Source organism: Limanda limanda, chromosome 20 (assembly GCF_963576545.1).
Source record: "Limanda limanda chromosome 20, fLimLim1.1, whole genome shotgun sequence".
NCBI classification, from domain to species: Eukaryota; Metazoa; Chordata; class Actinopteri; order Pleuronectiformes; family Pleuronectidae; genus Limanda; species Limanda limanda.
Window position 1 is genome coordinate 7,777,638 of NC_083655.1, and position 115,009 is coordinate 7,892,646.

A 115,009-nucleotide genomic window follows, 5' to 3' on the forward strand; every position below is an offset into this window, starting at 1 on the left:
TTTTCAACATTTGCTTGTCTCTTATCTCCTGCGGCCGAGGCCTGGAATGAGGGGCATGCAGGCTTCGGGGCCTACCTGTTTACACTGAGGACTTCCTCCATTGTCCAGCACCCCCACCCTCCCACCTCCCTCAACTTCCTTTGACAGATTTTTCACATTTTTGAGCTCGCCCCTGTTTTGGGAAGAGGTCACCGGGCTCGGCACAAGGGAGCCAACCACGGCCCCTGTGTGAATCACTCCGGTCTCGGCAGGAATTCTTTCCTACGGGACACATATCGTCTCTTATCGTACACACCTGAGATATTTTTACCGCAGCAAACCAAACACAGAGCGAGTGCCACAGCTTTATCCTTTGATACGGAGCAGAAACCCGATCGCTCCTGTGTGATTCCTTCAGCGCGGGCCCCAGGTTTACTGAGGAACGAAGTCATCGCTTGTCAACTAATCCCCTCCCACCCCTTCCCCCCCTCCACTACAGAAATAGACTCTTCAGTTTTGGTGACTGTTATGCAACTGTTGATGGTTCATGGTTAAGCATGTATACATGACCAGCTAATACCCTCAGTAATACGGTCCAACCTAATCAACTGTACTACCCATGTTAAGTTAATTGTATTTCTATAACTCTTCTATTAACAGTGTATTTCTGGATGGGCCCATTAAAACTTCCTACTTGCTATTATAGTAATTGTTCATGTTTATTTTTAATTTATTACCTCACTCTGTCATGTGCTGTATGTGCTCGGATCACTCAGGATGAATCTTGTTAAAACCTAATTTATAACACAGTTTATGAATTTATAACACATGCGCTTCCTCTGGAGAAGAGATGCAGGTGAATGGATTTCCCTGGAAACAAGTTCTCTTCTTGAAGGGTCCCAGCGCGGAGAGCCCCTTAATCCCTTTTATCCAAAGAGGTGCTCAATGAGATTACAACCCGGCACGAATAATACAGCTGGACACCTAGTTACCATCTGCTGGAGAAAACACTGTCCTTATTTCACATCATATAACCTGAAGTGCAGGTACATTGTTCTCTTATTAAAAAGTAAAATAAAGATGCCAAACACAGTAAATTGTGTAAAAGTTTTGAATTTTGTGGGATTTATTTTGCCTTCAATTTAGTTTTGATTGAATAAAATAAAGGCTGCTGCCATCCTTATATGTTTCCAGAGAGAACTTTCCTTATAAATGTGTTTGTGAAGGTTCATCACTGGAGTTCTTCCGCCCACTGTCTCAGCTCCACATCTTTGTGCACAGGATTTCAAAGCACTGCACTTGTAGTGGAGATTAACTTTGAGCAAAGATTAAGCAAATTAACCAGGACGGTGTCGCTCGAAATAAACAGTTGCTGCGCAGTTAGCTCCACAGCAGTCATGATGTAGAGCACGGAATAACGCTTCATGGATCTTTTCAAAACAGTTGGGAACTTCAGGATGCCGACATAGGTAGGTTTGTTTTAAAAGACTGTAATTTAAAATCTGAATATCTGTGTTTGTTTACATAGTTTCCAGGCTTCAGGTTTAATGGAAAGTTGTGCTTGCTACTGACGCAGCTTCAGAAATATAATAGAAATGTGTCTTTAAAAGTTTTCTATTCATTACTATTATTTTTTGCTGAATGTGAAAAAAACAATTATTAGTTTACTGCCAAGATAGTAATATAATTATATTCATATTATGTATGATGAATAAATAATAAGGCTACTTCGACAGCAGTAACTGATCGAGATATAAATAACTAAACTGGATATTACACCTATTAGAACTATCAAATTTAAATATATATATGTATATGTTAATAAATATGTGTTTTTATCACATTTAGTACAATTAGTTTTAACAAAACTGTAATTTAGCACTTGTTTTTAAAAAGCAGTTTCAAGTTTTATAAGACTTAAAGTTATGTGATATGGCCAAAGTATTCATTTTATCCTATACAGTTTTGAAGAGCTCCTTAATTTTTGATTAATTTAATATTTCAAAAATAATAATACTTGAATGTGCTATGGAATTATTCATGCTTAAAGAAATACCAGGTAGAAGCTGGTAAATGAGAATTTAACCGACGAACACTGACTGTACCACTTGTTATGTGCGTTTCAGTGTTAAAACCCAGGTAATCAAATAATTGAAGATTCTATTCACGTGGCAGCTTTTCCAGGAGTCAGGTCACGATGCCTGATGGCCGCAGCCAAACCAAGTAAACAACGTATGCTAATGAGACGTTTTAATCTGTTTACACATCAGAAATTATATAAGTTTCCATGACACTGATGTTGTTTACGTGTCGAGACCTTTGCACAACGTCCAGGTTATTTGTCCCTGAGAGCTGTTGGGCTATTTAAACATAGAAAACCTTCATATTTCTATGCTTTATCAAATTCTTTACATTTCTTTCTTGCAGCAAAACTTAACGATGAACAAGACAGGACTCCGGAGGATCCCCCCTGACCAGTCGTCAGGGAGTGGCTACACCTCCGGCACCCCTCGCCACCCACGCATCAAAGACCCCATCCTTTCAAAGCGGGTTTGCTTTTACAAAAGTGGAGATCCTCAGTTCAGTGGTCTGCGTATGGTCATCAACAACCGGACCTTCAAAACCTTCGATGCACTCCTGGACAGTCTCTCTAAAAAGGTCCCCCTTCCGTTTGGGGTGAGAAACATTACCACCCCTCGGGGGATTCATGCCATCTACACGTTGGACGAACTGGAGGATGGGAAGTCCTACATCTGCTCTGACAGGCGGAAGGTAACGCCCATCAACCTGGCACTGGCCAGGAAGAAGCTGCCGCCATGGTACCACGCCAGGCCTGTTACTGGCGGCCGCCGCCGGGTCGTGCAGCAGGCCAGGAGTTTCCCCGGCCGCAACGCCTACAAGCAGGAGCCGGTGGTTGTGCGAACGCCAAAGAAGCTGCTGGTCTTTTGCAACGGAGACCCCACTTTGAAACGCAAGGTGGTGATTCCCAAGAAGACTTCGGCTACTTTTGAGTCCATCCTGGAATACATCTCCGAGCTGATGCAGTTCCACGTGGTGAAACTCCACACACCCGATGGCAGACGTGTGAGTGTTAAAAGCACCAAAGCCTGACATCCTGTGAAGGGAGCAACATAAAGTTTATACACTGAAGATATCAAAGCAACAGGACAGATTCCCAAACAGAAACAAAGTTATTCTAGGTCTAATCTGTAGACATTCCCCTGAAATGTGTACGTTCAAATACAACTCTTATGTTTATGTCTTAGATAACTGGTGGCCTCATTATCGGTCCACGAAGGCCTGAGTTAAACCTGGCTTGTAAATAACCATCACCTGAGGAGAGAAAGTGTTAATCTTCTTTAGCAACTCCTAATACCTGGAAAGGCAATCTGGGATACTGCAGTGTAAGGCTTCAGGTCAGGGAGTCCGTACTATTTTAATTTAGACTTTTCATACATACACTGCACTGTTAGAATAAGAATTTAGAGCGGGTACTATTAAATGATATAATAAAGGGGAGAAATTAAGAATATTTTCTGATTGTGTTCTATGTGTGTTGCAGGTTGACGGTCTTCCAGGCCTGATATTGTGCTCTGGGACGGTCGTGGCTGCAGGCAGGGAACCTTTCAAATCTGCAAACTACACCTCCCAGAAATCACCAGCTCCCACTCAGTTCTCCGGCAACCGAAAGAGACAGAGAAGATCAAAGTCTTTAAACCGTAAGTTAAATAGGAATATTAACTTTTGAATATATAGTTGTGCAGTTCTTTAAATTTCATACAGTAGTTAGAGTTAAGCATGCGTTAGTCCAGTGGGCCTTCATACAGTGTGTGTGCAGTAATCTACCTGGTCTCATGGGATGAAGATTGATAAAGTGCTGAGGCGTCGATGTGATGCATAATACCATACATGACCCACATACACTGTCTGCATGGCTGCCGGCTATTGTTCTTGATGAGCTATGAATAGCTGTTCTCTCTTTCTAACTTTTCTTTTTCTCTCTTTTTTCCTATTTCACGCTTCTTCCTGTGGATCCTCTCCAAACTAACATTTTCCACCCTCCCCTGAAAACTTTGGACGTTTCTACTTCGTTTTTGAACATTACCCCCTTTTTGATCTCCTTGGCTCTTTTGAATGACTGAAAAGGTAAAAAGAAGTCCCGCTCATATCATAGTTCAAAGTCGAGGAATTTCTCCCTATCGTCTGAGAGGTACATCGTGAATCGGATCCATAACTCCATGGCAGGAAGTTCCTATGACGGCCGCCTACCCACTAACCCCTCAAACTCCCTGGAGCTGGAGTCCGTAGCAGGAACAGATGGTGCGGAGGGGCAGGGCTGCCAGCCGCCCGCCGATGACGACATCGAGAAGTCTTTCCGGGTGAACCAGGACGGCAGCATGACAGTTGAGATGAAGGTCCGTCTAACACTCAAGGAGGAGGAAACCATCCACTGGACGACAACTCTTTCACGCTCAAATGTCGCCAGTGAGCTTAATGGGAGCTGTTTACCGGACGAGGAGATCTGCTCGCATGCATCAGATCCTGTGGATTTACAAACTGCAGCTTCCTCAATCGACAGCATCAACAAGTATAAAACCAAAGACAATAACGATGAGGATTCGCCATCATCGATCAATGGAGCTTTCAATAGGAGCAGAAAAGAAGAGGATATTACCAAAGTACAGACGCTCATGGTGTCACCTCCCAGAGCTCCTACACCAGGGTACAAGGAAATTAGACAAAAGCAAGCCTCTGTGGAGAGCGTCAAATCCTTGACGGGCGACGGAATTCAGGAGGGCGTGGTTGGCTCCTACTCCTACAAGGAACAGACGGAGAATGGAGCCATGACAGAGCAGTACTGTGTGGTCAAACAGACCAACACAAGACCGGTACCCAAACCGAGAAGACTCGGCGATGTGGATAACAGCAACATAAAAAGCAGGAATATATCCTCATTCAAATCATCGGAGATCCTACAGATTGAATCCAGCGGTGAGGAGGTCACCGAAACTGTCTTGCACATATATGAGCAGCAGATGTGTCAGGATAATTTCCTTGCAAACATCTGTGCACATGATATTCAACCTCACGGGAGGCCAGCGACTTCAGAAACAGGACAGTTCTCCAATAATGCGTTTGATCCGGAGTTCTGGAGACCTTCTACAGCATCGGAGTCCATTAGCATCTGGAAGACGGAGAACATGTCTCTAACATCGGATTTGACTTTGTCATCACTTAAGACGGCTGCGACTCAAGCAACAAATAATCAACAACAGTTATTAAAGACAACGAGAGGCAAAGAGAAGCCCGAACAAAGGGAGCTCAACAAGGGGAAGAGAAAACCCAAGGCGGGCAAAACACGAGCTCGGCGGCTGTTGACACCTGGGAAGAGGCAAAAACAGAATTCTTCAGGATTTACTGAGACACGCGGGAAAGCAAAAACTTTCTCCAGCGCCGGGTTCCTCAGGAGAGTTTACGGGAATAAATCAAAATCACCAAAAAACAAGACAAAGGCTACGAAGAGAGAAACGCAAAATGGAGACGGGAGTATTACAACAAAGAGCTCACAATCGTCAGATGCCACGATTAAATGGAACCTAAAAATTCCGAATGTACCAACGCCCCCGAAAGAAAATCAGAGTGAGGCAGTTTCTGTAGAAGCAAGCCGGCTTGATATTTCTTCTACTGAAGTGAGTCCACCGAGGGGAACACTGACGCGGCAGACATCAGTGCACCCGGAGAAAAAGAAGGAAAACAAGCCGTGTGACATCAGCAAAAGCAAAACACTGTCCAGCTCCGGGACAAATGAATATGTACAGAAGTGGCTGGAGAAAGCTCACATTAACGCCACTTCCTGCCCAGATGAGGACGGTCAAAAATCTGAAGCACATATCAGGAATCAGGACTCAGAGTCAGGATACAATCATGGACTGGTCGATGAGAAATCTGAAATACAACCGAGTCAAATCCTCCGATCTGAACCGTTGAGAACATCCGTCAAGCTGAGGGTCAAGTGTTTAGAGAACCAATTATCTAACCCGTCGAGGGAGAAAACAGCGACTCAACGAGAGGAAATTGCTCCTTGTAATCCCACCACTACAAGTAGAAAGAACTGCACCAGTATAGCTCAAAAGAATACAGGAGAAGTAACCCCCCTCGTGAATGGTACCGGCAGTGAAAGAAATCCAAGCCCAATCAAAATCTCTTTTCAGAAAGCAGCACCTTACAGTACAATCTCAATGGATCTACTGCCGCCACCACCCCCGCCCGATGAATTAGAGGAGCTGAACGCTGAATGTCGCATGATGGATGAATCGCCGGTGGCCAGCAGCCCCTTGTACCGGCTCTCATCAGTGAGCAGTGAAATGTCAGATCCATTGTCCGTAAGTCCCACATCTGACAAGGCCATGTCACCCACAGAACGCAAAATGGAAGCAGCTCAGAGTGAATTAGCAAGAGCTCCATCAGTTAAAAGAGCTCCTCTGGTCAGCAATCTGTCTCTTGAAAGGCAAATGTCTCTCAGGAAAGCTTCCATGAACAAATACACTTCATGTGCTGAGGACACAACAGCATCCAACACCGCAGGGGGTGATGACAACACTGTGCTGCCGAATGGCCTCCGTTCAACAGGGACTCACCTGCCGCAGGTAAAGACCCAGAAATCCAACAGCAGCTTGGATCTGAAAAACAGCCCATCGCCCTGTAGCTCCGCATCTTCCAGTTTGACATCCGGAGAGAGAATGTCTTCAGACAGCATTTCACTGAGTGAGATGCCGACGCTGAGTGATTCTCAATTCACAGAAACAAAACAGACGGATCAGAAAGAAGCAGCATCTCCTAAACCACTGGTGAAAAAAGTGAAAATAATAACCAGCCCATCTCAAAACAGAAAATCCCAAAGCAAAAACTCTTCTAATGATTCTCCACAGTTATCATCATCATTACGTGAGCAGCATTCGAACAAAACTATGTCACCAAATATCAAAAAACGTGAATCTTCCCCCGCTCCTAGCCCGTCTCCTGAGAGAAGGAAGGTGCTTCACAAGGCCAAGCTGCAAAAGAGGCCATCTCCATATTCTCAGTCTCTGGACCTGGTTTCCCCGCCCGTCAAAAACAAGTCAAATAAAAAGAAGCTCTCCAGAAACCTTTCCACGGATATTGCATCCGAGCCTGAAAACAACACGAAAAGGAAATCGTCGTCCAGAAGGAAACGCAACCAAACATCGCAGGCGATAACCTCAGCAACTGAACAGGACGAAACCCCGACCTTGCCGGAAACAAACCAGACTGAGAGAAAAAAGACAGATCAAGAGAAATCTGAGACACAAACTGAGTTGCCACAGTTAAACATTGCAAACCAACCATACACCAAACCTGTGCTGGAGCAGATTTGCCTCTCCTTAAAATCAATCAGACAAATCACACAGAACCAACACTCCTCCGGTGTGGAGAAGTCCAACAGCCCGCCCGACTTCTCCTCTCACGTACGCTCCACGTTTGGCTCCTCATCCAAAGCTCTCCTTGCTTTCCTGTCCATCATGACCCTAAATGAAGGGATAAATAACTCGGACAGGGACCAGATGAATGCAAACCTCAGCTGTGCCGAGGCGTTAAAAATGATCGACTCCCTCCGAGAGATTGCCAATATCGAGGATCCCAAAAAGATAAAGGCTAGTTTGTGCAATCTTCAGAGGTCGACTTCGCAGCAGCTCCTGCAAAGCTGGAGGGGCTTTCAGGAACTCAGCGACAAATGCAAGAGTTGCAGCTTGACTCCAAATGATTCACAGGAGCTCATAGTAAACAAGGCTAAAAATGACTGTAGCCTAGAAGACAAGGTCATAGATCAGATCATAGACAACCTCGACATACCCAAGAAGCTCAAAGAGGAACTAATGTCTCTTTCCCCGAGTTTTGATGAAGAAAATATGTCGACAAAGTTCATAGAAAAAGCTGAACTGTCACAAAAAGAAAACAGAGATTATAAAATGTCTCACTGCTCCGGAGAAGCAGCTAGTGTTAGTGAAGACGAGAAAACTAATGTCGACGTGAGGTCCATGATTAAGAAATACGCAAACGTGAACCAGCCAAAACAATCTGACTTGCACGATATCCCTCTGAGAACAGAATCACCGAAACATAAACCAGCAGCTGAACATAGAGATAAGCAGGTAACTGAGGAAACGCAGCTTCACAGTCACGTTGAAGACAGAGTGAGTCAGGAAACGGCAAACGTGAGCATCAGCAGCACAAAAACCCCTGAGGCAGCGCAGAGGAAGCTGCAGATGCAAAGTGAGGGGAGCAGGAGTAGCCCAGAGAGTAGGCACACTACTGATGAAGAGTCAGGAGCAGGTGAGGAAGAGCGGGTCAGTAAAGATGGAGAGCGCTGTAAGCAAAGTTTGTGTAGCTCAGACGCAGGTGAAGAACATAGTTGCTTGGATGAGGAAGAGCAAAGGCAACAGAGCTCTAATTATTATGTAGAGCAAAGTCTTAAGGAGGAGAGAGTCTCCAGTCCAGATAATAGAAACGAAAGTTTGTCAGAGGAAGAACGACCAGAGGAACCAGAGATTCAAACCCCTCGTGAGGGACTGAAAGTCAGTGTTGACGAAAGTGCAGGTTACTCAGATGCAGACGAGCCCACGATGTCAGAGGAAGAGCAGCTGGAGTTTGAACGCAATGAATTAAAGGTTAGAAGTGAGGAAAGTTTGTCGGGTATCGAGGAAGAGAAGGAGAGCATTGACGAGGAGGTTCAACTTAATTATCCTCCATATCCTGAGGTCGTTAAATGTAACAAGCAACAGGCTTTGATAGGGGAAGTTGAGGAGATTAGCTCAGAGGATGAAGACCCCAAAAATGACCACAGCAGCTTGTTAAACTCTGACAGTTTAGCCGAGCGTGAGAGATTTAGTGCAGATGAGCACGGCAGCTGCGAAGAGCAAGTAGAGATGGAGCAAGAAAATACTGCACGTGAGCTAATCAGGTGCTCGAGTGAAGAGGAACTAAGCTTCTGTGAGAAAGAGTCCAGCTCAGAGAGGGAAGATCATCGGGAAACTCCTGTAGCAACGGATAGAATGCTTGTGGGAAAAGTCAAACTTGAGCCTGAGGAAATCATTTCCCAGTCTATCGCAGAGAGGATCATCCTCCTGGAAAAGCAAGTTGCAGATGCCCAGAAGAGGAAAAGTGTTGCAGAGAGTCCCGCTATCAAACGTGTTCCTCAAAGAAATGTCCACCTGGAGTCGGACGTTGAAGAATCACCATTAGTATCTCCCTGCACCCGATCAGCCCCTCAGTCGTCTTTGTCTTTCAGCTACGATTCCAGCGGCGTCATCACCACGGAGCCCGAGGGCAACCGGGTCAGATACATCAGGGAAATGTTCTTAGCAAAGAGCGCCACGGACAATCGACAAGGACGCCCAAACGCATCGGATATGTCCGAGTTAAGAGCGGACACCTCGACGAGCGCCGGTTATCAGTCTCAGACTTCTCTCGAGCTGTCGAGTGGGGAAGATGACTCGGCACGGAAATCTATCACAAAAGGCTTTGTGAGGAGAACAATCGAAAGGCTTTATGGCAAGAAAGATCCTGAGGAGAAGGCAAGCGAGAGACCCCCATCTGCCCAGAAACAGAAGAAGAAAGAGCATTCAAGCATTTTCTCCCCCTTCCACTCTGCGCGCACCAAAGCCATGACTGAGTTGTCTTATTTCAATTCCACCAACGTCCTGGACTCCTTGACCGAAGCGGCGGGATGCATCGCTTTCAATGCCCAAGTCGGGCCTGGAGACAGTGTTCCCAATGATAATGGACCATGGCTCTCCAGAGAGAACACGCCCATCAGAAAATCGATTTCAGAGCCGGTGGCGATTAACAAAATACTCGCCAAAACTCCACTGGGCGAGGAAATGTGTGAGGACACAGAGCAGAGCGCCCCAAACCCACTCGACAGCACCACGTCCGAACCGGAGGACAAGATAAAGTCCCTGTCGAGGAAGTGCACCTACTTTTCTCTGCCGCACGCCAGCGACTCCGAACCCTGTCAGGACGACGTGAGGCCGGCGAGTAAGAGCAGCGTGAGCGGTGACAGCATCGCAATAGACATCTCAGAGAACGCCAAAACGCGGGGGGAGAGGAACGGCATCCTCCCCGCTGGCGGCATTACAGACTTTAGAATGACGGACAACAAAGTTCACCCGCTGCCAGAGGTTCCATCTGACGGTGAGGTCGTAGTGGTGCAGCCTGGGCGAGGCCAGGGGGCCGTGAACCGGAGGCTTCAGGAGCCTGATGTGTTGGACTTGCTGTATAATTTCTGTGGTGAGAACTGTCCCATCCTGTGAAGACACATCGCTCAACAGAAATCAGACACACGAGGACAGACGGCCTTTTTTCGGGGTCGAATTGAAGTGTCCAATGTTAGGCTACAGTATATGTATATATATTTTTGGTGCCTACCGTTTGATGTTGCCATAACCTTGGCGTAATACACGATCATATGTCAACTCAGCTAACTACACAATGCGTCATGCATACACGAGCCAATGGATTAAGGTTTATTCATACGTGACCGTTTATGTTGAGGGCTTGTGACATGTCGGTTCATGCTCCGTGAATATAAAAATAGTCGGATGTTTAGTTCTTTTTGCGGTACCACCATGATTGTGTATTTGCCATGCGCACTCCAGAGCAGCTCTTACCTTCTTATAGGTCGCCTGTCACCAGAACAAACACTCGGAGCATTACCGTAATCTCGTTGTAAAACTATTAAAACAGATCAAGTCCCCGCAGATGTCAGGCAACGAGGCCAATCCCCCCCGCACACGGGCGCGGGTCAGTCAGTGGTCGCAGATCAGGTTCAGGGCAAAATGGCGACGTTTTCCTTACGGTTTAAAAAAAGGAACTGAAATGGAAACAGCTTGTGTGACAGTAATAGAAACTCTCAGTCAGTATTTTAAACTCATTTTGTATATCGGTTGGTGTAAAGTGTAAAGAAGATATTTATTGATTTTCACTGAGTAGCCCTAGGGTATCCCAAACTCACAATAAAATCACCTTTATAGGATAAAAGGTTTTATTGTTTACAATGTGGCAGCTGTGACAATTTTGTCTCTTTAAATTTACGTGTAAGAATAAAAGTGTGTATTTACAAATGTTGGGACTTTCTCTTTTTCTTTGCGACGACCTTTTTCACTGGACTTAAATCAGTCCGAAGCCTCAGGTCAGCGGATCCTGGTGTGAGCAGCAGTGGAAAGGCCAAGGTGAGCGTAGTGTTAAAGATACCTCAGGGAAGCTGGGCTCAGGGGTTTTCTACAGCCGATCAGTATCAGGTCTTAGAGGACGAGCGGGGGGGGGGACACTCTGTTTTCTCACTCTCTGCCTGAGGAAGTATCCATGTTGTTCTAAGGTTGTTTTGTTTCTCAGAAGTTGCCATCGAGCCGGCCCGTGTTGTGACAGGAGTGTCGAGGAATGCGCTAAGAGGGGAGTGTTTACATCTGCAACTACAAAGCGCAAACATGACAATAACACAATTCCCAAGATTTACACTTGTCTCATCTCAAATATCTGCTTAGTGTCGTAAGGACTAAGCATTACATTTTTTAAGAATATGAAATCCTAAAAATGATGATCAATTCAGCCAGCATCATATTTGACAACAGGGAATGCATTGCATACTGGAAGTGATACATATTTACCACTTTCTTAAACACTATAAATAGGTTGTTTTTCATTGATTTCTCAGTAAAATAAGTGTGAATCTTGATGTGAAAATCTAGACATACTTAAGGGATTAGTACTTGATGATTGAGGTCAGTTGTGTGCTGATTTAAATATTGATTTAAATGTAAAGGCGATATATGCTTTTTTATTTGCTGATAACAAATGAGTAGAAACCTGTATCTACCATCAATGTGTATCTCAATATTGTGATGTGCCTTTAGCTATAAGGTTTGTTGTCATATAACTCTATATCTATATTCTAGAAATCTAAAATCATTCTGGTAATATGTCACTGACACAAACATGTTTACTGCAACAATGACCACTAGATGGCGCTAGTCAATGGTGTTTCTATCCTAAACTAGAACAGTAGAGTGCATCCACCAAGGCCCAACAGTCTCCCCATGAAACCACATATAGAATTAACTAGATTTGGATCAGCACAATATTGCTCAATCAAGGAAAATTATGCAAACATCCTTTCTCATAATGTTTAAGAAGTTGAAAAAATAAATCCTGGATCAACACTATAGTCGACACCACATCCTCCCACCAAGTTTCACAGTAATTCATTCAGTAGAACGGAATAACTGAGCAACAACATTTTAAACAGTTTATTATTTAAATAAATATTTACATAACAGCTTCGTATAAATCAAATTTCTGTTTCTTTTACACGACACGTCTGTCTAAAAAGCAACTGCTTAAACAAGAAGAAAAAAAAAAGAAGGGATGTATTACAATGATACTGTTAATCTGTGATAAGAGTCTGAACTTCATCTTAACCCATCGCGTCGATCACTGAGCAAACGTTCTCAATCATGAACCTGGGTGACATGTACCAGCACTAAAATACCATTTAAAGCCTGATTCTTGCATCATCTTCCATTATACTTTTTATTAGAGTATGCATAAATCTACATGATAATTTGATATACGTATTTATTTGTTTTTACTAAGGAATAGGATGATGATATTCTACACTAACTCAATAAAACACCAAATGCTGTTTAGAGGAACATATGGCAAAAAAAAAAAAAGAAAAGACAGAAATGAATAAATCAAAATCGTTAAGTCACACGTCTTTTCATTTAGGCACAAACAATGCGATTGACGGCCTCGATGAAATAAAAAAACGTCACTCGTACAGTACAGGCTACAATGCCCCGCTAAATGTGTGTGTACAGTATATGGCTCAGCTCAGAAACAGATCAGGTGAAGTGATCCAAGAAAATTGGAGCAGAAGGTTTATTTAATGCCCAAGCTACAGTTCTAACCCACAACTCGTCCATCAGATTGTTGAAATGAGTCCCGCTGATTAAAATCACCTAGTTTTAGATGATTAGTTTGAAATGTTACAAGAAAACACGAGTGTGCACGTGAAGAGACGCACGTGGAAGTGTTGCATCTGTGACCGTTAAAATGTATGGATGTTTATACTCGAGACAAAGGCAGCATCATTAAGTGTTGAACGTTACAAAGAAAATCCTCCGTGCACAGATTACTCCAGGTGTAAAAACACATGACATAAGAATGAAGAAAAATTATCTAAAACAACCGTTTGCTTAATGCAGTCAAACGATGCGATTCTTCTTACGTCTCTCGGGGATGAAAGAAGAAGGAAGCAAACGGTGAAATGCTTTTTGTTTTCTATTGCTGTCAGATCATGCATGTAAACTCTTTTTAATAAAACCAATTGTTTGCTTAAAAATGTATAAAGAAAATACTCTTCTTTCAAAATACTATGCGGGGGGGGAGGGATTAAAGGGAGGATTTATAACATTTTTCAACAACACCGTGTTGTTTTCATCCTGAGATTTCAACCAATGTGTAGCCTCTCCAAGGAGCAATTTACAGTTTTTATTGTGTTTTTAAATCGTTATGCAAATAAAGATGGCGTCAGACAATGTGCCCCCTCTGTTAAATCCGTTGTTACCTTTCCAGGAGACGGTCATACTGTGTCAGTTTTGGGCTTGGGAGAGTTTCGTCCACTCACAAAGTTATAAACCAAAAACTGAGAAGTGCCAAAATAATTTGTGGCAAAGAGTTTTCCATCAGGGGTGGGGTCGGAGAAGGCGATCTCGTCTTTGCTCAGGTAGGAACCGAATATGAAGTTGTTCCTGCGCAGAAAAACAAAAACAGGAAGCATTCGTTTGTTTAACTTGTTTTCAGGTGATTTCAGATGAATGTCTTTGCGGCGCGTGGTCTCACTGACCTCAGGCACTCCAGCAGACGTGAGGCGACGCCCAGGCGTCTCATCATGTTGACCACCCAGATGCGGCTGATGCCACAGATCGCCGGCTCTGGCGTGATGGAGCAACACCAAGCTCTCTGACGCTCGAACATCACCTTCTCTCCCTCTGAGCCCTCCGGGACGGGCTCTTCGATCACCCGGAACCCCTGAAATCACACACACACACATGGATGATGCTCAGTTTTACATCTAAAAAAAACTGAGTAGGAGTGATTTATCAGTTGATTTTTATAGACACATTATTATTAAGTTAATTTACAATATAAGCTAACATCATGTTCTAGAACTTATATCTCAGTCTGTCCCTTTCAGATGATTTCTATGAGTAAATATTGAAAGACATCACAGTTCGAGTCTCACCTCTTGTATGTGCTCTGCTATGAGGCATCCAGTCACTTTCTTGTCATTGGAAATAAAGAGGAAGGTTTTGGTCTGAGAGGGGCACTTGGTCTCCACCTGCTGGAAGCCGAGGTCATTGTCCACCATCTCCCTGATCTCCTCGACCTGAGGAACAAACCACTACTGGTGAATGAGGAAATCAAAGCAGTTTCTATTCTACTTACTTCACATACAAAATTATAAACTCAAGCTGGTGTAACATTACAATTTATCCAAGGGAAATTACATCAGTTACATTTTTTTCTGTATATACCAGACATTTTTCTGCGGAGCCACATACATCCGCCCACAACATTGACAACCACATAAAAGTCTCCATTTTGTGAACAAACCTTCTTCAGGGCATATTTGGGATCTTCTGGCAGGACGAGAATGATCTTGCCGTCAGGATACTCTCCCAGAATCCTCTCTTTTTTCCATCCCTGAAAAATCAGATAAGAGAAGCTGTTAAATGAAACTATCTTTGTTGATCCACTGAGGCTTTCACAGGCTGTTTTTGCGTCATAGACTAACTACCTGAGCATTGTACATTGTATTACATACATACACCAATACTGTAAATTTGTTTCATAAGTTTGAATTTGTCTCAGTCTGTTCACCTAATGTTTCACTGATTTATTTTAAATAATCTCGGGCACTTTGCTTTGCCTTGAATTCACCAAGAAATAGACCCTGTCAGCTTAGTTTTTGTTTTAATTTCTGGACGACACAGAGGAGGAAGTGCGTCTCTGCCAGCTGCTGGTTAGAAACTAAACTTCATCTGGTCTTCATTACTGCAAACAGTAACGATCTACATGCAGCAAAGTGAAAGCTGATCACAAATCGTTACTCGAGATGCATGTGGAGACACGTTTTAACTCCACATGTGAAATGATGTAGGTGAAGGTGTCAAAATGCAGAATGGTGTGTGTGGTTACACTGGTGTTTAGGCCCGATGAGTCAACGCTGAAGCCAGTAGACCAGACAGATAAGACGTGTGATTTAGGGAAACTTGCTCTCACCACGTATTTGACCGCGCTGATGAACTGATTGTGGAAGAGTAAATGCTGAGATTCATCCTCGGGGTTGGAAGCCGAGTATAGCATCCCACACACATTGCAGGCCACTGCTCCAAAATGCTTCTGTCCGGCATCCTGCCCGACAAGGAAACAACAGATAACTCATTCAATCTAATCACAATATATTCAAGAAAACATAAAATTGTGACCAGTGCAAAGGGTGATCACTAGTTGGATCCTGAAGGGTTTACGCTGCACTTGATGACAGAGGAAATGAATAAACCCACTTACAATCACAGTCTGGGTGCCATCTTTATCTGCCTCTTTCAGTTTCTTGACTTCTCTTTGCAGACAGGCATCAGAGAGAGGAGTCCCACCATCTTGTTGCTTCGCTCCTCTGCTGAGATACAAACACAACTCACATTAATTCAAGTTTCTATTGCTACATGTAAAAAAAAACCACGTCAAATGATTTAAGAGAATCTTCTCACTCTTGACAAGGTTCTTCCGAAGTCTTCACCGTCGTCCTGGATGTTTCTGCCATATTCTCTGGAGCTGGAGCAGCGTCAGGGACAGAAGGAAAAGGTAACATTTATTCACACATGGGTAAAATGTAAGTACAAGCTTAACACATCAATCTTAATAATCCAGTGAGTACGGCTCAAAAAATAAATACCAGGGAACAAATAAGAACGTTTCACTAGAAGATAATCCCCAAAGCGTCAGTGCTGCCTTTAGCAATGAGACAACAACATGACATAAGTTGAAATAAAATCATGTGGCCTGCAAATAAATACATACCCTCAGGCTTCTGCTCACACTGTTGTGATCCATCAGACACTTTCCGGCTCTCCTCAGAGGAGGAGGAGGTGGGAGTTGATGAAAGTGAAGCAGCTGTATCCTTTGTAAAAAAGAAGAGAGAGCTGGTACCTGACATTTCTACTGTACAATATATTAAAATGTGGTTATCGTGACACACACTACAGCAGAATGAATCACTTACTTTGCATTTGCCATCTTCCGATGATTGTTGATTTGAGGTTTTCTGAGACGTCGAAGCAGCATCGGTCTTAGAAACATCGGTTTTGGTCTCGGATGTGATCGGAACAGCAGGTTGAGACGTCGTCGAAGTCGACGGCTTTAACTGGGCTGCACTTCCACCAGCAGTGGACTTTAACTGGGTAGAGGCAGATAATACTGCATTCGACTGTGGTGTCGTTGTGACAGGAGACTTTATCTGAGCTTTGGCGGAGGGAACAGCTTTTGATGAATCTGTGGTAGCTGCAGCTGTGGCCTTTGACAGGGGGCTTCTGACAGCAGCAGCTTTTGATTGTGGATTGGTGGAAGCGGCAGGTTTTAACTGGGATGTAGCAGCAACAGGCTTTGACTGAGCTGAGATCTGTGCAGCGGGCGTGGTTTGAGCTTTGAGTTTGAACTGGTTGGCAGGTTGTGATGAAACTGTGGGCCTCGACTGAACTGCATGTCTGGCTTGAGCTGTGGGGTTTGACTGAAGGCCGGGTCGTGTTTGTTGTAAGAGCCTCAGGGCGGGGTTGGTCTTGGTTTGAGCTACTGGTAATGGGTCATCGTCTAATTCAAAGTCATCAAAAGAATACTTGGGCCGGGGTCTGTATGGCTTGTACTCAATTTCAAGCTTGGACTTTTGGGAATTAAGTCCGTTGGGCATGGGAGGAGGTACGGCTGGGAGGCTCCTCTTCCCTGCAGACCTTGTCCCTTTAGGGGACGGCCCCGGAGCAGGAGTCGGATCAGAAGCTTTAGCCGTTCTTTGCCTTGTAACTCTACGGGTTTCAGTATTGGGAGGTTCAGCTTTAGAGGCCTCAGGCTTGGTAGGTTCAGTTTTAGTGGGAGCAGTTGGGGACGTTTCTGCCTTAGCGGGTGCAGATGTGGGGGTTTCTGTCTTTATCGGTTCTGTTTTGATGAGTTCGGCTTTAGGAGTCTCCACATTGGGAACTTCTGCCTTGGGTGTGGCAAGTTTGCTAGTTGTGGCGGGACTTGTGGGAGCGGTTTTTGATGGACTGGCTGCAGGTGGAGGGCTCGCGGCCACAGGACACGTTGAAAAGGAAGAGGTGGCAGACCGGGGTGCTTGCCAATCCATTTCTGAAAACATCTGGTTCGCTTGGTCAGACTTCAGTTTCTTGACTCGTGCCCAGGACATCTTTTCTCTCTGCAGTTCCACCTGTCTCAGTCTTTGATATCGCGTCAGCTTCTTTTTCTCGTGGGCTTTTAGTGGTACAGATATTTGCGTGATGAAGAAACGTCTCTTCTGAGGCTCCGCTGCAGGCTTGGCCCCAGCTGAGTCAGGTGTGGAGGGCTGAGCTTCAGGTGCCTGTGCAGCAGGGGTCGCTGAAGCAGAGCATCCTTCTGGTCCGGCCGGGGTTGCAACGTTCATTGTATTTTGGTCCTGCGTCTTAACTGGTGGAGTTTCCTTCTTGGCGGCTTCAGCCTTGGCGGCTTCTGCCCTGGCGGCTGCTGCTGCTGCAGCTAGTTTTTCCTCTTCAATCCTCTTCAGTAGCATGCTGTCTGTGGCGATGTCCTCGGCTATTTCGTGACATAAAGCTAAGAGGTTGAGCTGGTGTCTGTTTGCCGCTCTCTTCGACGCTGCGGCCTTCTGCTCGGCCAAAGCCGCCAGACGAGCTTTGGTTCTGGCTTGTGTATTCATTTCTTGCTTCTTGGGTTTTTCTGGCTCCTGTGCCTTTTTATCCTCTTCGCCCTTCTCACCAGCTGTGTTGTTTTGCTTTACGTTGGACCTGCTGACGTTTTCTGTGTTTTTCTCATTAACCTTTTCATCTGGTTGTTTAGGAGGGACAGCCTGAGGTGTTGCCTGGGGCTTTTCTATTATCATGATGTCACTGTCTTCCTCATTCTCTTCTTCCGCTACTACGATCTCACGACCGATCTCTATATCCTCTAGAATCTGCACTTCTTGTAGAACCAAAGTACCATCAGCATTCTCTATTACCACAGCATCACCGCCTTCATTAGTGCGTAGTAGAGCATGAGAGTTCGCCATGTCCGTCTCTGTGGTATTAACCTCCATCAGGTCACATGATGGCTGCTGGGAAGGGTCAGAACTCCTGTCGTCGGTTTGCTGGGAACCATTTAAAAGATTGTCCTCTTTACCCACAAATCCATCGTCTTGATTCCCCTCCTCTGAAAACGAGGAGGTCAAACCTGATTCAGCCACCGCCTGGGTGACAATATCAAAGGGAATATGACTCTCTTGGACCGGCTCTAAGATCAAATACTCCTCAGATGTGCTATCCGGTACCTCAGCTTCAATGGCGGCTGTTGTCGTTGTCACGGTGACGTCTTCAGCCTCCTCGAATCCGGCGTCCTCTTGCGCCTGGTCTGAAAACTGTGAGGCACTGATGCACTCTGAAAAGCCAGTGTTTTGTGCTGCATCTTCTGACTGGCCATCTGTCGTGCTGATATCGTCACTTGAGCTTATCACTGCAACTTGTCTCACGTCCACATCACTCTGCTCCAACTGCGCAATCAGAGAAGTTTCTGACGCACTCACGCTTTGTACTTCCATCTCCACTGCTGCTGCTGCTTGGCCGCCAAATACGCAAATTTGTTCTCCAACATTTTCCTCAGCTTCCGCTTGTGGGTCACAGATTTTGTTTTCCTCACTAGTCGACGCCTCTTCTATGACCTGCTGGCTCTCTGTGTTCTGCATATCCAGTAAAGAAATTCCATGATGCCTCTCTGACGCTGTCGAGGTCTCTCTCTCGTCACTACTTTCTGGACTGCTGATGGGCTCGTACACAATCTGGTTTTCCTGAGCCTGAACCTCCGGCTGATTAAACGACTTCATCTGCTCTTCTGATGCCTCAATTACAACATCAACGTCATGTGGCTGGTCACAAGCAAAAGCGATTACTTCATTGCTTCCAGTTCCTTCGCCATGTCCTTCAATAGCACAGACTGTTATGTCAGCCTTATCACAAGGAATAACTGTGGCCTTGCCTTTGGCCTCATTAATCATTTGCTTCCCCATTTCCTCTTGTAAGGCAGAATCTGCAGATTCCATTGATCCATTTATTACATCAATCTCTTTTTGGACTACTTTAGCACTAGACTCCTCTTTATTTTCCAAATGAGTCACAGGATGAGGTTTCTGAATTGCGTTGGATTCGTCTGCAGTGTGTTCAGTGGCTTCCTGCAGCCTAGAGTCTTGCCTCTGTGCTATAGGTGCTGGAACAGAAATATCTTCAGGCGCTGCAGTTGTTTCCATATTCGTCTGCATTTCTGGAGCATTAACAGACTTAGAAGTTATCTTGCCTTCATTTTCTTTATTCCAACAACTTGCAGTCTCTTTCTGAACGACAGTGTCTGTGATTAATTCACTGACCTGCTGGTAGATAGATCCTGGATCAGAAACCTCCTCTGGTGTCGCTGTTGTTTCTGTATTCATTTCCATTTGATTCTCAGCAGCACTAACACACAGGCTGATATCCTCTCCCTTGTTTTCCTCATGCTCAGCCCAAGCAGCATCTGTTTGAAGCACAGCGTCTGTGGCGAGTTCACTGACCTCCTGACCTCTCTGGTTTTGTGTCTGTGCTGCAGTTGTTGGATTAAATATCTCCTCTGGTGCTGCTGTTGTCTGCATTTCAGTTTCTTTCGGACCCTCAGTAGCACTGACAGACGCTTCAATAACCTTGTTTTGGTTTTCATTACACTTGCTGTTGAATATCTTTAGACCTTGAATCCTTTCAGATGTGTCTCTTGCAGGTCCAGTCACTTCTTGGCTTTTCGTATTTTCAGTTTCCACTTTAGGTGCTGTAATTAAAATCTCAGAGGTTGAGGATACCTGCGTTTCCATTTGGACTTGATTCTCCGGTTCAGTCGCACATTCTCCAGATGTGTCAGTAACATGTTCACTGGCATCCTGAATCTTCTGGTCTTGAATTTCTACTGCAGGCGATGTGTTACAAATCTCTGATCTAGCAGTCGTCTCCATATACACTTCATTTTGGATTTTTGGAATTTCTCTTACCACTAAAGAGGCTGGGTTTGAAATCTCAGACGTTGATGTCGACTGTATTTCCGGTCTGATTTGATTCTCTGATGCAGCCACAGATTCAAAGTTGATTTCATCCTCTTTTGTGACATTTTGATGATTTTCAATCATCAGGTTTTCATGAACCACTGTAGATTCATCTGTAGCATGTCCACTGACTTCCTGGCTTTTAATTTCCACCGCAGGTGATGTGTCAGATTTCTCCTCTGATGTTGAAATAGTTTTTTGTATTTCCTCTGAAGGGGCAGAGTCAGAAATCTCTGATGTCATCTGCATTTCAATTTCAATTTGACCCTCCGATGCAGAAGCTGGATGAAAGTTTGCCTGGTTTTCATTTTCAAGAGACTTTTCAACTTTTTGCTCCTCATGAAATTCCTGTTTCAATACTGTGGTGGGTTCACTGACCTCCTGACTTGGCTGGTTTTGTATTTGCAATGTAGATGCTGGGTTAGAAAGCTCCTCTGTCTGAATGTGCACTTCTGTTTGATTCTCTGGTGCAGCAACACATTCAGCATTAACCCTGTTGTCATCCTCTGAGCTCGGACTATTTGAAACTGGATGTGAATGTACTTTATCAGACATGTCTGTGGTGCGTTCACTCACCCCTGGGCTCTCCTGCCTTTTCAGTTCCGGTGACGACGCTGGATTAGAAATCTCTGATGTTCTTATAGATTGCATTTCCATTTTTGTTTGACTCTTAGGTGTACTAGCAGAGTACTTGTCGTCTTCACTTGCCATTTTTTCAGTCATAATATCTCCATGAACCTCTGAAGTAAATTCGTTGCTCTTTTGCTTTTCCTGATTTTGTATTTCCACTTTTTGGCTTTGTGCTTCCATTGTTTTCACTGGATTAGAAATCTCTTGCTCTGATGTCACCGAAGCCGATAAATCCATTTTGATTTGACACTGAGGTGCAGGGGCAAGCTCAAAGTTCATCTCCCTTCCTTTTTCCAAACTGGTAAGGTCCTTCACTTCAGCAGGTATTTCTGTAGCCTGGTCATTAACGTTGTGGTGCTCCTGGTTTTGTGTAGCCCCTCTCAGAGCTGAGTCAGACGCCCCCTCAGATGTTATTTTAGTCTGCATGTCCGTGTCTGTCTGACCTTCTGGGACTGTGACAGCATCAGTGAACACTTCTCTTTGTTTTTGCTCATGTGCCGCCTCACAATCAGGTGTTAATATTACCGTACAGCTGTCACTCATCCTGTCTGTCACGTCATGACTCAGCTGAACCTCAACAAAAGACCCAGGACCATCAACAGACTGGATCGAGGGGAGTTCAATTACTTTCCTTTCACTTTCTTTAAGCTTGTCGTCCGACTTTCTCACAACTTTGTTCACACCTTCACAAGAATTGGTCATTTTATCTGGCACTTGGTCCGGCAGGTGAACAGATTTGGATTCCTCCTTGAAAGTGACTTGAATTTTGACACTGAGATCTGTTTGACTCTCTGGATTATTATGTCCCACCAGGATCTCTTCTGGTGCAGAGTTTGAGTTTTCTGAATCCACATCTCTGTGCTCTGCGGAGACGCTGGCTGCTTCAATCACTTCCTTCACGTCATGCACACCTTCCTCCATTTTAGATCTGATATTCAGTCCTTCAGAAACTATCTCGGTGGTCTCCTTTGTTTCAGTTTCACCGCTCACATCTGTCAGTCTTTCTGGTCTGCAAGCCGAGTCTGTCTTTTCACCGGCCTGGTCTTCACCTTCACAGCTTGGATTCATCTCTACAGTAACAGAAGAAAGTGTTTCCGCTGACAGTGCTACTAGTTCATCATCTACATCCTTTTTATTTTCAGTGGACTCAACAACAACCTTTGTCTCATTCTCCTTAGCCACAGACGGAATGCAAGCTGGAGTAACAGAGTCCAATGCTTCTCTAGATGATGGTAGTGTTTCCTTATCTGTGAGCTTTTGGATTTCTACACTTTTGAATTCCTCACGCTTACTTCCTTCAACTGCACAGTCAGATTTGATACTAAGATTAGCATTACCTGATACAGAGACCAAAGTTTCCTTGGACTCTACTTGTGCCGCATTATCCAACTGCACTTGTCTCTCGGGTTCAACAGCAGCCTCTGCAGGTTCTTTTGTCGCATTCTGATTATCCTCAGCCGTGCTTTCAGTATTTGGCAAATCTGAGTATCTACCGTAACTGTGGTCCATCTGTATAAGCACTGTAGGTACAGCTTCTAACTCCTGGCATGTTTCCTGTGGGTCAGAAGACGGCTCCTCAGCCTTGCGCTTCGCTTTGACTCGGTTTGAGTATTGTCTGACGCAGCGGGCCTTGTCGTCGTCGTCCCTCTCTCTGAAGAGGTCGACCTTACTGCCATCGCTACTCAGCTCCTCCTCTGAGTCCGTGGAGGCTGTTCGCTTCAGGGAGGCTTTGGGGAACTGCGAGGGAGATTCTCCGCAGGAGGCACTTGTGGCGTTCAGGAGCTTGGCTTTTTTGACAGGCGGGTCAGAAATGGTTTTGCTGGGATCCTTCGGAGGGGCGCTCTGTTCCTCTTCTGAAGTCGACAGTTTTCTCCAAGTGCGAGGGGCTGCTGACCTTTCTAGCGTATTTCCCGTTTTAAGAGCTCTGTTAATGGTGACTGGTACAGCTTTGGATGGGAGAGCCGCCCCATCCTCTTCCAACTTCCTCATCTTGGGCTGCGGTTCATGAGGATCTGGTCCTCTCTTTGGGGCCGGCATTCTGACAGGAAATAAAAAAACATTAGATAAAGTAAAGAAAACGTAAAGAAAGCCAGAAAACAAAACAACACGCAGGGGTTATCTTCAATTTACTCTTCCTCACATTTGTGCAGTTTCTATTTCCTCTCGGGTGGAGAAATAACATGTGATGCCTCAAACCACAGCATTGTGCAAAAAGTACCCATGCATTTTAATACTATGATCTGTGATGATTACCCAGATGCATCCCCAGCCCCCTGGTTCGCCCACAGAGCAACATGGCAGGCTAACACTGGACGTAAACAGTGATAAATCGTAGTTAAACTCGGAGGCCAGCGGGTCACACAATGTACGATCCACGTTTACTCACTCATCCACCCGCTGTGTCCCGGGGTCCCGCTGCTCCTCCTCCGGCTCGGCACCCGGGGCTGGCGGGGGTAGCGGCTCCGCAACACGGACACAAACTGGGGTTAGTTAAACTAGCCCCGGAGAAGCTAACGAGCTAGCCGAGCCGTGCACAGTGAAGGGGAAGCTAAAGCTAAAGCTAGCAGCAGCCAACTCGCAACAAATGAGCGAACCGAGAGTCGAGGCTCAACTCCGCGGACACAGCGGGCAGACCCACCGAGGAGGCGGCTTCACTCGAGCCCGGCTCCCGCACTGACCACGGGGAGGAGATGGACACGCCAAGCCGTCCATGAAACTCACTTTAGGTGTTTTCTTCTCCAACAACAGCTGTTTTGTTTTTTTCTCTCCCTGTGAATAAAAATTAACTGTACTTCCGGAGGGAGACAGCGGATGTGACGTAGCAGCAACAGCTCCAGCAACACACTGGAAATCAACAATGTGGTTTTTGGAAATAAGATCATTCTGTTTGTTTGTCTTTCTTTCTTTATCTCTATTTCTTTCTTTCACTCTCGTCATTCCTTTCTTTCTCTCTGTCCTTCTTGTGATTTATTCCCCCTTCCTTTTCTCTCATCCCTCTCTATATTTCTTTCTTTTGATTTGTCTCTCTCTTTATCTCTATTGATTCATTTCTGTCTCTCTTTCTCTCCTTCTCTTTCTTTCTTTTCTTAAATACTATGGACTAAAACTAAGTGGCGTAGAAGTCTCAGAAAGTAAAAGTACCTTTAATTTGTGACTATACTTGTACGTAATTCTTAGTTACAGCTTTAAGGTACTTGTAATTTACATTTTAGACACAAATTAATCAGTGCCTGTCAGTGCTCGGGCTCTAAATATATCGACAACTAAATTATGTATTTTCATAGACTGAACAATAAATGTGTGTTAGATACAAAAACATTAATAAAAGAATCCCAAAAATGTAAAATATATTCTATACATACACATATATATAAAATTCTAGGACCTTGTACTAAAACTTAACTCATATCAGGATATTTTTACACAAAGGCATTATTACTAAGGTCCAGTTGTCTAAACTTCTCTTAATATGAAAGTAGCAAATCCATAACATATTTAAAAAAGAAATGCATCTGTACACAGTATTTCCCAAAATGTCCAGTCTCTTGCTGTTTTCCAGACTTTTTAATGAAATTATTCTTAATGTCATCGAGAAATAAACTAAAACACATTTTTCTAGGATAAATATTAGACTTAAGTATAAATTCTTTATGAGTCAGGACCAACTTTAACTGACTTATGGGGAAACAAACATAATCACCAGACACAAACCAGACAGTTTTTATATGATTTTATTTTTCAGATGTTGCAGACTTTTCAATCACCAAATCATATTAGTGAAGCAGAACAAGTGCGGCACTTTACAGGTGTTAGTTTTAAATATACAGAGACAATTGGATATAACTGTTTAGCATTTTTGCAAGTGTACAGTTCAGTGGCTGAGGGAAAGTGATATTTATTGATCAAGACAGAGAAGGGGAAAGCAACATGGGGGCAAGATTAAAGTGTCAATAATAACACTGGGAGTGCATAAATCCTCATTACTTTTTCATCTCAAGTATGCCACTTCCTGGCCCCCGCTTCTTCGCACTGCAGATGTTACAAAACTGGACGCCATGGATCTGAAACGGCAAGAGGAAGAAGATAGAGTACAAGTACTTTGTAAAAATTTCAAGGGAAATATCCAGAGTTCAGCGCGTATGTGAGAGTAGCTTTAGATAAAAAAGCGAGACAGTCCACTTACTGTTCCTGGTGTTGGTAAACATTCTTTGTGAAACATGTGTCTGCAGTGAAACACCACCACGCTGAAGGGTTTGGCCATGTCTGAAATATAAGTGTGAAGCATGAATAAGCAACAAATAGCATTAACTCCATTTAAATACTTTAGATACAGCAATGTAAACCACGTACCGGATGGTAATATAGTAGCGTGACATGATTCACAAATGTTCTCCTCTGAAAAAAGAAAAACCAGCAGCGTCAGATTTATGAGACGAGTTCAAAACGATTTTAATCTCCATCACTTCTGATGAAACATCCACCCACCATCGAGCCTGACTCCTCTCATCTGCGTTCTGTGCATCTTCTGCAGCAGCGAGAGCGAGTCGGCCACAAGGATCTTCTTACATCCTTCTCTCAGCATAATCTGGGAAACACAAACAAAGGCTTGTTAATAAACAAAACAACAGTGTCTACCAGGGGTTTCTTTCTATTTTGAAAACATATTCTAGATATATTTCATTGGCACAGTTACTATTCTTTAAAACTTTATTTTCTTTTGTATTGTAAGTCTTCACCTGAGCAGAAAATAAAAAAAAAAGGATATTAATCTAATCTACAAAGATTTTATTGCTCCTGTTTATATTTCATTGATAACACGTAATTAATTTGTTGTATGAATTAATATACTAATACTAATATACTAAATCAAACCTCCACTGCTTCTTCCAGTACCTGTGACTAAAAACTGGTTTATTTTTGGAGGATACGGATTAGAACTGAAAACAAATGCAAGTAGATCTTTGAGAAACATGTCTCACCTGTAGATTGTAGTCCTGAAGGATTTTCACTAGTGAATCTCTGAGATTGGGGATCTCCATGCCCTCCTTTATGCGGTGGATGAGTAGGATGGGATCCACATGAGTACCGATGTTATTAAGGAGGCCAGTGATGAAAGCTAGAGAGAAATTAGAACACCGATGTAGATGAAGAAAGACAGAATAAAACAGAAAACTGTAGGAGGATAAGAACAAGTCAGTAAGAGACTGTATCATACGTGGTTTGTCAATAGAGTAAGAGATGAGGTCCTCCCACAGCTCGGCATCGTCCTGCTCTTTAGCGAAATCAATGGCTTTGTCCACGTCCTCCAGCTCCTCCATGATCATCTGCAGAGCGCGTCTGCAGTTCCCCATCCTGCCTGGGAGTGACATGCTCTATTAGTTTCCTTTGAACAAAGCCTTTCAATTTAAGAAATGAAAGGAACACTAATTAAAACTTACTGAGCAGGAAGACGGTCTCTTCTACAAAGTTCCTCTCCTGACAAATCTCCAGAGCCTGAGAGAGAAAGACAGAAAAGAAGAGGAAAAGTCATCCATGTGTCGCAGCTTGTAGGAACTTGGATGTGAGATAAGACGAGACAGAGAGTCGTACCTTTTCAAGTGGGCAGTGGGTGCTGTCTCTCAGGAAAGGTAAGAGATTTGGTCGGTCGTACTCCGCGTACAGGCCAATCTGCCTCTCGTGGTACCTTTGGCCTTTGTGGTGGTCGCGCTTGAATGATTTATGGAGATACTGTGGAGAAAAGATGAGTCAAAAACACTGTTGAATCAGTTTTGAATAAAATGTTTAGACCTGAAGTGATTATATCTAAAGTTAAAAAGTATCTCAGCTCACCACATGCAGAAGCTCGGGCCTGTCTGCAAGTTCTTCGACCACCCTGTCTGTCTGTTAGCAGAAAAAAACAAAAATTCAGTGTACTGTTGAATTTTAGCACAATGTTCCTGAAATGATCAATGGCTGCACTTACTGATATCTTGTCTTCATTGTCTAGGAGCATATCGACGGCTTTCTGGCAAAATAAATTCACAAAGAATATTTGAACGACTGGAAACAGACCAGCACTTAATACGTCATAGAGAAAGTCAGTAAGGACACATTTTAAAATGGCAATTAAACCTGAAACTGAACATGCTTTCTGTCTTTTACCTCTTTGTCAAAGTCCATGAGAAGTACGATCTTGTCTTCTATGGATGAGAACAGGTTGTGTTTGTGGATCAGCTGGTAAACGTCTTTGTGCCTCAGTCTCAGGTAGATTTCTAAGGCTCTGTCGTACCGCTGGTCGTACGTGTACCTGCAAAAACCAACAAGTCATTATAATCATAACAAAAGGATAATCTTGTGTTTCACTCAGTAAATTCTGCACACATTCATGTGACTCACAGTTCAGCCAGTGTGGTGAGCAAGGTGCTGTTGGTGGGATCCCTCTTCAGGTGATCTGTGACGGCCTGAACGATGGCCATGTTGTTGTAAAGCTCTCCGGGCCATTCCCGGATGAGTGTCGCAAAACCCTTCAGAGGAAAGACATGGGAATGAGTTAGTGGACATTTGTCATTTATCAACCCATTCATTGATAAATACTGGATTTGTCACAGGATGACACGACTGTCAAAAGGATAAAGTACCTCATAATCAGTTCTGAGGAATTCGTGCAGGATCATCTCATAGATGGCTGGTCTGAGACGCAGATCTCCTCTGGGTAGATACTGACTGATGGCCTGAAGTGGGACAGAGGTACAATATTGAAAAGAGACTGATAAAGGAAAACTCATAACATTTCATAATCATATGGATCATGACTATATTAACTTTGCTGTATAAATAAAGTTATCACTTTTAAGTGTAATAATCAATACATTTATTATACTGTACTGTCAAAGTACTTAACCTACCTTCAGTTGACCGATGGTTTTGAACCTATAAACTTCATTTTCCCACAATTCCATGTTTTTCCCAAGAACCTTTTGACACTTTCTACATAAAAACAAAACAAAACTCTGTAAGCAGAGGACATGCATTTTGCTGTAGTGTCACAACCTCATCACCATACAACTTATCTAACTCCACCTGCAGAACATGGAAAACAAACCTTGCAGCAGTGTCGTAGTCTCCTTTCTCCACTAAATGGTTTATGTAAGACATCCCGATTTTCTGAACATCGTGTCTCTTAATGTTCTTGAAGCTGATCTCCGCAGCCATCAGTGCCTCCTGTCAGAGTTCAACCGGCGATAGGACACAAAATTAAACTCTTGACATTACAGACCGTAACCTTTGTGCAACATTAATAAAATTGACCAGGGCAGAACCTCATATTTCTTCTTTTCAAGCAGCCAATCGATATGGTCGTCCTGGTCTCGCTCTTTGGCCACAACGATATCTTTGGGACTAATGATGTAGAAGAGCGACTCTCCCTCTGAATGCTCTGTTAATGAAAATACATTTGTGTCTCGGCGTGCTGCACGTTTCAGATGACATTTGATAGTCGATGCATAATGAAATCAGAGCGCAGTAAAAGGCTGCGTGACATTTCTCTCAGGGCAGTTTTCATAGTCTCACCGAGGCGATAGTCTCTGCACTCGTTGTCTTGGAAGTTGCGCACTGTCAGCGCGTCGGAGGAGATCTCCTCACAGTTCTCAGGGAGAGGCTGGATGATGTCGAGACGAGGCCGGGCACGGAACTCCTCATCCTGCGCGCACATAACTCACTCTTTACGAGGTTCATCTTCTCAGTCTAATGTCAAGTAAAACAACTGTATTATACTGAAATAGCATGGACAGAGAGTAGGAAATGCCCTTTAATACAATGTAATCCAGCACAACAACACGTTTAATTGTGAATTTATAATTTACCTAATAAAGTTATCCCTGAGTGTATGTTTATATAAAACAAGTTTCATTACCATCTGATCCGAGTTCTCCTTCACAAAGAACAGGGTGACCAGCTGATCTGCCAGAGGTGCCAGGCCACTGATGAAAAACTCTGTCTCGAATGCAGACACTGAAAGAACGAGAGACAGACAGCGAGAAAACGAGAAAGACAGAGAATCCAACTTATTATCATCTTATATAATGTTGGTTTAATCCATTTACAAGACAGAAGTATAACCAAAATTGAATCCTTCCAATGAGAAGGATTTTCCTACTGGCTATGATATGACTTGCTTTTATGCTCCATTTTGTATTCCTATACATTTCTATAATTTGAATATGATGAAGCACTTTTTAACTTCTGGAATAAAGTTGATCTAATAAGAGCTCCTGTGTATTTTATACCTATTTCCACATAGCGGCTGGGCAGATCTCTCATCTCAGTGGGATTTCGCTCTTTCACAACACAAATCTGTAAAAAAATTGGCAAATCAAACTGAAAAATCTGCTACAGTTATAGAGCCTGTAATAATGATTCGGTAAATTAAAGCAGAAACAAAGCAAACCTTGATGGACGTCCCCCAGCCAACAATAAGAGTGGCGTTGTCCTTCCAACACAGGCTGCACGGGTACATGTCAGGCCTCAGACTCACGTTATCCCGCAGCACGTTGGTGATTCGCTGTTTCGTGCCGATGTCATAGATTTTAACTCCCTGGGAAAAACCGACACATGAAACATTAACATTTCAAAATTCATTGTTGTACTTTTTCAATCACGATCATGAGCAATTCACACTCACCACGTTGTTTGCCCAGGCAATGAGGTTGGCTCTCCACTGGATGTTAGTGATGGGGCCTTCCCCTTCATGCAGGAGCGACGTCTTCCAGCGATTCAACCAGTTTCTTTCATACAGAAGAAGCTTAAAGGAAGGAATCAGGAAAATATTCAGCCTCACAGTTTTCATTTAAAGGGAACAGCCAGTTGGGAGTGCTGTTCTTGTGTACGGCCTACAGAGGGCAGTAGATGAACAGGGTTTCACTAAGGAGGAGGGCGTCAGTAGCTGGAGATATTCCGTTTAGAATTAACTTTAACTGTGAGGAACTTTCTTGCATATAAAGAGGTAAGACCCTGATCTTAATCCTTATATTCAGATCTTAATTCCACTTCAGAGCATCTAGGCACCAGGAAAATAAAGATAAATTGCTCATGAGTGAGAAGGTTTCACATTAGCTTCATATCCAGCGGTGGAGGAAGTCATTTTACAGATTCACATGGTCGACGTCATGAATGATTTCATACATCCTCCTCATTTGAATCCTAATGGTCACGGCTTCTTTAGGATACACACCATTTATTGTAGTCACAGTGGTTGGTGTAAAATAGAGAAATAAGTATTTAAACACAAATTCATTAGATTTCCACACCTCAGATCTACTTCATCAGCTGCAGTTTAACACTCAGGCCTTGTGGCGTGCATGATGTAGGAGGACAGAGCCCAGCATTTACAATTCCTCTATTGTCCTACTGATATAAACTGATACAAAAAAGCCCTCTTTAAAAAAGTGCATAATATTACCAAGGAGGCCGAGAGAAGCTTGTAGAATCTCTTTAATTCAGCAGTTGGGCTATGTTAATAAACAGTTTGCTCCACAAAGAGATGATATGACAAAAGAACTGTGGAGACAAAATTGAATTTCCTTTGACAGGATGTGGCTCCCGTCGAGGCTTATTGATTTTCATCACAGGCACCTTGTGGAGGCCTTCACAACTTGGAACTGAGAGGAATCAGCGCCAATTGAAAGAAAATGGCAAAGTAACACTAACAATGGGGTTTCGTGAAAAAAGTTGTTTTTCTTCACCCCTGTTGTATAAATGTCAGTATACTGTATTTATGGTCGGCGGTGCAAATGGTGCTGTATCAGTGCAGTTTATAGTCCAGTTATATCCTGTGGTTATAAGCAGCTGATTTACTTCCAACAGGGAAAAAATGACAAATCTAATGTCTAAAATTCGTTTCCCCTTTTTCGCTGTGACACACTTACCAGAGACAACTTTCAGGAGAGAGATCACTGAACGCGCCCAGAAATCCTAAGACTACGTAGCCTCTTGATAATGACATCTATTTGCTGTGCTTGTGGAGCATTGCCTTTCAAACTCTGTTGAGCGAACAGCACTTTATGAAAATAGGCAGCTCTCCCGAGAGCACTCCAGCAAAGAGACAGAAAAGTAAGAGCCTTTCACACAACGGAGAAAGGCCTGTGTATTTCCTGCAGCCGAGCCAAAGTGAGAGAGCTTTGCAGGATTCGGTTTCACCCGGACACAATCACGATGAATTATTGTGGCAGGAATTGACAAGAAAAATAAAAAATAAAACGTACGAGAACTACACAGGTAGAAAATACTACTCAGACGTACCTTGTTGCCCCCAGTGACAAACTGTTTATAGTTCGATCTGGTGAACTGAGGGTGTACAGCTACCACCTAGGAAACAAAACACAAGGGACAGATTAGACCATCAGGAGCATTTTGAGTTTTCTTTATTGTATACTAGTGCAATGCCCATTGTAAACCTGCCTGTTTGGAATTAGGCTGTTTGTTTGGTCTGTGGTAATGCAGGTTTTGCGGCTTTCTTTCTGAAAATGTAAAAGTGACCTGCAGTAATTGAGCTGGGGCAAGTAAAGACCAGCTGCAGGAGTCAGTCCACAGATTGGTGTGATCGACAACGTCACTTACACTGATGAGTCCCAGGGGTTGTTACTACAGTGCACTGGTCGCCAGTCTATTCAAGGTTTTTTAATATTGAACCTATCACTGCTCCAAACCTCTCCGAATTTGACACTGCACTTCCTTGGGCCATTAACAACACACATGCAAACTGTGAAGCTGATAAAGTTAACCTTTTTTGAGATATGTATTCAGTGAAAACACAGATTTCTGGAATCATTGGACAGAGATAGGCAACACCAACAGTTACAGACTAAAACATGTACGCTTTCAATACAACTTACTTTGATGGGACAGTCGAAGTTCTCGTGGAAGCCCTCTCTTGTATAGAGGCCGAACACTTGAACCTGAAAAGCAGACAACAAAAACGGCAAGCTAAGGTGAATAACTCAAAATCTCTCCTTTAATTGCTGCCTCTGCAACTATCTGAGGCCAGCGGGGGGAAACTGTTGTCAGAACAGACTTTGATTGGCTCCTTACTTCTCCACTGGGTCACCAATTAGTGGACTAGTTGATACTTTGAACCCTGCAGGGTTTTAGAAACAGGGGTCCTAATCTTGGACTTGACCACAGCAAACTCTAATGTACCATTAGAGTATGTGACACCTCCTTTTTCTTTATCCGAGGCCCCAAAAAGAAGATTTTCTTTGAGTATGGGAATAATATAAAACTCAAATCCTATCTGCAATGCACCGATGATTGAGGATTAAGTTAGATTTCAAAGGATTAGCAGCCAGGTGAATTGGTTGAGGGCAAACAATTGCTGTAGCATTGATTTTAATTGTCTGCTCCACTTTTTGTGCGACAAGATCTTGTTCTTGCCACCAGCGCTGAAGTGTGCGTGTGCATATGTGTGTATGTGTGTGTGTAGGGGGCTGATATCAGAGAGCATATCTTGACTGTGAAATCCATGAAGGATGGTGGTAATGATGAGAAGAGACAAGATAACAGCAAGGTGGAGAACATGGAGAGGGTATCCATAGACGGCTGATGGCTGACTGACAGCTCAACGCATCTGAGTGCAATCCTTTCCCCTACTCTTCAAAATTGGTACAAGCTTTTTATAAATTCGTGCATCATGAAAAAAATATGGGTTCATGAGTAGATATGGTGGAGATAAAACTCCAGGTTAATGCTGCGACTGCAAAGGAAGTTTCTTCAAAAAATTCACGAGCAAACACCTCAAGTTCCACATCATTAGCATAAAGTTTGACGCTGATAAGGTGAGTTTTTATACGAATCTGGGGACGAATTATGGAAGATGAAAAACACTGATTGGTGATTCTTTGCTTAGGGGCCCAAGGATCAGTAACCAGCGGTGATGAGCGGAGAGATCTCACCTTCCCGTCCTCGGAGCAGATGCCCACATGCTCTCCACTTTCATCCAGACTGATCTGGTTGATCTTCACTGAACTCTGCAGAGACACAATATCATGGCATCAGTTTTTTTTTTCATTTGCACAGAGGAAGGCAAATATTCTCTGTGGCAGGCTGACATTTTACCCCACTAAATGAAATGCCAGTAAAAGTGAACGGCAAAAAAAAAGTTGTGCGTGTAATGGATGCACAGTCTCATACTTGTCAATGCACAGCGCATGGTATTAATACTAAGAAGGTTGTGAGTCCCTTTACTGCTGAGGCTTTTATATTTTAGACATGCATGAAACTACAGGGCTCTTTAGATAAAAGGATCAAATGGCATAAATTACAGTAAATGTTACTTAATAACCCTGAAACTCGGTGTAGACGAAAAGTGGAAAAGTTTTCTGAAGCATAGACTGTATATAAAGATGGACGGCATGACAGCTCCCAGAGAGCGAGGCCTGGTGGCAGTATAGGTCATAAACACTGCCTCCTCCATGTTAGTACATGGACATGAACAAGTGAAGATCTTTTTTTGGCAGCGCTCGTTTCCATAATATTACAACTCCTTTCTGAATAGTGGGAGGAAGTGGCGATGCATCCTCCATCTTTATATACAGTCCATGGTTTGATTTCTAAGGCTTATTAAATCCTTGTCCTTTTCTCTGAATGCTGACCAATTCATTGTGAATCTAAGCCACAAATCCATCAGCCAGGCCTCAGCGGTGCCTCCTCTATTTGGTGAAATGGCTTCCTTGTTTCCTTCAGGATGATTGATAACTGGCAGTGGATTCCTTAGGTGAGTAGCACTTAAAATCAATGTGCTCAGCAGGAACATTACAGTTAGAAGCACGAGTGAAGGTAGAGTAATGTAAAGCCCCTCCCTTGTTTTCAGCCAATGATGACTGAATTTAGATATGTATGTAAAAGTAAAAGAGTGGCACAAAATCAGACATTTGTTCAATCATTAGAACCTAAAGAATATCACCGTACTCACAATTTCAAACTTTTGAGTGACATTTCCTTGGATGTCCAGCAGGAAGACCTTTCCAAAATGTGTACCGAGGGCAAGAAACTGGAAAGGGATAAATATAATGTAAATTAAAGCAGGAGACACTTAAAACCAATTCAAGATGTAGGAGAAATCTTGAGCTGATGAAGGCTGCGGAGAAGGATAAAAAATATTTGCTGGAGCTGGAGCGACATGAGCCGAGTGGGGATTGGGAGGGCTTGGAGGCAAAACTGTGAAATTGCAGGGGTGGAAAAGCCCTATTTATTAAAGCAGACAGTGTGAAATGGCATTTTTTCTTCAAATTAAAGTGCTTAAACATAATAAATGCACTGTACATCTGACTTCTTCCCATGCAATGCAATCACCCGTCTGCTCTGCACACTGCCATTATTTCTACTGAGCAGCAACTGGTTTCTGTGTTTTGTGCTGCAGCAGAAGTGTGTGTGCGTGCAAATGTGTGTGTACGTGTGTGTCCACTGGGACAAAAAAATTATAGAAACTGGGGGCTTTTGGCATTAGATTAAGTGTGTGTTCTTCCACCCCAGCCCCTGCCCCAATGCCCTCCTCCTAATCCCCCTCCCTTCTCGACCAGCATGTGGATGTGCAGCGAGCCCACCATGCTTCAGTGCAGTCTATAATGAAATGCTTATATTTACAGGCACAGCTGAGCATGTCAGACAGAGCCCCTGCAATCTCCCCAAATAAAATAACCAAAAATAAATAAATAAAGGGTTCAACCTTGTGAGGCGGAGCGACTTTTAAAGGGATTTATCAGAATGGAATTGTTCAAATGAAATTCCGATTCAGACACTGAAAATATGAGGCAACATAAGGCAATCTGCGCTGTCGTTGGCTTAAAGGATGTGCGGCGTTTGCTGGTGGGGGGGGTGGCGGGGGCTGGTGTGACCACACAGGTAGCGGGACAACAGAGGGTACACAAGAGCAGCATTCCCAGGAAGAGAGACAGTCAGATCACATTTAGACTCTCAGCAGAGTAATGTGGCACGGTTTCTGTTTTGAGGTTATAAAACAGGAAAAAACAAACAGGGGTCGGGACCAAATCCACAAAGTAAAAATAAATGAATGAGAATCAATATTGGTTAATAAAACATCAGGTGAGGAGGAGACATAACTGTGTATGACTGTTGCCTGGCTCAGACGTGCATGTGTGCTGCCGGTGCCACGACGATTAACCATCTGGCTCAGAGTGGCCCTCTTAAAAAGAGCAGCGTTCAACAGTGGGAATAAAAAGATGAAAAGACAATGGTGCCTGGTGTATTTTGATGCACCTCCCTGAGAGGAAAAGCAGGGAGAGGTGAGAAAAGAATGGGCTGCCTTCACAGATCCAACAGAGGGGATGAAAACCAACTGTGAAGAGGACATGTCTCAAATGTGCACATAAACAATATATTTCCTCTTAAAGTGGATGGACTTGAAACTGAAATGACCTTGCGGGTGGTGAATTATAACCCGTACCTTGTCGTGGACGGTCATACAGCTGGCTGCATCCTTTTGGAGGATTTCGGTCACCCCATTGGAGAGCCTCTCATACTTCAGCTTGGGCTCCTCCTCGCTGTCCTCCTCCTGTTTGAGAAAGCAGACTCCTCAGATGGGCTCTCACTGTATCATTTTCTTAAAGGTATTCATTACAACAACAGTGTCCTCTCACAAAGGTTACGACTCACAATGCTATTTGAAAGCCGCAGACAGAAACCCCCCCTGCAAGAGACAAAATGTCCACTTCAACTTATTTAAGTATTGAGCTCTGTGACGGAGGTGACATGACTTCAGATGTTTCCTATAGAACTTTTAAAGTTATCCTGAGCTTGTGGTGCGACAGAGTGATGTGGGTCCATGTTTAGTTTTGTTTGAATGAGAACGTATGATAGTACGATATTATTTTTTGTAAATCTACGTTGTTTTTTCATCTGCAAAAACAATAAATCGACCAGGTTTTAAATATAACTTTTCTTTTTCCACAAGAAAACTTCACGAGCAACTTAAACTCCATCATCAAAACAAACATGTTTATATGATGCAGCAAAACAGTCAAAACAGAGCACAGGAAAAGTAATTATACAATTATTATTATTATATGCAAAATCACACCAAATTATTTTAAATTACTTAATGTTCAATGCAATTAATTGTGTTCCTCTGTACACCATACAAATTAGAGCATTAAATCTTAATACAAATATTTCACAATTATTAAAATAAATGTCAATAAATTTCAAATGATCCCTGCTTTTAGCTCTACTTGCCTTTACACACACACACACACACACATTTTGCTTATACATCCATAATGTCCACGACCACTGCTGCAGCTTCCGTGAAACAAAGATTCTTCAGCCAAAGAAATCAATCCTACATGTATGCTGACCTCTTCAAAGAAATTCATATCGAATATGGGTATATGCACAGAGACAAATTTCCATCACCTTGCGTGGAATGCAGCACAAAGTCATTTTCATATTGTTCCATGAAACAATTCATCTCCAGTGAAATTCAAGAATCTGGTCCTTTCATAAAACAAACTTAAGCTTTTCTCCAATGTTACACTGTTTTCCAGCGTGAGCCAACATTTGCGGCCAGTCACAGCCCGAATATTACTCATAATTCAGTTTATAACCAATGCTGCACAGTCTGTGGCTGCCCAGAGGGTGCATCAACTCAAAACATTGTCTGCCATAATGTGCTACTGGGCGAGAGGTGGGGGGGGGGGGACAATAGCGTGGAAAAAATGTTATTTTCAAAAACAATCCTTTCCCACTCAACAACGCCATATCTAGGCTATTTCCTGTGTATTCTGCTTGTGAGATTTCTGATGCGAGGGCATTGTCACGGGTTTCAAAGGCGTATCAAACAACAAAGACTAACTTCATCCCCTGAGAGAAACTACCAATTTTCTAACTTTTGCCATTTCGCTCTTGTAGCTCTGTCTTTTGTTTTGTCAACTACTGAGCTGGACTTTGTGTTGTTACCATATTTGCCATATTCTTTGCCTATTGGCATTTATGATGCAAAAGGCTGAACCAAGCCATCCATCAACATCAAGGATAACATTCTGCTTTCAAATACACACACATACACAGAGCCCACTAGTAAGAGACTTACATTCGGGATGGGAAAGGGGCTTGTTCCCTTCATTATTAAGGAAATAATGTATCATGCTGTCATGCACAGGTGACAAGGTGGTTGATAAATGAAAGGAAAACCTGAATTAATGAGTGGACGAATAAAACCGATGCAAGTATGAGATTCAAGGGTCACTGGCTGGTTTGATTTGATGTCAATCACATGTTTTTTCACAGTTGATTTCAACCCTAATAGGAGATTTTTGAGAAATGTCTTATGGGTTGGTCAATTTACTGACCGATGTTGTCCATCAGGAACATATCGGTGTGGCAATGAAGTGGGACTAATAAAAGATCTTGTATGATTTCTGGAACATTATGTCGAAAACTAATTAATAAATGGTGAAAAGACATTAATACATTAATCTCAACCGAAGAGAGAAGCTGCATGATTGCATGAACACATTTATTAGGTATTAAAATGTATTAATTGCCTAACTCTATTAGTTCCTATAGTAAATCAGATTATTTTGTTTCAGGGTTGCAGTGAGGAAGAAAATGGCCCATATGTCTGTTACTATAGTATTGGTTAAATGTAATTTGATGCCATTAGTTTGATTCACTGTACTCCAAAGTTAAACCCTGTATGGTTCAGTGGTTCTAAGATTAGGCATCGTAATACAACAAAGCAAAAACCCTCAATTTTATTACTGAAAGTCTGGATAATAAGCTAAATTAGGGAAGAGCATCCCTCTGACTCTCAAGAGCCGAAAATAACACAAATCATCATCCTGCTCATTTCTTCTATGAGCGACAGAGGCTAGTGACAGAGGTCGTCATTGTTTCCATCTAGTAAGACAGACCAGGTAACAGCAGCACAAGTAAGAAGAACACTACAGTATACTGCAGTATTCTGAGTATATAGTCCTCTGTTTGCAGCCACTCAGAGGACAAACACAATCCCCAAATCCCTGGTGCTTGTTTCTCTGTGAGTGTTTGTGTCCTTCAGAACCGATCACATTGTGCACAGACAGAAAACAGGATGTAGAAAATATCTTTTTTTATTTACAGGCCTGGAGTTTTATTTATTTTTTACTTTTTCCTCACCCTTAACTGTTTTGTGTGTTGCGGTGCAAGCGTCCGCTGCATCCTGTCCCTGATATTCCATTCTACTCTCTGCTTCCTTTAAAAGACAAACTCCCCTTCCTGCCAGGCTGATGTGTGAAGCTATATTTTATTTAGCCTACTTGTGGATCTCAGAAGCGCCAGCGTACTGAAGCATTTCCAAAGCTCAGTCATAATATTGATGGATCTGGGGGGCTATCTGTAATTTATGAGTGTTTGACACCTCTCAAAAACTGACAAAGATCCTTGCGGGATCCAGCTGGGTTGATAAAAGCTGGCTATGTATTACAGGCCTTTCAGCAGGCAGTGGGCTTTATTTGAGTTCAAACATCATCCATGCTTGACAGAACTATTCACACCCCCTGACATGGAGAATATGTTGCCGTTGATGCATTTATACATCGACATACTGGTGCAACTGCATGACATTTAAGGGTGCAATATTTCATGACTCCAAAAGAACTTCTTCTTTTTGCAGGACACAGACAGGAAGCACACAATGATCATTTCTTACCTCAGACTCATCTGTGAACTCCTCACTTGGTTTCCTGCCCTGAATACAGACACACATTTGAATTAACTTTAAACAACTGAACACCTGACATTATGAATCAAGTTAACAGACGTCACATTTGTGTTACACTTGGAAGTCAGTACATCTGAATTAAACTTTAACCCAAACAAATGGAGTGAAGATGGAGCATTGCTACTCATATTTAAGGAGAATACAGACCTCACCTTGAATTAAAGCCTTAATAACAAGCGAGTCGTAATGACAAACGATTGAACTGTTAGAAAAGAGTCTGAATAAAACAGCAGAGCAGCTGACACATCTCACAACTGGTCATTCGCATTAATTTCTGCAGCAATAGGGCTGGAAATCATCAACACTTAGCATGCTAACGCTAGCATGCTGCTCTTACCTCCTCCACTTCCGCCATTGTTTCTGATCGAGAAGCCTCGTATCCGAAGGGAAAGCGTTAAATGTCTCCGTGCATGTGTGTAACGTGCATGTTGTGGGTCCGTTACACGTGTTTAGCTTCACTTCACGTTAAAAACACACAATAAACAACAACGCGACGTCTGTTGTCGCAGCCTGCGCCCTGTCACAGGTTCAATCACGTGACTGCATCAACGCCGCGAAGCATTGTGGGTGTTGGAGTCTTTGCTGAGTGAGAGACGACGCCATCGGTTGATTGGAGTGATGGCGCTAAGAGCTAAGAACAGGTGAGGAACTTAAACACGTTTTCTACCTTTATATTTTAATTTTATTTAAAGTTTTCCTCCTCTTAAGTTAGTTTTTGTTCGTTTTTAACTTTTTCACAGTTTGTTTTTTTCACAGCTGTTCGTGTTTTAGACGTTTAAACGAGTCAACACTTTGCTTGCTTTTTTTTTCACTCTTACCAACAACCTACGTCGTCACATCTCTTCTTCACAGCAACTTCATTATAATAATATTAATAACTTTATTTGTACAGCACCTTTTATATAAGAAATGTAAGTTCACTACAGTACATCTATCAGCTACAGTTAGGCTACTTGTGTACTAAACTTTTACTGTATTTTACATATCAAAGTTGATATTACTGACACATAAGCATCCATAATAATACTGATTTTAATAAATAATATAATAAAACACTCACAGGGGAAAATGTGCTGCATAATGAGCAGTTGTACCATTAGTGATTTAAATACATTTCATATTTGCTGGTAATATTATAATTATATTTATTTAGGAAAGAAAATGGCAGTTGCTTTTAAGATGTTATTTTCAAACACTACCGCAGTGAAGTGTAATTAAGGCTTGTCACACTTTAACCATAAACCTTTTTATAAACAAGAAGAAAATGCAAACACATATTAATATATAGAGCTTTTTAAACGTAAAATATTAACAAAAATGTACATATCCTCTCCATTGTTTATTCTCTAAAACATAAGTTTTGTGTACATTAGGATAATATAATCACAGACAGTGATATGTCTGTAAAAGGCTCATATTGGCATATATTATTGTCAACCAGAGTATTTATACATTGTTATTAGATCATATGCAGAATTGCCTCTTAAAGGGTGTTAAATGTTATATTTATTTTATATTACTGGGTTATACTGATGCATGAACAACCGTGCAGCACTTTAATGTGGCAGCAGGTGGAATCATTTCTGACAGGGCGTCATATTAGTTCTAACTGATCATGTTATGTCTGCGAAATCCGCAAAGTTACTTGTGAAGCTGTCAGATAAATATTCACCTCTATTATGTAAAGTGGTAGACATGTAAAGTAGAAGAAAATGCAACTGCTATCTTTTAATGATACAGTGCAGTATTTCAACAAATGTGTAATTTCTGTCACAGCACCTGAGCAAACAAAACACTTCTGCATTGGCTGATGAAAAAATATTACATTGGTTATAATGTCAGGGGGAAAGATCAAACCCTTAAAATCCTTTTGGTTTATTTTTTTATTTTCCAGACATTCCCAAACATGGAGGCCAATGAATCCCTGTGATACTGGTGAACTCTCCCTGTCCCTCCTCTCTCTGCTGACAGCTGCTCGCCAGCGTCCAGATGAATGCCAAAGGTAAGATTCGCCTCTTCTTTATTGAGATTGTCTCACACCCCCATCTTGCCTCATCCATCCTCAGGAGAATCCTAATGCACTGATACCAAGGGGGAATAATTTTTTTTTTCTTTACAATCTACTTAGCAATGATTTATTGATTGTGGCTTCCACCCTCACAGAGAATTACGGATCCTTTTTGGGAAATCAGATTTTCACACCTTTCATGAATGTGTATGTGGCGCAGGTCTCCAGAGACGGCGTGAGGGGAAACTGACTTTGAGGAGCAGTGGTGTGTGAATCTCTGTGGTGTCACTCCTCTGCCAATGGTATGCCCAATGAATGGCACCGTGATTCTCTATTGCTCTCCCCAATCCTCTCTATAGTTGTGCATTATTTATCTGTTGATAAATACATTGTGTGAGCTCGATGTTAATACGTTTTCATTCCCTTTCAAACCCTTAAAACGCACACTTCGCTCCCTCTCATATCATAAGCATGCAGGAGACCCTCTGCGTTATGAGCATTTCATAGGAAAATAATAAAAACAACTTGCCCTCATAGGAGGAGTCAGATTAGTGCACTGAAAGCTTTGATGCTCCAGAATGTCAGCTCTGTGGATCGATCTCGCAGAAAACACACACACACACACACACCTGACCAATCAGAGGCGTCTATCTGTTGTGGACCTGCTGGGCACCGTGGTTTACAAGCTTCAAAGAGCTCCTTTTAATACACTGCTTTGATAGCACCCAGCCTTCACTGACCCACCGACCAGCCATTGGGGAGCGTTTTGGCTTCAGTGGAGTAGAGCGGGATAACTGTTGATCATATTAATGAGTGTGGAGAAAAAATATCACTTCAAGTCTTTATACCACTGGCCTGCTACTCCTACAGAGGGTATGCAGAAGAGTTATGTTGTCTGATGATTTTACATATACAATTATACAAACCCACTAAAATTAATCTGTAAAATGCAATAGGTTTGTGTTATTGTATTTGCCAGGAATACTTAATAGGAGAACACATTTCACTCTTAATTTAGCATTAGTGAATAGTCACTGAAATACATGGAAATCCTAAAATGATTTGATGGAGGAACAGTTTGGTTAATAACCCTAAGGGGGAGACAAATCATCATCTACTGTACTACGTTGCCCACAATGGGTTATTTTATTTCTTCTCACTCTAGCAATGGAAACAAATTTCATCAGACTTTTCCATTTGTCAGTATCTCCGTCCTTGCATAGCTCAGGTCATTACAATTGCATTACAAGGATTTCTAACCCATGAGGTACCAGCAGAAAAACATGAGCTACTGACAGTATGAATTTATATGAGTTTAACTCTCCAGGTCACTTAGATCACTGATAATGGATTCATAACAAGTAGGTTGATTGCAGAAGACAGATGATTTATGGCTAGAAATACTTTGGAATACTTGGAATATTTGTTAGCTCATGAAGTCACGGTAACAGAAGCAAAGATGTTGTGTCAGTAATACATGACATTAATGACATTATGTCTTAAGAGTGTAGTCTGATGGATATAAGATAGTCAGGACTTTAATAAATCTCTATCTCGATCTGTTTTATTGTGGTTTAGGAGTACAGGTGTGCTGTGGAGGTCGTGGCATGCAATTGGCACAGGGCAGGGAACATCCAGGACAAATGATCAGGAGCCCATCGGCTACTGTCTTAAGAGTATAAGCCTCAGTGTAGACAGCGGATATCCGGACCAAGACTCTATCTTCCATTCCCAGTACACTGTTTACAGTCCGAGTCGAACGTTTCTCCACACAAACCACAAACTGCTATACTTTAAGTTGGTGTTTATAGGCACAGATTTTATTTCTCATTTCTACATCTATCTACATATGAATGCAGATTGCATTGCATTTTGGTCAATGTTACCCACCTCTCCACATGATTTGTTTACCTGCATGCAGGCAACCGACGCCTGCTCAAACTCTGTTTATAGAGATACGTTTTGAATAAGTGTATTTCTCACAATTAGCTTTCAAGTGTACTTCAATAGTACACTGACTTCCAAACATCTAAGTATGTTACAGCATAGTAAATTCTCCGCAATCCATGCTGAATTCTGCTTTAAATATGAGAGATTATTGTGAATACTGTAAAACCATTCCAACAATTATGATGAGTACTGATCATATTTTTCTTTGTAGAGGAGTCTTGAGTGTTGGAGTGGAGCGTGCCGGTTACAGGCTGAAACCCCTCACCGTCGCAGTGGGACGGCTTTGGTAAGACCACTAGCTATTAGCATGGATATCTGATGACACTCGGGACTCTCTGCTAACCACTGATTCTCCTCCTGCCACCGGTGGTGTTTGGTGAACGGAGGGTGGATGGGGGGGGTGAGATCAAGTGCTTTTTCTTGTTTCTGCAACCTGTTCTCTGGAGCTGTGGCCAGACTGAGTGAACAGAGAAGGAACAAGACAAATCTTCTTCCCTCATGTCTGCCCCCCCACACACCCGTCATATTCCCCAACTCACATTAGCGCTTTAATCAGGGGTCCGAGGCCGACTTTAAAAAGTGAAGATAATCCGTTTAACAGCCACTGCTTGGATCCAGTAATCTAATTTCTTATGGTAATTCTTAAAATACCCCCTTTTTATTGCCGATTTTTACAATAACATTACAGTTATCCCATTAGGTGTAATTATATTACTGCATGAGTTTAAATTAATAAACACACCCAATTTGGTGGCGTGATTGCAAATGGGCAAAGCCAGCTGTTTGGAAATGAAGTAATTAACAGCTGCGTGAGATGGTGAGAGATCTGTTGCCCCCTTATCCTCAAGCCTCAGAGGCCAGGGGAAGATTAGAGCTCTGATCTCATTCCCAGCACTTGTTTGGAGTCTGTCAGGAAGAGAAATGCCAGCATTAGAGAGGTACCGCCACACTCCTGATATGATGAAATAAGGAGAAAAGGGGAAAGCAAAAAAAGATGGAGGGATGGACAGAAAGGACCGTGCCCTCCTCTGAAGTGTCAGGAGCTTGTTTATTCTATTTTTCATTGTAGCTGCTGGGGCAAAGATTCCCATTTTTCCTTTATTTTTTCCCCCCACCTCCAAACAAAAAAACCACCACTCTCATTTTTTATAGGTCTTGCAAACTCTCATGCCCCAGTGAAAATTACATTGTGAAACGGCAGGAATTTCAGGGTTGCCTGTGCTCTCCGCTGTCCCTCTGAGCTTTCAAACAGTCAACAGACTGTGAAGAATAAATAATAAAAAACTATTGATTATTTTGATGACTGCAAGATTCAATTAGGTATTAATTTTGCCCTCCAGTGGACCTATCAAGCAACTCAAAGGAGAGGAGGCAGGCGGTGGGGGTGGACCCAAATGCATGCAGAGTGTGGCCAGGCTCAGACAGAGGGGAAAATGTGTTTACCTCGGCGGGCAGAGAGGTGCATTGATGCGCAGTGTCCCACATTTAAGTGCTCCACAAATGAAGCCCTGATGACTAGTGACATTGTTACCGGGGATATGAGTATTGACCAGCCGGCTCCCGTTTTTAACGACAGCTTAAACTATTTCTATTGATTAACATTTTCATAGATTATCATGTGTCATATCAAAAAGGCTGATTCCTGTGATGAGCACATTAAAAAGGCCCCTCTGGGCAGGAACTCATCGACCACCCTGATAGAATCGCGTGTGTGGGTTTGTGTATTTGTGGGGTATTGATGGTTGCAGGGGTAACACACCCTCCTTTTTCCTCTGTGCGGCCCATATGTGCTGGTCACCCGTCCTTTGCCGAGACATATTTAGGTTGGACTTGATTCATAAATAAGGAAGAGGGCCATGGTCCCTGCTGCTGCTGTGTGTCTGTGTCTCGGAGCCCGAGGTGGGGTGAACACTGTCTGAGGAGCTCTCCAGTCACAAGACACAAGGGGGAAGAGACAGAGGGAGGGAAAGAGAGATTGAACGTGTGTGAGACGGAGAGAGAGCGGGAGGGAGGAGGTGACATTTCCTGTACTTGTCCTAGGAAGCAACCTCAGGCTTGAACCTGTGGTGGCCATTCAGATACATGCAGGGTGAGGAGGCTGCTTCTGGTTCAGTATAAAGCTGGATGTACTAGCAGGTCTCTGGACTGTGGTGGTATGTTTTAGCTGCTGTTTGACTGACTTCAACATTTGGACTTTCTGAAAACTATTTTTCCTTCTCTTTTCTTCAGGAGCTTTCTTTAGGTAAGAGCAGATTTTCCTTTGGCTTTTGAGAAACTTCCCGTTTAGTGTTTGGAAAACAAAAAGCCTGTGTACTGTATTTTATTCATTGTGTTCAAGTTGTGGCTCTTCTTAGAGATAAAACAATTCAACAAAGGCATTTAAACCTACAGGGTCATTTATAAAAACATGCTTTTTTTTGTATTTTAAATGTACACATTTTCTGAACTTTTCTGAATTTATTTTCTTCCAAGAAGCTCAGACAGACAATTCTCTAATCACTTTATGTAGTTGCTGTTTTATTCTTGTTTCTATGTGTGGAAAAAATGAAAATAATTGGGAGCAAAATTTGGGAACATCAATGACTTCATCTCTTGTTTAAATCAGGCCTTAAGTTCACGTTGCATCACGCGTTGATGCAAGATGTCACCGTTAATCACACTTTGTGTCCCCAGCTATGTGAAAATTGATATAATCGCTGGTGTATATTCTTTGCTCATATCTCCCTTTTAAGATGTAGAATTAGATTGATTTGGTTTGTTTAATCGACACGCAGCCCAGGACCTCTTTGTAGACCGCTGTCAGCTTAGTGTTTGCTGGAGATGAGGCACATGTCAGGTAGTAATGAGCCCTTGGAGATGGATGTATCACCGTTTTAGGACTACAGGGTATAATGGTGAAGCCACGCGATCTGTAACAGTTCTTCACCAGGCAGCAGCCGGCAGTATCAGCGGGGTAGCACCAGCCTCAGATAAAAGAGAGAGCAGGAGAGGGAGGGAGCAGGAGAGAGAGGGAGAGTGATGAGTGAGCGATAGAGAGGAGAAGCTGGGTGTAGAGAGGGAGAGAGAGAGAGAGTGAGTGGAGACACAGAGAAGGAGCCGGTGAGGGTGAGACGCCGAAGCAGATCTAACCAGCGGTGTTTTCTCTTTTTTTTTCTCCTCCCTTGTTTCCCACCTGGGCTCCCAGCTCCCTCCAGGATCCGATGATTACAGGGCAGCTGAGCAAGCCGCTGCTCTCCCTGCGCAGCAACATGAGCGCGGCAGAACTCCGGGCGGACGACAAAGCGGCCACCCCAGACAGCGAGCTGAACGACGAGCCCCTGCTCCTGCCCTCCGAGGCCACGGACAGAGAGGGCACTCCCAACAAGCTCTACGGTAAGTCGGCTTCCACCTTCCGTCCGTCTCCTGCTCCTTTGCAAAAGCTGCTTGATGAGGTCTGGCTCAGGCAGAAGCCAGGGGAAAGCTGAAGGCTTCCAGTGCTGGGACAGGTGTTAGCAGCATCAGACAACAAACTAAGTTTAAGTTCAGTGAGCAAGTGAGTGTTGGGCTCTTGTAGTTAGTTAAGAAATTGTATTATAAGTCGTTTTTGTATCTTAAGATGTTTTGTGCATCATCTAGAGGACTGTCTCTGTCAGATAAAAGTGTGTTGACTTTACAAGAGATAACCAAACTGCAGAAATCTTCTTAATGAAATTCTGTGCATATATATTACACTGATTTAAATACCACTATTAATAAGTATCAGTGCATCAAGTTGGTTTCGTCTCACTATGACTTTCCTTAAGATAAAATCTTTAAAAAAGTTTAACTGACCTGTAAAGATACAATTTTATGTGTCAGTATATTTTATCTCAAACCCACAACCATTGCCCTGCAGATTTTTGGGGAAATATGCACTAAAATAGAAATAGATACATTGTTAAATCTGCTATTTAAACATTGATAAAATTGAAAGTAAGCTATAGAGATAAATAACAACTTAATTCTCTGATAAATTAGACCCTCAACTTGACAGAAAATAAATGTATCATCGGTACATCACATCTAATGTTATTGTTTCTAGATTAATGTTGCGTTTTCTGTTTTTAAATATTCACTTCATTCAATTATTTTTAATATTTTGGTTTCTTCACTCGCAAATCATCTTCAAAATTAGCCATTTTCTACATCAGCATGCCTCATTATTTTTTCACTTTATCTCATTAACTGAGTGTTCACACTCTATTTTGGTTGTGTCTATAGAGGAGTGTGTTTACTTTTTCTTATCATGAGCTGCTTCAGTCATGGACTAATTGAATCACTGTGCCTCCTTATGAACCGATGAGCATAATGATATAAATTACCATTTAGCACATTTTCAAATTATTCACTGTAATGAGAAAGCTAATGTAGCCTTAAATCTCCTGTAGTCCCAGCTTGATTTCATTAGAGAGACTTTAACATAATTTAATTAAGAAATTATTACAAACCAAATATATGTGTAGTTATATTATTAAATTGTAATTTCCAGTAACAGCAGATTTTAGGGATCAGTTATTTTAGAGAGATGGAAGATTTTAAATGTAATATATATATATATTTTATTTCAAGGAAATTACATGCTCCCATCTTTCATTCCCTTAGCAAATTATTTTAGTTCGGTTAATTTCAGTCAAAGTTTTGTTAGAGGACTGTTCAGGACTGTATAAAGAAATTTACATATTTTCATAATTTTAACTTTTTGTCAATTTTATTTATTATTATATTATTTTATAGTGATGCTGAATGCGCAATGAAACAAATCATTTCTTCCATGGCTTTAGATGTTGGTTTTGAATAATTTTACAAACTATTGTTTCCTCTTGTGTCTGTTTTTCCATTTCTGAAATTTATAGTGTGCGCGTGTATGTGCGTGTGTGTACATGCATGCTTCAGTGCATTTGTGTGTGAGAGATTTTGGCATGTAATTGATTTATGGCTTGCTATGGATTTCTACTGCTCAGAGTGAATATTTATCTTTTTAAAAATTATTTTAATAAGAGATGCTGATGGAATATCAGTATTTATAAATTTCTATCTGACACTTTCAGTATATTTTCGTGTGTGTGCCTGTATATATGTGTGTATTTCCTGGGAAGTGGCAGGGAGTATAGTATAATAGTGCCAATGAAAGAAAAAAGTGCCAATGGACTCAGCTTGCCAAGCATTTGCGAACAAAATAAAAAAAGAATTTGGAGGAGGGACAGCCAAACATTACTCTCAAACCTAATCAGTGAGAGTTCAGCTGTCTTTTAAATCCTTATTTAAAGAATAACCTGAAGCTAGAGGCTTCTAAACAAGGACTGGCTCCTGCAGGATCTGTCTCAAAAGCATTGCAATTTGGTTTAATAAGCATCAAGACTCTCCCTCTTTCTTCCTCTCTGATCAGACTCTGACGACTCCCCTGCTTCTCTATTGATTGCATCTTGCTTCTTTTTCCCTTGTGCACGTTCACTTATATATGCTTTGACTATTTATTTATATTTGAAGACACCTTTTGATGATGATAAATATGCAAGTAATTTATAATTTCTAAAACATATTTGTGTAACCATAAGGTGAAGTAGTTTTTCTGCCCATTTTCCACCTGCTGATGGCTCTTGTCAGACTGCATGTGACTGTACAGAGCTGCTTCAGTGAAAGTTGTGAATTCTTTAGGGGATGGTTTCTCTTTGCCCGGTGGCACAGCCCACAGCAGTAGGTTTGGTTTGGGGAACCGTTGCCAAATGACCTGTCAGAAGAGAGAGAGGCAGGGACCCGTGAGGAGACATGGCACGGTCGTGTCTTCTGCTGGGAGAGATAGAGAGGAAGAGTGAGTGGGAGAAGGTTGTTTGAAGAAGAGGCTCTTAGAATATTTTGGTACTTTTACCTGAAATTCTGAGAGAATAGCCAAAAAGTTACGGTGATGGTGACACCTAGTTTAGGGCGATCATGACTGGTCTATTTTGTTTTATATTTAGTTGAAGTTTGAGTTAAAGTTTAGGAGATTTTTACGCTTCTTAGTGGTGTTGATGGATTATATCACCCTTTGAGTCAGGTGTATGAATCCCATCCAAAACCAATTGAGTGTGAAAGATGTGGCCTGAAGGTAAAAGCTACAGTTTTCTGAAAAGCTGACATTTTGAAAACAGTAAGAACTAATGTATACTAGGGTATTTAACCATTTTAATAACAAGTAAACAATGATTTGATATTTTGATTATTTCAGTTAATTTTGCTTATTTTTGGGTTTTGCATTAAACTTGTTGTTGCACGAGAGATTCTTAGTTTTGCGATGGGTTTTATGAACGTCAACGATCCTGAACTGAGCCTTTAAACTAGGCCTTTGATTATTCAGTGGCTTTCTGTACAAAGCAGAAGTCACAATATTAAGATTGTTCCTCTTTACATGCACTGCAGTGAAGAGCAAGACCTGAAGGTTTGCATTTGATCCCTCAGATTTCGTCTGCGTCGCCTTTTGCAAAAATCTCTCAGACGGAATGCTCCAATGTCATGATTGACAGACGTGCTTATCACAGAGTAACAGTTACAAGGAATGCAAATCATGTTCAGACTTAATTTGCTCCTGTAGAATTTGAGTATTCCTGTCGTTATTAAAAATAAACGTGTGCATGTGGTTGTGAATTGACACAAAAGACGCATGAATACAGTGTGGTCATAACACAGCTTCTTGAAAGTCTTCTACTGACAAAAACCTCCAGCTGCTGAAGAGTTATAGACGTTATACAGCTGTATGGTGTCTTTATTCAGGGGGGTGGGGGATTCTTTGACAACAGGTGTGATAAATCTACCATGGTGTATTATCTGGCAGTTGAAATCTATGTCTGACAATAAATGGTACCATTAGATGTGTCGTATATACACCGTTTGTGTTTTCATATTCAATGAACCCACAACAACTTTTTTTTGCAGGCCTGAAGTATAATTTTAGCTTTAGTGCCTGAACACCGTCTACGAGTTGGTGCAAGTACGAGAAGAAGTCGGGAGACAATGACAGTAGCGGTCATGTTTGTCTACAGTAAACTGTCCACCTTCTACACCCATCACATGCTTACTGCCGTGGTGAAAGGGTCGTTCTCCTCCTAAAAGCTTGCCTGTGCAAATAGTCTTCCACTTCACCTAACAGGGGCTACAAGGCACCACAAACATCCTGCCGCCTTGTATTTATTCCAAGTAGAAGTGGACATTAGGTGGGAAAGCTGTGGTTAGTAGGGCAAGCAATTTTTTTTCCAGCGGACGAGATGGTGTTGGAAGCGTACAGTTTCTGTCTTCTCTTCTCAAGCAAATCTCCCCCTTTCAGACATCAACAGACAAGATAATAAGACACTCAGAGCACAATTCCGTATTATATTCAGCAACCAAAGGCTCATCTCTTGTCAGTTTGCATTTACTCTTCCAAGGATGTGACGCTTCTATCATCATGCTGTCAAAGAGAGCCCGGCTGGAACGACAGGAGCACTCATTTCTTACACTTACTGTCTACATGAAATGGTCTGCACTTATACGGATCCTGCCAAAATGGTGGAACATTTTCAGAAAGGTCACCTAGAGACCCCCCCTCCCCAAAAGAACAAAATGAATCTTTAATTGATTCCTGGTATTGGTGGTCATTCACAACTAGAAGTCCAACCTGAATGCACATGTGTTGCACGGCTGTAACTCACTTTCAGTTTTTTACAAGCTTATTAGGCTTCACTTAGAATGAGATCATCCATTGGATTAGTAAAATGAATTAAAGTCAACATTTCACCGACATAGGACAGTGTTTATGATGAAGAGTACTTAGACTTGTATCATTAGAAAGGTTGCACTACATGTACTTAAATGTATAAGTTTGAACATTTTTACAAGACAGTTGTTTCATCAACATTCTTATGTTTAGTATTTGTAGTAAGTGGTAACTCGTCAACAGTGGTGAGACAGTTTTCAGGAATAACTGGAAAACACACAAAAAACTTATTTCTCTCTCTTTGTTAAGCTTCAAAGTTTAAGGGGAATTCAGGTATTTTTCTAGCTGGTCCTGCTGTTTAAAATGTGGGTGTATGCATGAATGATACTTAATAAACGTTTGGAATCGTCTCCTATGAACTATGTTCACCAATAAAAGGCTCAAACTGTTATCCAGCAGCTTGGTTTACATTTTATATTTACATAATCCAGTTTGACTTTGATTGACCTGGTTGGATGCTATTAATGAAAATCATATAGTGATAATTATGATTATTGCCTAACCTTAATTCCTCATATATTAACTACGTAATGTATACTCAATATTATTTATATATAATGTGGGTAGGGAACAAAACTGATGCGTTTCGTGCAGGATTCTCTTTTGCACTTATTTCCACGACACACAATGAGAAACGCACACACATGGCTGGAGGCATGAGTTCTTATTATTTTTGTGTAATCAGCTTAGTGAGCTGGATACATGGTGGGACCGGCTGCTTGCTGATGCAAAGAGCCTCGTAATGTTGTGCGCTGAGGTTAAGTAATAAGTGGCGCAAACCCAGTGCTGAATTGGCCTTGCTGAGTAAATAAGTAGGGGATAAAGGAGAGTGAGGGGAAACAGGTCTGTCCGCAGGAGGTGGATCTCATTATGGGGATTTCTGCTGGCTGAAAAAACTTGAAAACCAGCTTAATGCATGCCTGTAAAGCAGGTGTAATACGCTGGCTAATGTGCCCACTGTGGCCCCGGCGACAGCAACACAAACAGAATCACCACTTGGCATGAAGGACAGGGAGGGAACATGAGGCAGACTGCTTATTTTCACCAGCAGCTTAAGGTCGTCAGGTTTCACACAAGCTTTGTTATGCAGAAATGACTTTGAGCAACAAGTTCAACTTCTATGTAGCTGACAATGTCATTCTGTTTTTATATGTAGAGTTAAAAAGATTATATTTGCCTTGACTAGGACGTATTCCAAGAAAAAGCACACACACACAAGTTGTGTAGGTAGAAAGCTGTGGAGAAAATAAATTGAATTTCGATGTGCATTTACTTAAGTTATACACTTTCTTTAAGTTGGGAAATCATTTTCAGAAAAAAAAGCGCATGTTGTGTAGTATCCGCTCCATAACCAATATCAATAAGCCTTTCATGTAGAGCTAACAAAGAGGCATCACATCTCCTGGCACAGACACGGTTGGTGTTGTTGAGATGTAATTGAAGCTGCTGGGGTCACATTTTCGGAATAGAAATTACATTCTTGTCTTTGACTTGTGTGGCGTGAACCAGAGATGCATCCCACAGCCCTTGTGTCCTTCACAAGCCTTTATTATTTATAACACTCGCTCTTTGAGCAATGACCAGTACTAATGCATAACCTTCTGTCCTTCTGGCTGATTCGCTTCCTTTGAAACCAAAGATTGAGGCAGGAGAAGTGGGTGTGTGGTGGATGAGGCAGGGGTGTGGGCGGGCGAAAGGGGGGGTGCTAGTATAGGGCAGTGGAGATCCAGGCTATCGAGAAGTTATTATGTTTTTTTCCCTTTATATCTGAGGATGTGGAATAACACTGTGATGCTTCTTTTCTCCAGAACAGAGTTATGGGCTTCAAAGCAATACTATTTCCTGATGTCCCTCCTTCCACTATTTGTCTGCTCCACCAGAATAATGTGCTGGGAGGGGAGGAGAGGGGGAGGACAGGGTGGTGTGTCTTTTAGCTACATGATGATTTGCTTGTTTCCACCTGTACCCACTCAGTTCTGTAAACATCAGCGCTACAGTGGCATACAGTAACTACCACAGGACTTTCTCCAGATAAGCTCATTTCTAGGTAAAGTCCGTTTAGCTCGGGTTCAGTGGGGGTGAGAGATACTCTTGCACAGCCCGTATCACCTGATGTTATCCTATAGTGATTGAGCCTGTGCTGCGGCGCTGCTGTGATCCATTGTTATTATACCTCCATGACAGAAGGAGCGGGTGAGGAGGAGGGGGGGGGGGCGCGGAGGTTTCGAGGGGCAAGGGGTAGAAAGTGGGACATAGACAGCATTAGTGCCGGATAGCCTGGGGGGCCCAGGCTGATGTGTCAGGCATGACATGTGGGTGTCTAGCCCCCCCCACGCATACACACTCACACACATACTGGAACATACACACTGTGTTCTGTGCTGCCCTCACACCCCACTGGCTCCTTCTAAATGTCCTGCAGTTGACCAGATGCAAAGTAAGATGGACAGATATTTAGAAATTATGCTGTTTTAGTTTGAAGATGCAGATATTTTAAATTTAATAAAAATGACAGGAAATAGTGAAACACGCCCTGTCAGACCTTATTTGGTTTGTACAAGCTTTTTATACACGTTGATACATTTCATATTTGTTTTGTATTCAGTGATTCTTTGCATGACGAAGTGAGCTTGTTTTAATATTAACACATTAACACATGTTCTCCTCATAGGAAAAAAGGCTTACAATAAAACTTACATGACCCCTTTTAAAATACCATAACTTACAAACAGAAGTAAAACATGTCGAAATGTTCCTCTTTTTAAAAAAAAAAAAAAATGAAACACCAGTTTTACCAGAAAAAAAACTGCAACCAACAATAGAAACTTGACTCAGCTACAGAGGAATGCATATGGTTTTAAAAGGCTACAGATTGTAGGTTTGCCAAACACTGAATCAGAGAGTGTGTGTGTGTGTGTGGCTAGGAGTAAACAAACACACATGCGCAGATTGATTTACAGGCCCGTCATTCCCACTGAAAATTGTCTGTAGCCACAGAGCGTCGTTATTCATCAGTGTCCACAGCGTGAGCACCAGGAGTCTATTTGGGTTCAGGGACACCGTCAGTGTGGAGTTCCTCTTTGCCAGGTGGAAGTTTCATAAAGTGACATTTCTTCAATTTACCAAATTTGTTGGACCGTTTTCAACTAGAATTAAAAATATTAAATTCTCTTTTTTTTAAACATTAAAAGCAGCAGATACTAACATTTTAGAAGCTTTAGCTTTATTGCTGAATAATTGACAGTAGTTCTGTAAATTGGTTTTCTAAATGTTGTCATGTAATTTTCTATTAGAGGATATTGTGGAATATGAACTTGTCCTTCTGTCTTTGCAATAGGTCTGCAAGTCAATAAAAAATATAAATGTTCTACTGTTCTGCAGATGATTTCCTCAATTAATACTTTAATTGTTGAAATAAATATATATATAATTATTTCCCAAAGTCCGGGTTCAAATTTCTTCTTTTGTGCTGAGTAACAGTCCAAAGTCACAAAATTTTACTTAATCTGATTTAAAGCTGAAAAAAAGTAGTTATTCATATTTATATTTTATTCTATTTCAATTGTTTTCAGCTCTAATCATAACAGCTTTATGTTTATACGGAGGCAAAGTAGAGAGGTGTGCTAGAGGGAGGGACAGGCCTTTCTTCAGCTCAGGGTTGCAGGGTGCAGGCAGCAGAATCCTATTTACAGCAAATATCATTTAAGAGCAGGAACAATAGTGAACCGAGCTCCTCCTAAAAGGCTTACAGCGCTCTAAAAGTAGTCTTCATCCCAGCGTCCCCCTTCTCTGATGGCCATAAAAGGATGAAGAATAATTTGGATTATTATTTACCTCTTTCCACCCTGAGCTAATCAGGTTGACATTGCTTTGGGAATGAGGAGGATGCTCCGTAACAGATGTGCTCGTGTGCAAAGTGTCCCAAGTCCCCCGTGAGGATGCAACACAAAGCCCTTTTCTCTCCTCCTTTCCTTCCCTCCTCCTCCTCTTCACTTCTCCACCGTCCTCTCTCCATCACACCATCTCTCCTTCTTGACCTTTGAAATGAGCATTGCCTCTTCTCACCAATTTACCTCCCTCTGGTCCCTCTTGTGCTTCTGCCGCTTCCATCTCCACTCCAGCATCAAGGGAGCGACAGGTAAGAGCTGGAGCGGAGCACTCTCATGTCAGAGAGCCTTTTGGTGAAGACCTGTGGCCACGAGTGAGAGCATAAGTGTCGGAGCACAGGGCCCTTTACTGCTTTAAGCATTTTTTGCATGCAGATTATCCATCCACCCATTCACCAGAACCTGTTGGGACTTACTTGTGCAGTGTGCTATTTTATGTTGTTTACATTTAAAGCCTTTCTGTGGAGACATCTATTACTCCGTGGCATCCATTTCCTCTCAGCTTGTCCTTCTTCTGTCCTTCTCTTCCTCTGCCCCTCTTAGCAATCACCTCAGAAACATTCGGAGAAAGAACTGCTGAGGTGTAAAATCCTTTCTCTTCGGCACACTCCACGGCACCTACTTCTCTGTAATTCCTTAACTCTACAATTCCACTTTGTGCCAGAATAATGAATGACAGAGATCTTTTCCCCTCCCTTCCCTCTGAGGTCTACACCCCCGAGCATGAGGAAGCAGGCTTAATGCCGGAGGCCCAGAGAGGTGATGGTGCCCTCTTCTCCCTCTTGCCCCAGCGCTGAGCTCTTAATTAAGGAAATGACAGCTCTCCGAGCAGCAGCAGTGGCCATAATGTAGCTAATAGTGTTACAGGCGGCCACTCAAAAGTCGGTCTCTGGCGATTTTCTATCCCCACAAACACTATTGACCTATTCCTAGCAGCTTCTCCACCCCAGCCTCTAAACAGAGTATTACTTCCCTGTGGGCCCAGAGGGAGCCATCTAACTAAGAGCACCTGGAGTTATTGGCAGCAGATTATGCCCTGTGTTATTGTTGAGGGCTTTGGTGGGAGTAATGAAACACTGAGCTAAATCACTGGTGATTTTGACTCCCTTGCATTCTACAAGGAGTTAAGTAAATCACTATAAACCCCACACTGTATATGATAGGCTGCACACTGTGTGGACTTTATTCCAGGCTTCTTTAAATGGAGAAATGAAAGTTAGATCATCTGTCGCACTCCCGGTTTGCCTCTCGCAGCTCTTTCTGCAATGCCACATAAACTTTACAAGTGGTGTGAACAAAATCAATGGTCAAACAATCTGGGACAGTTGGTTGTGTATTGATGGAATTAAAGCGTCTGTATGATGTGGATTTTTGTTTATCTGGGTCTGTTCTGTTCTGCTCCAGCAGCGTACACAACCCCGTCCGGCATCAACACTTTTTATCAGCCGCACAACACAACGCAGAATCTGTGATGAAAATAATATTGTTTAGCATGGTTTTGCACTGCAATTACCACAACCGTGCTAAATCCACTCAGAATGAAGAATAAGAATATGATGAACTCATACTCTCCACTTTAGTTAAACATGAAATTATTTGACAATGGATTACATTTCAGCGGCAAAGTGATTGACAACATCTCAATAGCAAACACATGCACTCAGCCAGACATTTTCAAAAGGACCATTATGAAAATGGAAGGGGGGGGGGGGTTGGCTGTTCATTCTGAAACGGCTGAATCGTTGCCAGGCCTCTCTCGCACATCTGACAACTTACATAATGCATTTCCACTAAAATAGCTTAAGTGTTAAAGCTTCTTTTATGGGCAAAAATTGATTCATAAATGCATTGAGGCGAAAGCTAACACGAACACAAAGCTTTCAATAACACCCATTTTGCTCAGACTGTCAATGTAAGAAGCGGTTGCATTAGACAAGGTGGCATGCTGATTGCTTTATGAAATCCAGGCTAATTGTTTTGTGGTGCAGTCCTTGGGGCACCCTGCATTAAGACAGGCCGAATGAAGTCAAATAAATATAGCTCTTTGCCCCCCCCCCTGCCTTGATAAACACACACACACTCACACAAAGCGCAGAGAGGTCCTCTCAGCCTTGTGTGGCATTGAAAGTCGCTCTCCAGTGGCCACTTTGTTGATCAATGAAAGAGAATTTATATAGTGGTGGATATTGGCAATATTTCCGTGACATAAGTCACTTTGAATTGCACCCTGTGCCCTGTGATACATGTGATTACTTCACTTACATTGACAATTATTTCCACTGTCAGTATTCATGTCGCCCTCAGCAGGGCAGTCGGACTCGAGACGCGATTCATTTAATTAAACTGATCATCTTTCTTCAAGTCAGGGCCGTGGAAAACGTATTAAATGTGAGTACGTTTTAGGGCTAAAGAGTGGTTTTGTTATTCCGAGTGGATATGTGATTTCAAGACACTGGTGTTGTAAGAAAAGCAATTCAATTGCTCAGAAATTCAAAAAAATGAGATAAAGCCCGAACGTCCTTGATAAATGTAAAGCTATGTTGAATGTGCGTGGCCTGTTCTTTCATCCATTTGGCCTGTGCTTTCATCTCTCCTCACATCAATACGTCCATTCATTCCATTTTATTCATCGTGTGACCTGCGTATAATCACGGCATCAAAGGGCTTTCTTCTTACTAAAGGTCTGATCGGGATATTTTATCCCCCCCCTCCCCCCCTGTGTACAGTGCTAATATTCATCTTTATATCCACTTAAGAGTCATTCACATTAGATAGGTAGATTTTCAAAGAAAGGGAAAGCAAAACATGTACAAAGACTCAAGTAATAAAAAAAGAATTGAAGATTCACTCCCTGGGCATTTCCCCTGTCAGCCATTTAATTTAGTTACAGAAATTACACAAATCCTTTGGGTGAGGATGTGCATGTGTATTTATTTATTATTGATTTTTCCCCCTGCGATAAACGTGTTAACGTTACAGATATTTGCAAGGGGGATGAAGCTTTCTAAGTTATTGTGAAATGCTGCAATAAAAAGCATCAAGGAATCGTTATTCAGTAAGTCTCCCCACAGTGTTGATCAGATAAAATACATTATTCACGACCAATATCTTAACTTCAGTCATGAGCCACACTGTTTGAAGCTGTGAAGTCTTCCACTGGAGTTCAGAATCTTAAATTAGCTAATTGGCTTTGTCATGATGATAATTGGATAATCCACTGTCATAAAAGTCGCTCAGTAACACTTCTGCCTTTATTATTATTATCACAGTGTTGCAGCTGCATTCATTTGAGATGGTCGAAAAGTTTTTGGATGCTACAACTGAAAATCTGGAGGAAAGATAATCATTTGATAAAGATTAAAGTGAGAATTATCTGATTAGAGACAATGCCTCTTATGAAATCCGGTAAAATAATGTGTGGCCTCATAAATAAATAGTAGATTATAATGCTATTGTACTTTATCTGTAGCTTCCTATATCGACTCAGCCGCTGTGTCTTCCCCTGTATGTTCAGCTTGATCTTAATCCCACAAACTGAGTGCACAGGGTGGGGCTGTGCACTGCGTGATCCATAATGGGTGAAATAATTGGTGAAAAGAGACTGGCTTGTCAAAATATTCATTGCGTTGCGCGGCTGATAAGCGAGAGGATGTGGACCTTCATCTAGAAGCAGGGCCAGCCAGCCAGAGGTAGAAACCAGCTAGAAAAGCAGGCTCCCCCTTGGGCTTTCACATCAACCATCAAATGCTTGAGGTTCATTTGTTAGGTCATGCCATTCACCAATTATTTGGATTTTATGTAAAGATGAAGTGATTTTACTTGGCGGAGGCGAGTTTAAAATGTAATGCATAAATATAGTTGACAGGCAATGAGATCTTGCTGGCGAGCGCTACTCAATAGTGCGTTTTGTATGAAGCTTTTATAAAAGGGCTAGAAAACCACTGCCTGCCTTGTATGTTTAACAAAAGGGAAGGAAAAAAAAAAAACCTATTCAGCTGTGGATACATTGACATCACATTTCTATTCCTAATTTAAAAGCTGTGATATTCCATTTAAGAAAATTGATCTCCTAGTTGAAAAGTGATTACATCTTTTAAATTTATTGCTAACATTGTGTGGTTATTGAGGTTGTGTGGCCTTTAAACACATTTCCACGTGGTTGGCTTTACCTTTTCTTCAAAATCCTCTTTATTTAAGGTAAAAGCTTTTTCATGAAGGAGACAGTACATTTAAAAATATGTTTATTTAGCTTTTTGTGAGAGGTTTGTATCACACATAAAAAGCAGCCTTGTGCTCATTCCATTAGAGATCTGGCACCTCACCTTTTTGTAAAATGATCACAGTGATGCTTTTGAAATAAGGAGATTTTAATGTGTTTTGCCTGTAAATTGGCTGAGTGACAACAATTGACTTTGAGTCATCTCTAGTTGAACCAGGCGTTTAAAGCCTGAAGAAGAAATAAAAGCACTGAAGAAGTATTTTTGAAGGGAACAGGAAAGAAGCTTGATTCACCACATTTTCTGCAGTTCCTCAGTTCTATGATGAATCTGTATATTTACCCTAGATGACAGTGATTCAGCAAAATTTTTAAAATTATTGAAAATAATTGAACTTCTAAAGCCTCTAAAAACTTGGTTTAAAATCTGGTGACATATTTGTGACTAAATAAAATGTTAAAAAACAAACTCACTGATCCCGTTCACTTCAATACGACTGTGTGGATGTTGTTTGTCCAGATATAATTCCAACACAAGCGATCCAACCACTGATCTGATTGGTTCATGGAGGTGCATTGCATGTCATTTGCTCTTGTAGCCAGTCCGGGCGCGGGTGCATGTTAGTGCACGTGAGTCATCTTTTCATCACAGTGCAGTTAAACCAGAAACACGTGCTAGCCTAGCTAACTAGCAGACAGGCGTCAACATGCCACATTGTTTCAACTCTTTTATTTGAAGTCGTAGAAATAGATGCAACTTGTTATTTAGAGAACAGGGTAAATAAGTCCAATCAAAATATAAGCTATGAAAATCAACTTCAGCTTTTATAGATGGATAGATTTGTCTATTTTCACAAGACTATTGTTCAGGTTCAAGCTTTCATACATTTTTGCTTTACTAAGATTAATTTGTTCTAACTTCAAATAGTAAAAAAGAATATTCCATCTTTTAAGAAATCCTCAGTCTTTTTTAGTGGTTTATTTTTTAAGTGATTTGAGTAAAAGACACCCTGGACTAATTTCCTTATTTGACTATTCTTGCTGCAAGATTGACATGTCTTTGCACTGCCCAAGTCTTTGTGTCAACATTGAGACACCATGCGCTCCGGATATCATCAGGGTCAAAGGGTGAGGGTCAAAACAGGCTCTCAGACCTTTTAGAGCAGCCCGGACACGGTGCACTGCCGAGAGATTTGGTGAGATGATACCCAAGCGTTGGTGTCCTTTATTTTCCCTGCAGCCATCAGCAAGCTTATTATCATGTCCCTGTCTGCTTTGCTCCACTCTGCCCTCGTAGCAAACAGGTCTAATTGTGTCTCGTAGCTGCGGGCTCAGAGCAGAGGGGGGTAGGAGTGGGTTCAGATGAGTGATACTCAGTGATGTAAATGGCTGAATAATATGGCCCCAGCGATTGTGGTGGAGCTCTGCCTCTCAGCAGTAATCTAAGCCATCGGGGACACGCCAGTATGCATCATCTCCCATCAATGAGCCTCTCCACTGGTTGGTAATTTGTTCAGTTCTACAGCGGTTATTGGTAAAACACTTAAATACAAATTCCCCTCCTTTCCCAACTGCCCCTCTCAACCGCGTACAGCACTTTATTGTAATATCACAGCACGGACGGTGTTGTGTGTTTATTTACTTATCCTGGCTGTGTTGATATAAGGTCTAATCTGTTTCTTCTCCTTCTCTTTCTGCTTTTCTACGTGGCTCTCTGTCGCTCTCTCAGGAGCTCGTGACGGCTCGGTCCAGTCCGATGCTAGCAGCAGTCCGTCAGAGCAGAGTCAGCTGGGCCAGACTCATCTAGGATACCCAATGGGTCCACAGGTGAGGGAGAAGATGAACTGAACCCGAACTTTACACACTATACTGTATAATGCTAATGTTTTATTAAGGGAAACACATGGTTGACAATTGCTCAGCTCATCCAGTAATCAACGTTTGCACGAATAGTGATACTTTTAATCAAGTATTTACTCAAGTACTCCTATAAAAGTTGAGTTACCCACCATTGCAAATGTGGGGAGAATATTTAATGAAAAGATAATTTGCATAATAAGATGATAAACAATTCTAAAGGGATTTTTAAGAAGTAGCATCAGGAATGTACTGTCAAATAAAAAAAGCCCTGCACACAAATATAATCTTTACAAAATTATCATTAATGAAGGAGAGATGGAATATGGGTTATTAGGCAACTGGTTGTAGGTTTTGTTCTCTAATGTTAAAATTACTGTTAGAATTCTCTCTCTCTCTCTCTCTCTCTCTCTCTCTCTCTCTCTCTCTCTCTCTCTCTCTCTCTCTCTCTCTCTCTCTGGAACCTAACTGATGTAAATCTGTTGTAGCAACAGAAAACTTAAGCCCGTGCCCTCGTGTCTCAACCTTTTTTAATTGATTTCTCGACCCTGACAATGGAAATTAATGTCTTCACGTGCCATACAACTCTTTTTCTCACATGATGATCATTGCTGCACTTGATACTCAAAAAAAGCTCATGTGCAGTAGAAGTCAGAGTAATTTAAAAGATTGATGGCCAACTCAGATCTCTTAATCGTGGTATGTTTAGTCTGAAAGAAAGATTTTGGTGTTTGCATGAATTTAAATAATAAACTCCCTGTGTCACTTTGCTTCAAATCAAATCACTTCTGTATATTGAACCACAGTGAGTGAAACATGTGACACCTTCACTAAAGGCTACAGCCACAATCCTTTGCAGCTAAAAAGTGAAATTATAACATCATTCAACATCACACATCATCTTCAGATGTAATTGAGTTGTGGCGCTAATGAGACGACAATGCAGGCCTTGTCATAACAAGCTGAGGAGCAAAGAGCCCGAGCCTGCAGCTCTGTTAATAGCTCAATCAGGCATTGTCCTAGCTGATTGGATTTATTGGCCTGGTGGCTCGCCGATGTTTAATGAACATCTATCTCATTAGTGCTGCTCAATGTCAGCTCTCAACACACACTCATGCACATACATGCACACACACACACACGGTGTCAGGTTCCCTCCATCCTCTTTAATAAGGCCATTCTCCCTGCACATAGTATTACTCAATGACAGTCAATCCTCATCTGGATAAACGAAAGAGGAAACATGAGAGGGAAGCTCTTCACTTCTATTGGGTCGGTTTGCAGCGTGAGAAATCCCCGGTGAAAGAGTCAATCTGCTGCAAGTGGAGATAAAGAATGAGCTTAATTAAAAGCACTTCTCTGATTACATATACCCTGGCTTGTCAAAGCCACTGTTTTGGTAACAGATAAGAAATAAAAACAGAGGGGAAAGCATCTCGCGCAGGCAACAGTCGGAGTCTGAGCCTCAGCAGGCGGCTCTCAACAGTCACCATCTAATATATTAATGCTGTCAGTACAGTCTCTGTGAAGCTAACACTTTTCAGAAACAAAGGCGCTCCGCATGCCATACCCAATTCTCTTGTTCCAGGATCAATATGTTTTGATAGATTCTCGCTCCAGAGCCGGATATTGTTCGAACAACCATTATCCAATGGTAGTTTACCCAACATGAATCCACCTTCCTTCTGTTTCCCACTTGCAGTTAGGATGACAAAAGTCTGCTATCTGGGTGATTATGGGCAATTTCTCAGTGCCAGAGCTGCCAAGCAGATAGAATATCCTATTCTCCCCTGATGGGCAGAGAGGCTGGGTACCACATCCAGTCCTGAATGGTGCCGTTTCCCATCCAGAGCCCAACACACACCCAGTGTTTTGTGTCTGTGTGGCCCCTAGGAGACCACTTCTCAACACTCAGCTGTCAGGCCTGCCAAGCACTGTACAGCAGCTTTCCAACAGCACCTATGGAGAGGAGGAGTGAGAGCATCAGGCGAAAAGGCAGAAGGGGAACAGCTTGTAAATCTAGTTGAGTGATGCTGGCGATTCTTGGAGTGAATGCTGGTTTTGTGGCTGGAGAGTTGAGTTAATTATGTTCACGCTAAATTTATTCTAATCTCTGATTTTGATATCTGCTTGTTCAGTGTTTTCTCCTCAGATAGAGATTACAATCACTGTAAAACTGGCACAACAAAAAGCCTAAAGACCAAGAGCTTGGGCGTGCTTTTAAAAAAAAAATCTCCAAAGGGCTTTCTCTTGGCAGCAGCTGCCTGCTTCTCCCAAGCTGCCTGTAATGATAAATAAATCAGGGCTACATCTGATAATTGTGGAATTGTCTTCTTAATGTTATTCCCTTCTATGTGAGACAGTCTTTGCTGTCAAGCTTGGCAATCTCATTTTGTTTGGCTCAGAGATGAAATGTTCAAAGAGTGTCTTTGATTATACGCTGTTTCAATTCAAGATCAAATTTAGTTTAAAACACAAGATTAAACATATGACACTTGTAGCCAACAAACGCGTCGCTTTTGTTATGGTCCTTTGAGGATTCTTTGAGCACCCAAATTATTAATTCATTTTTTTAAAAATGAATGCCAAATGTCCTTTTGAATGCTCTTAGAAGCTTCAGATATTGTCATTGGTTATGCACTGTTGTCGTGTATCAAAGCAAATGTTGAGAGTGACGAATTCTATACAATGTGTGTGATTGCTCCTGCCACCAACAGTCAACTCTCTGTGCTTCCTTTATTCCTTTAACAGCTGAGAAGCACAAACAGGTATTCAGTCGTCTTTCAGTGCAGATATTTCTCCCTGAGATCTCTCTGTGCTTCGTGGCTTTAAACCCATGTGACCTCGTACCTCTTAAACTGTGATCGCATGTGTGTCGGAGTGGGTGCAGGCGTTCTGCACCATGCAGGGTTATCACAGTGACACGCCTGTCACCTAGGAGCACCAGGCTCGGGAATATGGTGGGCTCTTCGCACCAGTCAGCCTGCTCTGCACCCTGTGCAGAACTGCAGACACACCATGCAAAACAGAAGCAGATAGCTGACAATTGGAGTTAAAGGCTTGTGAACTTAAGTCACTGTGGAGGAGTCAAAACAGCACTTGCCTTGCACCGTCTAAAGGCTGCTTTACTGTGGACACAACACACACTGACAATGTACTTGTATTGGTTTTATTCTAAACAATTCAATTCAACATTTAAAGAGTAATTTTGTCCGATTTTGCAGCATCTTCTCTCGTGTAGCACCTGTGTAAATTCCCTTTGACATGCTCCAATGCAGACATAATTTGAGAAAGGTTTCATGTGAATAAATGCAATTTAAGATGTCGCTCCTTGTGTATTCATGGAGATTTCAGCCATGGTACAAACACACTCCTGGCTCAAAGCTCTCAATGAAAGATGTGTTTGTGTATTTCCAAACTCACTTCTTTAGAAAATGCATTTGAAGAGATCTACTGTGAAAAATATCTCAGAGCGATTCTCCTGATAACATATCTTTTCCTCCATGGGTGTGACTGCACCGATTCCACTTTAACTAATATGAATGAATGGGTACATGAAGAGATGAGAGTGATGTGATATATCCCTCATCAAACCAGTAAAGCACTGGCACTTTTTTAATGCTACTGTGTATTTCAGGCACATTTCTGCGGGAAATGTTCAGCGAGATGAAACATGAATCGCTCTGCATGTCTGTGAAAGTAAAGTTCTCCCCTCTTTCACAAAGATTGGATTTGATCTCCGTCAGTGTGTTTTCACTCAGAGACTGTGACACAGCACGGAATTCATCTGCAACCCACATTCTAACACTTATCAGACATATATTCAAGCTGGTGACGTGTGCTTCACTTGTCTCAACATCCTAGATTATAAAATAGTGTATTTTCGCTGAAGAAAATAAGTGATGGGCAGTACACACAAGTACAACCAGGCAGTAATTCAACAATAATGTTTATAGTTAAATGATTGAATGCAAACAGAGGAAAATTTGTAAATTTAACCTGCTACATGACCTGAAATAAAAGGCCTATCATGAATTATGGATCCCTTTAATTTATTTAAAATTAAAAAGTGACTGTCGGATTGTGTGTTCAAAAGGGAACATCTCTACGCGTTGGTCGAGAATTGATTTTTATTACATTTGCTTATGGTTAGTAAAGCAAATGTAAGTACAGCAAATATAACATACAGCCACAAAAATGTCCAGGATGATACAATTAAGTCCGACTGGTGTAACATAACATGTCTGATTATATTTTGATGATAGTGTATTTAAAAAAGAAGAACTCCTGTGATACTAAGGATGTGTCTCTGCATGTGTGTGTGTCCCACAGTCTCTCCTGGTGGCTCAGCAGCTGGCCAACGCAGTAGGAGGCGTGATGTCCGGGGCGGCGCAGGGCATGAACCAGCCCATCCTCATCCCCTTCAACGCAGGTGGACACCTGGGTGGGCAGCAGGGCCTGGTCCTCTCCCTGCCCACCGCCAACATCCAGAGCCTGGTGGCTGCTGCTGCTGCAGGGGGCATCATGACGCTCCCGCTCCAGAACCTGCAAGGTAAGCATGAGGGCACAGAAGACATCCAGCAACAGAAACAAAAAACACTAAAAGAAGTATTGTGGGTCACTTTGCATACACACAGGCATTGTATGATGTACTCAAAACTGTGGAGGGAGCAAGGGGAGCAAGCCCTTCATGTTGACAACACGCTGATGCTAATAGTTGCATGACACACACATGAAAGTAAAACATTCATTTTTTTAATTCAAGTGAGCACAGCAGCAGATATTTTGAAAATCACATGTTGCAACCATTTCTGGTTATTGCATGACTATCATGTTTGATTTGGGCCCAAACGATAGAATCCACACACACTACGCCAGTGAGTTTACTTTGTATGGTACATGTGAGTGCACAGACTCAAGTATCTAATTTGAAATGTAGCGTTGACACATCACAGGGAGTAAATGGAAGATATAACAGATTCATTAAATTCATGTAAAACTGATGTTTCCTTGTCTTTAACATGATAATCCATTGAACCAGCACTATTATCAATAAATATAACAAATATTGAGAGTTTGTTCCACTTCCACTGTGTGACATGGAACAGATTTCTGTTTTCTCTGTATTAAAGATGATTTACAAAGCTACTCTGCAGGTCAGAATCCTTCAGGGGTTTGTATCCCAAAAAGCTGCTATCCTCAACTTGCCCAGAGGAACAACCGTATTAATTACAGGTCAATGTTTTGCAGTGCAGCGCAAAAGCACTTTATGCCTCTTTTCTGTGCTTAAGAGTGCACTGTACTTTACTTTTTTTATCTCTTTTCCACCTCATCTGTCCATTCACATGGCTGTGCTTATCCTTGCCTTTTAAACTTTAATGCCCAAGTGTTCTCTTTTGATCATAGTTGTAAATGGTTTTCATTTTAATGTTTAAAACATTGTCTCTTTTATACCATTAGATTGAGGGACGGATGGGGAAACAGTCAGTCATAAATCTTGGATGAGAGCTCCACACTAATGTAAAAAGATGCCAGGCTACATGTAAAGCAGTGTGTTTTGAGGATAGAGATTACAATAATGACAGTGCAGCACAAAGTGCAGGGAAGGCTCCCTTCATGTGCGGAAATGGATAGACAGATGCCCTAAGTGAGGAAATGTGGAGGTAGAAGCCTAATGGACACAAACATGCATAAATAACAGCAGCCATCGCTGTGGGCAGAGCTTTTAATAAACCGGCATCTATCTAGCGAGCCCTTCAATGTATCCGTCAGTCGTGGACGATAATGGGCCCAGCAGGCCCGTCTCACTCACACTTCAACAGATCTTCCTCCTGGTGCATGAGGGACAACCCACAGGCTTCAGTGATCTGATGAACTGATCGACAAACACATTGTCAGGGTGTCAGAATGCCAAAACAAACACCTCTCAGTCATTCTTATTGTCCAGTGCCAAACAAACCAACAGACGGTCCGGAATCCAATGTTCTGATAAAAATCCCCATCCATGAGAGATTGTGGAAAAAAAACTGTTGTGGAGAAATGCCTCTGTGGCAGATCTTTTTTTAAGAGTGTGGACTGACAGACTGCCTGTTCGCACGTCGTCTTATCTGAAGGGGATGCATTGAAGGGACCTCCATGGAGAGAAAGTGACACAAGTCACGAGTGAAGCTAAATGTCTTGACTGTGTCCGGGCCCCTCTGGCCACACAGCGCTCCTCCACTCTCCCCTGTCTGAGTTCATCACAGCTCCTCTGAATGAGGCCTGCTGGCACAGCACCTCTGTCAGACGACTGCAGCTCTGGCCTCTGCCCCCGCACCCCCCCTCACCGCCCCCCCCAGCTCCTCCGGGTCCCCGGGCCTGATTAATCACAGATATAATCCAGTGCCGCGCTGTCGCCGGGGAGCAGTCGGCTCATTTCACGACCTCAGGAACAAGTGTGCTTTACAGCACTCACGCTGCTAGCTTATTAGCGTCAGATCAGACACAGGACAACTGTGCGGCTCAGTAATGAGACTCCAGGAGGAGCCCGGGCGATGGCTGTATTTAAATGTAATGAGGCGGCTAACGACCAACTAATAAGGCTGTTTGTCTTGGGGAATGGATGGTACAAGAAGGAACTGTGTACTTTACATGCTGGTCGTCACATATTCCTTAGACTTTGCTAGATTTGTATATTAGTTAGTTACGTAAGGGAAATTAAATGACAACAGCATCTTCGATCAAATGTTCTGATTGTGCAAATCAAAGCTGAGTTCTGTAAAAGTGCATTTTGAGAGAAGGGAACCGGCTGCACTGTTGTGAGTTTGAAGAAGGCAGCTCTCTCAGACTGTGATGAATAACTATCACTGTAATGGGGCTGTGCTATACAGTTGGGGCTGTTGCTTAAATAAAACTGAGCAGCATCTTGTGGCAGACTCAGTAAACACAGGCACCAGTGTAACTGGCTATTTGTCAGAATGATTTATGCCTGCAAACATGCAGTAAAAACAAATTCCCAATGAAACTAAACAAGGGAGAAAGTTATCTTTTGTGACAGAGTGCACAGAATTCTAGCTGACTTCACAGAGGCAAAACTAGGTTGGGTCATGCTAGAGGTCTATTTTTGTGACAGCTCATATGAATAAAAAAATCACATATAATTTTCCCAGTAACACTAGTATCAGTGTGTGAGTGATGAGGACAAAACAACTACAGATATATTGTAACTTGCGGCTGCATTTTTAATAGGTTTTCATTTCACGTGATTGTATAAGAAGCGTAGCATGATTACCATACTTGTAAAAGTAGCTGTAACAAAGCACTGTACATGTAATGCTCAATGGGAGGAAGCAGAACAAAGTCTTGTCTGTCTACTCCTGTTCTCTGCGACTCACTCAAAGGTAATGCAAGAAGCTAGTTTACTGGAGCTCTTTCATATTAATAAGCATATCCCATCTTATTTGCTCTCAGCAGAAACCCTGGCAGCGCATCACATCAGAGAGTTGAGCTCTAATGGTGAGGTGAGAGCATTGTTCCTCTGTACTCGTCCGCGGGAATCACAAAACAGCACTCAGGCTTCCCGATAAAGGTCGGCATCCCACTCACCTGCAGTAATGAGACCCGGTGTCAGTGCCAATCAAAGGCGTGTCTGTCGTTCTGATGAGAATGCTCGGCGGTGTCGTTCGCAGGTTGCCGCTTGTTGGTGTGATACAAATTAGGGAAATCACTCTGCTCATTACAGCACCAAAGGGAAGGGCTCCTGGGGGAAGAGCCAAATGTTTCCACACTAGTTAAACACATCCGGCTGCATCTGTTCTGCCTCGGCTGACTGCTGCTCCTTTAAGAGGTTAGATCACCGGGGCCGAGCCACTGACTTAACCTCTGTCTGCTGTGGGAGAGCTCCTCCGTCCCTCTACCCTTTATATTATTGAGGCTTGTTGGAGCCGCACTGTTCGCTCATTGTGTGTATTTGTTGAATCGTTTTGGTATAAGACAAGCGATGGACTATTGTTTGTTGAGTGCATTAAAAGAGCCTAGTGTAAGAAATCTCCTCACATCAACATCTGCCGTCTTAACACAATAGAGGCCGGCCCCATCCCTCCTCCCTCATCGCTGTTTAATTTGAAGTGCTGGCGAGCCGTACGTATTCCACGTCGCCCTTTAATGATTTAACTTTGCCGTGGTTGTACGATGACTCGCAGGGGAGAGAGAGAGCCGCATTAAATAAATAACAGTGATAAAATGTAGACCTCATACATTTCAAAGCTAATGCAACTAGCGGTGCAATAGGAGCAGCTGCACACAGTCCTGGAGCGGTAATTTGATTGATTTGTTGTGACAGCAGCCAAATAATTGAGAGTGAGAGGTGCTGCTGGAGATGAAGCGCAGGCTGAGGCAGGTTCGCCAGGCAGTCCCAGCAGATATGGCACCCGGGTTCTCATCTCCGCCATTGATATCTGCCAGTGGTTTATTGTTTGTCTTCAATAAGCAGCTTGGAAACGTGGAGTGTGGGGTGTAGGGAGAGGGGGGTTAGTGCCTTTGTGACAGTTTGGCTACGGAAATAAGAGAAAAATCACCAATCAAAATGTACAGAGGAGCGACGAGAGGGTTACAATCAAACACACATATTTAAAGTCAGGCTGACGCGCAGGTTTACTGTACGAGCGCACAGACACACTCCCATGAGACCCATGGTTTAGACTCTGATGTCGTTTTTGAAGCTGGGATGCGAGTAAATTTTACCCCCTGGTGCTTCTCACTTGTTGCAGACATGCTAATGATTTGTTCTGTATTCAAGTTACATATATTTCATAATTGCACAAAAATAAGTACAAGAGATGCACAGTGCCCTGGATTATATGTTTTTTTAAATACATGTATCCCAAGATATTTTATGCTGTCTGCCTGCTAGCGCTGTTTGTCGTAACCTGCTGGCTTTTGACTCATGTTTTGTTTCTGTGGATGGTGGCGGTGTCTCTCTGGCTCAGCCATACCACAGGACAGCACGCAGCCAGAGCCTGAAATAGAACGACAGAAAAGAAAAGGAAAAAAGAAAGGAGGATGGGTGGGGGGTCTTTATGCTGGTGTGGAGGAGGACAATAATATTGTTAATCAGATGTGGCTGTGTCTGCTCCTCCGCAGCAAACCCTGACATCTGCCCCCTCTGGTAAACACTAAGGGAGGCTTTTGGCAAACCTGCCATAAATAAAAAGCCTACAACAAGATAGTCTATCCACATTACACAATGTGTGTGTCTGCAATGTGTGTGAAGAGTGTAATGCATTTACTTAAATAGATTGTGTTGTATTAGGAGAGGCATCGTTTTCTGAATAAGTTAATTCCAGTTATGGCAGTTTCCATAATTAGCTTCCAGTTATTTGAATAATTACGAAAAGGCTAAATTATTTATTTTTAATCCACTTGTTTCTTTATTCCCTCAGCGCCTGAGCTACAACAGATTTACCTCCACTTGATGTAATTAAGATGTTAAATGTAAAACATGCGTATTATTGTGTCCATTCAACCAAATTAGAGGTTATCATTGAAAATATAACAAACTTTGTCACTCAGGGAGCACATACCTCCACCAAGGCCCAATAACCTCCTTATGAAAACACATTTAAATTCACTAAATCTGGATTTTTATTTTAATCTTGATGAAATTGCAAATATAAGGGACCTAAACCAATTAAATCCTAAATGCTTCCACCTAGTTGACAGGGAATCTGTCAAGTAATTTTTACATAATCTTGCTAACTAGCTGACAAAGAAACTTCAACACAACCTCCTTGGTGCAGGTAATTCTGTGGGTGTATTTTTAAGCAAACCTCAAATTATCCATGGATATCCTGGGAAACATATTTGGTATTTAAGATAATTGCATTTATTGATTTAGTATCCCCATAAATTATTTACAATCAATAGAGTTCATCTTTTCATTATCACATATCAACCTTTTGTCCCTTTTAAATAGAGCAGTCCACCACGAGTCTGAGGTTTTCGGTAAATGAGGCAGTATTGAGTGGGATATGAATTACAGTACATAACAGTGTATTGTTTTCATGTTATTTCAACACTTGTAAAATGCTTCCAGTAAATGCCTTGACCACTTGGCCCCTGGAGTTGTTTTGTAGAAATTACATCTCACTTTTTTATTTTTTCCTTCTCCTTTTCGGCCAGACCGCTTCCGACAAGATTTGCTAAAGGTCTGCTGCCATATTGCTGAGGTGCAATTCAGGAGCTTTCAGCAACAATCTGTAGTCAAGCATTTTAAATGAAAATTGATTTGTGATTTACATGGTCAGTGAGGGGAAAATGAACTTATGAAATGTTGTAAATGAAATATTAGACAAGGTGCAGTGGGAGTGAGCAGACAGAGATGGTAATCTTGTGGAACTGGAATTCCCGCCTGGCAGGACTGGGTGACATTTTACATTTATCTGTGTTCTGCATGAGTTGTAATGTTAATGGTAATTTTATGGGACTGAACTGGAATGAAAATGGTGTTATCACCGATTGCTTCAAATGGGGAATTGTGTAAAGTAGCACAGCTGCATTCTTTATTTCCTATTTCCCAGTAATGGGAGTTATTGCGTGATTTGTCGTCTGAGGTTGAATGTGTGTAAGCAGCCGGTTTTTTATCGGTGCGTTCTAGACAGAAGGTCTTATATCACGTACATTTACCACACGATGAAATACACACACTGCTGTGTTTGGATATTAGTGAAAATGCCACAGTTGTTTGTGGATGTGTCTCAGGTAGATATTTGCTTTTCATGTTCTTGTATAAATACGCATATCACAGGTACTAAAGTTGGATGTGAGTGAAAAACGTGGGAATATTTATGCTCCACTATACATAGTTAGCTTGAAGCACATTACATATAGTTTATTTGCACTTTAAACACAAAACTACTATAGGCTTTGTGCAGCATCATTTTGATTTATCCTCAATTGCAGTAGAGCGTTCTAAAAGATTTTAATGTAAACTAACACTTTATCAATGTGAATCTATCACAGACTTAATAATACAAGCAAATCAATGTAGCATTACTCTTCGATCAATTCTACTTACACTCAGCCAGATGTTCTAATTTTGATCAATACCTTGTGCAGTGAACGTTTCCTATTCCCACTCTGGCCATGCACGACGTGTATGGATTTTCATAGAGCGAGCATGTTTGAAAGAGAAAAGAACCAAAGAAGTGAGGAGAAACAAACAAAGTGGTCGTGCAGCAGCAGCAGCAGCAGCAGAGAGGCTGTGGGAGTCTGGGAGCCAACGTGGATCACACAGAGGTCATTTTTAAACACAGCTCTCCAGTTCCCTGTGCGTGAAACCAAAGAGTCTGTGGTGACACTTGTCAGCAGATGGTGTGGAACACAACCCCTCACCGGTGAGGATGTCTTAGCCGCTGCTAAAAGCTATCTGTGGTTACTAATTGCTGACCAGGGCCTAATTACCCTAATTAATGGCCGCGGTATCTGGGGGCCAGATTTGCCGGGGCTTTTATCAGTATCAGTGCAGCTTAAAAGGTCCCGCAGGAGGCCTGTGGAGTGTGTCGGCCCCATGGGTGTTATATCTGGACTAACTGCAGACACATCACAGATGGATCCTGTGGCATCAGTACAGGATGGCATGTTTGAAGAGAGATATCTGTTACTCACACATCATAGGAAAACCTCACTGAGTAGACGCCACGAAAAAGGCTCTTTTCCTTTGCTTTTCTTTTTGCACATATTCTCTCTCCCATTCAGACAAGTCCGTCGCCGTGATTCCACCGCCGTGATCCACGATGACAAAGTCGACTTTGTCACCTTTATTCCACCGACTGCGGCGGGTTATATTCAGTGAGCTCTCACTGTGAAATTAGCCCTGGTACTTTCATTTTCCAGCTGCAGTGAAATGGTTAAAAGACACAGATCAGCCAGTATGAAAATAGAACTGATTCAACAAAATCTGCTGCTTCCCTATGCTTGCTCCTCAACCATCCAGCAAAAAAAAATAAAAAAAAACATCCCCCAATACCCAGTCCTCCCCCCCCCCCCACTTTTTCCTCATCTCTCCACTATCCCATCCTCGCCCCCTCCCCCAGCCTCGTCAGGCACCATGTCCGCATCTGAGGAAGGCTTGTAAGTTTCGAGTGCATACATTTCTTTTGATGATATATTGTCCCGGTGCGGAATTTCATTTACTTCCGCTGCCCTTTGCTGAACCTGTTGCTAGTCAGTGAGCACGATAAGCGTATAAGTAGCATGCCACTTCATTCATCATACATCGTTCTGGGCTCTCAAATATCTCATATGCGATTCAGGAAGAAAACTACTAAACCGGCACAAAGGATCCCACCAGGATCAGCCGAGGTGCCATTAAACACTGTGTACAAAACACAACGCAATTGGTATGTGTTATCAAAAAAAAATCACATTTTCAGTGTTGCATCTACAAAACATTAGGCTTCATTTCGTGGTGTACACGTTGTTTATGTACGATAGGGGGGGTTGTTATATCTCAAGTGCAGTGCTCGTGTTGTACATAATTCCATTCACATTGCATTTGGAATGCATGCATTTTGAAATCTGTTTTTTCCCTCAATCACAGTGGCTGCCCTGTGTTGTATTAAACAGCATTAATAATCACAAGAGGCTCAGTGTCACTCAGAAGTCTCCACATCACTAAGGCAGACAGTGTTGTGCTGCTGGGCATGTTGTGCTGTGTGAAAGTGCTTACATGCTCCCTCAGACAACCAAAGGGAATAATTAAAGACAGAAGATGGAGGCAGAAGAATGGAAAGCAAATCCCATTGTTTGGGGTTATTTCATCCCACTGAATTTCTTTTTCTCACTTTCTTTTTCGCTCTCTTCTCACATTCCCCCCAAATGCACTGTGGGTATGTGGCACGCTATCAAAAGCATATGTAAGCGAAGCAGCGTAGAACAAAAGCCCTATGATGTCCTCCTCATACCCACATTGTCTTTTGATTATTCTACAATCATTTTATATCTGTGTAAGTTGGAGAGGAAGGGAAGGCTTAATAACCTAATAATATACAATACTGTAGCTGCTCAGAAACCACAAGATGTGTTTTGCATGGTTTGAGAACACGGGGCTGCTTATTCTTCATTTGTTCTCGTTTTCCCCTCACGGCATTAATTTCCCCAAGCCCTCAATATCCAGCTTGTTACCAAAATAATCCACGATGAAATTCAAATTTAAGGTGAACTAGACTGTTAGGGCAACTCCACTCCACTCCATTTGTAGGGCAGTAAATGCAGCCCCTCAATCTCTCGCAGCTTTTACTGTCATTCAGAGAGCACTCAGTCATCTCCGTGCATCAGGCCCCGCAATATTGATTTTTTTCCACCCACTGAAACAGCCGCATGAACATAAATTTTGCATGAGGCTTTTACTCGCGGCCTCTGCTTTGGTCTGACGACACATGATGGGGCCATGAACACGCTGTAATACCCCCGGTCGGTCCTGCCGAGCAGACAGACGCTTTCTCTGTTCTGAGGGAGAGGCTGGGGGGGGAGGAGGGGTTGTGGGTCCAACACCTTCTGGATTCTGAAGGACAAAAAGTGAGGGACCCCTGACTGAGCATCACAGTGTCACATCGCTTTTGATATCGCAGTGAAATTCCTCTGTGATGGAAGTGGGGGGGGGGCGCATAGAAGGGATCTTGTTGCCTGAGGTTTTAGACGTGTTGTAAGGAAAGATACAGTTGAATATAGGTCACACAAATATATAGATTTTCAATGTAGATGTTTGTTATTTCATTGGACAGTTAATTCTTGAAGCAGAGAATGGAATTTACTTGTGTAGTCTTTAGTTAAATGGGACCTTGTGCACAGGTCACTATTAAAAAGCAGGAAAACGCGTATTCAGTGGAAGTAAACCGGAGCTCACTTTGCTCGGGGCCCCCCTGCAACTTTCTCAAGGGCCCTCAGGGGTCCCGGGACCACACTTTGGAAATCAATAACCCAGCATAAGCCACACCGAGAGGGCAACGCTATCGAGTACACAGGGATTCTCTTGTATGTGTAACATCTCCATGGAGAGGATTTTATTCTTTGAAACACCTCCCTCCCTCCCCAGAGTGTGAATTCTACAACACTGCTTGATATTGCCTTGCATCACAAAATGAAAGCATTATCTCTGGAATCCTACAAGTGATGTGGTTTAGTCTCTGAAATCCTGCGGCTTCGCGACTCAAGTCAAATCTTAACTGCCGATATATAAATAAATATATATAACTTCGTTCTTTTTCCCCTCCTGCAGCAGGACAGAAACACTGATATTACTTCCCATTGCTCTGAGTCATGTTTTTATTCAGTAGGCGACTAATTTCTTTAACATTTCATTTCCCCCATGTTTATTCCAGCCAGTGAAAAGGCAGGAGCCTATTCTCTGTTACTTAAAAGCAATGATCAATTGTTTGGACTCGCTGGTAAAAGGAAAGTACAAATACAGTATGAGTTCAAGGTTTTATTATAAAACAAATTTGTTATTTTGCTTCTTCATAAACTTTACTTTAGATGTCTTTACTATTAAAATAACTAGAGTATGTTAACAACAGATCAAATATTTAATGCTGAATTCATCAGCAATGGTGGGAAGTTATTAAGTACATCTACTCAAATATATCCAAGAGTATTTGAATTTCATGTTACAATATATTATTATTAAATTACTTTACTGATTAAGAATTCACACCCAAAAAATATGATGAGCTTAGTGATATAAATATGATGAACTGTAATAGATTAAACTTACGACATATATTCAAAATATACGTAACTTATGCTATTTACATATGAATATATTAGTTCATAGGATCAAACAATACACACAAATTTATGTAGTTAAAGTATAGTATTATAATAATGAGAAAAACTTTATTTGTATTGCACTTTTCTTTACAAAGGTACAAAGTGCTTCTCAATTGGCTAAAACAATCTTTAGCATCTTTAGATAAAGGACATTTTCCATGCATGACTTTAAATGTAAATTAGTATTTTGTCATTGAAATATTGTTACTTTTACTTGAGTAAAGAATCTGAGTACTTATTCCACTTATTCTGTTGATAAGCTAGTTAATTTAAATAAAACAAATTCCTGATTGATCAATTGTTTTTGTCATTCATGGAGCAATATTAAAACAGATCCCCAATATATATCTTGTCTTTTTTTTCAATATCTATTTAAAGAAATCAATTTTAATTCTAAGTCTAATTGATGGTGACTGAAGTTGATCAGTGCTCTGTTACACTGACAAGCGTTACCATGTGACACAAAATGATGGACAGTGATAAGAGTCAAGAGTGAGCTTAAGAAGTGAGTGCAGACGCAGGGATATTATCCAGCTCATCAGTGTGCTTGTGCGCCGGTCTAATCCACAGAGTAACAAATGACCTTCCTTTGACCACCTTCATAATTACCAGATCTCACAGAGTCTAAATCTCCCTACCTCCAGTGGGGTAATTATCAGTGTGACTCACTGAAAAGGCAATTGAGACAGTGGTTTATGGACTCCCAGCGTGGAACGTGAGGCAGAGCAGTAATGGGGAGCTTGTTTGTCCCCCCCACCTCTCTTGTTAAAGAATGGCAGCTGTGTTTAGACCTGAGCAGTTCCTAAAAATACAAGGTGGGTCACATTGGACAATTCGATCACCTCCTGCCCGACAGGCTCCTGTGCACTTTCTGATGAGCTCTTGATTTTCAATAGAAGAGGCAATGCACCTATTTCAATGTTAACTATGAGAACTACTTCTAAAGCTTGATCCATATCTTTAAGAAAAGCAAATAGTGGACCAACGTGTAGATTTAATTTATACCCGAGCTCGATAGATTATTTACAAGGTTGGTGATCTTGAAACAAAAATATATATCTATCTAACTATCTTAGGTATATCTGCAACTTATCCAATGCACTAATTCATGATTTGTGGCATTTTTGTAAATATTCAAGTTCAGCATCTTCTTAAGAATTCCCCTTTAGGTGAGTGTTGGACACCTGCCCTGAATACACATGTTCACAAACACAAAGGATGTGTAAGATAACTCATAGGGAAAAGCTGTAAACGTAGGTGTTGTGCGCTGAGAGGAAAACAAGGAGTCAAGCTTCGAATCAGCCCCGGAGTGAAAAGTGCTGTAATAGGAGGGTTGGCAGGGACTCTACTGAGATAGCGCTGGTAATGAGAGAGCAGACTGCGCCCCCACCCACCCCCAGCCCTCTCACTTCTCAACCGCACAGGAAACAAAAATAGCATTTTGTCTGACGAATGTGCTAGCTTTGACCTAGCCTTTCGACCTCTGACAATCAGTCTCGCTTCGTCCTCCAGCACTTCAGAAGCCGGCACTGGGACAGTCGAGATAACAGTTGATTTCTACTATGGCTTGAAAAGCAAAGATGCTTTGAAAGAGAGATGGCAGAGCGTTTCTCACAGCGTCGAGGTTGGAGGCCTCAGACTTCTTCTCCGTGCTGGTGTTTCTTCCTCACGAATGATTGTTGTTAAGTGTTTAAATGCAGCGCGAAATGCCACAGTTCAACTTGCATCTTCTAATTTAGCTGCACAACTTCTCGCTGTGGCTCATTCCTCATTATAAACATTAACATAGGCGAGTTGTGACAACAGTGAAAGTGGGACCGTTGCTCTTACACCCCTCGGGCGTGATGACTAAGTGGGAGCTCTGCTTGCATCGCAGGCGGAGGACGAGTGAATATGAGACACAACAAAGAGACAGTGGGAGATATAATGAGCACTATAGGATCCCCGCACCCTTTTGCCCTCTCTCCATCATAAGTGAAGCTCCCACTCTCATCCTCGGCCCTGTGTCTGCTGGAGGAAGGAGCACAAACAATTAGCTGAGACAAGCCGTTTGGATTATGTGCTCAACCACAGCAATCAGACAGCTGTGGTTAAAAGAATGAGCTTCAAAATGCCAGTTGCCCAGTGAGAGAGTAAGGGAGGGTCAGTGGTCCTGACAGTCTTAACAAGATGACAGAATTTATAAAGCACTGCTGTTAAAGAATATAGTTACCTGCGGTGTAGCCCTTATAATAAGGCCACATGGGGCTTCTTCCATATTCCCTCTGTATTTGTTTTCTTTTGCCTCATATTCTTTTGTTGTGCCTCTTGTTCCTCGGCGTAATGGTCGGCGCTGGAGGAAATTCTCCAATCGTCTTTGATCTTTGCCTGGTTTCGATAATTTTTTGACAGAGATCTCATTTTGCTCCCCCTTTTGTTTTTTCTGTCTTTGTTCCCTGTTTTCTTTTATTCTATCTTTTAAATGGGGCTCAACATTTTGTCGTTGTGAAGCTGCAAAGGAAAAGAGCCGGTCCTGTCAGCGGCTCGGCACTTGCTAGACAAGTTGCCCCAACATTTCAAGCGAGGATTGGACTCTCGCCGTTTGCACAGATGATATATAATTCATAGTGGGGGTGTGAGAGAGGTGTCAATGTGTCAGGAGGTATAGAAGAAATGTAAAAGTGTACTGTTTACTGGCCAACAGACGCTGGCTTTATTTTGCTGAGCTTCTTCCGCAGAGTGAGGAAAGAGGACGATGATCTGATCTTCATCAAATGTTCATTTGCGCCTGTCCTGGAGTCGCAGAGGCCACACTAATCAAAGACTTGTCTGCCCCGATGTTTTATTCATATTTTATGAGACAACCACACTTAAATTATTTAAGTGGATTGATTCTGTGTATATACAAGCTTGTCTATGCGAGTGTTTAGCTGCGTTATCTTTAGATGTTTGCAAATGTTCTTTTGAACCTATTTTGTGAATCAGTGTTCTAACTTATTTTGATAGTAAACTGTGTATATGCTGCACGGTTTAAAATCTTTCTGCTACATTATAACAATTCATAAAAAATGTTAGCTACTTTTATTGTCATATTGCACATTAGTGTAGTTGTACACTCAGAAGAATTGCCCTAAACAAATCTGTAATAATGGATAAAGAGATATTTCCCATGAAAAACCAATGACCAAAGTAAGAACAATTCTCCTCTGTATAATTTAAATGAGTTAATGCATTAAATATTTTAAACTTGTAGTTATTTGAATATCTGGCTGGATTTCTTTTCACACGTTTGGCCTCTTCTCACAATAATATCGTAAAGTTATTTCCCAGATGGATTTATACATTTTCTGCCCATTCTCTGTAGATAGGTCCTACTCATTCCTAACAAAAGCCACATGTATTAACAATATTTATAACCCTTGGAAGTTATTGGTACGTAATGTTTGTATTGTCTATTATAGGGTACTGTAGAAATATGGTGGTGCAACATGATGGTGTCCGTGAAAGAAGACCTGATGTTTGTGTTGAAATAAATGGCTCATTATTGACGTAACAAAACACAATTATCAATATGATATTCCATTTCTGCCGGTAGATGCCAGTAAATCCTACACACTGGTGTTTTAGAGAGTTTTGTTTTTTTGCTTTCGAGAAAACACTTCTTTCCATCCTATCTGTATGGAAACTCAGTTTGGACTTTCTTCTTTTTAATCTGTGAAGGTCAGCTTAGATGTTGTTTTTCAGTAGAATTCGCCACACATCATATTACTGTTGATACCCTTTGTTTGACATTATTTGTTATATATGTTGTTTCGTTTTCTTTTCTGATATTGAAACACAAAACACTGTTTACGGATATTTCTATAATCATCTTTGATCATATTTTAAATCCACATTCTGGGTCCAGTGAGTATCTGCAGACTGTTCTGCTTCACACTTCTTTTCTCCTCTTTTTGATGAGTGTTAAATTTACCAGCCTTAAAATGTAGAAATTAGGTTCTAATGGTGTTCAATTATTGGAGCCAATTAGTTAATGGGTTTATTTCTGAACTCTTGCAGTGAAGATGGATGTCTATTTCCTATGAGATTTTAAGCCATTAAACCAAAGATTCTGACATTCTCCAAGTGACAATGAAGACTTTTGGCTCCAGAGAGAGCAATTATATCAGTCAGGCTTGATAGCTTTGTCCTCCAACTAGTGAAATTAAATTCAAAGAGTCTTTCATGCAGTCCTAAAAACCCTGGAGGACCTTGTTGTGGCTCCATGCAATTTACATCTATCTCTCACTAGTCACCCTATGCATCCCACACCTCCGTGTGTTCATGTGTTTCTTTTTGAGGTGTGGGCATATGCTTCAAATAATGAGACCACTTGCCATGCTGTCAGTCCAACCTAATTTGTGTTTGTTGAACTCTATGTGAATAGTTCAGGTCTCGTGCAAAAGGAAAACACAAAACAACCTCCTGTCGTTTCATCAACAGCTACCTCATCACTCAACTCCCAACTCCAGCACCTGCAGCAGCTCCAACAGATGCAGCAGCACCACCACCAGCAGCAGCAACAGCAGCATCATCAGCAACAGCAGCAGCAGCAACTCCATCACCAACAGACCCACTCCCACGCCCAGAGTCAACTGTCATCCCAGCATCACATGACCCAGTCCAACCAGCAGCAGCAGACCTCGGTCCCGTCTCCGGGCTCCACCTGCTCCTCCAGCTCTGGACAGCCGCAGCACTCTCCACCACACCGACCCAACCAGTCGCCGGCACGCAGCCTCCCTTCTCCCGTCACCCCACCCATGCCTTTGTCGGTAAGTCAACGTTAATAATGTCACGCACCGATAGCCTCTCTATTTTTTACATGTCCTGAGACTTAAAATGGGATCATCCTCACACTGACACATAGTGATTTTCTTTTGCTTTTGAATTCACCCGCTGTTTAAATACTTAAAAACAATCTAAATGTGGTCTTGTTACTTTTTGACTGATTAAATCCAACCAGTCCCCCAGTATTCATGGTGTAAATGATCCAGTTCAGTGTATCACATGCATCATTTTCTGCATTTTCACATGTAAATGGTATCCATGTCAACTATTATACGCATGTGGCTCTCCAAAATAATCAGCTACTTGTGTCCTATTCATATTCATTTTTCATGGACACTGAATGAGCTGTATAATGAGCAGCATAAAAAGGCCAAAGTATTACTTCCTGATGTTAATTAATAATGCACAAAGAAATTAGATACTTAAAAAGATAATGCGATGCTCCACTAAAAGAGTGGAGTGTGCGACTGAATGGTGTCATTGAAGATTGTGTGATTTTTGGCGGGTCAACCTTGAGAAAACGCCCAAGCGGAAAACCCAGTGCTTGATTTTGCGTTAGTTCTTGATCTTTATCAAGCCGTGTTTGAATGGAGGCTGACAGCTCTTCTGTCTCTGTGCTGCTATTAGAATATGCATCTTGTTGCGGAAGCCTTGATGCACTTGAGTACATCAAACCTCACGACCCCGAAAAGAAGCAAGGATTCACATCCTCTGCCTGCAGATTCAGTCGACATTCTGAGGTTATCTTCTCCAGCTGTAATCAGTCTCTTAATCTTTGCTGCTCTTCCTCCTCAACCCCCCTTTTTAGTCACTTTGTCCGTCCATCCATCTCCGCCCTTCTGTCCGTCTTGCTGTCACTGTGTGCCGATAATAACCTATTTTATATCCCTGTGGTTTCATTTCTGGTCGAGTCTGGCCAGGGTCGCCTTTCTGTCCCTGGCCACATTCATCAGCGTCAGCCCCTTATTGGGTTGTGGTGCAACCTTCTTTATGGCCAGGATGAGTTGGGCTATTTGTTTTCCCCCCATGCTGCTCTCTCCGGCCCTGTCACGGCCTAGTGAGACTCAGCAGGAAAAACAGTCGCTGAATTTAATGGGCTCCAAAGGCTAGCCGGTACATCGCACCAAACACACTGTCCACTCCAAGTGTGGACACTGACCAACATACAAATTCACACATTGAGCTTGCGTTAGGCAGCATCCATAAACTTTAGGTACGAGCCACACTGCAATCCGATCTTCCCACTTATACGTTTTTCATTTTCCAGGAAAATGTGCAAGAATTTGTGAATATCATTCTCTGACACAGGGTCATTGTAAGATTGAGACCCTGAGCTTTATATAGATGGTTGACTTCTAAAAGAGGCAGCGCAGCTGATTATGATGACAGGACAGACCTCCCTTGAGGGGGGCCTGAGGGGCCACATCGGGTATCATTAAGATATTGGCTCATCAAATGGGATTATGGAAAGTGTGTGTGTGTGCATGTGCGTGTGTATGGGTGTGGGAGAAACAGAATGGCCATAAAAGGTTTAGTTTCTCTGGGTCAATGCTGGGGTCGTCAAAAAGTGTGTCACCCAGCGAGGATCCTGCCCAAGGACAGGCCGTGGCCTCAGCAACCACTCAAGGCTGCAATAGGATTTAAACAGCGGCTCCACCTCCTGGGTCAGTGATTGGATTTTCAGTTCCATAGTCACTGAGCTCCTCATTGGATAATTCACAGCACAAGTTTTTAATTTTGGGAAGAGGTCCAGAGTAAAGAGTTTGTCCCAAACACACGTGAAGTGTCACCATTATCTTCCTTTTGTATGTTTAAATTGAAGACAGAGAAGAGTTCTGCTGGTTTCATGCGTTACCCAAAGGAACTGGTCTCTGCAGAAAAGTCAAGTCATAATTACCATTATACAATCAGCATTACACAGATAACACCCCTATTTCCTTCTGTCATTCTTCAGACGTGCAGAGTCAGCCAGCCATTGAACTCTTTGCTGAAAATACAGAGCAGAGCTGCAGAGAGACAAACACTCATTATGTTCCAATTAATGTCCCATTGTAATTCTCTTCTCATGGGAGGCGTGTGATATTCTTTTCAAACTAATAGTGAGGAAATCCTGAGCATTCATTACATCCCTCGTGTTTTTAGTGTTTGGTGCTTTTAATTTGTGAAGCAGAATTCATTAATTAATATCCCTATTAGAATACAAATCACACCACAACAGCCTGGGTCCCCTTGAGTCAACGGTCTAAACTCAGATTAGTGCAGCTAATTTATTTTAATGGACTAACGGTGCAATACTTTTCTACCCTGCAGTCTGCACCCACTCCACTCCCCGGCATGAAGAGTACAGTGAGACGCAGCCTGTAGCTGCCTGGAATAGCCACCACAGTGATGACAAATAGACAGGGGGAGATTATGAAATTTGCTTAAGTGTGTTAATGGGCTGATTGTGGGCGCCCGCTGGATTTTGCAGGAAGTTGATTGATTAGAGCTGCAGGTTTTCTCCACGCCCGGAGAGCTCGGGGATTTGACGGGGTAAAGGCGCTCGCCAAGTCTGTTACACCGGAATTGATCTTAATTAGATCTGAAAGACCTGCCACAGCAGAATGGTCGCGGCGATTAAAATGAAAAACAGGAGAAATTACTGATCAAATTAATCATAATGTCGGGCTACAGCTGTAGGTCTGGTGTAATTTGCCACTCCAGTGAGTTACATCAGCCCAGGCAGGGAGAGGAGCGGCAGTACATACTGATCTGTGGCAGCGGGAAGCTTAGGCCAGCCTATCAACTCTCTTATTCCAGTTCGTACGCCCGGACCCTCCTGACCCTGCTGCGCCATCCAGTGGACCCCCGACATCCCCCTCTCTCTCTCTCCCTCCCTCTCCCTCTCTATCTCTATGGCTCTGGTCTAATTAGTTGCTTTTTATTGCCTTTTTTTTGTTTCTTCTGTTACGTCTCACTCCATCCAGGAACTGCATCTCCTGCCACACGACACTGTCTCTCCGCCGTTGTTGTCATGGCTGTCTTTGTCACTTGCGTGTTGTGTGTTCACTAATAGCCTCTGACCTTGGGCCACTGTCTGGCTGGCTGGTTTTCGGACGGCCCGGCGGAGACGCGTCCTGTCTTCCTCCTCCGTCAGACTCCTGCCGTCTGTCTGTATGTCTGTCTCTTGCTCCCCTTTGCAGTCGTCTCCTTGATCGCTGTCAGAGCCTCACACTGGGCCTGTCCACTCTCCAGCCGCACACTCATAGGGGTAATTACAGCCTAGGGGCCTGCCTCCAATCCCTGTGCTCCACAATTTACCACCAAAGCGTCCACAGACATCTCTCTTCTTCCCCACTGCACCCCGACATCACAGGACCGCAGGGCCTCAGACCCACAAGTGCTGCAATTACCTGAACCTCTCCTCTATCCTTTTCTCTCTCTCCCCCTCTCTCTCTCTCTCCCTTCTCTCTTTTCAATCTCTCCCTGCTGCACCCCTCTCTTCCCCTTGGCTCCCTCACTATTCCCTGGCAATCAGCCTTCATTAGAAGCCTCTGGTGAAAGCCCATCGTCACCAAGGTCAGCAGCTGCCAACCACAGCGGCCTTTCAGAGGCCTGGCTGTCTGCACTCTCCATCTCTTCTCACCTCCTTGCCATCCTCCCCTCTCCTCCCTCACCTCCCTCCTCTCCCCCCTCTCGTTCCCTGCACCATCCTCCTCAAGTCTTGGGCCCCATCTCTGCTGCTTTTGTCTCCAGCTGAGGCCACTTTAGACGCTCGTGTTACTGTTTTCCGCTGCAGTGCACTTTTACTTATGTCAACCGCCGTTAAAATCACCACTGTCCAATTTGCTCCTAATGTCTCTCTCTTTATGGACGTTGGATGTCTCTGCCATTATATTAACATGTGTATTAAATGAGCCTTGCACATCGATTAATTGATTTTCCAGATCAGCTCCACGTCTTTTCGATTTAGCGAAACGGGCCGCTGTCATTCTGCAGAGTATTAAATCAAAATTAAAATGACATGCTCAAATGTGGACCTGATGGCTTCTACTGTGCTTGTCAATGAAACTGTCAACGCTTACGTGGAGGGAAGAGTCCATTATCCATCGTATGTTTCATTACCCTTCTGTAGTACCTCTTTCAACTGAGAGTAACATTTTAAAATTAAGCATATTTTGAGCCTCAAAGTCAAGATTATGTTAATTATTATTTGAAAATGTCACAGTCCGTTTTTTGGTGGTTGTTCTGTATGAATGAATTGATTTTGGTGCAGTGTTATAGCATTTCTTCAACTGAAAATCATTGTATCATGAGGGGAGATAAGATTTACAGGAAAAATAAATTATTGTATCATGATGGGAGATAAGATTTACAGGAAAAAATATGAACTGATCCGAGGGGAGTAAACCTCTGCCAAGGCCCAACAGTCCCCTTCGATTCAATCAAGCCACACAAGTTTGCACACACCCATAAATATCAGTCCCCTAAATATGCAAGATTTATTTCATCTAGATCTATTTTTTATTCCCTGGGAACTAAGGCCATATCTTGTTATATCTAAGAAAGTAACAAAAACAACCCGGATCTGCACCAAAATGTATTTCCCTGATCCAAACCGCATCAACCAAGTTTCACGGAAAATGTGGACATTGTTAAATCAAGATCATTCTTTATTAGTCCCATAAATGGGAAATTAAGTAATTGAACAGGGGTGGTTGGGCTGAAATTGGGCTTCATCACCTCATCATGTCTAATCACCTCATCTTGGTAAAGTGCTGTTCCTCTATCTCCAAATAAAGCAGGAAATAATGTGAACAAGGCTAAGCTTAAAGCATTCTCACTTCTGACCATTATCCAAGCTAACACCTGTTTCTAAATCACATTTTTAATATAACCTTTAAATATGTATAAATGGTGTGAGGTGCCAGACTGTTTAAATGGTTGCTTCTGCTGCTGGTGATGATGATGATGATGAGGATGATGATGATGGTGGTTGTGTGGTTCAGAGCATGAACAGGCCCCTCCGCTCTCCAGCAGCTCAGCCCTGCCTCTTATTAATGCACAGGAGATCCGGCTCTTAAGAAGGCAGAAAATTGCCTTACATAACAAGCGCTCCACAATTTAGAAATACAAATGTGCACTGTTGACTGAAGCAGAAAATAAGACTGTTGCCCATCAACAGCACCACATTTCATATGAATAATTATAAAGCATGGGAGCTAGATGAGGAAAACAACCTGACCATGACAGCTCTACTACTTTTATTTACTTCAAATGAGGGATTAGGCAAAAAGAAAATCTACAGACTTAAAGACCAACGATGAGCCCTGAATTTCTAAATAAGGAGAAAGTTAAATTTATCATATTTCTGGAGAATCGTTTGGGAAACGGTGCCGGTACTTTGACTTTTAAAATTACACCTACATGCTGCTCTGCACTTACGTTTTGGCTGTTCTGGTTTTCAGACCTCACCAAGTTAGTATTTCCTTTGCTTTCTGAGGTCTGTGATTCTTAAAGCCTTGGCCCCGTGCGGCCTTGTGGTCGGCGGAGGGCTTCCAGCTCAGGCACCCAGCAGCAAGGCACAGCTTCCTGATCAGCCCACATGCACACTTGGGGCAACACGCATTAGACGCCCACAGGGGAGCCTTCAGATGGAGAACCAAGCTAGGGCTCACCTAACAGTGGATAAGGAATAGGGTTTCTTTAATTATGAGGCAGGGCTGTGACATTGAGTTCCCCCCTTCCTCCTCCAGCAGCCGCCCAGACACTGTCTAAGTGCTCCGCTCCGCTGAGGAGGCCAGTCCCCCCGCGGGGCGCGATTCCACTGCCTGTAATTTCTGATGCCCATTAGTGACCGCAAACAGAGCACCGGGCTCACACAAGGAATACAGCTGCACAGCGCTGCCACGCTGTAAAAAGACCCTTTTAATGCAATGTTATTGCATTATGCCCTCCTCATAGACCAAGTCAAAAGTCCCATTTGTGGTCCCTGCAGAATATTATCAGAAATTCTTCTCCACAGTGTGTGTAGTTGTGGTTAGCTGAGGGTAGATTTGGTATTTATTTTTCAATGAATTTAAATACTTCTTAACCCTGTTGCCCTCTGCTCTTAGGAAGAGGATTTTGCATCTTTTGTATTTTTCCCGTTGGATGATTTTCTGAACCTTTTTTCATTAGGAGCGGGAATGTGCAATTGATGGTTTTGTAAGTCGACTCAACTAGAATGTAAGAACAGTGCATTTTCCTAAGTGAGCTGCTCGAGACGAGAGCCTCGGAAGTCAAAACTCGAGTAATCAATACAAATACCGACTGCAAATGTCATCAATTCATCTCTTCACTTATGCTGATTTAGCTGGTGCCCACGACGGTGTATATTTTGGAAAAAAAGAGAGAGACTGTGAAGGCGAGAGACGTTGAGGGAGGTAGGGAGACAGATTTATTGATCATGGGTGACCACATGTTAGCCACAGAGCCCCTCTCTTGTGATTAATCTTGGGCTTTAGAGTTGGCCAATGACACATGACAGGCCTCCCCCTCAAACTCCTCCATTTCTCTTCATTACCGGCCGTATTTTTGGACACCACAGTGCAGAGTAATCATTTACCTTTATTGTGTTTATAAAGCTGCGGCATGGATGACCCTTCCTATATTGAATTGAGGACATCAAAAGATCACCGCACATTGATTAGAAGGATATTAAAGTCATTCAGATGCTGTATTTATATGTCAAACAACAGCAGAGTGAAAAGAGATGCCATTTCCACCCAAACGCAAACAAATGGATTGTAGTTGGCGCAGCTGAAATAAAATTAAAATCAAGATATATGTTGTATTGCGTATTGAATATTTCAAGTAATTGCCCTCAGAAGACAGAGGAGAGTCTTGGCTAATACACTAAAATAATAATTTGTCCATCTGTCTCACAACATAGCCAGGTACATGCTTTAAAGTCACGGCCACAGCAGCAGTAGATTTACTGTAACACCAGTTTAACGCTGCTATGATTTTCAACCCAACACCAGCACGGTACAGAAATAACTGCACCAAATATGTCACATCATGAGCTGAAATGGTCAGCACTTTCCTCCCGATACTTAATCACAGAGTAGTTTCAAATTTAATACATCTGGAAACTGCTAAATATTATAGATCATTCCTCAGGAAAGGGAAAGATTGTAAGAGGAATGTAGTAAAACTTATATTTTTACTCGCAGTGTCCCCTAAGCAGAGGAAATATCCTGCTGCTGTGATTGATGACAAAGTACCCGCTCTGAACCTCGGTGCTTCACAATTATCAACAAATGGGCTGGAGCAGATTTTATGTAATGATTAAAGCCGCTGTTAATTTCACATGAAGCTAATGAGTGGGGAGATTGACGGCCACACTCTGACACTCCATCATCCCTTTATAGTTAGTTTAAACGTTTTCACGACTCTTTTCCTCCTTCATTTGCATTTTGCCTCATTAGATATGGCCATTTCTGGGGCCGCCTGCAATATCCATTTCCTGGAGTTAATGCATTTTATTTGATCAGCCGAAACCTCCCCAGTTAACTAGCTGTCATTTCTGGCGTTCCGTGTGACATCACTCCATTAGCAGCGGCGCCATGCCACCTCAGCCACCTCCACGTCCACACTGGCTCCCGCCGGCCAGCCCTCCGCCGGCCTTGAGCAATTGCAATGTCCAACTGTCAGCAGATGCAGCGTTATTGCGTTATTTGGCCGGGTGTTATCCGTCCCAGTTGTTCTATCCGTCTTTCACTTCCCAATATTTTTTCCTCAAGAATGGCTTTTTTGGGGGGTTTATTCTTCACGAGAGCCGGAGCAGAGGCCCAGTAGTGAGCAGTAGCCGGCGCTCGGAGGTCTCAGAGTGCACGACCGCAGTGCAAGGCCCCGCTAACCGAGGGAACAGAGGTGTTTTTGAGGGCCTAATGGCATTTTGATGTTCATAAACACAGCCGATGTGAGGGAGGGGAGTCGGGGGAGAGAGCCCGTTTTGGGGTGGGAGGAGGAAGAGAGTCAACAGAGGAGTGTCAGCGGAAGGCTAGCCGAGGCCTGACAGACAGTAAACGTGTTTTTTCATGTCACAGCTGATTACATTTACTCCGGAGTGGAGAAAAGAGCAGGGAGGAGATGTGGAGACGGAACGAACGAATGAAACTTCCGTGTTGCTCCAGAAACAAGGACATTCTTCCCTGTGCAGAAACAACAGGGCTGTCTTCTGTTAATTTACACTGTTTGTTCCACTTTGACGTACTTTTCCAACCTGAAATCAGCTCCTACATCATTTCAGTCACTTTCCCTCAAACCTTCAGATGTGACAGCTTTCTTTGTGGATTCACATTACTAAACCAATAATTTGCCATATCATTTTCAGTGGTCGTGTATTCTCTTTCATTTATTTCTTTACTTGATATAAGATAAATGTTTGATTCTGTTGTTGCATCATGGATGAGTAAAATAAGTTTTACTCCCCGCTGAAGACAAATCCTCCCACCTCATGGTGTCTGTACCACTTTATCCATTTATCTTTTCTCTTTTATGTCATATGCACGCCCAGGGGGAAAAAAAGCAATTATGTTTAAAACGGCCGCAATAAAAAGAGCAAAACCAAGAATTAACTCCAGTTGGTTTGTGTCAGACAGTTTTTGGTTTCCAGGGCTCTCTCCACGGTTTGCAGGGAAACTATTTTTCCCTTTATTTCTGAGATTACACGGGTTGCTGCACCAGGTGACCCTCATGGTCAAACAGGCGACGGAGAGCCCGCTGGAGTTTAGATTCACACCGACCGTACTGAGAAAAACTGCACTTTTAACAATTTGCAAGGTTTTTATTTTCCAGCTTTTCTGTGTTTGTTGATCCCTGGATATTTTGATATATTAAACCGTGATGGTGCAGAGCCTGAAAGCAGTAGTGGTGACTTAAAGGTGACAAGATGATTTCAAACGATTCGACGGAGGCTTCGGGATACTTCAGTTCAGTTTAGAATTCGTGTTCTCTCTTCGATGCTTGTGTGGACGACCAAAGTGCTTTATGCCACTGAAAACACTCGTAATGCCCTTTTCAAAGCCGATGAAAAGGCTGAAACACAATGGTTAACATGCAGGGTCCACAAACTGGAAGATCACTGTTTATCTCCCCCAACACATGCAATGAGTACAAATGCTAGGCCAGGTCTGTCATTTTGCCTCCCGCCGAGGTGGTGAGAGGAGTCACCGTGGCGGAAAATCACCTGTTTAGGTGTTGAACACAGCCTCACCTCTCCTTATTCCCGGCTCTCGATCCAACTGCTATCCATATTACCCAGTGCCAGCAGATGCAGCAATAAAGCCTGCTCTCCTTTTCACCTAGATTTACCAGAATAACATAGCATGTGAAAGGGCTATCATTAAATGAAACACAATGATAATATTTCAAATCAATCTGAGAGCTTTTCCAGCAACCTATCACTCGCACAATGACACCGAGCACAGCAGATTTTCAGGGAGACTCTGGGTGAGATCCCATTATCTATGTGTTGATCTGTAGCCTCTGTTTAACTGGCCTTGTTGGCTTTTCGTTTAGTCCCTTTCACTATCACCACAAAAAATAACACTGTGTTTTCACCAACAAGGTTCAGAACTCAGCTGGTCCATTACTCCAGTCACAAATGAGGGGGGGAATCAACTGCTCACCATAACAAGCTCTTCAGGAAAGCTCTGCTATGTGTTTCATATATTTAATAACAACAAACAGTTTAAAGCATATTTTAAGAAAATGTTTTTGTATTGTCAGAAACGTTGCAGCTTTTATGTTTTGTTGCCTTTCAGAAATCAGAAATGATTGTTTCTCTGTATTTATTTTTGGGCTGTTGAAGATAATAAGTGGAATAAAAACTTAAATGGCTCTCAAAAACAAAAACACATTTATATTCACTAGATCCCCAGATGGGAAACTTCCGTCCGCCAAGTTTTGTTGTAATCTGCCTGGTTGTTTTTGTGTAATCCTGCTAAAAATCAGACATACGAAACAAAAACATAACGCACTTGGCGAATATACTACGGCTTGGTAATAGGGTTGAAAATATGTCCCCGCAGTGTAAATTATCTTTTATGGAATCACAACATATCACAATATGGCAACGGTTTGAAGCATCACATTTAGAATATTTGTGTCACTTGATTTTCAGTGAATTAACCAGTGTCTTCTGGTTAATGTTAATCTGGAATGTGATTGGACCACAGTTATGTTCAGAACGATGACATTTTGTGTAGAAAGGACATTTTTGTATTGTAAACAATCCGGTGACAAATATAACTTTAAGATAAATGTTTCAGGTTATATTTTATGTCATCACATTTTCCACTTTGGAACCGTCAAGGTTAAAAAAATATATTTAGAGTAATGTGGCTAAATTATCAGAGCATGAAAACCCAAATCAACATTGCATCATCCCAAAGCACAGACAGGCTGATGAATATCAAAGTCCTGATTCGAGCCTGGATGAGATTCTCCCGTCCTGTTAACCTTTGCATGTAAAGTCAGAATCAGGCTCCGGCTCTTTTCAACATGGGAAGATTTTCAAAGGACGAGCGCCGGACGCATAAAAGACGATCCCGCGATTATCGAGGAAAAACTGGATGACTTTCAGACGGGGGGGGAGGCAATATCAATCACGGCCAATTTGAGGCCACCAACATGAAATATGATTTCATAAGACAAATGCAGTGTCATTCTTAATGTGCTTAACCTTTACTGTCAATGAAAAAGTATTGATTGCTCGGTGGCATTTTTTCATCATTTGATTTCAGAAAGTGTAATAATATATGGTGGTGGGCCGGGATAGAAGATGAACGGCAACAATGCCGAATTCCCCGCAGAGCACAGGAAGTGTAGAAAAGTTTATGTTTTCCGGAGAAGAATTTCTCTCTCAGCTCATCGTATAGAACATAAACTGTCTATGAAATAAATGCGACACTTATTCTAAGTCTTCTATATAAACTCTTACTTTTAATTTCTGTAGCCTTGTTTAAAGCTGACCAGCATTAACAGCAGGGAGCAGGCAGCCTGCTTCTAAGCAGCGTTTCTATTATTTCTCTATTCTGTTGAGTAATTGGGAGGTCTCCTATCTCTTCTTGGTCTTTGATCTACTTACTCAACCTAATAAGACTTTGCTCTGCTGCACTACAACCAAATCAGCAGTGCATTTTCAGGCCCCTAATAAGTGGTTAGCTTGATTTATATGGGTAATCTTGGCGATGTGGCAGGGCTCTACAGCCTCTCCCCGATGCAAGGAGCCTCTCTTCACAACCACAGGCCAGACCAGATGAGTCCATTACAGCCGGGGTAAAGATGGTCATTTAACCCTCCGCTCCTTCAAAAGTAGCAGTGTGCTAGTGCATCATGACGCAGGAGGAATTCTCAGTCGAAGCGTATTGAAGCAGTTGACGATACAGTGATGCATTGGCCGCACTGCCGAGCTCCATTGTGAGAGCGGGATGTTGTTCGGCCGTTGCTGCGGGTGGAGAGGCTCAGCCCGGCCCGGGGGAGCCCCGTGGGCCAGAGGAAGCACTTAGAGTGGTAAAATGGCCACTTATTCACAGCCACCCACCCGTTCTCACTGCTCCTCCCTACCCTAGATCCTCCCACTGGGTTCAGCAGCACAGACCTCCGGGATCTCTATGATGGACTGCGTAGCCCTCTCCACTGGTATATACAGACCTCACAGCGTTTAGCCTATTGTGACCTTGGTAACAAAGAATACAAGTGTGAACCTACCCTCCCTTCAATGTAACCAGGGTTTTTTTAAGGAATAAGCATTACACATTTAAGCAGATGCAGTTTTGATGAATGGTTTTATTTCCCCCCCTCTCCAGCTGAATCCTCTGGCCAGCCAGGCGGCGGTAGCAGCAGCAGCAGCAGCCATGGGTTCAATCGCTGGTTCTCAGGTGTTTGGCAACGCCCTGTCAAACCTGCAGGGAGCCACCGGGCAGCTGGTCACCAACGCACAAGGACAGGTGAGACGTGTAAGCTTGATACTACATGCAAATGAAATGGAACACTACAGAAAAATAAGCAGTTACTTTGGTAAACGCTCTGTAAAATACGCTTCTGGACCATCGATCTTGTACGAATGTGCAGCTCTACATTACAAGTGTGTATAGTATTTCTGATCTTTCCTCATAGATTTCCAGTGTTGGCGCTCTGTGTTGTCTTGAAGCTGTTTGTCTATAGTCTCAGTGGCCACCCTACCATATATTAAGCTTTTTGGGAATAAACAAAGCTCCTCGTTCTCTTATCCGCATGCGCCCGACGCAGTAAAACGCTGACCTTGTCATATTCACAGGGTGGCTGCAGAATTGTTCCATCAGTAGCCAGAGGCTTGAACGATGATGCTTGTCATTGTGCGGCCCTATCTAATGAATCATCTTATCGCAGGTGCACACCGCACATATTAAAGGAAAATTGTATGGACAGTGTGCCCTTTTATGCCACTCGTGTTATTTACTTTAACCCTCGTTCATCTTCACTTGCTCAGTCCCCACAGCGTGAGGTTAACATAGAGAAACTGAAGCAGGGGGGGGTTCTTTTTAAATACACATGCAAAAACAGTTGATTCTGAATTTCCCACGTGACAAGTAACCCACCGGAGTTAGATTACAATACCACCAGTGTGACCATGCTTCGGTGTTTACAGCAAAGGGTTGTCCGCGTGTGTGCGCTTGATGCTAAACGTCGCTAATGAGACAGTATGGACTTCCCTGGCTCACAAGGTGCCTGGAGCACTGGGGACAGATCACTGTGGATATGGACTTGATGGGCTGCTCTGTGCTTTTGTAGTGTCTTGGCGGCTGACACTCCCTGACATAATCAGGTCACAGACACGGTCAAAGCCCTGGGCTACAGCCTTTGCTCCCCACCTCATTATTCCACAGCATTATTCAGACGGAGGACTCTGAAACATGCACTACCCTATCAGAGGGTCCTGCCCCCCCCTCCCCCAAACACACAGGAGATTATACAGGCTAATACGTACCTCAAACAAGGCTGGAGGTCCAGCAAATGTGCTCTGGGAACTTTCGTCAGCACAGAGAAACCATGAGACGCGAGGCAGAAGAGCAGCTTTTTCAATATTAGGTTCATATTTGTCAAGAAACGCTTTTATTCATTTATTTGCTAGTCTTCAGTTGGAATTTACGGAACAATCTTTAGCCTTCCTGAGCTTCTCTGAGCAGAAAGTTACCTTTCCTTGAATTTAAAACATGTTGTAGTGTCTTTTGACCTCCTCTACAATTCTGTCTGAAGACCCTTTCATAAGCAAGAGCTCTGGGGACCTTGAAAAGTGCCAGATTTGATGGACGTTGGGAGTTCAATGTGTTTTTAAACCTTAATTATGTTGGCCCTTTTATTCTCCAAGGAGAATCAATGAGGCTCTTTTATCCTCGCTGCCTCTACAACAGTGATTAAGGCTGTGGATAAAAGCCAGAATATTTTTAAGTTAGTCTCACTCTTTATATTTTTCTTCCTTGATGAATCTGAGGCATTTTTGTGAACATCTTCTATTCAGTACAAATTCTGCGAAACCCCCCCCCCTCCTCCTCCTCCTCCTCCCAGTGTGCCATCCATCCTCTTTTTACTCCCAGCATTCCCAGCCTCTAGTAAGGCCTTGAGCCCCTCTGGGTAAACAGTGCTGGAACTAATACAGAGAACAACAGGTAAGGGACATATGCACCGTTAACCCGCACAGCAAGTTAGCCTGTAAAGGAGGTGAAGCTGAGCCACTACACAAGCGTGCCCTGTGTATTGATGGGAGCTTCCAGCCTTTAGATCAAGTGCAACCACAGTGTAAACGGCTATTGACCTTGTAGTTGTAAATCTAGTGTAAGGCTGCAGCAATTGATTATTTTATTATCAATTAAACTGTCAATGCCTTACAAGTTCCCCAGTTGCTTGTTTAGTCCGACTAGCACTAAAAAAAACAGAGATGGTGTATTTATATTTATTTAAAAGAACAGGAAAGCTGAAAACTCTCCTATTTGTGGCAACCAGCTATTGTTTGATATTTTTGGTTTATTAAGATATTTAGGTGATTAATCCATATTAATTAATCCAGGGTGGCGGTTGATGAATTTGTCATTGTTGCGCCAATCTACTTTATTTCTTTCTTCTACTATATTTCAAAAATTAAAAGGTTGATAGTAAATACTTGTCATGATCTATAAGCACCATTATTATGATTCTGCTCTCAGCTGAATCCTTTGGACTTGTGTGTAGTTGAAACAACTCCAAACCATTCCAAATGTTTTTTCCCCTCTCGGGTCTCAATTCACCGCATGAACAGCGGAGGGAGGGAAACCGGGCAGAGATATTGCCTGGCCACCATGGCTAAAGACACAGATTGCCCTGGCTGGAGAGATGAGATGACATTTCTGCGGAAACAAGAGCAGCGTAATCTTAATGAGTTCTGCTGGGTGGAGAGAAGCACGTTACTCACTTGCCATATGAACTGGATCGGGAAGCAGACACAGGAAGCCAAGTAAAGGAGAGGAAGCTGAAAAGTTGACTGAGAAGAGGAACTTAGGTGTTGACATGGTCCTGTAGGCCAACTGTTTATGAGAGGGCTGCATGATGAAAGTGCACGATAAGAAACACACATATCTATTTATTAAACATTGATAAACTGTATAAAACACACAGCTTATTAGTATATCTGAATGTAGTTTGTCATTAAACTTTTCAGAACCGGTTTGGAACAATAAGAATAACAAAAATGCTGTGTGTAACTTTAATTTGGTGTGATTTTAATTCGGTGATGGATTAAAAAATTAATTACTATACAATATGGTAAAAGATTACCATATTCAAAAAATAAGGACTTTGTGTGCAAAGACCTAAAGTTTAAAACATATTTCCAGAATAAGACGTGGAAATATCTGATCACAGACTAAATAAGCCGAGCTCAGAGTGTGTACTTTGTCCTGTTCGACACTCAACGCTGCAGACACATTCAGGGCATTACTGAAAAGTGATGCTCCATCGCATCCAACATCCAATTATGTTGAAATAAAAATTCCAGAACATTTTTTTAATGAACTAGGCCTCTGCTCCCCACACCTCAGCATCGGTGAATTCAAATCTTCCCATTCGGTGATTGCACAACAAAGTCTTCCCATCCGTCTCTAAGTTAACACTCAGACAGTCGACTACACTGGGAACTCCTCCCTCCCAGAAGAAGAGCTCTGTGACTCTGCCATGAAACATCTGCCTGAGATGGAGAAGCATTGCTTAGCGCGCCCGGGACGAGAGCTAAGCTGTCAGTTGCCTGCTCTTTTATTATGCTTATAGAACAACCACTTAGTCCAATGATGATGAATAATTGAGCGGAACAAGTTCCCTGCCACCGTGGCATGCAAAGCGGGATCAGTGGGACTCCGGAGACCCGAGCGTCAGGCAGGGCAATAAAATATGTTAAGTGGCAGGAGAGCATTACAGGGAATTTGTAAAGCGAGCGCAGAGAGAGAGATAAATTATCTCTCCCCTAATGCGAAGCAACGTAAGCAAATGAGCCGTGGCAGGGATGAATTACAGATTGTCGGCCCACCTTTCTCTCACTGATCCCTCCCTATTATGTCAAAGAGACGGGGGGGGGGGGAGGGGGAGGTGGACCACGCACTGAGACACATAAGTGGTGGAGATGGAGACTGCAGAGCCAGAAGAGGCTCAGCTAACGCCGCGTGAAAGCTGCTTGTGGTGTGGTGTTGCTTTGGCTTCGGGATGAAATGTAAACTTTAAAAAAATCACTTTTAACAGACGCATCTTTCTGCCCTGTGTTGCCAAATAACAGAATTTTAGAATGATGGGCGTCTCATCTGTGTTGAGCCGCTCTCTGGAGTAATGAGGCTCGGTGGAGGAGCCCTGTCAGCGGGGGGGCAGCAGTAACGGCTGCTCGGGAGCTGCCCAGAACCAGTCCCCAGATGACATTAACCTTCATCATGGTGAAGAGGCGCAAAGTCCCCCCCAAAGCGCCACTCTGGGCCACACTCTGGCAGCCCTGAGAGCTAAAACGCTGCAGTGACACTCGGCCGCCCCCTTTGATCCGCTCGTCCTGATTACAGCGACAGAGGGGAGAGGACCGGGGGCGGAGGAGGGGTGAAGTACCCCCCGGGACCCCGAGGGTTGCATTCGAAACACGGGGTCCTGTCTTACTCTCTGATGCACCTCTTTTCTCCCTCTTATTGTCTTTTTTTTTTACTTGCTCTTTCTTTTTGTTCTCTCCGGCCTGTGTGGGTGAGAGAGGGTGAAATGGGGGAGTCTGTGTCTCAGCAGGAACAGTCCTTCTTACCAGAGACAGACAAAGACACTCAAGCACAAACACAGCCACACACACACACACACACACACATGCTCATCCCTGGCTTGGCCTGGTGATGGATCATACAGTCAGTGGTGTGCACCATCACACACACAGGTATTCAGCGCTGACCTTTGCAGTGTGCTCCCAGCAGTCTGCTTTGGCTTCTCTTGCTCTCTTGCCTGTAAAACCACCTCGGTGACAGATGATCAGTGAACACTTGTGCATGTTTTCTCTCCAAACCTCACTCCAGACCAATTCAAAAGCAGTAGAGTGCTCTGATTAGCCTCATTACTCGGCAAGTGACCAGCTCACGCTTTGTTTCCGGTCACATCCAGAAGCCAGACGGAAAAAAGAACCCTCTCAGCGGCAGAGATCATTAAGACTGATACCTCCAGTAGCGTTTACCCTCTCTGCTTCTTCCTCTCTTTTAAAACCGCCCAGCTGATTTCATCTCTTCTCTACCCCCTTTGTAGATAATTGGAACAATCCCACTGATGCCCAACTCTGCAGGGCCCTCCAGCCAATCAGGGGGTGGCAACCCGGCACTGCAGGTACAGCCAATTACACCTCAGCTTCTGACCAACGCTCAAGGCCAGATCATCGCCACGGTGATCGGCAATCAGATTCTGCCTGTCATCAACACCCAGGGAATCACACTGTCACCAATCAAGCCAGGACAGCAGGTAACGTCTACGCCGATGCTCACACACACACACACACACACACACACACACACGTAGAACACATCATTATGCACTAAAACTGCTGCTGCAACAACGATGAAGAGCCGGTTTCTAAACTGTTGAATGAGAAACACACAGTGAAGTCAGACTAGTTCAGTTTATTCATAAAATATCCCAGCTCTGTCAGTCAGGTGTGTTTACGCTAAACACCCCATATTCCTCTCGCTTCGACACCTATAATGCTCATTTGCATCATTCCACTTGGAAAGTTTTAGCATGTGTGTGTGTGTGTGTGTGTGATAGAAGGCACTTGTCAGCCAACATCTCACACTCAGACTCAGGGTGACTGCTGTGCCCCCCCGCTCCACCCCCAAAAAAAGGAAAAACAAAACCGCACTTTTCATCACACCCCTTTAAGCCCAAACACTCCTGCCTCTGTTCTTCACCTCCTTCCTCAATCAAACTCTCCAGCCCCATGATTCGTCCTCCCTGACCTGGACCACAAGTATTTTGTTGTGATTTAAAAGGTTGTTTCATTCTTAACACTCACAGCTCCAGCTCGTACTGTAAGTGTAGAAACTCAACGCATCTTCTCCTCCTCCCACTTTGAAGATCTATACGGCGCTCGAGTGCGGATTCACACCATGAAAATGTTATTGACTTGATAATGACGATGTCAGCGCAGAATTACAGGGTAAAAGTTCACATTGAAGGCGCGTACAGTGGCGAGTGGATGAACTCTCGGCAGATGGACACTTAATTGTGGCTCCCCAGAATCTCCAGATCATACTCTTGAATGAATTAATGCATTTGTAATAATGTTTATGCTTTTGTCTCCACTTCAAAGCTTCGCGTGTACACATCGTTCCACAGCCATAATTTGCGGTTGTCAGAGCCGAGCAGTCGAGAATATTTCCAGTGAAGCTAGATGATTCTCCGAGGCCTGTCAACAGTCCTGACAGTGTGTGCATCGTTGTTGACACCCCCCACCATCCAAACAAACACATGCCACGGAGAAAATAATTAATAGCAGAAAAAGGAGAGGAGGAATCCGGCCCGGTTTATGGCAGAGACAGCTTTAAATGTGAAGACGCACCATCTTGATCTTGTAAAAGCAATTCAAATGTGCATAAAACATGAAAATACATTGTTTCCTCACTATCATAGCACGTAGCTGGCGGATCATGAATTATGTTTGATGCGGGGACTTGCTGTGTCCACATGTTTTCTATTTCACACCCAGGCTGCCATTATCAGCATCCTCGCGGGTCTGATGACGAGACAGATGACTCTAATTGTCCCGAGCTGCTCCTCTTTTGTTGGAGCCACAGAGAAGCGATTAGGAGGCTCATAGAGGAAGTAGAGTCCTTGAGCTGAGGCAGCATCTACTTCCTCCAATCGTAAACCCACTGTGTTAGTCTATTGAGCAAACTATTGACACTATATTCTGCTCTGTCAGTCTAAATACCGCCGGCAGTAATTGACATTTATTCTTCATCAGGTACAAGGTAAATCTCATTATGTTCAGCTCGTAAGTGGCTAATTTAATAGCTGGTGATTGGTTTATTAGATTTAATATTGTGGCCTAATCACCATAATGACATGATGACCATAAATGATGGTTGTTATGATGATGTGCAGAGGGAATAATGGATATTGTCCAGTACTACACAATGTCGATATGCTTCTTCAGCTCTTTGTGTTTGTGTTTGTGTGTGTCCAGCTGCCTCAGGCTCAGCAGAGTCAGACCGGCCCTGTATCGTCTCAGCCCAACCTGCTCCACATGCCCCACAGACAGAGTCCTCTCCACCAGGCCTCTTCCTCCTCCTCCACCTCCTCCTCTTCCTCGGCTCTCAGCGTGGGGCAGCTAGTCAGCAGTAAGTGTCCGAAAGAGCTCACAAAACACACAACATGGCTTCAAATACACAAAATAAAGAACCATGTCCCCACTGTTGATGCTATATGACAAATTTTTTGTATTAAAGGCTCAGGACACCTAATTTATACAAAACAATTATTTCCCTTTATGATATTAGGATTGTAGCAAAAATCTCAGAGCAAATAAAACCAAAGCGTTGGTGCCTAGAAACCACCAGTGTTTCTCGATAGTAAAAAATATTTTCGGGTGGATCATTCCTTCACTGACACTGACCAGAGATCCAACAGGGTGCAGCCACATTACTCTCGGTGTGGACAGCTTGTGACTGATCCCCGCCTCCTGTGATGGTTTTATTTGTCCTGACTGTCATTTCTTTGGTTTATTAGACGATCCAAAGTGGCGTGTGTTATGTATAATGAACATAAGTTTCATTCTCCCAAAGCGTGGGCCTTTGGCAGACACATATAAATCACTGGGCCACAGCCTGTCAGCATGCAGCTTCTGCCTTTAAAAACTCTGTTTTATTCAGATAAATTTCATTTGTCGGAGTCGATTCCGCTAAACTCCATGTAAACTCATTTCAAAGGCAGCTACAGTCCCACCGAATTTAATAAAAAAAACAAGTCGCCATTGATCAACTTGTTGTAGACATTGTGTTTAGTTTCTGTTTACTTGCAGCTCGGAAAATATCCCATAACCCGTTTTTGAGTCTGCAAAAAATCACAGCGGCTCAGTTCAGTGGTAAATAGGATTAATGCTTTATGCTGAGTATGAGCCACATCACTTTCTCTCAATGTCACTTAGGGCAAATAAATGCAAAGAAAAATCCCATGACAGAATCAGCCGCCTGCAGAGTGGAGATGCTAAAATGTTATTAGATTCACTGGCCACAAACTAAGTGCCAGAAACGGATTTTAAATCTGCACAACTACTCTTACTGATACTGCTTATTGATCCTGTACTGTAGCCGCTTGTTTTTATTTTTAAGAGATGAAAAAATAACAAATTGAAGACAGAATTAAGTTTCCCTTTATTTTCTCATATGCACGTTATATAAATAACCATTCTGCAAGCACAAAACTGCAAATTAATTTATAGTCTTAATCTGCTGCTCTGATTGATTTGAAACTGTGAATAACTGAACATCTCGGGTGATGCTCTGACCCGTTCAGATTGAATTTATAAAAACCCGTAACAATCAGCTGACTAATGGTTATTTTTAATCACTAACCCATGTTCATATAATTCAGTCCACCCTGTGCGTGGCCTCCAGGCGGCTGGTGTAGTAACACACCGTGTGAAATGAGAGATGAAGTACTAACTGGAGTTTTTATTGACATATTGTTTGTATTTCGGCCTCACAAGCAAAAAATGTGTTGTACTAGTTGCACCGTTCACTGTCAGTTCAGTGTGTTTGTTAGGTGTGAGTGTGTGCGGGTGTGTGTGTGTGTGTGTGTGTGTGTGTGTGTGTGTGTGTGTGTGTGTGTGTGTGTGTGTGTGTGTGTGTGTGTGTGTGTGTGTGTGTGTATGAGAAGATCAGCTTCCCCTCCGCTCCCACACAGGCTCGGAGAGACAAAAACACACCATTCTGTAGATGAACATCTTAATCAGAGACAGAGTTAGGGAAATAAATGAGATAACTTTCATGCATCAACAATAAATCAGAAATGTCTTTTATTTCTCCAGGACCGAGCTCATCAATACTTCAGACTTTAAGAATTGAGCCCAGGGGCCAGTTTAATACTCTGTCTCAGTACACTTCCTTAATAAAGAAAAATATCAATATTTTGTACCGAGGTTGATTATGTTTACTTTCATCTTGTTCTCCAGAATCTGTTCTGCAAATTAAACAGAGCTTGAAGTACTTTGCTCAAAAGCATCTTTAGCCATTTTCACCTGGTGGGATTTGATCTGGATATCTGATCTGGATAAGGAAGATACATCAATATAAATGCATGTGGAACACATTGTAAATGCAACCACATCACATCCGTGGTCTGATTCGTATTTTCAGATCTTAACCTTTTCTCTTTCGTCCTGTTCTTTTGTGCTGCAGAAACGAGTTCTAAACACAACACTGATACATCATCACCTTTTACATTGAATTTAGAATCACGTAACTGGCCAACTGATGAACATAAACCTATAATTCAATCTCTTTTAGCTCCGTGTTTGGTCTCCACCAGCTCCTCTGGGAAATAACTGACTCCGGAGCTGCCAGTTAAATGATTCTGTCCAGTTTCAGTGTTTTTAAATTCGGCCTTTAAAACCATTTAGGCACTGTTCTGTTTGTTCTGCGGGAGCTTCACTCCACCATTCATTACTGCAAAATAAATTAGAGGAGGTTTAAACCTTAAATCATATTTGGGTTGGGACTTAATGTCTGAAGGAAAATATGGATCCAGAGGCTACACCAGTTGGGATCTGCTGCACCAGACAACCATTAGTCTTTCAAACCACTAAGTAAATAGCCTCCGCTGGGAATGATGAAGAGATGCTCATCAATGTGGAGATGATGGGACCCGAAGCTGTGAGTGCTCATCCCTCCCATCTCAGGCGGCTCGGAGCCTCTCGTCCCTCGTCTTCCGAGTGTTCACACGTCTGGAGCACGCCGCATACGCTACACGTCACTTATGAGGCACAACGAGATGGCAGCTCCATAGATTTTTGCTTAAATACGCTTGGAGGATTCCTTTAATAATTCATTGATAATGACCAAGATGAATAATTCAGAGGCACAAACTTTGCTTTGGTAAGCAGGATGCCAGGGCACCTGACATTGATGTACAATGTGAAATCACTTTTTATTAGCAGGGAAATTCTTCAAAATGCCTCCGTGAAGTTTTTCAGATCTGCTCAAATGCGAAGATTCACAAACAGCATGTCTTTGTATAGAAAAGTGTTTGAGGGAGTCTGAGCCGGGTATCGCTTTTTTTGTATGAGGCTCGCGGCTCGTTTGAAAACCTGAACAGTCTTCACCGAGGGTCAGACGGATGAAATAATGTCTTTATACTCTCTTTAATGTTTCTATCTGAGAGCTGGCTGCAGAATATATGGGCATTCAGACAGAAAACTATGACACTGCAGAATCCATGTGCTCCAGATCCATCTCTCTATTGAATCAAGGAGCCGGGTGTCATGTGGTTTTGTCCAAATGCTTTTGTGTGCCAGTAAAGATCCACATTGGCAAGTCAGAGCCATGAAACACTTGCATTCATGCCGCAGATATATTCAGTCTTCAAAAACATCTCTCAGATACATATAGTTTACAGCACAAAGACAAATAATAAGTTCTGACCCAGAACCAGGACTATATTTGTTAAGCTTGTTTACAGGCGATGGTGATATGTAGGAATGTTTGCTCCATTCACTCTGGAGAATGAGGAGAGCGACGAAGGGGCAGAGGTCTCATAAAATGAGTTGTGTCTGTTGTGTCGTAGACCCGCAGACCGCCCCCAGCGAGGTGGACGGGGTCAACCTGGAGGAGATCCGTGAATTCGCCAAAGCTTTCAAGATCCGCCGGCTGTCGCTGGGCCTGACACAGACCCAGGTGGGCCAGGCGCTCAGCGCCGCCGAGGGGCCGGCCTACAGCCAGTCCGCCATCTGCAGGTAATGTCCAAACAAAGAGTGGAACAAAATAAACAGCTCATTATCTCTAAATATCCCGGTTGTGTCACGTGGAGGCGGATGCAGTTGTGTAACCTCAGTGAGTCGTCTGGTGCTCACAGCTGCCATCTATTTTTCATCCCATGTTTTAACAGACATTATTAAGATATTAAAATACATAATTGACTATCACCACCCTGACAAACGAAAGCTCTTATGTCTTTACTTACCGTGCGTCCTCTCACCCGCTGACATGACAGCCTTGTGTTACTTATGCAAAATACATACACAAGTATTACACGAAGCACTTAAAGCATTTAATAATTACTAAGGCCCCTCGCCTCTCACTGCGCCGGAACATGAGGGAGCTTGACGGTGATGATCTGTTAATAAGATTGCCATGTTTTACTGCTGCCACGAGGACAGTTTAGTCATAAATGGTGCGTTATATATTCATGAGACAATCAGACAATCAGTGTTTCATCCCCCCCGTCGTTCCACTCCACTAACATTTTGCACAGAGACACCAAATGAGCTACATTTCCCTTTCAAGGCAGAATAATTGGGCCACATCATGTCCGAATATGAATTTTTCAAGAGAACTTAAAAGCAAATCACTCATACAAAACGGTTTTAGGTGCAAAATTCATTGTAGAATTAATAAATGCTGGTTAATGTTATATTTATTTTCTGAATTTCAATTTAAATGACACATTTTAACAGCAGTTCTTTGTTGTAAACAACACAATTGTAGCCTGTTTTGCGTCAAGCCTTCACCTCCATTTTCCAAAATGAAATTTAATTTTAATCTTTAATGCTCCTCACTGATGACCTGTGCTGTTTATCCGACACGGTGCTGCCACGCACTTTTAAAAATTTCATCACATCAACATCAAACGGCCGATAAAATGTGACCGGGTTGTTTCGAGGCCCGGCCGCCTCCCACTAATGTTTAAACTCTTAAAATCACACATTAAATATTTACAGCTGGGCATAATTCAAATATTTATAATATACATTAAAAGCCATTAGCTTCAAAAAAATAAACACTCTGTGGGCTGTTATTCATGCAGTTAAGACAATTTTTTTTTGTTTGTGTAACATTGGACATGACATCCTGATGTTTTAAGTAGAGGGGCAAACTTCACATGCTTTAGTTTAGTTAACATCAACACAGACATGACGTTTGAAGAGAAGCGGGACGTCACAGTAGCTCAGGGGCTGCGGCTCTGAACCCAGACAGAGAACAGACACTGACAGATGCTTCCATCTTGTCTCCTTTCATTGCTCAGTATGTTTCCAGGCACTTTATTAGTTTATCTAAACAGGCACAGGCATTACACGAGGGGATCATCAAACCAATGATGTGCCGCTCCGTCCTCCGCCTGCTCGAGTTTGTCTTGTTTCCCTGATTTGAATTCAGAAACATTCCAAAGTTACCTGATTAGAATTAAAAAAGATCGTCCAATTTATCATTTTAATTAAATGATTTAAGATAGAAAACATTATTTACTCACCTTAATGAGTCTCACTGCTTAGAATGCAGTACAAACTCTCAGATTACTGTCCTCATTAGTTTAATCTTTAAAACGACACGTTTGACTCAGCATAAAAATAAACATTACCGTGATTTTAACTTAATGAAGAATCAGGAATATACAGCTGATTAAAAAGGTATCTAAGTTAATGAAAAGTCTTATATTTACTTATATCACAAGTTTGGGTTGTAATTCTATTTTTTTAAACATTGCTTTACAGTAACTGAAATCAATACTTTTTCTGAAAACTCATATCAAGGAATACAAATATAAAAAGTTACCAGAGCTTTGACTAAATTAATTCAAAAATTAGCATCTAATAATAATATTCAAGAGGAAAAGGTAAATGTGACCCTGAGCTCTTAACATATATTTCAACATGTATGGGTATTAAATTTATACTAATCCTGTAAAATATTCCAAATCAAGTTACTTCATCTCATTGTATTCAGTTTCATATTAAAAAGAATATTAACATGACACAACACATAATACATTTCAGTCAGTATCACAAGATCCCACCAGTATCACATTGTAAACACACAAGACACATGACTTCTCTGATGTATGTAAATTATACTCATCGTTATTTTACCGTTAAAAAGACAAAGTCACACTGATTGCAAACTGGTGAACAGATGTTTAGACTGATTCAAAGACGATGGGACATGTGCAGTTCGTAACTCAGAGGTAATTTTTATATTAAAATGAAAATATCATCGAGTTAATGTGAATCTGATCATAGCTTTTAGGTCACTGATGCACCTCTCGGTTAGTTCTCTGTTTAAAACTCTGCTTCATGGCTGTGAAGCCTCGGGCAAACGGTAACTCAGCTCTAAACATGCATCTCGTCTGAGCTCAGCTCTGAAGGTACTTTTAAGAAAAGACTGGAGGTGCATTCAGGGCCATTTCTCCCTTGTGCTGATGCACTAGAGGAGGGAGTGCATACCCCAGCTGAGCAGCTCTCAACTCATTTTAGTATCTGCAGTTCCTGTTGATCCATGAAATGTCCTGTCTCTGGTGACTCCTCATATTTACTAATGTATTCCCCGCAGTATGAATCTCTCCTCTTTCCACTGTTTAGGGGGGGGACGGGGTTATAAATAATCCCTGCCTGTCGACAAGCAGGGATGCACCAACGAGGTGTAGAAACAGAGGAAGTTCATGCATGCATGGGCATCTGGCAGCAGCTCACCTCGCCATTAAAAATGTCTTGTGTGCATTGTTTGTTCCTCGGAGAGCTCTCTGCTGTCTCTCCATCAGCGTTGTCCGCTCAGGACTCACTTCACTAAAAGCATTCACACACGTCAGGCTGCTGTCTGTCCCACGAACACCGTCCGTCCACTCAGAGATTCAATCTGCTCTGGAAAACAGATCTTAAACATCAACTGATGTCATTATATATCTGTTGATAGAAATCTTTTTGTGGGTTGTGCTGATACCAATAATAGGGAGTAAAATATTTCTGATACATATCTATCAGCTGATATATATTTTAAACAGTTCAGTGGTTCCTAATATGTCTTCATCAAACTCTTACAGATAAAAAGACTTTATTATAAATAACTATGAATTAAAAAGAAACACAAATACAGTCAAATATATAAAACTTCAAACAAGAACTTCTATCTTAAAATGTAAACAAGTAAACCGACATCTTTTCTTGGTTGATTCTGTGAAGTAAAGGGTTTTCATATCAGCCAGCTGTAAAAATGGCCAGGGTCCACTTGATATACAAATCATGTTTTTAAAATATATTTTACTAGTGATTTCTCCATGATAAACTAATTAGGCGTCTCTAAACATGCTGAGCAGTTGGTTTAATAATTCACTTTGTGCTTTACATGGCTGCAACCGGCCCCATCATACACTGTAGGTTGTGGTGCTCTTTGGTTAAATCATTAAAAAACAAACAGATCCAGTTTAATTGGATCTGGACAAGAAGACAAACACAACCAGCGAGTAAAAACATAAACACAACTATACCTCAATGCAGCCTCACATCTTAAATAATGCTCAAAATCCCCAAGTATTATTTTAATCCACTTTAAATTAAACCCAAGCTTCATTTGCTTTACATGACGTAAAACAATTTAGTTCCTTTTTACATAACAGGTTTGAGAATTGTCTTATTTTCAAATCCTAACATCAACGTCCACGTGTCTCATCCACATAAACAGCCTGAGTTCATGTCAGAGGCAGAAGCTCCTCACAGAGTCGTGTTATTTCAGAAGAAGCTTCATTCTCCATTCGTACCTCGAGTCGCTAAAACGCTTTCGTGAAGTCAGAATTATATGTGATGCAGCCGTGGAGTCTCTGGAACTTTCAGGATTAGAGTGTGTAAATGTATTCTTATTAAATATAAAATGAGACGTTGTTAGGGGATGAAGGAAAGTTTGAAAAATGTATTAAATGTACATTTTGATCAATAATTCAAGGCTCTTTTTTGTAAATAAAAGATGGTGCCATATTTAACTGCATGCATTAGTGCATTTTTTATTTTTTTATCACCTGAGGGAAAGAAACTGAATATTTGACAGTAAATCCTGTGATTCCTGTCTTGTTTGTCTGTTTGTTTCATTTCATTACGGTATTTAGTTAGATGTTGGGTATGTTTTTATTCTGGTTTGACTGGACCAGACTTTTAGCCATTGGCACTATCTCCTTACTCCACCATTGCCAATTTGGGACAGAGAACCACAGGCTCGTCCAGAAAAATTAACTGACCACTGGCAGCCGTCACCTCCAGCTGCTGCAGCGGAGGTGTCTCCAGGTAGAGAACAGAGAAGGGGTTTGGCTCGGATGTGAACCTGGATGCTAGTCTCAGTCCCAGTGGCATTCTGGTTTAGGAGAAGAAAAAAGGCAGGCAGATTATCCCATGTTCTGGCAGGGCACCTAAGTAAGATTCTTTTTTCTCAATTCTCCCCAGACACACCATCCTGAGAAGCCACTTTTTCCTACCACAGGAAGCCCAAGAGAACACTATAGGTAGCAGTCTGACAGGCAAACTGAACCCTGGCCTTTTATATCCTGCCAGGTTTGAGAAGTTGGACATCACCCCTAAAAGCGCCCAGAAGATTAAGCCCGTTCTGGAGCGCTGGATGGCCGAGGCTGAAGCCCGCCACAGATCCGGCATGCAGAACCTGACTGAGTTTATCGGCAGCGAGCCTTCAAAAAAACGCAAGCGGAGAACCTCTTTCACCCCGCAGGCGCTGGAGATCCTCAACAGCCACTTTGAGAAGAACACGCACCCCTCCGGACAGGAAATGACGGAAATAGCCGAGAAGCTGAACTATGATCGGGAGGTTGTGCGTGTCTGGTTCTGCAACAAGAGACAAGCGTTGAAAAACACAATAAAGCGTTTGAAATCGCCCGAACTCGGCGCGGCCGCACCAATGGACCCGCTCACCGATTCTCTAGAGGAGCTCCCGAAGTGAGCAAGGCCCTCGGACACCGGGGTAAAAAAAAAAAAATTGGAGAGCGGAGATGTGGCTGCCATTTAAAAACAAGAAGAGTGGGATGAACTCTCGAGAACTGAAAACTGTTCCCAGTCACCTGGACCGGGCGGTGATGAGTTTGCAAACAAAAGCTATGTGTTGTCAGTGTGATTACCACAGTTGTGTAAATGACCTTGACGAAACCAAAAAGAAGAAAAAAGAGATTAATATGTGAGAATTATGTAAAAAAAAAAACATACAGTGTGCTGTTTTCAAAGAGTTTTAGATTCTGGCCTTTACGGAACCAGACTGTCGCCCAAATTTTTGGTTCCTACCAGGAGGGATTTAATAAAGAGATCATACCAAATCAAAACACTATTTACCAAAGTCTGTTGCATCTGAGTACTAAGAATAATTTTGTAATGTAAATGTGCTCTAAATTTTTACATTTGTACTGGCAAATCTAAGCTATATGTGTGAGGTTGAGTAATACATTCTATCTTTGTCTCGCTTACTTTTTCCTTCATTGTTTGTATGTAAATATCTAAAACTACAAAAAAAAGAAAAAGAAAAACGCTGTCTTCAAATTGAAATCATGCCGATAAAGTTTCTCTTTTTTGGGATGAAAAAAAAATTACCTTTGCTGTTGAACAATTGCATAATAATGTCGTTTTTGCCTCCGATTTGTGTTTCACCTGCAGATATTTTCAGTGGAACTTTGTACGACTTTTACAGGTATTTATTAACGATCAACACGCGATTGTTTTCCTAGGATGAAATTTAAGGACTGTCACGTGACGATGATGAAGAGGAGGGAGGGGGAGGAGGAGGAGGAGGGTTTCGGTGTCTGTGCGGTCGACTGCAGCTTTATTGTTTTGAGCTAACGTGTCATTCTGTTGCCAAAGCCTGAAAAGCCAAAGAACACATTCAGCTCAAGGACTGGGGAACGATTTTAAACGTTTTATTCATTTGTTCACATGTTCAATCTCTCCCCCTCTTTTTTTATTTTTCTGAATTGTTATATTGTGTAAGTAAAAAGAAAAACCACACTGTCATAACAAAGAGCTGAACTGTCTGCTGTAATTTTTTTTTTATCTTGGTAGAAACAGAAAAAGAGTTTGACACATTTTTCTTTTAAGCAAATTTGCGTTTGCACGTTTCGACTCAAAACTCGTGAAGATTCACAGAAAGTCCCAAAATAAAAGAATTTCACTAATATCACTGCAAATATTTTTACACAACAAACCCTTTAAATACGCCCGGAAATTACCTGAACATTTGGTCGAAGCTTTTTTTTTCCTAAATCTATTTCAACTCAATTTTGCTTTTCACAAAGATGAATGTTGTTTCTCTTTCTTTATATTCTGAGTTCCTCTCCGTTGAGTTTAAGGTTTACAATCAGTGTTTTTTTTTTAAATGGAAAAGTGTATGAATTCATTTCCACGAGAAGCAAAGTGTTTAAAAAGCTTAATCTCTCACAGATTATCTGGAAGATCTCACGTATTTTCTGTGGCTCATTTTCACAGGTAGAAATTGTGTTTTTCTGTTTTAATCGACTCTCCATCGCTGCAGTGCGACACTTTTAATTTCACTCGCTTTCTACTTTGTCAGAAATGTCAATAATCCAGGCGAAGGACCCCCCCCCCCCCCCCCACCATCCAGACTGTCACTATAAATATTTGGCTCTTACAAAAACTCCCACGGGAGGAAAGGAAAAAACGAGGTGAATGTTGAGAATAAGTGTCACTTTTCAGAACAAGTGAACTTAATTTGAAGTGAGGTGAAATTTGATGCAATTTATTCAGAATCATGTGTCTGCTTGATATCTGTCCCTCCATGTCACATTGGTTATCTCAGTCCCTCAGTCCCCAGTGCACGGCTGTGTTCCTCGTCCCTGCCTGGAAACACACACACACATACACATACACACACACACTTATCCAGAAACAGTAAAGACTCACTTTCTACTTTCACATCCTCAGATTTGATTATTTTTATTTTGATACAAGAATTAACTTCTTCAGGCGAATCCTGGGCCCAGAATTACGACGACCACCCGTCAGATGAATATAAGAGGAAGCGGCAGCGGATCAGTTGTGAGGCTTAACAATAAAAAGCTGTAACCAAAACCAAAAAATAAAAAAAGAAGATGTATAACAAACAGACACAGAAAAGGAGTTGCGCCTTCGCTCGACCTTTCAATGCTGGACCAAAGCTCTATAGTTATGCACATTGTACAGAGAAATAGATTCACGGTGTTGACAATCTTTAAAAATCCTAGATAAAGAAGAAAGAAAAAAAAAAAATTGAAGAGTAGAAATGTACAGTAGCTCATCATCCAAGGTTTACCTCAGTACCGATCATGTGAGAATCAAACCGACGCCACACGAGCAGCAGCAGGTCGGGGGGGGGGAGACGGTGATTCTGCTCCGTGTCGTCAGTGTTCACCTCTTATTTATTACCACGGGACACATGATTGTTTTATTTGTGTGAAGTGCTTTCCTGAGCCACATGTGACTCTCTGCTCGTTTCTTTTTTATTGTTGTATCTCGTTCTTTTTTTCTGATTGGCTGTGACACCCACCTCAGTTTTCACACATCTGTAGACCCCCGTGTAGAGGAAGAGGAGACGTTGTTGCTCTCGACCCGATTACGACCATTTGTTCAAATCACCTTGAGATACTTTTGTGAAATTTTACTTAACACCGACAACCTGGTTTGACGTTTTTGTTAATATTTGGAGAACTTGAAACCAAAGCTGAGGAGCCTGCAGAGGTTGGTTTTTGTTGAGTTTTTTTTTTATAGACTGAAAACTGTACTTAATCTATAGAGCAATATCTGTTTGGTCTGTTAAGCAGCACTTTGTGTATTTCTTAAAAAAAGCTTCAAGTCTGTCACATTGATTTGTACCATTATTAGTAATAAACAATTGTTTGACGAGTTTTGTGTCATCTTTTCTGATGAAACACAACACAACACAACTTCATGTTTATTCAACGCTGAGTTAAAGATGGAATTAAACTTTTTAACTTCACTTTAATCATATAAAAGTTTATTATAACATATAAATGTATAATTTCTGTATGACAGTTTATTTTGTAAAGTTGTCGCAGACACCAGGACAACTACACAGAGTTGGCTTTTGCAGAAAAGACACATCAAATGAAAGGTGGATAAATGTTAGCTGGGTAAAAATCCCAAATCCCATTTGCTGACATGGAGGAGGTTGGGTCATACTGCAGACAGCCACCAGGGGGCGATTGTGGTGTTTGGCCACTACCATAGATTATATAAAGTTGGATGACATGACAGCTCCACAAAAGTGAAGCAAAACCATCTTGATCACCACCTGGATGCTGGCTGCAGTTCATAAACCCCGCCTCCTCCATGTTAGTGGATGTCCCAACATATGTCACAGCATCTGCTAACATGGAGGGGGCCAGGTTTATGACCTATACCTCAGCTAGCCACCAGGGGGATGTTTCTTACACACAGCCTCCGAAGTATCAGACTATCTGTGTGACAGATTGATAAATACGATTAAATCTCTAATCATGAGAAGTTGAGTTTATTTTAAAAAGCAGTGTGATGTCAGGTAGATGCTGATGTCGAGGTTAAAAGATCCTTTAACGCACAATCATTTCAAACAACATGGCCGACTCCTCTTTTCATCTTTTCAAACCTCCCACATAAACACGAGAGCGTCAGAGAAAAGCCGACATGTCCTGACTTTCTCTCTGTGAGGTCACATCGGCGCGGAGCTTCACATTTACAGTGCCGTGCAGTGATTTGACCTTTGACCTCTGGCTGGTCGACAGGCGAATGAACCCGATTGGCTGCTTGACGCATTTAACGAGAGAAAAGTCGACCAAAAGCCATAAAAAAGAGTCTCACGCCCGATATGCTGCAATTTATTGAGATTTCCTCAGGGTCAGTGGAGAAGAGAACGCGTCAGGTTTGCTCCTCATCAAAGCTTCATGTGTTTGTCTTCAGCAAATAACAACAAGACAAGTGTAAAGAAGGAGAAATATATAAATAAAAAACGCGGAGAAAGCCTTTTGAAACTAAACTCAAAAGTTTGATAGCGCTTCCCTCTCCGTGATGCCTTTGAAAAAAAAACGGGCAGGCAGCTGAAAAGAAAGTAGTAAATAAATAAATAATAATAATAAAAAGCACAGACAACATAAATTATTAACATTAGACTGAAAACTGATGTTCCAGATGCTTTTTCGTCTTCCTTTCAGCTCGCTCCCCCCCCCCCCCCCCTTCATTTCAAAACACTGGCTGCAGTTTTTGAGTGATGATGGGTGAGGTGTGTGTGTGTATGTGTGTGTGTGTGTGTGTGTGTGTGTGTGTGTGTGTGTGTGTGTGTGTGTGTGTGTGTGTGTGTGTACGCGCCGCTCCGCCACGTTATTTGATATTCTTTTGTTTTCCACCCCCGCACCATCTTCATTGTCTCTGCCATTAGCGGTGTAATTGTGCAGATGCAGCTTCTGACCCATATCTGTTTTCTAAAACTGTTTGTATTCTGCTGCTGATAAAAAAGTTTGCTTTCCATTCTCTCTCTCTCTCTCTCTCTCTCTCTCTCTCTCTCTCTCTCTCTCTCTCTCTCTCTCTCTCTCTATCTCTCTCTCCACTGCTACAGCACAGTATCTCTGATGGAGAGTAACAGCTCGGTTAAAATAAATCCAAACACAGATATTAGGGCGTGAGTGTCAGAGCTTCTTTATTTTATCAATAGTTCTTGGAAGTGAATCCGGTGAGAGAGAGTCTCACTGAAAAGTTTTGTTCCTGTTTTTGATCGATTTTAGTTTCTTACTGTCTTTGATTTAACAGCTCAAATACAAAGATGGTTTTTCATTTTGTAAGTCTATGACCTAAAATGACAGAAACCATCGTAAAGAAAGATTTATTTGAAGTGCACCTAGATTGGTCCCATCCATTAACAAGGAGGAGCCTGGGTTTATGACCTGTACTGCATCCAGCCAGCAGGGGGCCATCCAGATGTTTTGGCTTCACTTGGGGAGCTGCCATCTGTATAGCTTTACGTTCAGTCTCTGGTCAACACTGATGTTACTGATTGGACAGTAAACACTTCTCAATATATTTGTCTGGAACGTTCTCACATTAGTGGTTCTCCTGAGGACATGTGACCTATTTCACCAACATCAGTCACAGCGTCAGCGGCTCAACGTCAAACCGTCTTTAACCAAAACAGATTTTCCAGCAGCAGCTCAAACGAACTTTATTCTGCTCCGATGTAAAAATCATCCAAATCTGCAGTGACAGAGATTTATTCACTCACAGAAAACAAACAGTCTTTTATTTGCATGGACCCACAGTTTGTCTGTGTATCATAAACTCAACCTATTGTCTTTAGATATTCAAATAAGAGGCAAAAATCACATTTGACAGCAGTATGACATCATCAGGGTCGTTTTCCAGAGTTGGCAAAGCTCCTGAAAAAACCTCAGAAGTCGTTAAACGTCCTGTTTTGAGTCATTTCAAGTTTACAGTAAATTTACAGACAGTACAAGTCTCACAATGAGAAACTGTGTTAAAATGCAGAATTAATTACATATTTTTAAGAAAACTGTTGAAACTGTTGAAGATGAACAGAGAAGCTACATCTTCTTCTTTTTTCTTTAAAGCACTGAGCAGAGATGTAAGAGTTTAGTTCACATCCAGTCCTTAGTGTTGTCGGGTGTTTCTTCTTCTTCTTCTTCTTCTTCTTCTTCTTCTTCTTCTTCTTCTTCTTCTTCTTCTTCTTCTTCTTCTTCTTCTTCTTCTTCTTCTTCTTCTTCTTCTTCTTCTTCTTCTTCTTCTTCTTCTTCTTCTTCTTCTTCTTCTTCTTCTTCTTCCTCTTCGTGTCCCTCCATCTCTCTCTCTGTGTTTTTCCTCCTGACAGAATCAAAGCAGAGACCAAGGCCTCCTTCAACCGTCTGACTTGTTGAAATCGAAACGCTCCCGTTCAACCTGCAGTCTCCTGAAATCGTCCCGGGCGGCGGTGGCGGAGAGAGGGAGGCCGGGTAGAAAACATTATGACATGTCGGCGCTCCAAATGGATTATGTTTCAATATCAGCCCGGACACAGAAAGGCAGAGGCGGAGGGAGAGAGTGCACGTGTTGGATGCAGATGGTTTTAAATTGCTGCCTTTGTTTTCAATCAGGCATGAAGCATTCACTTTCCTTATCTTTCAGACAATGCGGCGGCGCGCGGTGGGGCTGATGTTCTGGGTAAATGAACTGTCTGTACATCCCTCACCCCCCCCCACTCCTCCGCCTCCTTGTTTTCACTTCCTGCTCAAGGTTGAGATGTTGCTACACCGACTGTGAAGCCGCTCAGCCGTCTCCCCACTTTGCTGCTCCGCACACCCAAACGCCTCTCGGGGTGCAATTACCAATCCTCACATGCAATCGGGCTCGGCCGTGCATATGATCCCTTTTGCTTTTCCACCGTTGTTTCAGGGGGTTTTTCAGCGTTATTAGCAGTGACACTGTGCGAGGTGTTTGCAGGTGGAGGAGTTAATAGCCCAGTTCTTTACAGAGACACCTGTCTGACTTGAGCAGCTGATTGCATCAGCTCGTAGTCCATTTAACCTTGTAGCTTTTATTTGGGCTTTGATGTCTCTGTTCAGATTCTCTCTCAGTGTTTCTCTGCAGGATTCTGTCCTGAACGTATCAAACAGGTGAGACGGGGAAATCTTCTCCTTCTGTTTTCCAAAAACTCAAATTAGGATTTAGATTTATGTGACAAAAATGTATAATACTGAATGTATTTCATTTGAAACAGTCAACATCTGTCAGACTTTGGCCTTTAAGTTTCCTGTTAATTTGTTTATTGATATTTGTCTATGCCTCATGCATCACCAAATTAAAATAATTGGTTGGATAATGACATTTACATCATTAAGTCCTTAGTGAACACGAAAACTATGAATTTGTTTTTAAAAAGTTAAACTCTCACTTTTCATTTGCAGCATTAAAGCAGCTGTCATCATTAATTTGTTATGTTACCAATAAAACAAATGTTAAGAATTAAGATGTATCACCTAAATCTATATTAAATCAAAGAGCCCAAACTTGCAAATCCACAATAAACGATGCACCATTTGGTGATGGGGGGGTTTGGGGTGTCCTGGGGTAACCAGGAGCCCATTGTGCCATATTCCATATGATTACGGCCCTGCTCATAAACAGCAGTTACATTTTGTAGCTTTAAAATGTGCAGCAATGTCCAACTTTATCTAAAACACAGCATCACAACACATTTTTGCTCGAAGCACATGATTAAAAGCATCAAAAGTGGAATCTCCTCCCTCCTCGTCAGGTAGTTTGCACGCAGAGTTTAGAAAAACCCTTTTGGCGAAGAGCAACTCTCCAGCGTCGGGGTCACCGCAGCTCGGAGAGCCGCCGGGACAAATCACCGGCCCTGCCCTCCATCATCCTCTCATCCCGCTGACCTCTGTGTTCGCCGTGGTATACTTACAGCACAT

The 115,009-nt window shown here is 42.4% G+C and overlaps 3 protein-coding genes across 5 annotated transcripts; 1 reads left to right on the top strand and 2 right to left on the bottom strand.

Annotated features, from left to right (window-relative positions):
• Positions 1-12,284: 12,284 nt before the first annotated feature.
• LOC133026760 (uncharacterized) lies at positions 12,285-23,788 on the bottom strand. 3 transcript variants are annotated; one of them, XM_061093709.1, is made up of 10 exons: positions 23,673-23,788; positions 16,340-23,072; positions 16,138-16,237; positions 15,828-15,891; positions 15,628-15,733; positions 15,340-15,471; positions 14,671-14,760; positions 14,300-14,443; positions 13,901-14,085; positions 12,285-13,805 (listed from the first exon to the last, which is right to left on the bottom strand). In XM_061093709.1, the coding sequence occupies exons 1-10, from the start codon at positions 23,744-23,746 to the stop codon at positions 13,637-13,639; spliced, it is 7,797 nt and encodes a 2,598-aa protein (XP_060949692.1). In that variant the 5' UTR covers positions 23,747-23,788; the 3' UTR covers positions 12,285-13,636. The 3 variants fall into 3 exon arrangements, with proteins under 3 accessions (XP_060949692.1, XP_060949691.1, XP_060949693.1); XM_061093708.1 differs by having other exon boundaries at positions 15,628-15,736; XM_061093710.1 differs by having other exon boundaries at positions 15,628-15,736; positions 23,421-23,788.
• Positions 23,789-24,749: 961 nt separating this feature from the next.
• Positions 24,750-39,308, bottom strand: vps41 (VPS41 subunit of HOPS complex). The gene is made up of 28 exons (XM_061093602.1): positions 39,121-39,308; positions 38,712-38,750; positions 35,469-35,576; positions 33,978-34,055; positions 32,959-33,033; positions 31,903-31,965; positions 31,310-31,375; positions 29,694-29,813; positions 29,460-29,606; positions 29,299-29,365; positions 28,926-29,023; positions 28,583-28,712; positions 28,333-28,448; positions 28,116-28,234; positions 27,919-28,000; positions 27,652-27,744; positions 27,410-27,537; positions 27,176-27,320; positions 26,997-27,038; positions 26,864-26,914; positions 26,624-26,761; positions 26,473-26,527; positions 26,250-26,390; positions 26,014-26,150; positions 25,520-25,619; positions 25,385-25,429; positions 25,218-25,297; positions 24,750-25,095 (listed from the first exon to the last, which is right to left on the bottom strand). The coding sequence occupies exons 1-28, from the start codon at positions 39,136-39,138 to the stop codon at positions 25,015-25,017; spliced, it is 2,562 nt and encodes an 853-aa protein (XP_060949585.1). The 5' UTR covers positions 39,139-39,308; the 3' UTR covers positions 24,750-25,014.
• Positions 39,309-41,095: 1,787 nt separating this feature from the next.
• pou6f2 (POU class 6 homeobox 2) lies at positions 41,096-107,514 on the top strand. Its single transcript, XM_061094209.1, has 10 exons — positions 41,096-41,109; positions 45,926-46,113; positions 60,318-60,415; positions 64,778-64,997; positions 79,712-80,040; positions 91,894-92,034; positions 96,845-97,054; positions 98,778-98,931; positions 102,374-102,542; positions 107,007-107,514. Exons 1-10 carry the CDS (start codon positions 41,096-41,098, stop codon positions 107,512-107,514), a joined length of 2,031 nt encoding a protein of 676 aa, XP_060950192.1.
• The last annotated feature ends 7,495 nt before the right edge of the window (positions 107,515-115,009 follow it).

Excerpts from the sequence above, each read along its gene's own strand:
- LOC133026760 (XM_061093708.1), bottom strand. The coding sequence starts at position 23,746 with ATGGACGGCTTGGCGTGTCCATCTCCTCCCCGTGGTCAGTGCGGGAGC. Across the intron at positions 16,238-16,339 it reads CGGAAGATGGCAAATGCAAA|GATACAGCTGCTTCACTTTC; the intron begins GTAAGTGATTCA and ends TTTTTTACAAAG. Across the intron at positions 15,892-16,137 it reads GTGTGAGCAGAAGCCTGAGG|CTCCAGAGAATATGGCAGAA; the intron begins GTATGTATTTAT and ends ACGCTGCTCCAG.
- pou6f2 (XM_061094209.1), top strand. Across the intron at positions 60,416-64,777 it reads GATACCCAATGGGTCCACAG|TCTCTCCTGGTGGCTCAGCA; the intron begins GTGAGGGAGAAG and ends TGTGTCCCACAG. Across the intron at positions 98,932-102,373 it reads CGTGGGGCAGCTAGTCAGCA|ACCCGCAGACCGCCCCCAGC; the intron begins GTAAGTGTCCGA and ends GTTGTGTCGTAG.
- vps41 (XM_061093602.1), bottom strand. Across the intron at positions 29,366-29,459 it reads GCTGGGGGACGTCCATCAAG|ATTTGTGTTGTGAAAGAGCG; the intron begins GTTTGCTTTGTT and ends ATTTTTTTACAG. Across the intron at positions 28,001-28,115 it reads GACTACGACACTGCTGCAAG|AAAGTGTCAAAAGGTTCTTG; the intron begins GTTTGTTTTCCA and ends GTTTTTATGTAG.